The 144179-nt window shown below is 45.3% G+C and overlaps 2 protein-coding genes across 2 annotated transcripts; one reads left to right on the forward strand and one right to left on the reverse strand.

Annotated features, from left to right (window-relative positions):
* Positions 1-449: 449 nt before the first annotated feature.
* Positions 450-47659, reverse strand: FERMT1 (FERM domain containing kindlin 1). Its single transcript, XM_044291885.1, has 15 exons — positions 47309-47659; positions 34759-34929; positions 32180-32413; positions 27658-27798; positions 24712-24922; positions 23795-23897; positions 20951-21058; positions 18834-18965; positions 16707-16756; positions 15365-15489; positions 12598-12704; positions 8435-8662; positions 6635-6759; positions 6335-6476; positions 450-1080 (listed from the first exon to the last, which is right to left on the reverse strand). The coding sequence occupies exons 2-15, from the start codon at positions 34907-34909 to the stop codon at positions 907-909; spliced, it is 2031 nt and encodes a 676-aa protein (XP_044147820.1). The 5' UTR covers positions 34910-34929; positions 47309-47659; the 3' UTR covers positions 450-906.
* Positions 47660-111489: 63830 nt separating this feature from the next.
* On the forward strand, positions 111490-112800 carry LOC122935492 (protein ZBED8-like). Its single transcript, XM_044291256.1, has one exon. The coding sequence runs from the start codon at positions 111490-111492 to the stop codon at positions 112798-112800; it is 1311 nt and encodes a 436-aa protein (XP_044147191.1).
* The last annotated feature ends 31379 nt before the right edge of the window (positions 112801-144179 follow it).

Below are 144179 nucleotides of genomic sequence, written 5' to 3' on the forward strand. Positions count from 1 at the left end.
CATTTCAATGGGTCCGCAAAAGATGCGCGGGCGGGATATTGGCCAGTACACTGGATGACGTAAGAGGCTTACAGGGCGGGCGAAGCAACAGGCGCGGGAGGGGTTATGTGAGAAGAAAGAAGAGCGGCCTGGGCACTTACAGCACGAATGCCGCCCCTGGGCACTTACAGCCCGAACGCCGCCCCTGGGCACTTGCGAGCCCTCATTTACATATGAATAAAACTCAGTTTTTGCCCCTGGTGAACATCCAAACAAAAAGACAAAGGTACCATTTGACTGATCTATAGTTATGCTACAGTGCTCTGTAAGTGGTCTATAAGGGCAAATTGTGGTGACAGACTCCTTGGTGCCTTACAGATTTCCTCTACTGGTGAAGTTTGGGTTTGTATTCAAGGATTTTTAATGTATTTTTTTACTTTTTTGCATCACAGGTAAAGTATTACACCAGATTTAGAAAATAAGTGTTTATTGAAAAGTAACATCAGGGCAAATGTCAAGAAACACAAGGAGGAATTTGATGGCCATTGCAGTTCCTATGTACAACAGACTAATACCAATGTAGTGTTATTTTTTAAGGTCATAGTTGGACCAGCAGAAGCCATATTACCGGTATACCATGAGCCTGTGATGTGTCTCGTAACTCCATGAAAAGCATCATAATAGTCTTTTACACAGCAAGTTTGAAATGCGTAAAATTATTGTTCTTTCTAGCGTCACATTACAAGGCTGGGTTTCCAGTCTTTGTAGCCAAGGCCAGGAGTGTCCTCCATTTATGATCTGTTCCTGGTTTTAGCTTAAAAAAAAACCTGCATAAAATAACCAGACTGTGGAAACCCAGCAAACAATCATACAATCGCACTCGTACACACTCGCACAGACACAGACGCTCGTAAAGAGGTTTAGTAATCATTCTTGGCCTCCAGTCAGTTTGTGGAAAAGGTCTTCATCCAAAGTTTCATTCTGGTCTTTTGAACGAGTAGAAAGAAAGATGTAGCCTCCAATGTATTCATGGATTACTTTGCCGCTTGCGCTCTGACATGTAAATGCCACAGCAATGTTGGGGTCAAACTCCATAGCAACCTAAAAGACATACAAAGTCACGTATTATAACTAATAGGCCATTTTGGGTTGGGTCATTCTAATACATGGAAAATACATTGTAGGTTTTTCATAATTTTTGTGAGAAGGTCTCCTCTAAAGCAACTAGGCCACTACGTCTAATAATATGTTGAGCCTTCCGGTTCTGTACAGGTAACTTTTCAGTAGTTATTATTATCACCACCGCAGGCAGAATGCCAATGACAAGTAACACCTCTATATAGATAACACAGAATCCACCATTCACAATAGGTGATATCAGCTTATCTTCTGCACAGGTCACAGAGCATGCCTAGAAAACTCTCACATATCAATGGGGTCAGCTCCTGTCCATTGTGTCTATGGCCCATGTAGCTGCTCTCAAAGTCTTAACATATTTTAGTCCTAGTGGCCATTTTGAAAACTGCAGGATTTTATTTTTTATTTTATTTTTTATATAGACAGTGACATTATTAAGTAGTGACAAAATAAAATAAAAAATCTTGAAAAATGTGTTTAACATAAAAACATGATTTCAACAAATGGTTATTTTCTGATGACATATTCCTTTTAAGAGTTGCACTGATTTATTTCTAAATACATTTTCATAGGAAACATTTTTTTTATCCCCTCAGTGTTTTTTGTGCATCCACCACAGGGCTCCAGACTAAAAAAAATATCAAAGAGTCATTGGCTCCTAACCTGAAAAATGTAGGAGCTAAATGAAATTTTTAGTTGCCAAATTTAAAATACATATAATATAGCTGGGATGCTCAGGAACATGGGGGTTTCTAAGCTACAGCCCACACAGTTAAAGGGGTTGTACACTCATTTCCATGACCTGTCAGACTAGCCAGATTCGCATTGGTAATCCGTGTGCTCTCTGCATCTGTATATCTGTTCCACGGCCCCCCAAAAATATAGAACATGTCCTATTCTTGTCCGCACTACCGACAAGGGTAGGACTGTTCTATGATGGGCCGGACGTTCAGTAAAACGCAGAACGCACATGGCCGCTATCCATGTTTTGTGGATCACCAATTTGCGGACCGCAAAAAATCCAACAGATGTGTGCATGAGCCCTTACAAAAGGTGACATTTGCAAAATAAATTGACATGATGTAGATTTTCCTGTGGAAAGCGTCTGCAGAGAGTGGATGAGATTTATTAAAGGTTAAGTAAACTTTCCTAAAATCCGTAAAATGTATTTTTGCAATGTCCTGCAGGAAGACTGTTGCGCTTATTACAGGAACAGGTGCTAGTGTCGGATCAGGCCTGGCGGAAGCACATCGCTGCCCCTGCCCGCTCCATAAAGCCCGGGTCTCCTGTACTGACAGGTTATGCAGAGATTTAAGAATAAGCGCTTTTTGGCATCTGTTTTTTTATTTTATTATTTTTTACACACTGGCCCAGATTTACTAATCCTGTAGATGGTGTGAATTTAGACCGCCGGCCCAGACCTGCACCAGATCTATCACGGGGGTCAGGCTGGAGGATAAATCTAGTGCAGGCACATGTCCGTAAGTGTATTGTGGATCCGCAAAACACGGATACTGGCTGTGTGCGTTCCGCATTTTGCGGAGCGCATATGGCCAGCCCTATGATAGAAATGCCTATTCTTGTCTGCGACTGTACCTTTCAGGGTCGCCGAATGGAGCAACAGATGCGGACAGTACACAGCGCATCTTTTGCAGCCCCATTGAAATGAACGGGTCCGCCCGTTGTGCAGAATTGCAGGAACAGATGCAGACCCAGAACTACGGACGTGTGAACGGACCATTACTCTGACTCCGTACCAGCTATTGATTGGCTTATTTTGAGTCAGAATTTTATGCCAGGACTGTGGCACAATGTTGGCACTAAGTGGTGCATCTAAGGCTCCATCCATTTCCGCGCTTCCCCTAGGTGTAGAAGACCTAGATGCGCCACTTTTTAGACAGATCTTTGGCGCAGACAAAATTAGAAAATCTGGGCCAGTGTGTCCTCCTCCTATACGGAAAAAAAAAATCCACTAAAAACCCACATGTGAAAGCATTCTCAGGCCCTGTTCACAGATTCTGCACCAAGCAGCAGCAGTTCATCTGCCTCCCACGGTTTTCAATGGGAGATGGCATGTAACATGGCCACGGTTTATAGTGACTAAAACACAAGAGGGTCTGCAGATTGAAACTGAAAAACTGCACAATGTGAACCAGCCCTAAAGGAGATTTTTTTACTTGCTGGCACTGACCTAGATTCCGCCTCTCTCTGAAATGACCTATAAAAGAGAATGAAGTGAAGATTTGTGTGTCTCCCCAGCACCCGTGGCAAATATACCCAGAACCCGTGGTACTACAAGTACCACAGAGCCCGGCGCGAGCCTAGCTAATCACATGTGAAATCTGACTGACTGTACAACCCCCACTAGTCGCAGGGCGGCAGAAAATGTGCCACTAAACTATGACCAGCCTATCATCGCTGTCCATCAAAATGCCAGCCATCCTAAGCCACGCCCACCCATTGGCGACAGCCTATCGCAATGCAGGAGTGCCAGATTAGCCAATCAGTGAGCAGAATCCAAAGTCTTTCGCCTGCATGTGACTGGACACCTGATTGGAGGATGAGGTTTGTTGCTATTCCGGGCTGGCAATGGAGATTGGATGTGTGAAGCGCAATGTTTACTCGACCTGGAGTAGCAAGATGGCCACGACTGAAAAAGCATGTGGTGGTCAGAGGCTTTGCTCTCGAAGTGTTGAAAACGAAAACATACTTAAAAAAACAAGATGCGGGAACCCAAGCCACGCCCACCCTCTGTGGCGGGTAGTGTGAGGGGCGGGTCTTCACCCAGCAGACGTCTGCAGCGTGTGTCTGCTGGATGAAAGCCTTTTTTTCTTAAAGAGGCAGAGCAGAGGAGGGTCTTAGGCACATATGGCGACAAGACTACTAAGTCTTGTCACCATTTTGCAATTCTAAGTTGCATTGGCGACCATTTTGGTCGCCATCTGGAGCCCTGTACCACTAGGGGACAAATGGGCTTCACTGTGCAAATACATAGAACTCAGTTTGCTATAAACTCCTAATCTTCATCTAGGGCAGACCTGCAAAGACAAGCATACTTACCTGCTTCCTGGTGCTGGCTCCCTGCTCCTTCCCTCCTCATCCTTGGCTGGTCTGCTGCGCTCCCAGGATGTAAAGTTCCATTTTAAGGCCACTGCAGCCAATCGCTGGCCACAGCGGTGACCTACTACCCTTGCATCACATGACCATTTGACATGACACAAGGAGAGCAGGCAGGGGCGTAGCTAAAAGCTCATGGGCCCTGGTGGAAGAGTTCAGCTTGGGCCCCCTTCCCTCGGTGCTTGTTGGCAAGGGGCAGGGGAGCACGTAGCCTTCCTGCTGCCTGAGGGAAACATTGAAAGGGCACCTCCTCACGCCAAATTCTTAACCTAACCCCTTCCCTCCAGCCAGAGGTGTAAATTGACCAGCATGCACTTTCTATAATGCCAGTGTCTTATGCGGCACAAGTGTCTTTGGGCCCCTCAGGCTCCTGGGCCTGGTAGCGACTGCTACCTCTGCACCCCCTATAGCTACGCCCCTGAGAGCAGGCGATTGTCTGCGGAACTTTACATCCTGAGGCCGCGGAGAGTGAGAACGGAGGCCAGCACCATGAATTAGGTATGCTTCACTTTTCAGGACTTCCCAAATAAAAAACCGATCAAGATAAAACAAAAAACAAAAAGTTGCACTACCCCTTTAATGTTTGTAGGGGTAGACAATGGAAAAAATGCTTTTACACCCCATGACATTAAACACACCAGTATATTATAAATAGTGATGAGCGGCAGAGGCTATATTCGAATTCGCAATATTTCACAAATATTTTGTAGAATATTCGTCATATATTCGCGAATTTTGCGAATTTGAGATTATTTTATTGAATTGCGAACAATTGGCAATGTAAAAATCGCGGAATGCGAATTCGTAACACGAAATACAGGCGTGGGTCACTTTGGCAAAATTTTTCAAGCTGGTAGAAGTTTCCTGAGACTGAAGAAAATGGTTGGCACGGCAGAACATTAGAATAGCTTTATATACAGATAGAGTCAAGTTCTCCAATATATTCGCGATTGCGCTAATCGGCAGTGATTATAATATTTTTTCACACTACGTGCAACTTCATATTTTAGCAGGTCTGACTACAGATTACTTATTGTTGTGAACTTGACATTGCTTCCTTCTCAATGTCGAATATTCGATATAACTAATATATAGCACTATATTCTAAATATTCGCAAATTCTCGAAGTGGCGATATTTGCGATAAAAATTTGCTATTCGAATATTTGTGCTCAACACTAATTATAAAGTGGAAAACTGGTACATGAAATAACATCATGTCCATTTACTGGTGATTTATTACAGAGACATAATATATATAGCTCTAATGAGCGGAACTACTGAGCTGGCACATCCTTGCAGAGATGGCAACCGCACAGATCATGGAACAGGGAGACGGTTGTCAGAGATGGTTTTGGCTTTGCTGCCTTCCCCATTGCTGTATACACAGCGTTCAGTCAGCGATGTGTATACAGATCAGGAAACAGCTATGCTACTTCCTGCTGTGGTCCTGGCGATAACACCAGTTACATGAGAAATCAGCAAAAAAATACATTTAAAAAATGGAATCCTAAAATACCCCACAAAATCTATGATCTTATTGGAGATGGGGGGCACAAAGTATAAAATAAAATAGAAATAAAGATAAAACTAAATTAAAAAAGGGAAAAATAAAATATGTACTCCCCCACTAGCCCCCAATGCAGCTCCTAGCTTCACCCCAGTGAACATAAACTGAATATATTAAAACAAATGTAAGAAAAAAAAAACACAATTGAAGGCTATATTTTAGTTGCACTTTGTGCTATTACTAAAGGAAAAAATTTGAAAGACATGCAATTTTTTATTTTTTTTTACATTTTCCCAGGGTTAAAAAAAATTAAATAAAAATATATGGCATAAAAATAAAGCCCCACGAATCACCATTAAAAAAAACTAAAAAATATTTTAAAAAATGCAAAAGCTATGGCTGTAGAAGTTGCATGTACTAAAACAAAAACAGTGTGTTCTTGAAGAGATTGGCTTGGTTTTGAACCGGTTGAAATGACATTTTTGTTCTAACAATCAGCAGAAACTGTAGTCAAGGCAACTAAAATGGAAGAAAAAGTTGCTCTCATTCTATAAAACAATAGGTGATTCTGGAAGAAAAGATATTTTTGTACCTGTTGTATTTCCCAGTTGACATTCCATTGTTTCATATTTGAAAATCTCCAAGTTGCAACAGGGTCTCCAGTGGCGATGTCTATCCTGATCAGTCTATTGTAAGAAACTCCAAGCAATTCCTCTTTCTTGGCATCTTTAAATCTGGAAAAAATAAAAATAAAAAATACAGTTTATTGTTACAATGATATGAGTAAGAGTTGGGGGGAAAAAAACAAACAAACAAAAAAGCGGAAAACCTCTTTAATGATTGTGTCACTATTGCTCTAACTTGGAAGATGTCTGAAGCAACATATATTTACCTGACAATATAGTAGGCTATGCCAAACTCAGGAAGTGACTGCCATGCTTGAATAAACCTCATTTTGGCTTCCACAAGTGGCATTTGTGATATATTCTGCTGTGCTTCCAAAATGCGGGAAGCTAACTGTGAAAAAATAATAATAATAATAAAAATAAAAAAAGGGTTAATTTTATCTTGATGTGGTATCAGAATGGAAAGTAACAAGCAAACGCTACACAGCGACTTCAGACCTACAGTATAACTGTCACGGATGGTGTAACAGAAAACAAGAAGTTACAAATAAGGATCCGACTGGCTTGATCCAAAACTAAAGAACAAAAGGGTGACCCCTATTTAAGCCCTGAAACTCTCCCTGTCTTCTCAGCCCATGCAAAGATCTCTATGATAGAAAATTGCATGCCCTCGTGCCTCGACTGTATGACACCTGAACACCCTATAATAGTGAGGGGACACGACCACCGGCTCCCTACACTTAATACGGAGGGAGTCAGGGTCACCTAGGATCAAGCAAACAGGAAAACACAAATCAATGCATAGACTTATCTGTAGACGGATCAGTTGTAGCATCCAGCATGTACACACTCCAGGAAGTTGTATAAACCGCAAAGTGATGCAGTATGGGAAGGGATTTAAAGGGTTGCAATCAGTGCAAATACATGACAGCTGAGAGAGGCTAACGAGATGACAAAACGAAAGCAAAACAAAAGAACCTCAAGCAGGAGGTTCTGAAGAACGTCTGTCAGAGCTTCTTAGATGTCTGGTGGTGACAATAACACAAGCCTATAGTTCCTGTGTCAGCAGATGATCTTTCTTTGTCAAATTAAAGCCTTAAAGTGCCCCTCCGATTATAAACAACGTTCCATAAATAAATAAAAAAACAAGCAAATATACTAAACTTTGTAATATATCTTATTTAAAAAAAAATGTCTCTCCACTTATCAGGCTTCTAATCTACTCCTGCCTTCTGAACAGATAACTTACTGTCAATCCACAGCTAAAATCTGTACACAGGAGTCCATATATTGAGGGATCAGGCTACAGTTGCTGCCCATAGAAGTCTGTGGAGAAGGAGACGAGCTGCTATGGTCTTTCTCACCTATCTCTCTGCACAGCAGCCTTAGAATCAGCAGCAGCATAAGGCCTCATGCACACGACCGTGCCGTTTTTTGCGGTCCGCAAACCGCGGATCCGCAAAAAACGGAAGCTATCTGTGTGCTTTCCGCAATTTGCGGAACGGGCGGCCCATTGTAGAAATGCCTATTCTTGTCCGCAAAATGGGCAAGAATAGGACATGTTATATTTTTTTTTGCGGGGCCATGGAACGGAGCAACGGATGCGGACAGCACACAGAGTGCTGTCCGCATCTTTTGCGGCCCAATTGAAGTGAATGGGTCTGCACCCGAGCCGCAAAAACTGCGGCTCGGATGCGGACCCGAACAACGGTCGTGTGCATGAGGCCTAAAGGGCATTACTTGCACTCTGCAACTGCTTCTTTCTTCCCGTCTAAAGATTTCAGCTACAGTGTGTGTGTGTGTGTGGGGGGGGGGGGGGGGGGAGGGGGGGGGAGCTTGGTAAGCGAAGAAAGAGGCATTTTCTCTAAAAAGATATATTACAAAGTCTCACATCTGCACATGTACTATTGATTTATGTGAAGGTGTTGATAACTGGAAGTACACTTAAACTGCTGCTGATGTATTTAGCTCACAGAACATTGCCTTCACTGAACTCTTCAACAATCCCAGGTACTACATCAATCTACCGCACATATACTTGTCACCAATGGCTGATCATCAGGTACCTGCTTTGTTTTGTACTTCTTTGCATACTTAGGCGACACAAAGCAGTCTGGCTTGATGTCCACGTTTTCGATGTTGGTATTTATTTGACTTGTGTTCGTAGTGTTTGTGTTCTTTAGCCTCAGAAACTGGAGGATGTTTTGTACTTCTGATCGATATGAGCTGTCGGCCATCGTCTTTCCTTTTGATGCCAGTATACAAGCAGCCATCCATTTGGAATATTGGGATTCCTAGTAATCCAAAAGTAGGAAAAAGTAGATTAAACTATTGCCGAATGTTCATGCGTTCATTACTCATGAGGAATTCAGAGTCTGACAAACCATCAGTCAACATAAATGAATAAATAACAAAACTAAATAACAGCACTCCACCATAAGAAACTATGGGCTGCAGATTCTTATTTGGGGCATGTACTACAATGCCTTTTATTGCTTATCAGTTGCATTTTTATTTTTGAATAATTCTGCTTTTCACTATCCCTACTAGTTAGGGCTCATGCACACGACCGTATGCCCTCCGAGACATACGGTCAGTGAGCGGGCCATATGTCCCGGAGCAGCATACATCATGATCACGGGAGCACACAGCATCATAGGTTACTATGATACTGTGCACATCGGGCCGCCTGCGGGACTATTGTCCTGCACTCATATGATCATATGAGTGCAGGACAATAGTCCCGCCGGTGGCCCGATGCGCACAGCATCATTGTAACCTATGATGCTGTGCGCTCCCGTGAGCACGATGTATGCCGCTCCGGGACATATGGCCCGCTCACTGACTGTATGTCTCGGAGGGCATACGGTCGTGTGCATGAGCCCTTAGAAGAATCTCTTGAAATTAGCATGATCCCAACCAGGGACGTAGACAGATCTCATATGGCCCCACAGCAGTACCTAGGGTAGGCCCCCTGCCCCACCCAGTTTCCCGGTATTCATGCATCTATCACTCCCAGGCAATGCAGAATGCAAAGCACAATACCCAGATTCCAGATGAAATTACGTTTTTTTATTTTTTATTAAGCCAACAAAAATGTTAATAAAAATATTGTAATAAGAATGTCACCCTCGGCCTCATCCACTTTTTCTGACTGCTATGTCAGTAAAGTAGAACACATGCTTCATAAATATAGCACTCATTCTGAACACTATATTTCTCAATGTGTTCACACCAACCAACTGGCATAAATACATTGATAAATCTCCTGCTTCCCATCTATTACAAAGCTGGCTACCTGCGGCCACCACTAGGGGGAGCTCAGTGCATAAGAATGTATGCATGGAAGCTGCAGTAATCTGTTTGCACTGAGCTCCCCCTAGGGGTGTTTTCACCCTGTAGCAGTCGTGTGGTCTGCCTCCATTCAAGGTAAGCCACTGATGACAACACGCCCTGTCTGCTGGGATACCCAGAAATCAGGTATGATCTCTCAGGAAACCTGACAGTAAAGTGATAAGTTTCCTTGCGGCGCCAGCTCAGAGGGCATTAAAGGGGTTTCCAGATGGAAAAAAAAGTGGATACCACTTATTAATATACTGCCTGATCTCCAGATATCAGTCCTGGTCTGTGGTCCCGGCAGCTCCACTTCCGGCTTCAGTTTGTTGTGTCCATACATGACCAGTGCTGTGTGGGAAGGGGCGGAGTTTCTGGTAATTTCAATAGTTAAGCCCGCCCCTCTCATTGACTATCCATCAGCAATGACAGACAGGGCTGCCATCAGAAATTTTGGGGCCCCTTACACAGCTCAAGGCCTGGGCCCCCCCTCCTACCCTTCAGAATTCGTCCTGACTCCCCCTCCCCTCCACCCCCAAGGACCTACCCCCAATTTCATTATTTTTTTACAACTACAAAGACAGTAAAAAGTGATAATCAGCGATTTCAGTAAGGAATTAATTTTTGACCAAATAATATGACGCCTGCTACCACGACAAGGTAGACTCTTTTAAGCAGGACCCCACACTAACACTAACTACACTACCTATTCTAATCTGCCCTAGCAATCTTCCCCTGGCACATTTAAGAAAATACACCTTAAAAGCACAAGGTTTACTGTTACAGTGTTATGGGGGGATCGGTGGATGACTTACTGTTATGGGGGGAATCTGTGGATGACCTACTGTTATGGGGGGAATCTGTGGAGGACTTACTGTTATGGGGGGAATCTGTGGAGGACTTACTGTTATGAGGGAATCTGTGGATGACACACTGTTATGGGGGGAATCTGTGGTTGACACACTGTTATGGGGGAATCTGTGGATGACACACTGTTATGGGGGAATCTGTGGATGACACTGTTATGAGGGATCTGTGGATGACACACTGTTATGGGGGGAATCTGTGGATAACGAACACTGTTATGGGGATCTGTGGATGACACTGTTATAGGGGATCTGTGGATGACACACTGTTATGGGGGATCTGTGGATGACACACTGTTATGGGGTACTGTGGATGACACACTGTTATGGGGGATCTGTGGATGACACACTGTTATGTGGATCTGTGGATGACACACTGTTATGAGGAATCTGTGGATGACGAACACTGTTATGGGGATCTGTGGATGACGAACACTGTTATGGGGGATCTGTGGATGACGAACACTGTTATGGGGGATCTGTGGATGACACACTGTTATGGGGGATCTGTGGATGACGAACACTGTTATGGGAGATCTGTGGATGACACACTGTTATGGGGGATCTGTGGATGACACACTGTTATGGGGATCTGTGGATGATGAACACTGTTATGGGGGATCTGTGGATGACCAACACTGTTATGGGGGAACTGTGGATGACACACTGTTATTGGGGATCTGTGGATGACACACTGTTATGGGAGATCTGTGGATGACACACTGTTATGGGAGATCTGTGGATGACACACTGTTATGGGGGATCTGTGGATGGCACACTGTTATGGGGGATCTGTGGATGGCACACTGTTATGGGGGATCTGTGGATGACGAACACTGTTATGGGGGATCTGTGATTGACACACTGTTATGGGGGATCTGTGGATGACACTTATGGGGGATCTGTGGATGACACTCAACCACTCTCAAACCCAACTGGTCAAACTTGTTAAATGGATCCCAAACACAATATGCACAATAAGACACCCCACCCCCTCCAACACTTAATTAACCCCTTCATGGCCTAAACATTTTTTTTCAAAGCAGAACACAAAGCTAAATAGAGCTGGGTGGGCTGGCAAGGGAGGGGTTAATAACAATAAATGATGGAGGATCCTGGCCCTGTGGGATAATCCAGAAAACAGCTTTGCATTTTACCCCCGAGCAAAGACCACACAACATAGCGCTGCCTAGCCAAGTAGACAACATAAGGATCAATATGAAACTAAATAATTTGGAGCCTTTGAAATCGCTCAGCTCAGTATACGGCATAGGCTACTTTCACACTGCCGTTTCTGGGTCCGCCTGTGAGATCTGTTTCAGGGATCTCACAAGCGGCCCCAAACAGATCAGTTTTGCCCCAATGCATTCAGAATGGATAAGGATCCGTTCAGGATGCATCCGTTTGGCTCCGTTCCGCCTCCATTCCACTCTGGAGGCGGACACCAAAACGCTGCTTGCAGTCGGATTTTAAAAATATTTTAACCTGTGACTCATTCGATTCTCAGACTCCCTGTACTTGTGTCAGTGACTCAGAGCTGCTAGTGCTTGCATTGCCTCAGCTCTGATTGGTTGGTGGGCGGGGAAGGGAGGGGCTGGCAGCAGCAGCTTCCACTCTAGGATCAGATTACACTCCTCCCTCCCCTCCCTGCTGCCAGCGGCTCTGCTATTGTGTGCTGGGTCAGACTGAGCGGCTTCACACGGATCGGCTCAGTCAGGTGAATCGACTCCTCCGGTTCAGTGAACTGAATCGATTCAAATGAATGATTCGTTCATGAACCGGACATCACTAGCAAGGAATAATCAATTGCCCCCCTCTAGCGATGCAATAAAGTTCAACTCAAGTCACTGACAAATGGGAGGGGGGAAAAAAAATATATAAAAAAAATAATTTTGATGGCGGCCCTGATGACAGAGAAGTCTAATATACGGAAGGACTTGTGAAAAAAAAATCCCCCTTTCGATGGTTAATCTAGGAGTAAACATGACAATAACGCAGTAATATGACCTGTATGTGATTTTTATACTCACGTTATCACATCTTAGAAGGATTTCATTCATTCCTTCTGCGACTGGTATTAATAGCTTTATCCCAAATCTTCTCTGTGATACATTGACATCTGGTACAACTTCACAACCTGCGCGCACAGAGAATTATCAAAAACTTCAGTCCACAGGATTGCAGGATCTGTTTTATAAACATTATGGGGGGGGGGGGGATTTCTGAAAACTGGTGTAAAGTAGAACTGGCTTCAGATTCCGCCTTTCATCTTCCAAAGGAGCTCTGAAAACTGAAAGGTGCAATCTGATTGGGCAACTAAGCCAGTTCTACTTTACACAGTTTACACAAAATAAACATAATTGGTATCACTGCAACCGAAAATTTCCAAACTGTTAAAATATTTTTTCCCCAAACTATTAAAATAAAAAAATATTTAGCATGTGCGGCAAGGTAATGGGGGGAAAAATGGCCAATTTGGTCACCAGTGAATAAAAAGATGTATATACCCCCAAAAACTACAGCTCCCCCCCCTAAAAAGCATGCCCTCAAACAGCTCTGTAGATAAATTAAAAATTTATGGGTAATAGAATATGGCGATGAAACAAATTTATTTTCAAAAGTTTTTATTTTTTAGTAAAACATTGTAGCTGTCCTACTATATTTAGTGCACAGTGAATGCTGTAAAAACAAAACCCACAAAAATCATGGCAGAACAGTTTTTTTTTCTATTTCAGCCCAAATACTTGCGCCCCTGCAATCCCAAGAACAAGGGGTTCCTCAGTCCCCTTATGAATGCAGCGGTAGTGCACAAGTACAACCATTCACTATGGGGCTGAGGTAGACTGTGCTCTATCAGTCCCAGGAGTGGATGGAGCAGTGGACCACAATACATACTACCTCTCCATTCAGAGAGGAGGCCCCTCGTTCTTGGGATAGTGACCTCTCCCGTGGATTGCTGATGGGAAAGCACCCTAACACTGCTTGCTGGGAGAGTGCTGTGATATTTTTGCTCAACAAGTGGTTATCCAACTAACTGATTAGTACAAACATCTCCCGGTCAGAAGGTTACAGGACTGTAATCATCACTGAGTCCCAGGAAGATGGATGAAGGAATGTCCTGTCCTTGTGGGAGTCGTGTAAAGCCGGGATGTGCTGTTTGTATTAGGGACTCCTCTTCTGTATTCTTGTAGACACAGCACATCAGGCTTTGTGTTTCTTCGTAAAGCACCTTACAAGACAAGTGACACTGATATACAGTATCTACCCCAATGAGATATGATTAGGGATGAGCGAATCGACTTCGGATGAAACATCTGAAGTCGATTCACCTAAAACTTCGTTCCAATACCGAGGTGGTACCTTGGAACCGAACTCGAGTTCGGGAAATGTTTTTTTACAGTACAAATTAATTTATGAAGTTATCGCGCGAATTCTCACGAGACTTCGCGAAGCAATAACTTCGACTCATCGGAGCCAATACATTCTAATACTGTATGGAGCTCCTGCTCCGTACAGTATTGGAACAAAGTTTTATGCGAATCGACTTCGGATGTTTCATCCAAAGTCGATTCGCTCATCCCTAGATATGATCATCCAATGTCGGAGCGTATTTTGTGTCCATGTCCAATCCGCATGCATACACAAAAAGAAAAAAAAGGAAAGCGCACGGATGTTATCTTTGGGCTGTCCGCATCTGTATGTTTCTCCCGCTAATGATAGAACGCATAGTATTCTTGTCCGGATTGCAGAAAAGAATAGGCATTTCTAGCAGAGGGGGAGAGAAAAATGCGCATTGCACACAGAAGGTATCCATATTTTGTGGATCTGTGGTATGTGGAGCTCAGTACAGACACGGTGATGTGCTTGAGGCCTTACACGGGTAACTTATCTGGAACAGGCGTTTCTATCCAGCAACCTCAGACAGAGTAGAGCCAGGAGGATGGGAGTGATAGTTGCGGCACTGATAGGAGTGATGTTGGTTCATGGTGGCTGTCCTCACTCCAATGCTCTCGGGGGCTGTGCAGTGAAAGAGGGCATACCCTTTCTTCCCTCGGGGCACACCTTGGGCCTTTTGGAGTGCTCTTGATGGTGGATGGTTGGCAGGGCAGGTGCAGGGCCAGCAGAAGGTCAGGGACCAGGCGGCCCATTAGTTACAGTAAATAAAGTACTTCTTTACTGGATAGATAATGGAAGCAAGTAGTATGTACATCTGCAAAAGGCTTAGTTGTGAGGTATGGTACAGAGTAGGCTTCCCCCACTTGCACTTGTATAGGCTTTAGCCAGCCTTTCTGAATGTGTGGTGGGCGCCGAAGCAATATACTCTTTCCACAAGCAGAAGTCTTATTGCCATAATGTTTTGAATTCAGCATGGCCTTGTAATGTGGTTCTCAACCATCTATGGTTTCGCTCAGGAGTAGTCTTTTCAGTCTCAGGAATGAAGATTTCCTGGACCAGGCTTCTCGTCAGGCCTACTTTTCAGGAGCTCACACATGCACGTGTTGCCTCGAGCTTTGACGACTCAACACTCACTAACCAGGGGGTGGTGGGAACAGCCTTTGACCCTGGAAACTGGGCTAAGACTGCCAGTGTTAACTACTGGTTGCCCATACATAACCATTAGGGATACACATTGCATAAGGAAATAAGTCCTTCAACAACAAATCATAACATTTCATTCTGTAGGATAAGGTAACTCTAGTATTAAATTAACCCTTATTCTCAGTAGATGCCATGATTGTCGGCCTGTATATAGAGATTGTAGATGCTCATTTTTGGTTGTACAGTATATTTTCTTACCTCTCAGGTTTAGTTTTTCTGCAGGTTCTCCATGAGCTGCCTCTTTATTCTTAAAATAAGATATTGACGTATCTTTAAAAACAAACCAATATTGCTTGTAAGCTTTAAGTGTTAGCTTTTTAGGTCTGAAAGACAAACAGAAGCGCGTTATCAACTACTTGTGGGAACACTGATAGTCCCTCTTATCAGACTATTACATTGCTGGACCTCACCTATATTGATTGAACTTTAAAATCTGTGTGGTAGATCTTTTAACCCCTTCATAAAATCCCCTATTTTATGATCAAAAATCATTATAGTCCTATTTATTGAGCCGGTGAACCAGTGGCTTAACTAGAACTCACTGGGCCCCACAGCAAATTTTTTTATGGACTCCCGCTTCCCCTAGCAACTTCTTCATAACCCCTTCATCCCATGCAACCCCCACTCCTGCGGCTAGTTAAGATCGCTCTCTCGGACCAGGCCCAGTAGCCACTCCGTCCGTTTCCTACACCTATATACTGTATGTCATGTATATAATGTCATTGTATAATACTGTTGAGGGGGCCCTGACAAAATCTTTCAGTCCTCCCGGGTGGGCCCCTTCTGAGTTTGGTCCTTATAGCAGCCGCTTCCCCTGATTCCACTATAGCTATGCCCCTGCAGTGAACTCTTCTATAAATGCATTGGTGGCAGATTTTGCTGACGATTTCACCCTATCTGCAGTGCAGGCAGTGTGCTGATGAGTTTTCATAAAATCTACGCCATTTTGCTAATACTGTAAAACTCTGCACATCTGCTGCATGCAGCGTGCCCGTCTAGAGCCCGCATAACCTTACAGAAACTTCCATAAACCAACAGCCACTGCAACTAGAATCTACACAGACACCAGAGTCTTTCACTGACAGCACAGCTTTTCTGCCTTTCTGCTAGTCAGGAATACTGCATATCGTAACGACCTGTGAGTGTTACAACTTCAAAGATGAGAACTAAGCATGACTTCACCAATTAGATAAGTGAGAAAATGATGCCGCCCCCAAACACAAAATTCTGTCCCCTGCTTGATGCCCCCTCCAGCTGTCCTACATTTAGACAGTCTGTATGTAAAGTAATTCTATCTGCCATCTGCTGGTAGAAAGTGAACATTACATGCCAGGCTGCACAACATCAGTGCAGAAGGGACTTAGTAAGAAAACACAAATGTTTACTTAAGTTAATGATTAAACTGGAGGTGAAGCTATGAAGTATGCAGAGAATTGCCAGATGCACTGAAGTGACTGGTGTAATGAGTGTTCTTAAAAGAGGGTTGCAAGAATATATGTGAAAATAAAAGAGCAGACAAGAGGATGATGTGAAAACATACCTGAAAAGTTTAAGATTATCTGAAAGTTTTGGAATGTCTGTGATATCCTCCTGCGAAAGCACAATTAAATGACGTTATACATTTTGCAAAGAAGATAATAATTCTTATCTATGGACTATTGTAGCATATTTAGATAATTTGCAAAGAAATGTCTGATGATTTTCTAGGACCCACTGTTGGAGAATGAATGGAGACATATCGGGCCTCATAACAAAAATTAGTATGGGTCCCCCTTCCCCACCCAGTTTCCCAGTATGTATGTGTCAAACACTACCAGGAAATGAGGAATGCAAAGCATAGAAATTCTAAGATTTCTGACAAATGTATGACTTTTTTTAAGTTTAAGAAATATTTAATTGTACAAAAAAAATAAAAAATGCAATAAAAAAGTCGCCTTCTACCTCACTCAGTTTATCATCTGACTTCTATGTCAGAAAAAGTGGAGCAGGTGCTTCATAAATATGCCGCGTATTTCCAACAGTATATTTCTCAATTTATTTACACCAGACAATTGGGATAAATAGTCTGATAAATCTTCTGCTTCCCTTTATATAGTATATTTTTAAACTGGCCCGCCCACAGCCACCACTAGGGGGAGCTCCGTTCATAAGAATTATTCCGTTACCATTTTAATCAAGGAAGCTGTAAATACTTTCTTTGCTTTGCACTCCCCCTAGTTCAGTGCTGTGCTCCCTCCCGGGGCCCCATAGCAGTCTTGCCATCTCCCTCCATAGTAAGTACACCACTACTCCATTCAGATCCTTGAGAATTTTTAAGTAGCTGAACAAATTGCCCTTGTGGGACGTTTATGACCCATGCTGTGGATTTACCTTAATTGTCTATAGTAGGAATACCCCTTTACATTATATGTAACTGTTATAATATCAATAAGGGCTCATTCAGACGCCTGTATGTTGCTTTCCACATCTGATCCGCAATTTTTTCGGATTAGATGCGGACCCATTCACTTCTATGGTGCCCCAAACGATGCGGACAGCTTTTCTTCCGTTCCATGGCCCAGCAAAACAAATAAACCAAAATCGGGACAGGTCCCTATTGAAGTCAATGTCCGCAAAAATGTATAATGCAATCCATTTTTTTTTCAGCCATGGTGAATTGACTGCAAAAAAAACTGATCTGCATTTTCACGGACTGCAAAAATCATATGGCCGTCTGGATGAGCCCTTAATGTTTGTAGAGTCTGACTTTGGACATACACTGTATAAAATATTAGGAAATTGTATTATGTCCAATATCTGCCTGTACTTATATCTGTTAAATTACAACTGTTTCAAGGAGGAATGATCTTCAGAACATCAGCAGTGGGGTAAGTAAAAGATTTTTCAAAACTGGAGCAAAGAAATATTGGAGCAGTTGCCCATAGTAATTAATCAGATTTCAGATACTGATTGCCATGGACACCTTTTCCCTTGCCCCAGTTTTGATTAATATTCCCATCATCCTCCTGTTTATCGAATTCTATCGTTCTTGACACCTGTGATTGGCTACGGCGATGTCAAACCAAATGTTGACATGGCTGGAGCCCAGCAGAGCATTGCAGGCCAGGAGAAGGAGAAGGGAGCAGCCAGTGTCGGGAAGCAGGTAAGTCATCTTCCCTAGGCAGGTGCGGCAGAATGGGGTTTTTATCAACCCCCCATTCACCCAGGGTCCATTCACACGTTTGTAAGTGTTTTGCGGATCTGAAAAACACTGACACCGGCCATGTGCACATGACCGTCACTATAATAAATAAATGCCTATTCTTGTCCGCTAATGCGGACAAGAATAGGACATTTTCAATTTTTGGGCGGAGCTGCGGACCAGAAGTTCGGGGCCACGGAACAGAAGTGCGGATGCGGACAGCACACTGTGTGATGTCTGCAACTTTTCCAGCCCCATTGAAAATGAATGGGTCTGCACCCGTTCCGCATAATTGCGGAACGGATCCAAACCATTCATACGGACGTCTGAATGGAGCCTTATTTTGTATCCACTCCTGGTTTTGGCTCCAAAAACTGCATCAAAAAATGTGAACGTGTGGCCAAACGCTAAGTGGAAATGGTGTGTTCATCTAATAGCAATAAAGACCCTTCAGCCTTAGTGTCATAGATGGCAATCAACACCTACCAAAATTTTGTTGGATCTTCCTCCTTCCAGGGCTACTTCTAAATTAGAAAGTGCAGCTTCAACTTCATCTGTTTCTCCATCTGTTGTCAGCTCATTTGACTCCACTGATAACGATAATTTGCTTATGTGATACTATATAATATAAAGAAGACGTTGTACATTAGGATTGATGTGCTCACGGACATTATAAATAATCACTGACCGAGAGAACCATTCTAACAACCATGAAGTTTATTGAGTAGTTACTAAACATAGGCCCCATGATCTCTGTCACTGGCAATTAGTGAGAGGAAGCTACTTGAGATGCATGATGTGCTCACCAAGGATGAACAAACAATTGCCCATTATATAAAGCCCCCTGCAAATGCAAAAACGTATTAACGCCTCTTACAACGAGCGTGTTTGGTCCGGGAAAGGCAGGAACTGATAGCATAATGAATCGTTAGGATGGAGCAGTTTGGGTCTGGTGAAACGTGGCGGCAGAGGGCACAAACCTACAATATTTTAACTGTTGAGAGTTTTCCTATATAGTCTAGTTAGTGCAGCTAACTCTGTCCACAGGGATCCTATCACCTAAACCGAATTGAACCGAGCAGTAGGGTGCTGCAACAAGTTCACATTTTTTTATTCAGTTTTTGAAACCAAAATCATTAGTGGATAAAAAAAAAGGACAAGTAATACCTGTCCTTAATACTACTTTGGTGATCTTCTCCTGATTTTGGCCTCAAAAACTGTATCTAAAAACCTGAACATGTGGCAGCAGCACCCGTACTCTGTAGTGTTGTTAGGCCTGTTTCATACTGCTGTTATGAGTTCCGGAAGGATGTTCCTTCAGAGAACAGCATGCCATAGCTATCTGGACCTGACATTGTCGGATGTTACCAGAATGGAGGTCAACCTCGTTGACTATGATGAGGTCCAGCAGAGTTCTGGCTACTAAGCGTCTAATAGGCCAGGATTCGGCTGAACAAAACCCACTATTCTGGCATATTTTCCAGGTAACGGCATATTTGCCGGATCTCAGTTGAACCTCATTATAGTCAATGGGTCTTGCAGCCATTCTGGTAACATCCGCAACTGCCGGATCCAGAGTTCTCTGCCGGAACTCATAATGGCAGTGTGAAACAGTCCTATTAGACTGAGCAATTTTTAGGCCAAATATTGGCATCAAGTGTTCATAGGAACGCTTGTTCTCGATAAACAGACCTCACATTCGTGCCGCCAATCAGCCAAAAAATGATCAAGTGGGCTTTTGTCGCCTGATTTGCATCTTTCATCAGAATAATCAGTAGAACTGAATGAGGGAGGGACGACTGGAGGGCCCTTAAGGGCCCTATACACAGGCTGAGAAATGAACAGATCAACTCTAACAAGCGTTTATAGTAACACTTATTAACAATGATCTGGCAGTGTAAATGCCTTGCCGAGTAAACCTGATCTGCTTCCAGGAAACAATGAGTCTGTATGGGGAAGAGCGATGGAGGAGCTGGTGGAAGTCGCTATACGTAAATGCACCGGTCTCCTCCGCTAGCAATCAGCAGATTGTCGGAAAGGAACACTTTCTTTCCGACAATCTGTTTTTATATCGTCCCGTGTAGGTGTTGACGCATAAGCACTGTACCCCGTAGTGTTGTCTCTCTCATCTTGGAGACAGTACGGTTCTGCATTTGCTGGGGGCTATAGATAATTTGTCTCTGGTCAGCATATCATGCATCTCTAGAAGCTTCGTTTCACTAATTGCCTGAGATGAACATTTATGGGGCTATTAGCCTATTTTATAGTAAACATTCAATAAGCTTTTTGGTTTCTCAAGTAGTAATATTTTCTATGATTTCTACCAACCACTTTTTCCCAGTAAGACTACATGACATAGCAATATATAAAAGTGTGGCTCCTGTCAGCTATAGTGAATAGGAGTTACCAGACAGAAAAGCATCAATAGACTAATGTAGCCTGCGGGGAGAGAAGAAGTACAGCCCTTCCCTGAGACCAGGGAGTGTCGGGAGCTTGTATAGAGTAGCTATCCTGCTTTATGTAGGCCTTCTGGGTCTGAACCTTGGCAGACAGATGGCTGTGTGGGTGCACAATCCACTACACACCCAAGAGGTGAAACTTACCTGTAGTGCTGCAAACATTAACATTTCTTCCTCAGTGCAATCAATTTCTCCTAAGAGGATAGCCCATCGTGCTTGTTCAAACAGCTGATTTATACGGACAGCATCATACTAAATGACGGGAAAGACTATATCAGATTCACACAAAGTTCAACTTCAACAGAGAAGACATGTTTTTAAGAAAATACGTAGTTTAAAATACATTTTGGTCAATGTTTTCAATTTTGTAAATTCCATATATATGGTGGTCCCTCAAGTTTCGGTGGTCTTAGGTTATAGTATTTCCCTGCAAAAGGAAGCTTACTCATCTGCTTCCTGGCGCTGGCTCCCCATTCCTTCTTCTCTGTAATGCTGCTCTGGGCTCCAGCAATGTCATCCGGTTTGACATCGCGGCAACCGAATCACGGGCAAGGTCGCAAGGGGAGCTTGACACCGCTGCGGCCTGTGATTGGCTGCGGCAACGTCAAACTGGATGTTGACATCGCTGGAGCCCAGAGGAGCATCACAGGCCGGGAGAAGACGCAGGTAAAAAGTAAGATTCCCTTTGCAGGTCCCACAGAAATAGAATGGGATGGGGGGGGGGGGGGGGTTGCTAGAAACCCTCCCATTCTTGCACAACCCATTTAATTATTGCTATTTATACTACTGTGCAAAAAAAAACTGGTGTATATGCCTTGCACTTGGTGTAGCTGAAAATGGGCTACTGTGAGCCAAAGATTTTGCACAAAGTAAGCCAAAGCAATAGGTAGTGTAACTTTACAAAAAAGTGTCTACAGATGCATCAACTTTATCATTCGGCATGAGACACTGATGTGTTTGGTGCATTTTCAGACTGCATAGGTCTAAGATTATGTGAAATTGTAGACAGCATTAGTAAATGTCTCCCTGTGTGTACTGTACAGGATCCTGAAGAAGCTCATGTCCTCTGCATACAAAGTGATTCTCTACTGGTCATCCTGGAACAGTCAGAATTATATAGAAGCAGGAAAGGCAGTTTTATTCTATCCATGAGTTCAAGTATGTGTGTGCTGAGTGACTAGAGCTTTTTAGTGATCTCCTTTATAAAAGTCAGGACAAGTAAAAGAGGATGTCAAGATGCACACGAGGAAATGAATCTATACCACATTTAAAATTTGGAATTTTAAAATGTTCTTGAACACTAGGACTATATGTACCAACAAGGCAAACTAGGCACTCTCCTAAGGCCACAGAGAGTAAGGGGCTGCATGGAAATGCAAGTGTTAATGTTACCTACTTATTTTTTCACTGAAGAGATATTTTAGGTAGATGATTAGGAAATGTGGGTTTCGTACATACTGTATATAAACCACTGCATATTTAGATTACTGCAGGAACTAAAATCTTGTTTAACTACTTCAGGACCGGGCTATTTCCCAATTTTTTGTTTTTGTTTTTTTTAATCCCAGCCTTCCCAGAGCCATAAATTGTTTTCATTCACATAGCCATATGTTGTAGTTTGTAATGGCACCATTTTCTGTTGCATACAATGTAGCAGGAAGCTGGAAAAAAATTCTAATGGGGTGAAATAAAAAAACAACTTCACCACAGTTTTATGGGTTCTGTTTTTACAGTGTTTCCCATGTGGTAAAACTGACCTGTTACCTTCATTCTCCAGGTCAGTACAATTACAGTGATACCACATTTATATAGTTTGTCTATATAGTTTTAATACTGAAAAAATAACTTTGGAAAAAACAATTTTTTCTTTGCATTGCCATACTGAGCCCCTATAACTTTTTTATTTTTATGTCTACGGAGCAGTGTGGGGGCTCATTATTTGCGGGACGATCTGTAGTTTCTATTGATTGATTGATATTGGATTGTGTATGACCTTATGATCACTTTTTGTTCTATTTTCGGGGGGGAGATGAAGTGACAAAAAATGACGAATCAGAGATTTTTATGTTTTTTTCATTATGCCATTCGCCGTATGGGATAAATATTTTTTATATTTTAATATTATGGGCGTTTTCACATGTAGTGATGCTTATGATGTTTAATTGCTTATTATTATACTAATTTTGGGGAAAGGGGGATGATTTGAATTTTTATATATTTCAAATTTTTTTTATATTTTAAAAAATCTTATTTTCTTTTTTCTTTCTTTTACACTTTTTAAAAGTTCCACTAGGGAACTTGAGCATGGAATTGTTAGATTGCTTCTCTCAATGAGTATTTCACCAAGTTCTTATGAAGGGTCTCCATAGGAACATAGCTATGGCAGCCTTGGTTCCTCCAGCGGGACCGAGGCTGCCGCAGGGAATGAACGGCTCCCCCGATCACCACTAGGGGGAGTCTTTCCAGCCCCAGAAGCGCTACGCTTCTGGGTTTTCGACTTTCAGATGCCATGACTCTTTTTCAGGCTTGGGCTGCCATGATTATGATACTGGTTCTTGGCAACAACTCAGGAATGATGTGTGTTGCTATCTTAAGCTGCCTTCAGTGGGGGCATCATAAAGTTGGTGACAAGTTCCCTTTAAAATCTTGTTAACTAGAAAGTTGGCTTTGCTAATAGTAATGTTTTTTTTAGTAAGCATGAGGTTATATATTATGAAAAAGTTTCCAGGGTACTCTTACTGTACATATAGCCATGGTGGACACCAGAGACTTGTTCAGTATAGTGTATAGAGTATATAGGGTATACACAGACTTGTAAATACTATCGTGTACTTTATACAGTCTAATGAACAATTGAATATGTCATTAGGCAGCATACAATGCCAGTGGTAAATGATAGTACTCTACAAAAATGTAATCAAGAGTTAGGTAGATCTTGAATATATGGTAGTTACATATTTTTTTTGCAGATTATAACCATTTTCCTACCTTTGGATTCAGATCGAAAAAGCAGTAATACTTAAATCTCAGCAAAAGTAGGTCATCTTCTTGGATGCCTTGCTCCATAAGCGACCTGGATGAATCCAACCACCTGTAAAAGAAAACATTGTTAGATCAGATAATTTTCTTATTTTGTTGTCTATGGCCAAGTCGATGCAGCAAACAATTGGTTGCCCCTTCCGAGACTTTTCTATATTTGAAAAATTATCAATATAACCAGTGATGGCTGATTATGATGACATGGTGTCAGATGAAATGTCATTCTTGTGAGATGACAACAGGAAGCAGTTGGGGACCTTGTTGCAAGAAATCGGCACTAAAAAATTGGTACGTTTGAATATTTTTTTACTATTGGTAGTACTATTTCCATAACAGATTTTAGGGGGTTGAAAATCCCTTTAATTTACAGCAATGATAAAAACTAGATAATAAAATAACATGAGAGTATTTATGTCATTCCTCACTCTTACTTTATTTAGGACTACTGGATAAATTTTGAGCCCATCAAAGAATATAAGGACCATATTGTGCCGGTATAGTAGACCTTTGGTCTCTCCGTAATGGTTTCATTCCCGCCTTCTTCACGCTTGTTATCTCTTTATTTCTTATCTTCATGATTCTTTCATCTTAATCTCTCTTTTCCGCTTTCTCTTTCTAGATGTGTTTACATTCGATTAGGCCTTTTAAAAAAAATTTTTTTTTTGTCCCTTTGCTTTTGAAACTGAAAATAGTTTTCGCACAATTAGCCTTTTGTTCTACCAATTTCTTGGGTACATTGCAAAGGCTGCTAACCCCAAATGGCCCTTTACAGGTTGTTTGTTCTGCTTTGTGTAGGAGCAAGTGTTGAAGGTTATCTTTCCCTTTCATTGTAAGTGCAGTGGAGGCATCAATGACTGGTGACTTACCCAGAGTTAAGTCTTGCTTTGTCAATCAGTGTCCGGGGCTGATACATTTGAGTGAGGACTTCTGGAGAGATTGGCTGGCTAAGAGCTAAGATATTGCAATTTTGATCTGCCAGTGGACTATCAGTGAACCACGTGATTGTTGAAGAGGCCGGTGTGCCATTGACAGGATCGTACATGGGTGTCATAGTCTTGCTGTACAGGCCAGGGCTACCTGCAGTCAACAGAAAAGATATGAAATCAATTACAAGTATATACCTTGAAATGCAGACTATAAACCAAAGACATGTACTAGAAAAATACTCTTTAGAAGACAATTATTAAGACCATTTTTTTACACACAGATCTTAATCTATCAGTCAATGTTGTCAGAGGCACCAGTTATTAGGAGGTGCATACCTCTTAATAATTAGGGTAAATCTGTGCAGATCTGTGCACCAGAACTGAAATCACCAGCAAGGAAGCAGGAGTAGATTCAAGATATAATCTATACCAGTTTTCTGGGTAGGTTATAATAAAATTGCTAGGCCAACTATACACTGCCCCGCACTCCACCCCGATCCACCCAGTTTTTGGAAAAGTGGCTGGTGGAGAGCAAAATCAAATCAGAATTTTTCATAAGGGGGATGTGCGTCTTCTTAATGCAAGGGGTTAATGTCTCTGTGTATCTTTACACTTAGAAAATGCTTCTGATTTTTTTACTAATTAGTAGCTTTATTAACTGGAAAACCCAAGACTTGCAGTTTTTCATGTTTTTTAAAGTGAAAACCAGTTGTGGATCCTAAAAGAAAGAGAAGTATAAAGGGAAGACAGTTTTTTTTGTATCAACCCCTAATTTTGACTAAAACGCGTTGTAAGAGCAAGGCTTTTAACGCACAAGGACGCGACACGGGCTCTCTTAAAGGCTCATGAGGCCTCTACTGTACCTCTTTAAGCCTCTGATTTTACGGGTTTTTTCTGTTCGAATTCATATGGGTAAATCATGGCATGCCCCATTAGATGCCATAGCTACAGAGCAGGAGCGTAGCTATAGTGGAAGCAGGGGAAGCGGCTGCTATGGGGGTCAAAGTCAGAAGGGGCCCATCTGGGAGGAGGACTAAAAAATGTTACTGTCAGGGCCCCTTCAACAGTTTATACAATGACATTATACACAGTGACAGTATATACAGCAACATGATATACAGTGTATACGTGTAGGAAACAGGTGGAGCAGCTGCTGGGCCTGGTCTGAGAGAGCGATCTTGACTACTCGCAGGGGTGACGGTCGCATTGGGGGAGGGCGTTGAGGGGGTCAGGGGGTTATTTGGGGCATTCAAAAATTTGCTGTGGAACCCCGTCAGTTCTAGTTTTGCCACTGCTACAGAGGTATACAGGGAGCCATCCATACAACCTCCATGCCCTACCATACGGGATCTTCAATGTGTATAGGCCCTAAGGCCCTATCTGTTGGTTTTGGGTTAGATACAGTGATATCATGTGCCAGTAGTGCTGTGTGTACATTACATACTTTTTTTGCTATCCTGTCATAAAGTTGGGTTGCATGGTTTAAAATGTCACAATTTAAAGAACCAATCCACCCTCACCTATAATTATGCTAGTTACAAATTGATATGAAGTTATTAGTAGTGATAAGCAAACTTGTGCTATAAGTTTGGCGTACAAGGTTCGGGTTATCTAAGAATTTAGTTATGCATTACGCTACCACGGACCATAAGTTATGGTCCATGGTAACGGAATCCATAACGTAATTCATAGATAACCTGACCCCGAACCTTGTACGCCGATCATGAAACACAACTTCGCTCCCCCCTAGTTATTAGGTCTTGTTTCTGGTGAATCTACATTCTTTATATGTTTTTGTCTCTGGATTGGTTATCATGATTTCTCTGCTTTCGTGGTTTAGTTGGTACTATGCTGTGCTGCCTATTTATACCTACATGATTTGCTAGGCAGAGAATGTACTTCTCCCCGTAAAAAGGAGACCTCCACATTACACTGAAATCTAATCATAGTACCGGGTCATGATTACACCAGGGCACCTTCCACAGACCATGTGCCTTTTATCATATTGATGCCTTTTTATATGGCAGAAAGGCCTCATGAACCCTTTAGGCTCCAGGACTAGGGTGCAAATGCTACCTCCACCCCCCGGGATGCACTCTCTAGGCAATGTTGGTGTGTATATAACCTATATATAATAATTAGAGACAAGTGAAGTTATCAAAAATTAGATTCGGCTGCTTTGCTGATGTTGACAAAGAAATTTGATTTGTTATGAATTACTTTGTCACAAATCGTATTCCATTGTATGTAGCGGGCGCAATGATGGGGACTGATGATCACGCCACCCCCCCTCCGTCATTGAACCCCTCAGATGTCGCGTTCAACACTGTTTGCAGCATCTGACAGTCACATTGAGGCCTTTCAGGGATTAATCAGGGGTTTAAAAGCCCAAAAATACATACTTCATCCATTTGCTTGCGGAGAGGTCGTCGCAGCCATCTTGATGGAAGAAAATGCGCCAAATCCCACACGCTGACGTGATGATGTCACCACGCCCGGCCAGTGTGATGACATGGTGACGTGACATGTCAGCGCACGCGAGATATCTGGCAACCCCTGCCGATCAGCTGCATAAAAGGAAGGCGCGTGCAGTGTGCATGGGCCGCCTCCCTTCTCTCTTCCTGCTTGCTGCTGCTATGTCTATGGCAAAGCAGCAGCTAGTAGAAAGAGAGACGGGAGATAGCACATGCACACTGTGTGCGCCTTCCCTTCATACAGCTGACCGGCAGGGGTGCCGGGTTTCAGACCCCCGCCGATCTGATATTGATGACCCCCCTTTAATACAATACAGAAGAAGGAATATATATTCTGTTACAGGACATCGAGAGAACCACATTAATTTACAGGGACAATTTATTCTGGTCATGAACAGTCGATTGTCTTTACCTAATGATCCGGAATTACTTTTAGGGCTGTCCAAGTTTATAACTTCTTCCAGAACTGTTTCCTTGACTTCTTTTTTCTTTTTCTTCCTCACAAAATCTTCCCGAGGTTTTAACAAAGAAAGTTCTTCAGGTCTTCTAATATCTAAAAACCATAAAATAAGTTTATGAGAGCACTTGTACAGCTGGTCATAGACACAACGATCTGGCTACCATCAGACAGACATTACAATATTGATAGCTGTGTTTTTGAAGCACGGACACGCCATCCTGAAGGCAACCGCTTACCATGATCTCTCGGTGGGCTTATAAATAAGGTTGCTTGATGTCCGCCTCTAAGAATCAGAGTTCTTGTGTATTATATGGAAGACCATTTAGTGACCTCCCATGGCAGACCTCCCATGTGTCCCCCTTTTGGAAGGACAGTCCCTATTTTTGACCCAAGTCCCTCTGTCCCTTTTTGCTCCGTAAATGTCCCTCTTTTTGATCTGAGGGATAGATTTGCATTTTTCCATTTACAATATTGACCCAGAAAGTGTTTATCTGGTTCCTCTCTGTATATTAGACCCCACCTTGTTTATTATTTCATTATTTGATGCAATTTAGATTTTCGAAATGTCTTTATTCGGATAATTTTTGCTCTTTTATGCCCTAAGAAAACTATTAAAGTGCAGGAAAAATTGACTCTCACACAATGAAACATAAGCATTCCTCTTTGACAGTCCAAAAAGTTGGGAGGTATGCCATGGTGATAACAATTGCTGAAGGTTTCCATTTAAAAAGGGTTGTTGTGATAGATATGTAGACATTAGTCTGACTTGATGGTACTGCTACTGGTACACTGAGCAAGATGTAGTGAGAGAATGCAATTATAATGACAGTTTACTCCCAGAATTGCTTAAAGGGGTTGTCTTACTTCACCAAATAGCTTTTATCATGTAGACAAAGTCCATATTGCCTCCTTTGCTGGCTAGATTAATTTTTCTATCATATTATAAACTGCCCGTTTGCAGGGTTACGACCACCAGTCCAGCAGTGGTGGTCGTGCTTGCACACTATAGGAAATAGCTCAGCCCTCTCTGGTGGCTGGGACCGCGGGAGTGCACATTATCCAGCACTTTTTCCTATGGTGCACAAGCACAGCCACCACTGCTGGATTACAGGGTGGTCGTAACCCCTGGAAACGACCATTATATAATGTGATGGAAAGAATTGAACAAGCCAGCAAAGGAGACAATTTGGACAATCACAATACATTAGTAAGTGTCTTGTATTAACTTTCTCTGCACGATAAATGCCATTTGCTGAAATGAGACAACCCCTTTAATTCACAAATGTAACTGTAGTCTAGGTTCATAGCTGTGGTGAAGGTGTCGTCCCAAAAAATAATTACAGCCGTATTTTATCCAACCCTTATTATAGCCTATGGGATCCAGTAGGTGCTGTCCGTGTCTGGCATATGCCAGATCCAACCATTCTGCTTTTCTCTCACTATGCTGCAACAGGAAACTGGAACTTTGCTGCCAGGGGCGGATTGGCCGATGGTGGACCGACGTCTTGGTGTGTGTGTGTGTTGGGGCCCAACAGCCGGGGGCATAACAAGCTGATTCGCTCCTATGCAACTGGCCGTAGGTGCCCTTATTGAATTCAACTGTATTGCCGTCCTCAGGATTGCAGTATTTTGTGCTTCACTGTGGTATTTGGTTCTGCTGGGGCGGCATATTGTTCTGCACTATAGTATTGCTGCCTCTGCCTACATATGTTGTCCCTGCCTATTTGTGTTGCCGCTCCTTGTGTCAATTTGGACCAACCTACAAAATGGGGCCACTTTTAGGTTTTATTCTAGGACCACTTTAAGTTCCCATTCCACCCCTGTTTACTGCAGATGTGAACCTAGCTGGCAGGGGCAGACTGGGAACTTAAAGTGGCCCTGGAAAAAATACCAAAAATGGCTGTGTTTTGTAATCTGATCCAAATTGATGGAAGGCTGGGCCAGAAGTAGCATTCTGTGCCACTTTATACCACCCCAACAGAGCCAAATACCACAGTCCATCACAAAATACCGCCACCAGCACAACATACATCTCCAAAAACTTTGACTGGTCGGCCGTGAGGAGGACCTAGGTGGCCCCCAGGGCATCGGCCCACCGGGAAATTTCCATGTAAGGTCTATGGCCAATCTGCCCCTGCTAGCTGGCCATACACTCATGCAACTTACAGCTGTTCTTCACAGTCCACCCATACACATGCATACTCAGCTCAGCATGCATGTGTTTTCAAAGGGAAGAGAGAAGTAACTTGCTGCCAGAGCCCTCCAGTGGTGAGTTTTCATTCCTTGAGATCAAAAGCATTGGGAATGTTTAAATCCAACTGCCCAATCCCTCTCTCCCTTGACATCTGCCTTTAGGGAGTGAGCCTGAAGTACTGTAATAATTCATAGTTTTATCTCAACCCAAGTTTCTTCACTTTTTCTGTGCACTTGGAGATGCTCTCCCTTTGCAGTTTTTGAAACCCTTTATTTTATCTGCAGATTTTGCAGCACAGTCGCCTCTCTAATCTCTTTACAATCGGTAAGCTAGAAGTTGAATCTTTATCTTCTGCAGAATATACGCCCGTCTCATTTGCTGCATTGTGTGGAGCAGAACAAGCAAAGACGTGCTCTGTAACGCTGGAGTTATATCTACTTTACTCAATGACATTCCTGATCCCCCAGGGTATCTGTATTATCTGCCAGACACTGCTATGCTATGGGTACATACATACACTCTAAGCTCGGGCTGGCAAAGCAATAGACATTATTATAGAAAACAATGAGCCATTTTATGACTTTGTCGGCATGTTACAGTTGTTGCTCACGCAATCGCAGCTCTGGAGAATGTGCTCCCATAGGAAAGAAGATCAGATAGGAACATGCAGGAATGCATGTATAGATAGCAAAAGATAAAGGTCACCGTCCTGGCTGGTTCATGCCACCTCAACCAATAATTGTGGGAAAAAGAGGACTTTCCCATATGAAGAGCAACCTTCAGCAATGTTCTTGTTGCTGTGACCACTGATTGCTTATACAGCACTGGGGTAAAATGTCAGCATTTGTGACACTGCTCCAGCATGAGCATATATTTTCCAAAAAGGGAGGTGGTGAACCTATAACATACTGTATATGATATGGGATACTGAGTAATCTTTGTTCATTTATACATGCATTCCAAAAGGAGAGGGCTGTGATGAGGGATCAGGTGTGCAACATATTCTCCATATCGAGGGCAGCATGGTGGCTCAGTGGTTAGTACTGGTGCCTTGCAGGGTTGGAATCCCAACAATGACAACATCTGCATGAAGTTTGTATGTTCTCCCCGTGTTTGCGTGGGTTTCCTCCGGGTTCTCCGGTTTCCTTCCACACTCCAAAGACATACTGATAGGGACATTAGATTGTGAGCCCCATTGGGGACAGTTGGATGCTAATGTCTGTAAAGCGCTGCGGAATATAGTAGTGTTATATAAGTGCATAAAATAATAATAATATTGTATGTCATCAGGTCCAACATTCTGTGCTGATTAATTTCCGTGGGCCGTTTTAACCAGTGGTGTATATAACTGTTGTCTGCCCTACCTAATTTATCTGAGGCCTGCTGAGACCGGAATAGATACCACACAGAGCAAGGATATACATGTAGAGCCCATGTTTCCTGAATCAATCTAAGGTCCATTGGCACAGAAAAAGGTATATAGATTAGGTACCCATCCAAAAGAGATCACCTTGATGTGGTGGAGGGGCACATATGATTTTAATCAAAATTATTTGCTAATGACCTCATGTTCATTTATACTGTAAATGTAGCATTTGTTCATATATTTCATATTTGAAGCGTGCTATTGCATTGTGTTTGTCTTTACTGTGTATTTTTAGCCACTTTGAGGTGGATGTCCTGACTAATGCTGTGTTTTGTATTTTATTAGTTACCTAATATATTTTTATAGTTATATCAAAAAACACAGCCTGAAAACCCATAGACATAAACTGTAACATTCTGGCTGCCTACAGCTGCCACTAGAGGGAGCTTACTGCATACCGTATACACTGAAGCTCCCTGTAGTGGTGACTGCAGGCAGCCAGAATGTTACAGTTCAAACCTATGTCTTTAGGATTTGGTGCTCTGTTTTCATGACGCAATGACTATGAAGATATATTAAGAATATTAAATAGTGCAGACTTTTGAACCTATTAATTTTTTTTCAAAAATGTTGTTTCTTAACTATAAGGATACATTTTTGTAATGAATTGGATAATGCAATAGCATCTGTGCTCCAGACAGTATGATTGGACATGCACAATAGAGAAGAATTGGCTAGAATGCAGTAGACTTGGTCATCCATGGGATCGTTCATACAAATCTGACATCTAAATTACATCATGGGAGTTCTCAGAATATAAGGTGTAGCCTCAGCTTTAGTACCTCCATCCACATTAAATAGGTGCATCCATTATGTATTATTAATGTAGTTAGGATTTGATTATTTATACTTACTCAGAGTTCTGCAGATTTCTGTAACTGCCTTGAAGACCAGAGAAGAGAAGCATACTTTAAGTCTGACAGTTTTCATATTTGCTAGTCGGAGGCGCAAAAGCTTGTGTTGAGGGGTAAAGAAGAGCTTTGCATCTGCTTGTACTCCATATTTGTCCAGCGTCCAGTGAGTCTTTAGAAGCCAGCAGTTTTTTTGTTCCCACCATAGTCCATAGTCTGACCAGTCCCTGGCCACACCTAGACACAAGAAAAGAAAGTCAACATGAGAAAAGCTGTTAAACAGAAATAGCAGATGCCAAATTATTCTAGCTATTTTATTGACAATGTTTCTTTCTATAATTGGTTACAACAATAATTCCCAAATCCAGCCTCAAGGAGCCCCAACAGGACATGTCACGAGTATTTCTGGGTCTACTGGGTTTATGGTTGGTGTGAGCTAGACTAGGAAACAGTGTTTAAGGATTATCTATGCTTACCCTTAAAAGGGGTTTTCCAGCACTTTGGTTGCAAATGTCAGATCGGTGGGGTCCGACACCCAACACACCTCACCAATCAGCTGTTTTAGGGAACCGCCGGCTCCAGGAGCTGTACAGTAGATGGAACTAGAAACACAAAGTTCTGTCCATTGTGTAGTGGCCATACATGAATGCTGCAGCTCTGCTCCTAAGTGAATGGGTGCCGAGCTGCAGTACACTGGTGCCCTAAACCACACAATGGACGGGGTTTTCCGTCCACTTTATAGTTTCCCAAAACAGCTGAATGGTGGAGGTGCTGGCCAAGTGTAGGACACCCACAGGTCTCATTTTAATTACCTCTGCTGAGGATAGGTTATCAATATGTAAGTACTAGAATACCCTTTTAAATACCAAGTCTGTTTTAATAAAGAATTGAGTTTGATATGATGGGGTTCTTCGGTCTTATACGTGAATAGAAAAACACAGTAGCCTAAAGTAAGTGAATGGAAATGTTTGTTCACTGGTGGCCTAGTAAAAACTATGAAATTATTACTAGATATGTTGACATTGACCTGTAGTAGACTTTTAATATTCCTCCTAAAATCTCTGTATTTTGTTACAATTTTAAATACCTTCTTCTTGACCCAAGGCATCTGCTTGTCCAAAATCTTAGGACCTATTAATATTAGCATTATAGTTTCCATGACAGATCCTTACAGATCCCATTGAATTGCTGCAGGAAAGAACATTGCTGCAGACTACACTATTCTGGCCTATAGAAACCTAAGGGAACTGGCCCTAACGTTTGTGTGAGAACTTTATTGTTCTTAAGCCCCTTGTACTACATGAAATCTCTTTATATATCCCAATTCACAATCTAAATTCCAAGTTAACCTCTTAGTACTCAAACAGACATGGGAAGAACATATAAACTCCATACTGAGGTAGCCAATGGTTAGAAGGCAACAGTGCTGACCACTAAGCTCCCATTTTCTGCCCAGGATATATGTACATATGTTCCATTATTCCTTTTCTGTAGTTCTCAGGAGAAGACAGTTAAGTTAGACAGTCAGTCAGGTAAAGTACTTCATTTTAATAACTATGACTCTATGGACTTTTGAATGTTCATACAGTATATACAGTACTTCCATCTACTTGTACCACGATCTTCACACTTTTTGTTCTACAGTACCTGTAGCATACAGCTGTGGAGACTACTAAAGGCTCAAAATGAACTTTAAAAATTCAAACACGAGCAAACAGCTGGATAAAGTATACATAACATATAATACCTGATATCTACATGGTTTACAAGTCATTTCCTTTCATGCCTAAGGCACTGAGAGATTAAGTAAGGTCTAAAATACAAAATGGCATTGAGAGAGGTTTTCATTGTGTGGAAGGAGTTAGCTTGAGGGCAATAATTCCTCTCAGTAAAACAATACCTGAAATACCTAAAATACATAAACTCTGAGAAAAACCTTCCTGCTCATTGTCAATCTAAAATCCAGCTTATTCACAATATATTCACCTAATATCAAGTCAGGAGATAGAACCACAGCTACAATGTGCATTAATATAAAAAAAGGGGCAGAGGTTCAATGCACTGCCCTAGTCCTGTAATTACCTTGGATAGGGCAAAGTGGCTTGTTAAAATGGTTTCCTGGGATTTTCATATTGATGGCCTATCCTCAGGGTAGGTCATCAATATGAGATCGGCTAACTCCCGGCACCCCCGCCAATCAGCTGTTTGAGGAAGCCACAGCTCTCATTGGACCTCTGATGAGCATCGCCACCTCTTTGCAGCTTACCACACATAACGCCATCTATTTGATAGCGGCTGTGCTTGGTTTGGCAGTTCAGCCCCAAAATTGCCATACTTGTCCATGGCAACTAATCAGATTCCACCTTTCAGTTTTCAAAGGAGCGCAGAAAAATGAAAGATGGAATCTGATTGGTTGCTATGGACAACTAAGCCAATTTTCCTTTCCACCAGTTTTGATAAATCTCCTTCAGTGTAGGAGACAAATCCTAAAAGGCCAACATGACTCTTTTTAGAAATGATGGACAGTAACCGGCCCTGACATCATTCACTAGTAAGTAATGTGGTATAACTACAGTACTTACCAATTTGTTCTACCAGTTTAAACATTACTCCACCGATATGAAGATCTCCGGACACTCTTATTTTGACATCCAGATTCTCGGATTCATTCTGCTGATCCACGGTCACACAAAGCTCCCATGATGCCGGTCCAGTCGCGGCTGTATGCGTCATTGTGGAAAGCTCACCGGCCTCTAAAAAATTTATTAAAAATGTGTTATAAACTGTACACATTAATCAGGAAAAATCTTAGGCCACATGCAAACATGGTGGATCTGTCGCAGTCCGACAGTGGCAAAGCAATGTTATCAACCGGAATTTTAATTTTTTGGTTAAAATCTTAGGTGATTGGAAAAGAAGACAAAGTGTACCTAAAGATCTCTACAAAATCTTAGCAGTTACTCAACATCCTTCTAAGGCTACATGCACACAACCATGCTGTGTTTTGCGGTCCGCAAATTGTGTATAGAAATGAAAAACGGACAAGAATAGGACATGTTCTATTTTTTGGGCGGGGTCATGGAAAAGAGCAACAAATACAGTCAGCACACGGAGTGCTGTTCGCATCTTTCGCAGCTCTATTGAAGTGAATGGGTTTACATCTGAGCGGCAAAAGATGCAGCTCGGATGCAGACTAGTGTCTGAACACCACCTGAACGGCTGAACACCAGTTCAGTTCGAGCATCGTGAAGCTTGGCACATGGCAGTGTCCAACCGAATACTTCGTGTGCTCGAGTCAGTGTATTTAAATCCAATTAGGCCTCTATTTCTGAAAAGTTTCTGCTGGGATTTGAACTCACACCCTTCTACATTAGAGCCAAGCACTTTAACCACTACACTATACAGGCTAAGGGTACTTTCACACTTGCGTTTTTCTTTTCCGGCATAGAGTTCCGTCACAGGGGCTCTATACCGGAAAAGAACTGATCATGCATATCCCTATGCATTCTGAATAGAGAGCAATCCGTTCAGTTTGCATCAGGATGTCTTCAGTTTAGTCGTTTTGACTGATCATGCAAAAGATAAAACCGTAGCATGCTACGGTTTTATATCCGGCGAAAAATACTGAAGACATGCCTGAATGCCGGATCCGGCATTTTTTCCCATAGGAATGTATTAGTGCCGGATCCGGCATTCAAAATACCGGAATGCCGGATCCGTCCTTCCGGCCTGCGCATGCGCAGACCGGTAAAAATGTGAAAAAATATACAAGACGTATCCGTCTGTCCGCATGACAAGCGGAGAGACGGATCCGTCCTTGCAATGCATTTGTGAGACGGATCCGTCTCACAAATGCTTTCAGTCAGCGGCAGATCGGCAGATCGGCGGATCCGGCGGGCAGTTCCGACGATGGAACTGCCCACCGGATCACACTGCCGCAAGTGTGAAAGTAGCCTAACATGTAGCTGTATAGTGTAGTGGTTAAGGTTCTTGCCTCTAATGTAGAAGATTGTGAATTCAATTCCTGGCAGAAACTTTTCAGAAATAGAGGCTAAATTTAATTTTTATATATATATATGTTTTTACCTTAATATATTTACATATATTAATATATATATTTAGAATATATAATACAGTATATTATAATATATGTAAATATATTATGGCTAAAAACATTAGTAGTAGTTTCCCACATATTATGCATTCATATATATCAGAAGTATGATTATATATATATATATATATATATATATATATATTTCTTTTGTAATCACACATTTATTTTGGGCCATACATTTTTTACAGGTGGTATGGCCGTTACATTGATGACCTGATCCTGATTTGGACGGGCGATGTGGCAGCCATACCATCCTTTTGTGGTTACATCAATTCCTGTGTGGAGACCATCTCCTTTAGGCCCCATGCACACGGCCGTTGTTCACAGCCGTGTGCGGGCCGTGGAACCGCGGCCTGGATCCCTCCTGAGAGCAGGAGCGCACGGCGTCACTGGTTGCTATGACGCCGTGCGCTCCCTGCTGCCGGCACAGCAACGGCCGTGTGCATGGGGCCTTAGTGTCCACCATGACACATTGGAGGTGGCTTTTTTGGATTTGCGCCTGAGGGGGGACCCCGCCACCAGTCAGGTATCTACCTGCACATATAGGAAACCTATGGCAGGTAATACCACATTACATGCCACATCATGTCATCCAAAACATGTAACTGCCAACATACCCAGGGGGGAAATAATCCGTGCAAGAAGAAATTGCACGGATAAAAATAGCTTTATGGAGGAGGCTGGATATATTTCCCATAGACTGGGCAAAAGAGGCTACAGTGCAAAACACATAAAAAATGCCATAGTTCAGGTCTCCACCATTGAAAGGGGATCCCTCCTGTATTCTAAACAGCAAGATTCATTGCAAAGGGAGGTTCCACCTCTTGATGTAGACACCAACAGTAAAGACAAAAACAGAAATAAAAACTGTAATATCAAGGACAAGGACAAAAGGAATAATTTGTTTGTGACCCAATATAGTACAGAGTACCAACAGATTTGTCATATTATAAAAAAACATTTTCCTGTCCTGTCTTATGATGGTCAATGGACTGACATAGTTGCAGATGGGGTTAAATGTGCAGCTAGAAGGGCGCCCACAATTGCAAACTATGTCAGTCCTAGTCTATATCAAGAGGAGAAAAAGTTGCAACCTGTGTGGCTTAGGACCAAGGGGAGTTACAAGTGCGGACACCACAGATGCATTTGCTGCACACACATGATTAAATCCAAGACCTTTTCCTCAACAGTAAATAATAGAGTTTTTCCAATGAAAGCGTATCTCAACTGCAATACAACCCACGCTGTTTATTTGATCACTTGCACAAAATGTAAATTGCAATACGTGGGTTGCACTATTAATGCTATAAAATCCAGGATACGCAAACACATCTCTGATGTGCCCCATCATGGCAGTCGCAATGTGTCTGCAGCTAGTCTGCATTTTGCTGTCTGCCATGATGGGGACACATCAGAGATGGTAGTACAAGGCATAGAAAAAGTTTTTTTGCCCAAGCGTGGAGGAGATTATAGAAGGAAACTATTGAATAGAGAATCCTTCTGGATTTTTTCGCTGAACACACGTCAACCTGAGGGGCTCAACAAACGCTTAGATCTGATCATGCAGCAATAATTCACATACCAGGGATCTGATATGTGAACTCCTCTTTTCTCTGGAAGTATCATAGTACTTAATTCTCTGATGATATGATTTCCATTACATTCCATCATATTCTGGCAAAATATTGTTACATATTCAGTTTATATCCCATGTATCCTCTATATATGTATATCCTTGTATGACATAGTTTTTGCATAGCTATCAGCCATATATATTTTCTCTATGCATACATATGGTTATATATTTTTGTTTTTTCTTTTATTTGATTTTCATATGAAGAGTTAACTGAAGGTGTGGTACCTCTTTCTGGGGGCGGTTACAGGCCTGTGGGAACAATTAGTGAACACAGGTGCACCCTCCCCTATAAAAGGTCTCACTTTTAATGTTTTTCTGTGTCATGAAGAAGGGCTGGAATTGTCTCTGGTAGCCCGAAAAAGCTTAGACAAGACTGCTATTTTGTAATCCGTGGATGAGTTTTTAACCGCAAGCTGAATAAACGCATATTCCTTTATCTAAGTGGAGCTGGATTTTCTCAACTTCTTTTTTCCATTGCCGCCCGCACCTGACACGGGCTGTCCGTGCTCACAATCAAAGGAAGGGCAGGTGAGAGCTGCTACACTCCTCTTTTCCTTATACATTTTTTACAATTACAAAAAAAAATAATATATCAATTTAATTTAGCCTCTATTTCTGAAACATTTCGGCCAGGACTTGAACTCACAACCTTCTACATTAGAGCCAAGAACTTTAACCACTACACTATACAGCTACATGTTAACCTGCACTGAAATATGAAATGATACTTCTGCTGTATAGGAATATTTACTACATAACAAACTACTATGAGATTTTTCTGACATAGTTTATCATTCAACTTTCAGAAATAGAGACTAAATTAGAATTAAATACACTGGGTGTCCACAAGCACTGACTCCATGTATGGACCTATATATGGAGTCAGAGCAGGGACTCCTAAGCCACGGACTCACACTGGGGGATTACCTCACTGTACAGCGATCTTCTGCATAGACCTCAGTGGGACCTGGCACCCTCCCCTCTTCAGAGCAGGGGGTGTCTGGTTTAATGCTCGGTTTCTCCCATTGACTTCCATTGTGCTCTGGTGCTCTGTAGAGCAACCGAGCATCGCAAAGTGTTCTACTCGAGCACCTGAAACCCAAGCACTTTGGTGCTGGATCAACACTAATGCAGAGCCAAACAACGGTCCTGTGCATGAGGCCTAAGGCTTCTTTCACACTGGCGTTAGGCTTGTCCGGCAGGCTGTTCTGGCAGGGGGACAGCCTGTTGGATCTGTACTAACGTAATTTCGGAGATGCGGCCGCAGCACGGCAAACATGCAGGGCCGGGCTTCCGGCAGTAAACCTATGTAAGCGTTAGTACGGATCCGTCAGGCTGTTTCCCTGCCAGAAAAGCCTAATGCTAGTGTGAAAGGAGCCTAAGAATTAGGGTGCATTCACACGTGGTGGACATGTAGATTGTAAGCCCTCACGGGCAGGGCCCTCTCTCCTTCTGTACCAGTGTACCAGTGCAGGAGCACACCCTCCACTAGCAACTTCCATCTGGACCTTCATTGCAAACTGCTAGCAATTTAGTCATAACTTCTATCAGGAATAATAAAGGAATGGTGCAACATAGAGTCAGAAGAATAGATGCTCCAGAATTTTTACATGGACAATGCAAGTAGTTACTAACACAGAGTAGAGTTGAGCGAATCTGAACTGCAAAGTTTGGGTTCGTACCGAACTTTGCGAGTTCGGGTACCTGGACCCGAACCCGGACTTTTTCACTGAAGTTCGGGTTTGGTGTTTGGGTGATTTTGGTGAGCGCGGTGACGTCACCGCAGGTCCTTTTGCAGGTCCTGAAGAAAAGAAGATTCCAGCTGTGCGATTAATTGGATGAGGTGAGTTTTTTTTTTTTAACCCCTCAATAGACATTATATTTAGCATTCTGTCTTAAGAATGCTATTATTTAATAATATAAATAATAAATTGAAGTTTGGGTCCCCAGTGACTTAAATGGGGTCCAGGTTGGGGGTAAAGTTTGGGTCCCGAACCCGAACTTTGACCTGAAGTTTGGCCGAACCCGGCGAACCACAACTTCCACGGGTTCGCTCAACCGTAACACAGACATGTCAGGGGACTTTACAGGTTCTCTTTAACTTATAACTCCTGCTTTGTGTTTGCACTTTTCTAAAGTCTAATAACTTTTTATTTTTTACACGCAAGATACGTCCCTGAAGTGTGACCACACTGCCTGCATGCCTGCTATTCTGAATACAAGATTGCAAAAAAAATATTGTTACAGCTATTGACATCGTGCAATCTGGAATTTACAGCTAAATTATGCACAGAAGGCATTCATCAAGTTTATCTGCATTCCTGTAATTTCACTCTCCCGAGGGCAGACACTGTGTGCATAGACGTTTTGGGAAGCATGTCCGGTCGTGTTAGCAGGTAAACATGGAGTCCTGCTGCTGGTTCTGAGAAACCACTGGATGGAAGACAGCTACGGTATGTGCCGGCTGATACAAAGCAGCGGACTGCTGAAATAATGGAAGCTCATTTAATAAAATGGCGATTGCTATGCTGCGTTGAGTGAAGAACATCAGCTACAGTATATCAGCCTTTCATAAAAAATATAAACAGAATCCTATACAACAAATTAATTTAAATAACATTATAATGTGTAACCGTATAATAGGCCTGTTTACACAATCTTAAATATTCTATTCTACAGTATTTTCATATGACTTTATTGTTTCATTGGCTAGAAGGGCAAAAGTACAGTATGTGAACTTCCAGCCACTCTTGAGAACCAGTGCTGTTACCCATAGTACTAAGGGAATTCGTTACTGGTAATATTTCACCCTGGATGAATAGTATCTATCTATCATCAATCTAATATCCATCTGCCTATCCATCTGCCTATGTACCGTATCTATGTACTTAAAGGGATTGTCTCACTTCAGCAAATAGCATTTATTATGTAAAGGAAGTTAATACAAGGCACTTACTAATATATTGTGATTGTCCATATTGCTTCCTTTGCTGCCTGGATTCATTTGTCCATCACATTATACTCTGCTTGTTTCCATGGTTATGACCACTCTGCAATCCATCAGTGGTGGTCGTGCTTGCACACAATAGGAAAAAGCAGTAGGATATGTGTGCTCCCATGGTTCCGGCCACCAGAGAGGCCAGCACTTTTTCCTATATTGTGCAAGCACGACCACCACTATTGGATTGCAGGGTGGTCTGTAACCATGGAAAGGAGCAGAGTATAATGTGATGGAAAAATGAATCCAGCCAACAAAGGAAGCAACATGGACAATCACAATACATTAGTAAGTGCCTTGTATTAACTTCCTTTAAATAATAAAAGCTATTTGCTGAAGTGACAACCCCTTGAAGCAAACTATATTTGCAGCAGCAGCACCTCTCCTGAGCCTAAACCTACAAGATTCAGGGCAATGTAGAATCCGGGTATATTATACTCTAATTAGAAGCCCTGGGTAGCTGCACTCCATTATGAATATCTTTACGTGATGGACATTACTGATATTTGGACATTGCTATTCTTGGCACTAGATATAACCACACATTGCTATATCAGTATTGGGCCTAATAAAATAACCTTTGTAATCCAACACGACCCAATCTAGATAACAATCTGGATTATTGATGGTCGTTACTGAACATGTTTAACATGTTGGGAAATGTGGTGACCTCCGATAACCCTCCATGACCTGTCCAAATATTCGGCAGGTGGTAGTATTTCATCAATCACTAGAATTTGGAAATGTAGCTTTAAAAATGAAGATAAAGGAAGACATAAAGTAAAAAGTGATTGTAAAGATATGTTCACACGATGGACTTGTTACATGCACGTTGCTAGGTTTTTACAACTGCTGCAGCAAAAAGTGATCCGTGGAAATAAGTGGCTGGTAGCTCCATTAGGGGTCATGCACACAAACGTATTTTTTTTCAATGGGTCCGCAAAAAAAAACGGAAATATCTCAGTTTGCATTCCTTTTCCATATGTCTGCATGGCCGTTCCACAAAAAAATAGAACATGTCCTATTCTTGTCCATTTTGCGGGCAGGGATAGGCATGGTTATAATGGATCCGCAAAAAAACGGATGCAATAAAGATGTCGTCTGTATTTTTTGTGGATCTGTGTTTTGCGGACCGCATAATACGGTTGTGTGCATGAGCCCTAACTAACAGCATTTCCCTACAGAAGATTGCAAACACATTCCAAACATAACTGGGTGCTTTTTGTGTGTCTTTATTCCGCGTCCAGGAAAAGCACTTTTAGGCCTCATGCACACGACCATTCCGTTTTTGCGGAAGCCGCCCGTGTGCCTTCCACAATTTGCGGAAGGGGCGGCCCATTGTAGAAATGCCTATTCCTGTCCGCAAAATGGACAAGAATAGGACATGCTATATTATTTTTGCGGACCACGGAACGGAGCAACGGATACGGACAGCACACAGAGTGCTGTCCGCATCTTTTGCAGGCCCCTTTGAAGTGAATGGGTCCGCACCCGAGCCGCAAAAAATGCGGCTCGGATGCGGACCACAGCAACGGTCGTGTGCATGAGGCCTTATTCTGCTGAAAAACAGCTCCCAAGTGCCCAAAGCAAAGCCCGTCCAACCGGAGACTTGGGAGCCGTTTTTCTGCAGAATAAAAGTTATTTTCCTGGACGCGGAATAAAGACACAAAGTGCACCCAGGGATGTTTGGAATGTGTTTGCAATCTTCTGTGGGGCAATGCTGTTAGTCATATTGGTGAAAATACCTGACAGACTCCCTCTAAATCTGTCTCGTGAACATACACTGGGGCACACTGTATGTAGCTGCTTATAGTAACTCACAAGGCTAAAGCAGATAACCACTTTCCTATCTTCTCAGGTGTAGGACTTGCCCTCACACTGAGATGAGATATAAGCTGGTAAATTGAAGCTGGGAAGCCACACTGACAAAAGGGATATAGTTGTATATTGGAAAATGGATATGTTTTGCTTTATTGGGTTGGAGTAGTTTGGGGGGGAAAAGCATAAAACATTCTAAGATGTGCTGTGATGTTATCTAGATATTTGGTTAGGAGTTTTTAGCTGATAAAGTTTTGCCTTTGCATTCAGTTTGATTCAGTCCACTCCACCTAAACTGGCTTGGTCAGAATTTCTGTAAGGGCATACTTTGTATTAGAGATGTTCTTGTATAGTACATTGGTGATGTAACATCCACACTTATAAGCTATAACCTTAAAACTACTGATGGGTGAAGTAGATAGCACTGATTGTCTTTTAATAATGGCTCCTGTTGAGGGGTGAGATATATTCGAAAGCACGTGAACAGTCAGTTCTTGAAGTTGATATGTTGAAAGCAGGAGAAATAGAGAAACATAAGGCTATGTGGGCCAAATCATAGCGACTTGACAACTGGTTCAGAGCATCTCCAAAACTAGAGATCTTGTTGGATGTTCTAAGTATGCAGTGGTTGGTATCCTCCAAAAGTGGCCCAAGGAAGAACATCTTTGAACAGGGCATGGACGGTCACGGCTCACTGATGCTTGTGGGGAATGAAGGCTAGTCTGCCTGGTCTGTTCCTTCAGAAGATCTGTTGTAGCACAAATTGCTGAAAAAGTTGTTACTAACTATGATAGAAAGGTGTCAGAACAGGACATTGGATCTTTTTGTGTTTGAGCATTGGATCTTGCAGTGTTTGAGCATGAATAGGAATTGCCCTGGTTGGTCTTCTACACTCAAATTCCTGGCCTACTGGAAGAGTCTTGATCAGCTGTTTTGTAGTCCACTGCACCACTGAACAGATTTGACTTAGGACTACTCCTAAATGGCCACCCTGAACATCACACTTTAACCACTGTACAAGGATCTGTACCCCATTGGAGGGGAACAACCAGGCCGCTACCTATTGGGGTAGTCTCTGTTTAGTGACTGTTGACATACGAGAATCAAGAGATACTGGAGGGCGAAAAAATATGGGTGGACAGCACTCCTTGGTAATAATGTATCGGGTGCTCGTCTCCAGGAGGGGTGGTAAAAAGCCCCTAGTAGAACAACTTGTAGATATCCAGAAAAATAAAAAACGGAGACAGCACGTCCAAAAAGGTGCAAAAAGTGGAATTTATTCTGGATGCAACGTTTCGGCTGCGTGTTAGCCTTTTTCAAGCAAAACAATGCTTGCTTGAAAAAGGCTAACACGCAGCCGAAACGTTGCATCCGGAATAAATTCCACTTTTTGCACCTTTTTGGACGTGCTGTCTCCGTTTTTTATTTTTCTGGATATCTACGAGATACTGGAGGGATCAGGAAAACCATAGTCAGGAAACAAGCCAAGGTCAGGACAGACGTAAACAGTCTAAAGATCAGGGCGGGCAGCACAGGTTCAGAAAGAAGAACAGGCAGAGTTCGGTACATGGCAGACAACCAAGACAATAGCACACCTTTGCCAGAAACGAGCTAAATAGAACCTATTTCTTAGGCACCCTTCCAATACTCTAAGGAGGCCTGCCAAGTACTGTACTAGATAAGAATAAGCTGTGCACACAGGAGCAGTGAGGCAACGGGTAGGGACCACTGATATAACAAAAGTTAAAATGTGTTGTCTCATTTGATATATTTGTGGCATATCGCATTTCACTTCTGGGACCTGCACCTATCTCTAGAATGGGACCCGTGAAGTGAGAGGAGAGCACCATCCATTCATTTGTATGAGACTGCCGAAAATAGCCACGCACTGGATCTCCTATCTATGTCAGTCCATTCTTTTCTATGAGGCTTCAGAAAACAGTGAGCAAACTCTCTTGGCTATTTTCAGAACTCCCATAGAACAGAGCACGCCATGTTTGCGCCCGTTCTGGACATAGGTGTGGGTCCCAGAGGTGGGACCAGCACCTATCTGACATTGGTGGCATATCCTAGCGATATGCCATCAATGTCTTAGATGAGGCATATCCTTTAAGACTTGATTTAATAAATACATGACAGATGTGCCCACTAAATTTAGTTGACAGCTATGCCATTTGTCTAGAGCATCCCTGCAATTCCCCAGTTGCAAGAACTGAATCCCTTTATTAGCTACACTTGCCCTAATGGGGGAATTTAATTGAAAGTATGCAGCACCTTTAACACACTTATATAACAATGTGTAGTGATCATGCCTTGTGTAAATGCTACTCATAGAACGATCTATATAGCCTAGTGTAGAGAGAAATCATCTGAATGGAAAGTCTTTGATTTATGCTGATGCTATATCATTCCTAGTCATCAGATCAAAGGAAGGTGAAGAGTAAAGTAGAGTGTGCATACAAGGCCCTCACTTGGAATTAAATTACGGCTGGATAATACAAAATGTAATGCTCATTTAATCGCAAGCCCTCGAGGGCAGGGTCCTCTCTCCTTCTGTACCAGTCTGTTACTCCATTTATGTTTACTGTACTTTTTGTCTTTTATTATGCACCTATAAACCCTTTTCACCTGCTCAGTGCCCTGAAATTAATGTCTAATCAACACAAGTAATAATTATCATGTTTGCAATCTGACATTTCCTAACCATGTTATTAGAAGTAAACTGCAGAAGATACAGATATACCTCGCCCAATGAACTGGAGCCTCAGGCCTTCACAATGCCAGTGGCTACTTGGAAAGGGAAATCATAGAATGACAAGTAAAATTGTAGGCAAAACTACTGTATATATATATGAGACCTATTAACATGCAGTATATATATAAAAGCAGGGTTAGGCCTCATGCACACGACTGTGGGGTCGCTGTGCTGTGTTTCGGACCTCAAACCGCAGTTGACTTCAATGGGTCCGCTATCCACAAGACACGTTCTCTCTTTTGCGGCACAGAGGCTCGGACGCGGAAGCCCACGGAAGGTCTTCTGTGTGTTTCCGTGGGCTTCCGGGTCCGCGCTGCAAAAGTTAGGAAGTGTCCTATCTTTCACCACTTCTTGCGGGTCACGGACCTATTGACTATGATGCAGGGTGCACACCGGGTGTTTTGCTTTCCTGCACTTTGAGGACCGCAACATGGGCACCACACAGGGCTGCCAACCAAAGGTTTTCTTTTTTATGGACAACTTATCCCAAAATCAAGGACAGCCAACATTTTTTACGAATGAATTAGAAAGCCATAATGAATGCTAAAAATTATAAGTAATACAGGTCTATAGCTCAATGTACTGGTAAAAACTCATTGCCAGCGTTTACTGTAAGCTGTAAAATGATGATAATTATCACCAAAATAATCTAGTCAAGAACCATCAGCCTCAAAAAAATCACGGACATAAGAATTTTTTTTCACGGACACAGGAAAAAAGTCACCTATTTTTATGGACTGTCCAGAACTTTCTGGATGGTTGACAACCCTGGCACCACAGCCCCACGGTCGGGTACATGTAGGTCTTACTCAGATTAGTAGAACCAGAAATTATACATAAAAATGGCAAAACGTACGTGGAGCAGTAAAGAGCATGCACAGCTGCTGCTCCATACAGACTCCTAATCAACAACCATTGTGGAGCTCAATCCATTGATTGCTAGAATGGAGGCCCTCCCCATTATCCTTCTCCACCAGTCATACTGGTGGAGATGAGGAGGGCCTCCATTCTAGCAATCAATAGATTGAGCTCCACAAAACTAAAACTGATCATCTACCTGTAGATAGGGGATAATATTATCTACTGGAATACCCTATTAGAATAACCATGGTGAAGTCAATCTAAATGGTAACCGTCCCTGTTATGTTATATTAGAAAGAACTTAATGAAGAGTAAAACAAAGTACTAAAAAGAAGTCAATACTAAAGAAATAACACTAAAATAAGCACACCCATACCCATATCACTAGTTATGTCTAAAACAGCGGTAACCTTACAATTACAATATTAAGGGACCATTAATAATCAGTGCAACCAGTAATGATATATGAGGTGAAGAACCTCTCACCTTAAGGCCTCCTGCACATGAACATTGTGTATCCGTTCCGTCCATTGGGGACCGCAATTTGCTGTCCCCAATGCACGGGCAACTTTGCGCGGTGGCCGGGACTGGATTGAGACCCATTCAACTTGAATAGGTCCGTGATCTGTCCGCACCGCAAAAAAAAATAGAACAAGTTGCGGTGCGGAGGCATGGACAGAAACACCAAGGAAGCACTCTTCCTACCTAAGGGTACGGCCACACGGTCAGGTTTCTGGATAGAAGCCAAAATCAGGAGCTGATCATAAAAGAGAAAGTATAAAGGACAGATACAACTTCTTCTCTTTTTTGAATTCACTCCTGGGTTTGGCTTCCAAAACTGCCTGAAGAAACCGGACAGTGTGGCTGTACCCTAATACTAGTTCCAAACAGATAGAAGCATTGATTCTAGAATTAAATGGTCACAAGTACGTAAAAAGGGGTCTCACCTAGGTTTCCTGCGCTCTGTACTGTGTCCACCTGGATTCCAAAGAGAACAGGAACAAACAGTTGAGGTAAGGAGCAATTAATCTCCACCCAACTGTGATGAGGACAGCAAAGGGGGCAGGTTAGGAGCTGAGAAGGTGCCCTCCGCTTGTTGTTCAGTGTCCCGCCCTAGGTTTCTGGCACACGCAGGCCTTGCTGTGTCTGCAGGTAACAGCATGTCAGAAGTGACTCACAGCTTCACCAATGCAGCAAGCCATGAATTCCGTAAACTGCTCTCTGTGTGGATCCCCCTTGGATTGAACACTCCTGGAGAAGAGTTTGGAACATTTCACAAATTCTTTCCCAGCACAGTACCACCTGCCAAGTCGGCTGAGAGGTGCAAACAATGCTGTGTGTGATTTCCAAAGAGCACAAAGCTGTATCCTGCAGGCACAGGATTCGTGATTGGACTTTAGTACCTTGAGGGCTACGTTCTTTTGTGTATTGTGTTTAACTCTTTCCTGTAGGACGTCACCACAGCACGGTACATTTCACTGCCTGATTGGATCACTTTCATCAAGCACACTGTTAGATATTAATATTATTACATTGTTTTAGTTACCATTCAGTGCACATATTAAAAAAAGCCGTGTGCACATCAGGATTCTTGTCTCTGTTTAACATATATGCAGCGATAAACTCCCGATGTATAGGCTAAAGGGAGGCTTTGACGGATGCATTCATCACCCATATGAAAAAAAACTTTTAATGAAAATCAAACACTTATGACATGACAAACTCCACTATATTGTTTAAAGGGTAGAACCTCCAATGGCTGGGTGAGCTGATAATGGGTGGGGGAATAGTATCCCTAAGCTGATACCCTGAGCTACACCTCAGCCCAGGGACGCCCCCTAATGGTGGGGACTCCCTGTCCTCGAGCCTAAACTACCGCCTCCTGCCGTTCCCTCGAATTGTGACAGGTGGTGGATGCTGGCTAAGTGGTGGGCTACCAAATAAACAGACAAACAAACATATAGAAAAGGTGCCCTATGTATACAGCCCTGTTGATGTGAAACCACATCAAGAGGTACAAGGTGCACCGAGTAATCTAAAAACGCCCATTAATATGATGGTTACGATAGTAATCAGAAAAAAGGGTTGACTCTATTGCTGGACTAGATTGATTATGAATTTTTGACCCATTATTATCTTTCATCGCACCATTGCTGAACTTGAATCATTCATCACCCATAGACTAAAATGGAATCCGTTCAAGGAGAACATCATAAAAAGCTCATGCCATGTACGGTAGTTTGCATTTCCTGACAATTGTTAAACTTTTTTTTACCTTCCTTTATGTCTGGTGGTCCTCCAAAAATAAAGGAAGACACACGGAAACAAAAACGAAAACACGGAACCCCATTTTGCGGAATGGAACACAACAACGGTCGTGTGCATAAGGCCTTAAAGGCAGAGATTTAAAAAAATAGAAAAAATGGACTTTTTCCAATTTTTTGTAAGTTTTGGTTTATTTAAACTAATAAAGGTGTAAAATATTGACTCAAATTTGTCATTGTCACGAAGTACAAAGTGTCACAAAATAATAATAATCTCAGAATGGCTCGGATAAGTAAAAGCTTTTCTAAGTTATTACCACATGAAGTGACATATGTCAGATTTGCAAAAACCGGCCTGGTCCATAAAGGGAACCTGTCACCAGGATTTTGGGTATAGAGCTGAGGACATGGGTTGCTAGATGGCCGCTAACACATCAGCAATACCCAGTCCCCATAGCTCTGTGTGCTTTTAGTGTGTAAAAAAAAATGATTAAAGGGTCGAACATTGACTTATAGGATAGCTGCCTTACATCTGGTGGCATCAGAGGCAGAGCTTGTTAAGAGCTCATTTGCTTCCCTTTCTTCCCTGCACAGTCTGACACTGGCAGAACTGATTGGATAGTGACAGACTGTGCAGAGACACCCCCAACTGGTAACACCCATCTGGACCTTGACAACAAACTGCTAGTAATTCATTCATAACTTCTCAGGACTGGACTGTTGCACGGAATTTTAGCAGAGCTAAGGTTTCTATTATCCCACTGTATATGGAAAAAGTATTTCACCATGAACTCCCTTGGATTTAGTAAATTATTTAAAGTCATTGGTCCAATTACAAATTCCTTCACAGTTTTATTTCTCCCACACTGATGTTCCCCAGATGTACAAGTAAATCAAGGGTAAGGATACTGTCTATAGTGCACCTGTGGAATGTGCACTGCTGTGTATACTGCTGCTGTTCTGGATCATTATTTCATAAAACTGTTATCAGCTGCAGATTAAATAGAATCTGTGGAATCACCAATTTATAATATGGAGAAGATATTCAACTCCCTCAGTGCTTTAATAACAGCAAACCATAAAATACTATACAAACCGGATTCCAAAAAAGTTGGGACACTATACAAATCGTGAATAAAAACTGAATGCAATGATGTGGAGGTGCCAACTTCTAATATTTTATTCAGAATAGAACATAAATCACGGAACAAAAGTTTAAACTGAGAAAAGTACAATTTTAAGGGAAAAATATGTTGAGTCAGAATTTCATGGTGTCAACAAATCCCCAAAAAGTTGGGACAAGGCATTTTCACCACTGTGTGGCATCTCCCCTTCTTCTTACAACACTCAACAGACGTCTGGAGACCGAGGAGACCAGTTTCTCAAGTTTAGAAATAGGAATGCTCTCTCATTCTTGTCTAATACAGGCCTCTAACTGTTCAATCGTCTTGGGCCTTCTTTGTTGCACCTTCCTCTTTATGATGCGCCAAATGTTCTCTATAGGTGAAAGATCTGGACTGCAGACTGGCCATTTCCGTACCAGGATCCTTCTCCTACGCAGCCATGATGTTGTGATTGATGCAGAATGTGGTCTGGCATTATGTTGTTGAAAAATGCAGGGTCTTCCCTGAAAGAGATGAAGTCTGGATGGGAGCATATGTTGTTCTAGAACCTGAATATATTTTTCTGCATTGATGGTGCCTTTCCAGACATGCAAGCTGCCCATGCCACACGCACTCATGCAACCCCATACCATCAGAGATGCAGGTTTCTGAACTGAGCGTTGATAATAACTTGGGTTGTCCTTGTCCTCTTTGGTCTGGATGACATGGCGTCCCAGATTTCCAAAAAGAACTTTGAATCGTGACTCGTCTGACCACAGAACAGTCTTCCATTTTGCCACACTCCATTTTAAATGATCCCTGGCCCAGTGAAAACGCCTGAGCTTGTGGATCTTGCTTAGAAATGGCTTCTTCTTTGCACTGTAGAGTTTCAGCTGGCAATGGCGGATGGCACGGTGGAATGTGTTTACTGACAATGGTTTCTGGAAGTATTCCAAAAAATACGTATGACATCCGTGTGCATTCTGTATTTTGCAGAACGGAACAGGTTAAAGGAGTTTTCCGGGATTAAAAGACTAATGACTAGTGTTGGGCGAGCATGCTTGGCCGAACACAAATTTTACTTGAGTCTCCTCCCCGCACGTTTGTTGGTTGCTACGCAGCCTATTAACGTGCAGGTAAGTACTGCCACTCACTGTAATGCCATAGCCATGTTTGTTACTGGCATTACAGTGATTGGCTGGCCGGAACGCGTCATTGTGTGCTATATAGCACCCGATGACAAGTGTTCGGCTCAGTCTTAGTCAGGGAGAGCTGTGCTGAAGAAGGGACAGACAGTGTAGGGAGTGAAATAGTAATATTTTTATTGAAAAAACTTGTTAGAGACCCAAAAGTCCTTTTAAAGGGCTTCTGTCACCCCACAAAAGTAATATATATTTTATTGGCTAGTTACATTCCTTATAGCGCGATATAGGAGAATATAATGTCATGCGGCCGTTTCTTGAGAAAACGAAGTTTTATAATATGCAAATCCGGTCTCTACCAGCAAGTAGGGCGTCTACTTGCTGGTAGCCGCAGCAGAAAACCGCCCCCTCGTCGTGTTGATTGACAGGGCCAGCCGTGATCTCCTCCTCCGGCCGGCCCTGTCAGTATTTCAAAAATCGCGAGCCTCTGTTCATTCGGCGCAGACGCTCTGAGATGAGGAGGCTCGTCTCCTCAGAACTCCCTCAGTGCGCCTGCGCCGATGACGTCTTCTCTTTCGGTGACGTCATCGGCGCAGGCGCACTGAGGGAGTTCTGAGGAGACGAGCCTCCTCATCTCAGAGCGCCTGCGACGAATGAACAGAGGCGCGCGATTTTTGAAATACTGACAGGGCCGGCCGGAGGAGGAGATCACGGCTGGCCCTGTCAATCAACACGACGAGGGGGCGGTTTTCTGCTGCGGCTACCAGCAAGTAGACGCCCTACTTGCTGGTAGAGACCGGATTTGCATATTATAAAACTTCGTTTTCTCAAGAAACGGCTGCATGAAAGTAAGTGACAACATTATATTCTCCTATATCGCGCTATAAGGAATGTAACTAGCCCAAAAAAAAAATATGACTTTTGTGGGGTGACAGAAGCCCTTTAAGGACTATTGTTGTATCTGGCAGCAATATATTTATTAGCGCAACCTGCTCTAAATTGCGTGGAATTGTTAGAGACCCAAAAGTCCTTTTAAGGACTACAGTTGTATCTGGCAGCAATATATATTTTTAGCGCAACCTGCGCTAAATAGCTTTCAATTGTTTGGCCGCTGCAGACAGCAACATTATCTGCGCTATATCTCCTGTCTAACGTGTGCGCAGCCTACAAATATCTGTGACATCTAGTGTACTTTTTCCGTAGACGGTGTCCGCTGCGGACAGTTACATTACCTGCGCTACATCTCCTGTATAACGTTTGCGTATCCGAAATATCAGTGACATTCAGTCAAATTTTTTTGCTGCTGGTGGCAGCGACATTACCTGCGCTACATCTCCAGTATAACGTTAGCGCATCCCAAATATCAGTGACATTCAGAGTAATTTTTTTCGCCGCTGGTGACAGCAACATTATCTGCGCTATATCTCCTGTGTAACGTGTGTGCAGCCTAAAAATATCTGTGACATCCATTGTGCTATTTCTGTAGGCGGTGTCCGCTGCAGACAGTTACATTACCTGCGCTACATCTCCAGTATAATGTTAGCGCGTCCGAAATATCAGTGACATTAATTCAGTGTCATTTTTATTAGCCACTGGTGACTGCGAAATTACCTGCGCTACATCTCCTGTATAACGTTTGCATGTCCTAAATATCAGTGACATTAATTCAGTGTAATTTTTTATTAGCCGCTGGTGACAGCGACATTACTTGCGCTATGAGCGTAATAGGAGATAAATGAAAACAGCGGCACTCACCCGTGTGCTTCAAAAACCTTCGGTAGCTTTATTCATTCCAGGATTACATCAGGCAGGGGGCGGATGTACACAGGCACGCATTGATCAGCGGCGGCCGTTTCGCGCTAACTGCGCTTCTTCTGGCTGTGCGTCAATGCGTGCCTCTTACACCACTCCTTTTAAAAGCCGGCGCAGCCCGTCATCACAAAGACTGACGAATCAGGCAGCACCTGCATAAACAAGGTGATATACAAACCGCACATAGAAAAACAAAGATCCATGCAGTAATTACAATGAGTATGCAAATCAAGCGGCAAATATTAGTGTAATATTACACTACAAAGCACTACAAGAATGGGCTGAGATCATTTCTATCGTTGAGCCCGAGTTCTCCCAGGGCCTGGGTGCGTATTATCCACCTAGCCTCTCTCTGCAGGAGGAGACGGTGTCTGTCTCCCCCCTGCAGAGGAGTGGACACAATTTCGAGGCCAGAGAATGAGATGCAATCGGTGTCACCATTATGTGCGGTTCTCATGTGCTCTATGAATCTCGGACAACCTTTCCCTGTCTTAATAGAATTAAAATGTTCCCGCACACGTTCAAAAAGGCATCTGATAGTTTTTCCAATGTAGAAACGTCCACATGTGCACAATAATAGATATACTAAAAAAGTACTCCGGCAGTTAATAAAGGTATTGACTGTGTGTTTAATGCCAGCAAATTCAATACTCTTTTTCTGCGAATTATTAGTGCACAGTGAACAGTTTCCACATCTGTAGTTGCCCTTTGGAAGGTTGCGTTTGAGCCAATTTTTACTACTATCCGTTTGAAATCTGCTCCTGACAAGTTTGTCCTTAATGGTGTGACTCCTTCTAAAGGAAATGAGGGGTCTCTGTCCTGTCAATTCTTTTAGAGTTGCGTCCCTCCTCAAAACATCCCAGTTCTTAAAAATGACTGATCGAATACGGTCAGCCATGGGGCTGTATTTGAAGGAGAACGCAAATCTGGTGCCACCAATATGGTCGCTACCACTATCCAATTTCTGGTTATTTTTGTTTTTACTAAGGAGACTATTTTGTGAGAAATTTCTCTCCACTCTCTCCATATCCCTACTTAGTACTTCTTCGGGGTAACCCCTCATTACTAAGCGCTGTTTTAACTCATCTGCTTGTCTGTGGTAACCGCTGTCTCTGCTGTTAATGCGTCTTAGTCTGATAAATTGTCCGTATGGTACGGCTTTTTTGACGCTCCGTGGATGGAAGCTGTCGTGGTGGAGCAAGTGCAGCATACGGGTAGGCTACCCGACACTGCTAGATTTGAATGTGTAGTTCCCTTTAAGCCAGTCAGGCCGGTTACTGGCAATCCTTATCACAGCCAGCAGAGGGAGCCCCCAGTTCAGTATAAATAGGCTAGGGCCTAGTTCAGGAAGTGTAGAAGTTTCCAGACTCAGTGCAGAGAGGGTTTCCTCCTGAGTCCATATGCATAGAAGACAGAAGGGCATAGCTAAACAGCCTGAAGACACAGAATACCACAGAGGCCGATCAGATAAAGCAAGAGGTACTCAAGATAACAGAGGAGGTACTAGATAAGGACAGCTTCAAGGGTACGCCAGATAAAGGGCCTTAGACCTTGGAGAGAAAGTGACATGTAGCAGGACCAGTCAGGAATAGTGTGAAAAGCCGCCTGTACTGCATCCCCTGTAATCAACACTCTGTATAATGCCTTGCTAAGACCGGCCATACTGTACTCCCAAGAACCAGCTGTATTCACTGATATTCAGTAAAAGTTCCAGTTTTTGTTGGCTATCCTATGCTTGCTTCATTCTTTTACAATACCATACACGGCGTGTCACCGTTTAATTGACACTGGCGTCACGAACTGTTAAATACCTGCCTGTTCCAGTATTTGCCCCAATTGAAGACGACAGTGGATCCCAGGTTAGTGGTCAATCTGCACTACAAAGCCCAGCATACACTACTGACCCCCTGGGACACTGCATCGCTCTTTTTGGCGTCACGAACAGGATCCGCATACTTCTACAGTGCAGAGAAGTGTGAACTGTGTGCTTTAACTATTTCACCACCGTATGGCAAAGACTGTAACCCTTTATTTCCAAGCCGGTGGATTAAAATTGTGCCTAGGAGGAATCAGAGGCGCTGTACTGTGTTGCGCTACCCCCAGAGGGAAAATCGTATTTGTGGACTGTGATTTATTGGACTTTGCAACACCCTGCTTGCTGTCAGGGAATCGTGATCAAGATGGCCACCGGCCGCCTGGAGTAAAGTTTCCCGCGCTGCTGAGGACCTCCGTGGGCGGATCCCTTCAAAGACACAGAGAATCCCGCCCCTCTTCATCATCGCACCGCCGCGGCCCTGCTTTTCCTGCGTCAGCAACGTCACCGCGTACACAGGACGTCCGGAGTCTCACGAGATTTGGCCTGCGCGAACCCGGCGATTCCGGTAAGAACTTGTATCCGGAGGGAAGGGGATTGTTCCGGCCCCTTTAGTCACCAGCGGCCACCTCGTAATAAGTTAACATGTCAGATCCGGGAGTTGCCGAGCGGCCGGACCCGGGAGAGCTTGCGGCTCCTAATCATCCTATAGCCCCCAGCATGATGCCCTTTACCATGCCTTACTATTTTGGGGCCCCATGGTTTCCCCGCTATAACGGAGAGGCCCATACCCTAAGAGACTTTAAAGAAAAGTTGCTGGCCTTATTCAAACTGTACCCCATAAATGCCGAGCAGCAAATGGAAATCTTGCTAGCGCAACTTGAGGGGGCTGCCCGCAGAGAGGTATTATCCTGGCCTGCTGCTGAAAGGAGTACTCTAGAGCAGATATTCACCCGCCTCAGGGCCACTTTTGAAACGAGGACTGCCTCAGAGATAAAGATGCACTTCTTTGGCAAGAAACAGAAGTCCGGTGAGTCCCTCCGTGACTATGCCCTATCACTTCAGGAGGCTTTGGGGGCTGTAATCCAGATAGATCCCAAGGAAGCTGATAACCAGGATCAGACCCTGAGGGAACAATTTATTACTGGAGTGGCTAGTGAGCAAATAAGGACCCAATTAAAGATGCTGTCCGCCCAACACCCCAACAGTACCTTTCTGGACTTTAAAGAACTGGCTATAAAAATTCTGGGGTCAGCAGTATCTACAGAGTTGAGCACCCCACCTGAGTTATCAGCCTGCAGGTCAAAACCGTTTATCATTAACCGAGCTGAGGCCGGTCAAGCTGTTCAAGCTACAGCTACCGATACTATTGCCATGCTGACAGAGCAAGTAAATCACCTCACTAAAAGCCTAGAGAGAGTGTGCAGAAAAATGGAGGAATGGGAAAAACCTATGATGTCAGAAGAGGAGTTCCTGTCACCCTCTAAGCCGTTCCCACCTCCATACCAAGAGACTCACCCCAGGGATCCTGGGAGGCGCAATAGGGGTCGCCAGCGGCCCGTGTGTACATACTGCAAAAAGATGGGACACACAGAATCCACTTGCTGGCAGTTAAACGGGCAACCCCTGAGGCTGAGGACCACCCCTCGGGAGGTAGAACACTAGGTCCAAAAGATCCAAATTGGATGCCACGGTATGTAGGATCCCATCCTAAAATCAATGTGGAGATTAACGGGGTCCCCTTTGAAGCCCTATTAGATACTGGGTCTCAGGTCACTACTATTCAGCTGCCCGCCTTTGAAAGATTCTGGGACACCAATCAATTGACCCAGCCGCCTGAATCCTGGGTAGAGATTATCGCCAGCAATGGCAAACCGGTAAAGATCCATGGATACTGGGAACCCACCCTGCAGGTGGGAGAAGTCACCTTGCCTCAACAGGGGGTGATAGTAGTACAGGCCGGCGACAGAGGAGGACATCCTGTCATTCTAGGCACCAATGTCTTCAAAAACTGTTATGCTGAAATACTTGCCGTATTACATCAGACTCTGCCCACCGCTTCCTCTGCGTCCAAGAGGGTGATTCAAAAGACTATCACTGTGTTAAGTGCCCAGCAGAGGTTTGCTAACGGGAAAGGAGAAATTTGTACTGCCAAGATTCGTGATAATAGGCCTGTGACTTTGCCTCCTAATTCCCAAACTCTCTTATGGTGTCGTGCTGTCCTGGGAGTCCAAGGCCAAGATTATCCAGCCCTGGTGGAGCCAATCCAGATGGAGAACTACCCTTATGTGAGAGCTGCCAAGTGCCTGGTGAACGTCTCCCAAGGTAAAGTACCTGTCCGTCTGATTAACCTGAGTGATCATCCTGTGGCGCTTACTAAGCATTACCCTGTTGCCCAGCTTTCTCAGGTGTTCTTCCAAGACATCATCCGTCTTCCAGTGACAGAAAAGCCGCCAGCTGCAGTCAGCGGATGTCCGCCGGTGCCCCAGTCACAAGTACCCTGGTGGGAAGAGCTACATGTCGGGGACGAGACTACCCCCCAACATCAACAAGAAGGGATACTACGGCTTGTCAAAGAGCACCACCAGGCCTTCAGTAAACATGCTGCTGATTATGGAGAGGTTAGTGCCATACAACACACCATACCTACTGGCTCTCATCCTCCTATCAAGGAGAGATACCGACCCTTACCGCCTACTTCATATCAGACTGTAAAAGAAATGATCCAAGAGATGAAAGACTCTAATGTAATCCGGGACAGTCGTAGCCCGTGGGCGGCACCCCTGGTCCTTGTAAAGAAGAAGGATGGTGGTATCCGTTTCTGCGTGGACTATAGAAAAATTAACCAAATAACCCACAAAGACGCATACCCACTGCCCCGCATTGAAGAGTCACTAACTGCTCTGGGCTCCGCTGCCTATTTCTCCACATTGGACTTGACCAGTGGCTACTGGCAAGTACCCATGGCCCCGGCAGATAGGGAAAAGACTGCTTTCACCACTCCCATGGGCCTGTTCGAATTCAATTGTATGCCGTTCGGGTTATGTAATGCCCCAGGAACTTTCCAGAGACTAATGGAGCGGTGTTTGGGTCACAAAAACTTCGAAACAGTGCTGCTGTATCTAGATGACGTCATTGTGTACTCAAAAACATATGAAGACCACCTGAAACACTTAGCAGAGGTCTTTGAAATCCTTTTCAAATATGGCCTGAAGGTAAAGCCATCTAAATGCCACTTGCTCAAACCTGCGGTAAAATACCTGGGGCATGTGGTAAGCGGAGAGGGCGTACAACCTGACCCTGATAAGTTAGCGGCTGTCCGTAACTGGCCGGTACCCACTACCGTCAAAGAGGTGAGGGGTTTCCTTGGTTTTGCCGGCTACTATAGACGTTTCATCCCCCATTTTGCTCAAATAGCCGATCCTCTCCAGGAACTCTTGAGGGGGCAGCCCAAGAAAAGTCCTAGAACTCCAGTGCTCATTGAGTGGAATGAAGAGAGAGAGATAGCGTTCCAGTTGTTAAAAAAGAAACTGACCGAGCCTCCCGTGTTAGGTTATCCCGACTACAGCAAGCCCTTCCATCTGTATACTGATGCTAGCAAGCGAGGCCTGGGGGCTGTGTTAGCCCAGATTCAAGAGGGAAAAGAAAGAGTGATAGCTTATGCAAGCCGCTCCCTGAAAGGAGCTGAGAAAAATGACCAGAATTATAGTTCCTTCAAACTAGAATTCCTGGCATTAGTGTGGGCAGTGACGGAAAAATTCAAAGATTATCTAGCCGCTACCCCATTCATTGCATTCACTGATAATAACCCTCTGGCACATCTAAATACAGCTAAATTGGGGGCTCTGGAGCAAAGATGGGCCTCTCGTCTCGCCAACTATGATTTCTCTGTAAAATATCGCGCTGGACGTACTAACGACAATGCTGATGCTTTATCCAGACTTCCCACAGAGACAGCTCCTGATGATGTGCGAGATGCTTGGGAAGATGTAGAAATGCCGGCCTTCTACCATAAATTTGCTCAACAGGATCAGGCTCGGGCTACCAGTAACAGAGCTGCAGTTCCTTCACCCTCCAGTAGGCCGGAACTCAAAGAAGAAAGGTGGGTGAAACTACAGTCTGAAAGTAGAGTGATGGGTGAATTGTTGGACTTCATTACCAGTGGCAGAACCCCTGAGAGGATTCGGCGTAAGAGTACAGATCCTGAGCTCATCAAACTGTGGAGACAGCGCCATCAACTCTTCATACAAAAGGGCCTGTTGCTACGGAGAAGCCTAGACCCAGTGTCCAACGAAAGAGTGCATCAAATTCTCATACCCCGACGAGATGCAGGTATGGTGTTGGAGATGTACCACAATCAATCCGGTCACTTCGGGGTCCAAAAGACTGAGGCAAATATCCGCCAGCGGTTTTACTGGGTGGGCATGAGAGAAGACATGGAGAAGTGGTGTCGGGAGTGCGTAGCCTGTGCCTTGAAACGAGGTGAACACCATGATCAGAGGGCACCACTGAGACCCATTGTAAGTACTCGTCCTCTTGAACTTGTCGCCATCGACCATGTGAAACTGGAGCCTAGTCGCTCAGGGTATGTGTACGCTATGACTATTATTGACCATTTCACTAAGTTTGTTGTAGCGGTGCCTGTGAGAGACCAGACGGCCAAGACTACAGCCGAACTGTTCTGGAAACACTTCCTCCTGCCCTACGGTTGTCCAGAAAAGATCCTCACCGATCAAGGTCCTGCTTTTGAGTCCCATCTGTTCCATGAACTGTGCCGCCTGCACAACTGTAAGAAGATCCGGACGACGGCCTACCATCCGCAAGGTAATGGATTATGTGAAAAAATGAATCAGACCTTGATAGAGATGCTGAGGACCGTGCCTCCTGAAACCAGGGGAGATTGGCCTAATCTGTTGCCACAGCTCATGTTCACATACAATCATACCATACACTGTTCCACCGGGTATACCCCCTTTTATTTGATGTTTGGGCGCCAAGGATTATTGCCTGCTGACCACTCCTTGGATGTACTCGTACCTGATTGCATCAACCCATTCCCTAATACCGACTGGGTTGCTGAACACCAAAGGCGATTGAATACAGCCCAAGCTATTGTTCAGGAACGTATGGACTATGCTAGAGACCGGCAGCAGAGAGACTATGACCAAGCAGCCCATGCAGAACCCCTGAAGATAGGGGCTGTGGTATGGTTAAAAAATAACCGCCGTACCAGTAAACTGGACAGTAAATGGGAGCAAAGTCCTTATGTTGTCACTGCAATCCCAAATGTTGGAACTCACACTTATGAGATCACCCGGGAGGGCAGGGGATCCCAAATTGTACACCGAAACCGGTTAAAGCTCTGCCTGACACCAGAACCCAGTGCCGAGAGTTCTATATCTGAACCCCCTGTGTCAGAGTCATCAACACAGCCCGAGGATCCTATGCAGGCTGTCCGTAATCTAAGGTATGACGCTGATCCCATGCATTGGCTTCTGACACCATGGTTGAACTTGTTGGTGCCCGCTCCGGCACCTACAGTACCTTTACTTCCAGAAGAGCCGGTTCAAGATGCCCCGGATCCAGTTCCCCCTCTAGTGGATCCTGTTGTTCCTGTTGTTCCCGTTGTTCCTGACCAAGGTCTCACGGATGGAGATCCTCCTGTTGCTCCTCTCTCTTCTACCCCGGTGCTAAGAGGAGAGGAAACCCCTGTGTTGAGAAGGTCCACCCGGATGACCAGGGGACGTCCGCCAGTCCATTTAAGAGACTTTGACTATGCTGGTGGTGTCTCCTCCCGAACAGTTACTATCGGAAATAGCCTGCTTGATGTTTGTGCGCAAGAATGGACTCCTCCACGTGAGCCCTTGCCTGTTCTACACCCACGGGGAAACCCTGTGTAGTTCCTTATTATACTTCAGTCAAGAAAAATAGACTAACCTGGTTCACCTTAAGTCCGCTGTGCCAGGTCAGCGGCCGCGCCCAAGAAGAAAGAAGACGCCCCTTTTCCTTGCGTCATTTATTGCAAATGTTATATTTTTGTGTGAAATTGTTGTTTATTATATTTATAATGTAATGTTTAAATTATGCATCAGCTTATGTTGGTTCAGGCATGTGTGTGAGTACGAGGCCTTACTCACGTCAAAGTCTGGGGGTGTGCAGCATACGGGTAGGCTACCCGACACTGCTAGATTTGAATGTGTAGTTCCCTTTAAGCCAGTCAGGCCGGTTACTGGCAATCCTTATCACAGCCAGCAGAGGGAGCCCCCAGTTCAGTATAAATAGGCTAGGGCCTAGTTCAGGAAGTGTAGAAGTTTCCAGACTCAGTGCAGAGAGGGTTTCCTCCTGAGTCCATATGCATAGAAGACAGAAGGGCATAGCTAAACAGCCTGAAGACACAGAATACCACAGAGGCCGATCAGATAAAGCAAGAGGTACTCAAGATAACAGAGGAGGTACTAGATAAGGACAGCTTCAAGGGTACGCCAGATAAAGGGCCTTAGACCTTGGAGAGAAAGTGACATGTAGCAGGACCAGTCAGGAATAGTGTGAAAAGCCGCCTGTACTGCATCCCCTGTAATCAACACTCTGTATAATGCCTTGCTAAGACCGGCCATACTGTACTCCCAAGAACCAGCTGTATTCACTGATATTCAGTAAAAGTTCCAGTTTTTGTTGGCTATCCTATGCTTGCTTCATTCTTTTACAATACCATACACGGCGTGTCACCGTTTAATTGACACTGGCGTCACGAACTGTTAAATACCTGCCTGTTCCAGTATTTGCCCCAATTGAAGACGACAGTGGATCCCAGGTTAGTGGTCAATCTGCACTACAAAGCCCAGCATACACTACTGACCCCCTGGGACACTGCACAAGGAGTTGGTCGCCGTGGGTTTGCGAAACCCCTCCGTGACCAACTCATCGCCTTCCACCACGACAGCCACGTCCAGAAATTCCAACCTGTTCCCCCCAAAATTAAGGGTGAAAGTCATACCCATGTCGTTATTGTTTAAATAGTCAACGAACTCACTGCACTCTTTTTCTGTACCTTCCCAGACCATAAACACATCATCTATGAAACGTAGGTATGTTTTCATTTTTAAAAGAAAAGGGTTGTTCATAGAGTACACATATCTGTCCTCTAGTCTGGCAAGGTACATATTTGCAAAAGTGCAGGATACGGGGGTCCCCATAGCCGTACCCAGCTTTTGCCTATACCAATCACTACCAAATTGGAATACATTGTTGGTTAAGATAAACTTCAATGACTCTCCAACAAAATCACAATACACGGGATTTTTACCTAGGTTCAACACGATGTCAAGGACCGCCTCCACACCGGCATCATGGGGGATGCGGGTGTAGAGGCTTTCCACATCGAGTGATACCAATTGGTATCCTTTCTGCCAATGGATTTCTTTCAGGGCCAATAAAAAATCATTGGTGTCCCTGAGATAAGCAGGTGCACTGCTGAGTATTGGTCTCAAGAGCCAGTCCACATACTTGGATAAAGGTTCAGTCACTGAGCCAATCCCCGCGACGATGGGACGCCCCGGGGGGTGGCTCAGTGACTTATGGACCTTTGGGAGAAAGTACCAAGATGGTTTGACTGGGGATGGTGGAACAAGCTTGTCCAGCATATTTCTGGGTAGAAAACCCACCTCCACGTATTTCCTAACGAGTGATGACAGCAACCGCTGGGTATCGGGTAGGGGGTCCCCCCGTATCCTCTCATAAATACTGGTGTCGCCCAGTTGTCTCATGGCCTCACTGACATAAAATTCTTTAGACATGAGGACGACATTTCCCCCTTTGTCCGCCGGTTTCACTATTATATCCTCCTGGGAACGTAGTGGTGTAAGAGGCACGCATTGACGCACAGCCAGAAGAAGCGCAGTTAGCGCGAAACGGCCGCCGCTGATCAATGCGTGCCTGTGTACATCCGCCCCCTGCCTGATGTAATCCTGGAATGAATAAAGCTACCGAAGGTTTTTGAAGCACACGGGTGAGTGCCGCTGTTTTCATTTATCTCCTATTACGCTCACACTGAACTTTACCTGTGCAGCTGAGCACCACCGATCGTGTGCCGTCCTCTCCAGCCGTCAGGAGCATATGATCTTTTTGTATGCAGCCGGGATAGTGGTGCCGCCCCCCACCTCACTCGTTACATTACTTGCGCTATACCTCCTGTATAATGTTTGTGCATCCTAAATATTAGTGACATTCATTCAGTGTAACTTTTTATTAGCCGCTGGTGACAGCGACATTACTTGCGCTATACCTTCTGTATAACGTTTCTGCAACTTAAATATCAGTGACATTAATTCAGTGTAATTTTTTATTAGCTGCTGGTGACAGCGACATTACTTGCGCTATACCTCCTGTATAATGTTTGCGCATCCTAAAATTATCTGTGACATTCAATGTACTATTTTCATAGACGCTGCGGACTGCGACATTATCTGTGCTACATCTTCTGTTTAACGTGTGCGCATCCTAAAAATATCTGTGACATTCTGTTTACTTTATTTGCGCATACACTTACAAAACCTGCGCTACTGTACATGTGACATACTTACAAGTATATATACCATTTATTATGCGCAGTGTGAGCAGTAAGGGACAGGGAAGTGGCTGTGCTGCTGATGGTACACGGAGAGGCCGTGGCCCTGGGCGCGGTAAAATTGTGCCTGCTGCCAGAGCACAAGAAACACACTCATCCACGATACCTAGCTTAATGTCCTAGTTTGCAAGGCGGCGCAGGACACCACTCTCAAAGTCAGACCAGTGCGACCACATGGTTGGTTGGATTGCAGCAGATAATGCTTCCAGTCGGTTAAGCACCACCCTGTCTTCCCCAAAGTCCAGTCTCAGTAGCCAACAGTCTGGTCAACAGAATCCTCACCCTGATCCTCCTTCCTCCCACCATAGAGAGTCTTGGCAAACAAGTGATCCCACACTCGGATATTCCAAGAGGCTTTCTTCAGCGCCATTCCTTGATTTAGCCCTCTCGCCAAGGCTGCTTGAAGAGGGAGATCTTGTGCCCTGATTCCCAAACTCTTTAGCATTCACAGTCACAAGAAGATGACAGTGGGGAACGGCAATTAGTGTTTCATGAGGTGGATGATGATGATGAGACACAGTTGCCAATAAGTCAACCGCAATTAGTGTCTCAAGAGGTTGATGATTATGGAGACACAGTTGTCAATAACTGAGGTTGTTGTTAGGTCAACAAGTTAGGAGGATAACCAGAGTGAGGAAGTGGAAGAGGAGGTGGTGGACGATGAAGTCACTGACCCAACCTGGGAAGGTGGCAAGCCGAGCGAGGATAGCAGTACAGAGGGGGAGTGATCCGCAGCACCGCAACAGGCTAGAAGAGGCAGTGGGGTGGCAAAAGGGAGAAGGCAGGCCTGTTTGGTGAGGCCACAATTGTTCCCCGGAGTACCTCCTTGCGGTAATCTTCCTGGCAGGTGTTCCGCAGTCTGGCACCTTTTTAAAGGAAAGTGCGGACGATAAAAGAATTGTCATTTGCAACCTGTGCCGTACCTCAATGAGCAGGGGCGTGAACACTAGCAACCTCACCACCAGCAGCATGATCCGCCACATGGCATCAAAGCACCTGAATAGGCGGGCCGAATACCTGGGTCCACAATTAGTGTCTGCGGGTCACACCACTGCCTCCTCTTCCTCTGTGTTACGCGCTGGCCAATCCCCTGTCCAAGACGCAGGCCCAGATGCCTCCCACCATGCACCTGGACCTTTGCAAGCACCATCAGCTAGCACATCCACTTCTGTGTTCCAGCGCAGCGTACAGATGTCTATACCCCAGGCCTTTGAACGAAAGCGCAAATACCCTGGCATCCACCCACAGGCCATAGCACTAAATGTGCACCTTTCCAAATTGCTGGCCCTGGAAATGTTGCCATTTAGGCTTGTGGACATTGAGGCTTTCCGCAGCCTGATGGCGGTGGCCCTTCCGCGTTACTCTGTCCCCAGCCGCCAAAATTTTTCATGGTGTGCAGTCCCAGCCTTACACCAGCATGGGTCCGTAACATCACCCATGCCCTTACCAACACAGTTATTGGGAAGGTCCACTTAACGACTGACACATGGACAAGTGCTTTTGGCCAGGAACGCTAAATTTCCCTGACGGCACACTGGGTGAACGTTGTGGACGCTGGGAGCGAGTCATACCCTGGGATAGCACAGGTGCTACCGACACCAAGGATTGCAGGCCCTACTTTCATCAGGGTTTCCGCCACCACCTACGTTAGTGGCTGCAACCCCCCCTTCTTCTCCTCTGCCTCCTCCTCCACTTCCACCTCTGAATTATCATCTTGCAGCACCAGTAGTGGGGAAGCGGCAACAGGCCGTGCTCAAACTGATCTGCTTAGGTGACAAACAGCACACCACCGCAGAGCTGTGGCAGAGGATAAGGGACCAGACTGAGCTGTCTCACCACTCAACCTAGAACAGGCATGGTTTTGTCTCATAATGGCCTTGGAGCTCAGCAAGCTCACACACATACCATGCCTAGCCCACGTGTTCAGCGGTTTCTCAAAACCTACCCCAATATGCCTGAGCTACTGGTGAAGGTGCGCCGCGTGTGTGCCCATTTCCGCAAGTCATTGACAGCTTCCGTTGGTCTGGCAACGCTGCAGCAGCGCTTGCAATTGCCAGCTCACCGATTGTTGTGTGACGTGGCTGGAACTCCACGTTCTACATGTCGGCCAGGCTTTGTGAGCAGCAGAGGGCAGTAGTGGAACACCAGCTGCAACCTGGTCGTCGCCTTTCCAGTCAGTTTCCGCTCTTCACAAGCGACGAGTGGGCATTGATGTCTGACCTCTGTGAGGTTTTACGCAACTTTGAGGAATCAACACAGATGGTGAGCGACGATAACGCTATTATCAGCGTAACCATCCCACTTCTGTGTCTCCTCAAACGCTCGCTGCTCACAATTACGGCTCCAGTACTGCACTATGTCCTGGCAGTGCACAGGAGTATACTATGACCTGGCAGACTAGTGTATGAAGTCAGTGCAGCAGGAGGAGGAGCAGAGAGGTGAGTATATATTTATTTCTGGTCTGAGGTTTTTACTGTGGAGTGAGGTGTGGGTTAAAGGGGGTGACAGGAGTCTTAATAAACTTGAGGTTGGTATGAATTTGGGGGTTGTTCTGGGGTATGAATGGATTTGGGGCTGACTTGGGGTCTAATCTGGGGTCTGTATGAATTTGGGGCTGATCTGGAATCTGGATTAATTTTGAGATCTGGTCTGGAGATCAGTATTAATTTTGGGGTTTGTCTGGAGGCCTGTATTAATTTTGGTGTCTCATATATGGGCTCTGTGTTAAGAGATTACTGCTAGTGTGAAGCTAGCCTTATTTGTAGAAAGGTCTTTTCATAACAATTCAGACATGAGCAATATGTTGCAGACAGGTTTAACTTAGTCATAGTTCTAAAAGAAATGTGTACGACAGCTCAAATTACTAACCTGAACTGGTGTGGAAACTGATATCAACATCCTGTGTTGTGCTACATGAGGTGGAATGATGATGTGAAAGTTTTCTGTATTATTCTGCTTTATAGTCACACCCATTACAACTATGTCTAACGAGTAAAAATCCGGAAAAAGAGAGTGTTGTAACCACTGAGGATGTGTGAGTAACTCATTCATCACAGTTGGTCATCAAACAGTATGAATAATGATACAGAACAGCCACATGACCATTAGCTGATTACGGCAACTCAATAAAAACATAAAAGTGACTACAACGTTATACAGAATACTATTATGTACAGAGGATAGTAAAGCAAACACACTGAATGTGGTTTGTAGTTGTGAAGATCATGAAAGGATTAAAGAATCCTCTGCAGCTCTGGTGGGTCTGGCCAACCCTGTACAAAGCAATAAATACACAGTGTTTCTCCGAAAATAAGACAGGGTCTTATATTATAATTTTTTCTCCAAAAAAAGGGTTAGGGCTTATTATCGGGGTAGGGCTTATTTTGGCTCCATGGGCTTATTATCGGGGTAGGGCCACTCTGACAGTATATATATTTATATATTTTTTTTTAACTATACAACACACCTAAGATATAGAGGAGGAAAATAAGAAAAGAAAATATATTTTTATCAGACCTTAAATCGGACGCCCACAGACCCCTAAGCTTCATCAAACCTCAGATAAGACTGCCATCAGACCTCTGTATCAGTCCCCCATTTCTTCCCAGATCACACCCCCATCAGAACCCCGTCAGACCTCTGTATCAGACCCCTATTTCTCCTTAGATCACCCCCAAGCTCCATCAGACCTCAGATCAGATCCCCATTAGACCTCTGTATCTGACTCCCATTCCTCCTCAGACCACAGATCAGAACTCCAAGCTCCATCAGATAAATAAAATAAATAAATTAACTTACCTCTCTAGCTCTGGACTGCGAGCTCTTCCTGCACTTACTGCTTTCTGGTCTTCTTTTGACCTGCGCTGCACTGACGTTACCTAATTTGCACAGGTCATAGTGCTCGCCTACGTACACTACGTCTAGATGATGTATGCAGTCAGGACATAGCACAGTGCCCACCCGGTAGAAGACCAGGCAGTAGTGAGTATAGCCAGTGCAGCGCTTTACTTACTGCTCTCCCCCGCGCCTCCTGCATACTAATGACCGCTTCCCTCATGGAAGTGGTTAACATTTGCACTATAAGACACAGTGCCATTCATACCCCCCTCCCCCGCTTTTGAGTGAAAAAAGTATGTCTTATAGTCCTAAAAATACAATATATATATATATATATATATATATATATATCCATAGAAAAGGTCAGGTAGCACTCCCTTGACATGCAGCTATAGCTGTAAGGTGCCCGCGGTGGTCCCTCGATTCAGGACGGAAGACAGCAAAGAAAATCCGCAGCACTCCTTGAAGTATAAAAAATCTGTAATTTATTCACACATGTCGAAATTTGACAACGTTTCGGTTCTCTCACAGAACCTTTCTCAAGTCAGGTGAACATAAAGTGCATATGTGCAAGTATAAATACATCATCACATTGTTACCAATTAATTCATCAACCAATACAAAACCAGTACACTCCCATATTTAGGACCTGTTACAATTCATTCATTAACTCCATGTGTACAGATAAAGACGGATCGCGGTGTTTCCTCATAATTTCCATATCGATCGTGATTATTCATCATCATACTAGGTGAATAAAAGTGCATATGATAAAGTGCAAAGTGCAGTGTAAATCCTAAATACTATAGTACCTTGCTGTGGATTCATGTACTGGAATAGAAGGAGATGGCGTCTTAACTTCTATGGAGGCACGCCACTGCTCCGCGTCTCTTCCTCCTCAGTGCGCATGTGTCATTCCTTCCCCACTTACGACGCAGTACATAACCACTATGCTTCACCCGTAGGCGGAGACCCAGCGTCGTGACGTCCGATCCACTCCGTCAGCATCTAACACGCGCATGCGCGTGCCAGTATGCTGCAGCAGTAATCCGAGCCACGTCACAGGTCTATTCCGCCATTTTACATTAGGGCACTCATTTGGGCAATCCCTTACGCCTCTTTCTCCTTCTGTTCCCTCTTACAACTTACCAACCAGCTAAGGTAAACGCCTGAACCATACTTTCAGAGAGTACAATTGTACAAAACACATCACATTATGACGTGGATCAATCCATGTAACATCCATTGGGTCCACCCCATACAGCATGCTAGATACAACAGAGATAGGAACAACAGAGGGGTATTAACTAACCATCCCTCCTGTCACCCTAAATTTGACATTTAACCCTTTGGGTTTCAGAGTATCCAACCGGAAGATCCACCTAAGCTCAGTTTTCTTTAAAATGGTTAATCGATCACCTCCTCTATCTAATGGTCTTACATGGTCCAAGATCATAAATCTCAGATCATTCTCCTTATGATTTTTCGACACAGGCAAATCACGTCTTTTATTCCTGATGGATTGTCTGTGGTTATCTAACCTAGTTTTTATGTCGCATGTGGTTTCGCCCACATAGAGAATTTTGCAAGGACACCATAAAACATATATCACCCATGATGAATCACATGTGAGGTAATGTTTTATGTTAAAAGTTTCTCCCGTGTCTGGATGTGTGAACACCGATCCTTTGTGCATCAGTTTACAGTTCACACATCCCAGACATGGGAAAGATCCCATTCGTCTTGTCTTCAGAAACATCTGTCTTAGGCTACTTTCACACTAGCGTTCATAGGTCCGTTCGTGAGCTCCGTTTGAAGGAGCTCACGAGCGGACCCGAACGCCTCCGTCCAGCCCTGATGCAGTCTGAATGGAGCGGATCCGCTCAGACTGCATCAGTCTGGCGGCGTTCAGCCTCCACTCCGCTCGCCTCCGCACGGACAGGCGGAGGCGTGCGGATCCGTTCAGACTTACAATGTAAGTCAATGGGAACGGATCCGCTTGAAGATGTCACCATATGGCTCAATCTTCAAGCGGATCCGTCCCCCATTGACTTTACATTGAAAGTCTGAACGGATCCGCTCAGGCTACTTGCGCACTTGCGCACTTGCGAAATTTTTCTAAGTTATTAATGCAGACGGATCCGTACTGAACGGAGCCTCCGTCTGCATTAATATCATCGGATCCGTTCAGAACGGATCCGATCAAGCGCAAGTGTGAAAGTAGCCTAAAGTGCACCACCTTATCCCTAATGTTACCTGCTCTTTTATATGCCATCATAGGCGGATTTTTAAGGGCAGCTATACTGGGATGACCACTGCTAAGCAGCCCCCAATGGCACCTCACTATCTTTTCAATATTTGGGCTCAACTCATTATATGTTGACACAAAAGGTAATCTATCACTAGTCTGTCTTTGTTTTGAAGTTAACAATTCCTCTCTAGGGATTTCTCTTCTCTATCAGCATGTTTTTTCACCAACCTTCTAGGGTAACCCCTATTTATAAAGGATTGTTCCATGTTACTTAATGCTGAATTCATATTCTCATCCTTATCCACTATTCTCCGTATTCTAAGCATTTGGCTGAACGGCAAGGAGTTTACCATTCTCCTTGGATGTCCACTTGTAAAGTGCAGTAATGCGTTCTTATCAGTGGGTTTAATATTCAAATCCATATGTATTTGTTCATCCTCAATGTATACCTGAGTATCTAAATACTGTACCCGGTCAACCGATGCCGTTAACGTAAATTGGATCTACTGGTCAAGGGGGTTCAAAAATATGTGAAAGTCCATCAGTCGCTCCATGGTACCGGTCCAAATGAGGAAAATGTCATCTATGTGATTTAGCACCCATAGCATATTCCCTCAAAATTTTGTCAAGAAAGACATTAATATTTGAGAAAATCGAATTCCTGCCTCCGGGACAGCCAATAATTTCTGGCAGGAATTCGATTTTCTCAAATATTAATGTCTTTCTTGACAAAATTTTGAGGGAATATGCTATGGGTGCTAAATCATACATTAGGGACACTGGAGATTTCATCAGTAAGATTAGAGGGATGCGGATCGCGAAAGGGGCGATGACATTGTGTCATTATACACCTCGATTAACCACGAAAAGGGCCTGGCTGCTGTAGCGGAGATGTTGCAACAGTCGGATCACTCCGCGTCAGTTCGCCAGTTTGTGTTGACACTGTTGAAGTTGTCTTTGAGGAACAATTATTTTGTGTTCCAGGGACAGTTCTATTTGCAAGTAATGGGCGTGGCAATGGGGTCCAATGCCGCGCCCACTTACGCAAATATATTTGTACGGTCATTTGAGGAACGTCTTGTCTATGTATCTCCCCACTTCAACCAGGTTTTGACGTGGTGGAGATACATAGATGACATTTTCCTCATTTGGACCGGTACCATGGAGCGACTGATGGACTTTCACGTATTTTTGAACTCCCTTGACCGGGAGATCCAATTTACGGCATCGGTTGACCGGGTACAGTATTTAGATACTCAGGTATACATTGAGGATGAACAAATACATATGGATTTGAATATTAAACCCACTGATAAGAACACATTACTGCACTTTACAAGTGGACATCCAAGGAGAATGGTGAACTCCTTGCCGTTCAGCCAAATGCTTAGAATACGGAGAATAGTGGATAAGGATGAGAATATGAATTCAGCATTAAGTAATATGGAACAATCCTTCATAAATAGGGGTTACCCTAGAAGGTTGGTGAAAAAACATGCTGATAGAGAAGAGAAATCCCTAGAGAGGAATTGTTAACTTCAAAACAAAGACAGACTAGTGATAGATTACCTTTTGTGTCATCATATAATGAGTTGAGCCCAAATATTGAAAGGATAGTGAGGTGCCATTGGGGGCTGCTTAGCAGTGGTCATCCCAGTATAGCTGCCTTTAAAAATCTGCCTATGATGGCATATAAAAGAGCAGGTAACATTAGGGATAAGGTGGTGCACTCTAGACTGCCTGAAAAGGGTCAGTTAAGACAGATGTTTCTGAAGACAAGACGTATGGGATCTTTCCCATGTCTGGGATGTTAAGGATCGGTGTTCACACATCCAGACACGGGAGAAACTTTTAACATAAAACATTACCTCACATGTGATTCATCATGGGTGATATATGTTTTATGGTGTCCTTGCAAAATGCTCTATGTGGGCGAAACCACATGCGACATAAAAACTAGGTTAAATAACCACAGACAATCCATCAGGAATAAAAGACGTGATTTGCCTGTGTCGAAAAATCATAAGGAGAATGATCTGAGATTTATGATCTTGGATCAAGTAAAACCACTAGACAGAGGAGGTGATCGATTAACCATTTTAAAGAAAACTGAGCTTAGGTGGATCTTCCGGTTGGATACTCTGAAACCCGAAGGGTTAAATGTCGAATTTAGGGTGACAGGAGGGATGGTTAGTTAATACCCCTCTGTTGTTCCTATCTCTGTTTTATCTAGCATGCTCTATGGGGTGGACCCAATGGATGTTACATGGATTGATCCACGTCATAATGTGATGTGTTTTGTACAATTGTACTCTCTGAAAGTATGGTTCAGGCGTTTATCTTAGGCCTCTTTCACACTTGCGTTGTCCGGATCCGGCGTGTACTCCACTTGCCGGAATTACACGCCGGATCCGGAAAAACGCAAGTGTACTGAAAGCATTTGAAGACGGATCCGTCTTCAAAATGCCTTCAGTGTTACTATGGCAGCCATGACGCTATTATACTTACTGTATACTTACAGTCTGTGCGGCTCCCGGGGCGCTCCAGAATGACGTCAGAGTGCCCCATGCGCATGGATGACGTGCCATGTGATCACGTGATCCATGCGCTTGGGGCGCCCTGACGTCACTCTGGAGCGCCCCGGGAGCCGCACAGACGGTAAGTATGCTGCTCCCCCGCTCCCCACTACACTTTACCATGGCTGCCAGGACTTTAGCGTCCCGGCAGCCATGGTAACCATTCAGAAAAAGCTAAACGTCGGATCCGGCAATGCGCCGAAACGACGTTTAGCTTAAGGCCGGATCCAGATCAATGCCTTTCAATGGGCATTCATTCCGGATCCGGCCTTGCGGCAAGTGTTCAGGATTTTTGGCTGGAGCAAAAAGCGCAGCATGCTGCGGTATTTTCTCCGGCCAAAAAACGTTCCGTTCCGGAACTGAAGACATCCTGATGCATCCTGAACGGATTTCACTCCATTCAGAATGCATTAGGATAAGACTGATCAGGATTCTTCCGGCATAGAGCCCCGACGACGGAACTCTATGCCGGAAGACAATAACGCAGGTGTGAAAGAGCCCTTAGCTGGTTGGTAAGTTGTAAGAGGGAACAGAAGGAGAAAGAGGCGTAAGGGATTGCCCAAATGAGTGCCCTAATGTAAAATGGCGGAATAGACCTGTGACGTGGCTCGGATTACTGCTGCAGCATACTGGCACGCGCATGCGCGTGTTAGACGTTGACGGAGTGGATCGGACGTCACGACGCTGGGTCTCCACCTACGGGTGACGCATAGTGGTTATGTACTGCGTCGTAAGTGGGGAAGGAATGACACATGCGCACTGAGGAGGAATAGACGCGGAGCAGTGGCGTGCCTCCATAGAAGTTAAGACGCCATCTCCTTCTATTCCAGTACATGAATCCACAGCAAGGTACTATAGTATTTAGGATTTACACTGCACTTTGCACTTTATCATATGCACTTTTATTCACCTAGTATGATGATGAATAATCACGATCGATATGGAAATTATGAGGAAACACCGCAATCCGTCTTTATCTGTACACATGGAGTTAATGAATGAATTGTAACAGGTCCTAAATATGGGAGTGTACTGGTTTTGCATTGGTTGATGAATTAATTGGTAACAATGTGATGATGTATTTATACTTGCACATATGCACTTTATGTTCACCTGACCTGAGAAAGGTTCTGTGAGAGAACCGAAACGTTGTCAAATTTCGACATGTGTGAATAAATTACATATTTTTTATACTTCAAGGAGTGCTGCGGATTTTCTTTTTTATTTATTTATATATATATATATATATATATATATACACAGTTGCAAGAAAAAGTATGTGAACCCTTTGAAATTATATGGATTTCTGCACAAATTGGTCATAAAATGTGATCTGATCTTCATCTAAGTCACAACAATAGACAATCACAGTCTGCTTAAACTAATAACACACAAATAATTACATGTTACCATGTTTTTATTAAACACACCATGTAAACATTCACAGTGCAGGTGGAAAAAGTATGTGAACCCCTAGACTAATGACATCTCCAAGAGCTAATTGGAGTGAGGTGTCAGCCAACTGGAGTCCAATCAATGAGATGAGATTGGAGGTGTTGGTTACAGCTGCCCTGCCCTATAAAAACACACACACCAGTTCTGGGTTTGCTTTTCACAAGAAGCATTGCATGATGTGAATGATGCCTCACACAAAAGAGCTCTCAGAAGACCTACGATTAAGAATTGTTGACTTGCATAAAGCTGGAAAGGGTTATAAAAGTATCTCCAAATGCCTTGCTGTTCATCAGTCCACGGTAAGACAAATTGTCTATAAATGGAGAAAGTTCAGCACTGCTGCTACTCTCCCTAGGAGTGGCCATCCTGTAAAGATGACTGCAAGAGCACAGCGCAGACTGCTCAATGAGGTGAAGAAGAATCCTAGAGTGTCAGCTAAAGACTTAAAAAAGTCTCTGGCATATGCTAACATCCCTGTTAGCGAATCTATGATGCGTAAAACACTAAACAAGAATGGATTTCATGGGAGGATACCTCAGAGGAAGCCACTGCTGTCCAAAAAAAAAAAAACATTGCTACATGTTTACAGTTTGCACCTGTAAAAGAACCTGGATGTTCCACAGCAGTACTGGCAAAATATTCTGTGGACAGATGAAACCAAAGTTGAGTTGTTTGGAAGATACACACAACACTATGTGTGGAGAAAAAGAGGCACAGCACACCAACATCAAAACCTCATCCCAACTGTGAAGTATGGTGGTGGGGGCATCATGGTGTGGGGCTGCTTTGTTGCGTCAGGGCCTGGACGGATTGCTATCATCGAAGGAAAAATGAATTCCCAAGTTTATCAAGACCTTTTGCAGGAGAACTTAAGGCCATCTGTCCACCAGCTGAAGCGTAACAGAAGATGGGTGTTGCAACAGGACAACGACCCAAAGCATAGAAGTAAATCAAGAACAGAATGGCTTAAACAGAAGAAAATACGCCTTCTGGAGTGGCCCAGAGTCCTGACCTCAACCCGATTGAGATGCTGTGGCATGACCTCAAGAAAGCTATTCACAGCAGACATCCCAAGAATATTGCTGAACTGAAACAGTTCTGTAAAGAGGAATGGTCAAGAATTACTCCTGACCGTTGTGCATGTCTGATCTGCAACTACAGGAAAAGTTTAGTTGAAGTTATTGCTGCCAAAGGAGGTTCAACCAGTTACTAAATCCAAGGGTTCACATACTTTTTCCACCTGCACTGTGAATGTTTACATGGTGTGTTCAATAAAAACATGGTAACATTTAATTGTTTGTGTGTTATTAGTTCAAGCAGACTGTGATTGTCTATTGTTGTGACTTAGATAAAGATCAGATTACATTTTATGACCAATTTGTGCAGAAATCCAAATCATTCCAAAGGGTTCACATACTTTTTCTTGCAACTGTATACATATAGTATATTTACATTAATCACAGGCGCATATGCTCAAATACTGATGCAGCCATATTGGATAAGAGCAAGACCACATAGAAAATTTAGAAGATATACTATATTGTACAGTTATTAAGAGCAAATACTAAGTCTCATATAGGTAATAGTGCTGCATCTTCTGATCCCTATAGAACCATAGATGCTGATCCCAGACTGAGGTCAGAAGCAATCCGGTCTGGATGGATGCCTCACCATTCACGTGTGAACAGGCAGGCAAACGACTTAGGGGAAAGAAGGGTCAATAAGAACACATCGGACTGGCACAAATACAAGAGCCACAGTGATAGTATATTCTCAAGCCCGGTCAAAGACAAAATCAGATCCTCAAAGTTATTGAACCATGGAAATAGAATAAATAAAAATAATAAATGCATTTTATAAGACAAATAAATAAATAAATTAATTAATAAAACAGTTCATGGTGTGTGGTCAGATGTATTCAAATGCCGTTCTAAAAATACGAATAAAATTTATGAAGATGATACAAAAACAATAATTACGGCTTGCCCCTATGAATAAATTGGTCATGGGAAACGTCAGCAGTCTTTAGCAAATGACCCCCCTCCCCCCGGTGTGTCTAAAGCACAAAGAAAATCTTGCAAGGCTTGTGCACCAGTATATATCTGTAAAGAATAAATCAAGGCAACTGGACGTACTGTGCACCAGTGTTTGTAGTGTAAATTTTAGTGTGTTTAGCTTAGTAAGGGTCCATTCAGACATCCGCAATTCTGTTCTGCATTTTGCGGAACGGAATTACAGACCCATTCATTTCTATGGGGCCGCACGATATGCTGCCCGGATCCGGTATTTCACTTCCGGATCCGCAATTCCGTTCCTGAAAAAAATAGAACATGTCCTATTCTTGTCCGATTACACATTTTCTATTAAGTCCTGGCGATATGCGGTCTGCAAAATGCGGATGTTTGATTGGACCCTAAATCTTCCTTATTGTGTCTTCATTACAATAAAAGCTCCAGTTTTCGGCAGCTTTTACCCTTGAAGTGGAAACATTTTATTATATATACCGTTATGTACTGTATATGGATAACCATTTTTAAACCTGGTGGACGAAACGTGACAAATGTTTTTTTTTCTTATTCGCCATATATTGAAATATGAAAATAAAACAGGAAAGGTAAATTCATGAGCTATAATGCATCAACTCTGCTGTTCAATTCTGCATAATCTCTCTGCTATACTAGTTTACTGTCCACTGCTACATAAACAGCACTGCTACATAAACTCTGCTACGCCAGTCTCCAGTCTACTGCTACAACTCTCCGTTTCACCGGTCTTCAGTCATTGCTGCCATTTCAACTCTGCCACTCTATTCCTCTGTTCAGCTCCATTGCATTAGGTCCACGTTTCCACAACACTGACTCTCCATCTCTGCTACATCAGCCATCCTAGTCTGCTTACGTTCATCAACACCATCTGTAAGGCTCAAGATCTACTCTTCCAAACAAGCAGCTTAGAGCAGTGTTTCCCAACCAGTGTGCCTCCAGCTGTTGCAAAACTACAACTCCCAGCATGCCTGGACAGCCTTTGGTTGGGAAACACTGGCTTAGAGGGTCCACTTCACTAGAAGAAAACATCACTTACTCTCCCTTGCAAACCCAACTTGCCTGGGTGTCGATACTCGGGCTGGAGTCTATTGTAAGAAACCTATATATAGCCCAAACAAAATTCAAGGCTCACCCCTAAACACAATATATATACCGACCAAAAGGAGTGAGACAGGTATAATGCAAATAAATTTAGTGATACCAGAGTAGTCCAAAAGTCACATAATTTATTTGAAAATCACAGAAGGGACACATGATCAGCACTGGTCACAAAAAGACAGTAGACACAGGTTACAATACACATTAAAAACCAAGAGGACTGATGGTGAACTGTCGATATATATATATATATAAATATAAAGTGCATGTGCATAAATATTACCAATTGGTCATCAATTATAGGATATATAATATCCACAAACTATGGCTGATAAACTACCAAAAAGATACCTACATACATTATACATCAGAATTTGTCACAAAGTGAGTGTGATAATACACACCACAATTGTCAAAGCTGAAACAGTAGGATAATTGGATAATTGGAGTAGGATAATAGTTTGTGGATATTATATATCCTATAATTGATGACCAATTGGTAATATTTATGCACATGCACTTTATATTTATATATATATCGACAGTTCACCATCGGTCCTCTTGGTTTTTAATGTGTATTGTAACCTGTGTCTACTGTCTTTTTGTGACCAGTGCTGATCATGTGTCCCTTCTGTGATTTTCAAATAAATTATGTGACTTTTGGACTACTCTGGTATCACTAAATTTATTTGCATTATACCTGTCTCACTCCTTTTGGTCAGTATATATATGGAGTCTATTGTAGCTGGACAGAAATAAAGATGAATGTTGCCACTTAATGGGGGTCTGACTGCTGGGGCCCCCAACAATTACAAGAATGGGAGCCCGTGCTCCTTGTTTGAATGGAGCGGCAGACACGCATGTGTGTCAACTGCTCCACTGAACTCTATGGGACTACCTGTGATAGCCAAGTACAAGCTGGGAAGCTTGGGCCCCTGTTTTTGTCATCATTGGGGGCCCCAGCGGTCGGACCATTGCTGATCAGACACTTATTCCCTATCCTGTAGACAGACAATAAGTTGTGTTAATGAGACAACCCCTTTAAATGGACACAGGTCTCATACGAGAGGTCGTAGTGTTGTGACAGATGGGCGTGTGCAGTTTGATCAAAATTGTGCTTGAAGAACCATCTTAATTAAAATACAGTATTTACATTTATTCATATATTCGGAGTCTGCATATATGATAGCGCCCGCCGTGTGCCGCAGCATCTTTGGGCTTGTTTGCTAGTGCCCATATGAAAGACACTTGAATGGTTGTGGTGCCTAGGGCCACCAGTAAAATATTATTTTGGAGGCCCACCGTACGGATACATTCAAATATTACCAGCTCACACAGCAGCAAGATGCTACCAGATGACTGAATATGTCCCTGCAGCAACTTTAAAAAGGCAGGTCCTGGGGAGAAGAGGACACTGGCAGCTTTCCTCTATACCTAGAAGTCATTTCAGCTCTGATCGTGTCTATAATAATAAACTGGGAAGTTTCCTTAATAATCTATCAAGTTTTTTTACATGACTATAGGCTGGTGGAGGTGCTGTACTGTGTTATGTGCCGTTTGTGCAGGGGGTGGGAGACTAGGGGCCCACCTTGCTCAGGGGCCCACCGGGGGATTCACCTGTACCCCTGTGGGCCAGTCCGAGCCTGGTTGTATGCGCTCAGGGTTCAGCAAGGGACCTCATACATGCCCTCTAACAGATTTATGATAAGGTCTGGCAGATATTACTCTAATTCAAACATTGTACAATATATTTTTCTTACACTTGTATTTGTTTCATTTCACTTGGTGTTCTAGTTCAGGTGGTTTATTTCAAGGGGGGAAAAACAATATGAATAAGGTTAAAAAGGTCTAAAAATCTCTGTACTGCAGGCGCCATCTAGTGGTTAATCTATGCAAATTTTCAAAGACAACAGCAAAGAGTTTTTGGCCTTATTATAGACAGTAAGGCCTGTTTTTCAGTCTGCAAATCGTGGATCTGGAAAATATGGATGCTGTCCGTGTGCGGCTGCATCTTATTGTGTGCCCATTGACGTCAATAGGTTTATGGTCTTCATTTTGCGGGCAAGTAGAGGCAGGCCTTTTTTTCTGGCGGAGCGCCCCGGAACGGCGTTCCGCCACCTATTTTCTGCCGACTCGCCCCGCCCCCCTTTAGTTACTGGGCCCAGCCGGCCTGCTGCTTAGGCTGCTTACTTACAGTTTACATGATTGCTCAGTCCCTGCAGCCTCCGGAACCTCCGGCTCTCCACTGGCTCAGGCCCGCCCACCACTGACAGCGGCGGAGAGAGTGAGAGAGGAGACGCCGATTCTGTGGCCCCAAACCCCGCCCCCAGGCAGACTCCATTGCTGTCTGCGGCCCCAGACCCGGGATCCCCCGCCTCCGGCTCCACTGACAGGCCCGCCCAGCAGGCAGGGCGGCTGCTGGAGGCGCGGGCGGCAGTTTAGTGTCGTTGGTGTCGGCACGAGCAGGAGTCAGGAGGCAGAGCGGCACCAAGCAGGAAAAGGAAAAAGGTAATTTTTCATTTATTTCATTTTTAAATTAAAAAAGATTGAATTGGCCAATTAGGGGAACAGGAACAGGGAAGTAAGGGGCCAGGCTGCGCTGCCCATGTGTGGACTAAGGCAGCGGCGGCCGCGGGCACTGGCAGCCTGGCTGTCATGACCGTCACTGGCAATTTTACTTGCATCCCTGTTCTCTAAAGGGGCGGTTTTAGGGGGCGGTCCTAGGGGTGGGTAGGGGCGTGGCCAGGGGAGGGGGGGTGAGTTCCACCACCTTTTCTCTGAGAAAAAAAGCCCTGAGTATCGGACATGTTCTATCTTTTGGGGAATGGACATATGGATGCGAAAAGCACATGAATCTCCATTGTGTGCGGTTTTTCTGAAGTTTTTTTTTAGTGGTAAAAATACCAGTGTCAAATTTATGTCTGTTAGGACCTTAAAGGGGGTTATCTGAGATGTTAACCCCTTAAAGAGGACCTTTCACCGGTCCTGACATCATATAATGGCTGTATAAGGCATACAGAAGGTATGTTTCCTATACGCCGTTCCATTCGCCCGCTGTATCCCCCGTTCTGGTTTCCCGCCTGTTATGTAAATTCATACCATTGGTACAGGGAGGAGGAGAAGGTCCTGTTTCTCAGGGGGTGTCTCCTTCCTGGCTGTGCCGCGATCAAATCACAGCGGAAAGCGTCACAGCCAGGGAGAAAAAAAAAGCTCACCTTCTCCCTGACTGTGACGCTCGCTGCTGCGATTTAGCAGCTCACCTCCAGGAAGAAGGAGATGACCCTGAGAAAAGATGGCGTCTCCTCCTCTCTGTGGCGATGGTATAAATTTACATACCAGGCGAGAAACCAGAACGGGGGGCACAGCGGGCGAACAGAACAGCACATAGGAAACATAGTAAGCCCATAACATGCCTTCAGTATGCCCTACACAGCCAGCTAGTTATATGATAATGTCAGGACCGGTGAAAGGTCCTCTTTAATGACCGGGCAACTTTACATTTTTTCATTTTTGTTCTTTACTGTCAGCCTTCCCAAAGCCATAACTTTTTTTATTTTTCCATTCACATAGCCGTATGAGGGCTTGTTTTTGCTAGACAAGTTGTACTTTGTGATGGCACCTTTTACAGTTGCATGCAATGTAGTGTAAAAAATGGATGGCATTAAAAAATAAACACAATTCTGCATGGTTTTATGGGTTTTGTTTTTAAAGCATTTCCTATGTGGTAAAACTGACCTGTTACTTTCATTCTACGAGTTTATGTGATTACAATGATACCACATTTGTATAGTTTATCTTGCGTTTTAGTACTGAAAAAAAAAAAATAACTTTGGGAAAAACTTTTTTTCCCACCATATTCTTACCCCCATAGCTTTTTTATTTACACTATTATAGTATACTGAGCTGTATGAGGGCTCTTTTTTTTTTTTTTGCAGGACGATTTGTAGTTTTTATTGATACCATTTTAGGTTGTGTATGACTTTTTAATCTCATTTTCTGTGGGAGGCACAGTGGCCAAAAAACAGCAAATCGGCCATTTTGCCTTTTTTCCGTTTGACCTATGGTATAAATATTTTTATATTTTAATAGTATGTGTATTTTCGTATTTTTTTTTTTACTTTTTTTTTACACTTTTTAATAGTTCCCCTAAGGAACTTTAACAAGCAATTATTAGATTGCTTTTCTCATGGACCCTGATGCATTAGCATTGGAATTTATGAGAAATACACTAGTATTAAGGCTGGTTACAGCCTGCATTTGTGGGAGGGGCTGCTGACTATATGTTCCCCACGCGTCCTCACCTTGAGGACGGTTGCTTCATGCAGCTTCCTCGATCCGTCCCGTCACTTCCGGTTCGCAGCGCGTCCGGGGCTCCTCCGAGCGGCGGTCACGTGCTCCTTGCACTCTGGACCCGAGCGCTCCGCCTCCCCCACGCGTCGGCGGGACGGGTAGGGTCCGGCCTGCGGGCTACCCCCTCCTCTGGGTCTCACCCATCCTCTGGCTTGGACGCTGTCCCAGGCCGGCGTGCGTTCCGGCGGGGGGCGCGCGCCGGAGCTTCTCGGCCGGGCCTGGGCTTCCGGTCACGTGATCGGCGTGCGTTCCAGCTTGGAGTGCACGCCGGAATCCGGCCGGGCCCGGGCCCTCGGTCACCTGCTCGGAGTGCGTTCCGGCGTGGAGCGCGCGCCGGATCCCTCACTCAGGCCAGACGATTCCAGGGCAGCGGCCCAGGGCAGGTAAGCTCTGTCCCCACCGGGTCCCTCCTCACCGCCAATCGATCCAGAGTGGATGATGTGTTACTTATAATGTATGTAGCACATCCTTCACTGTCTTCTTCTTTCTAAGCTGCTTGGAACTGTCAGGTCAGACAGTGCTTTCTAAAGCAGATTTAGGCCTCATGCACACAATAGTCTGTATCTTGGTAGGTAATATTAATGCTCAATGTAGAGGGTGTTTTCAAAAGTTTGCTTGCTTCTTGTGGTCGGATAGGCGTGCGTTCCAGCGTGGAACGCACGCCGACACCTGCTCAAGCATGCATACCCTCTTCAGGCAACACTTACACAGCGATGGGGACTCAGATACACAGAACTATCGAGTTGACATTGCTTCAAATAAACAATCATAGTGCAGTATAATCATGCTTCAACACTCCTACAGTCCTATATATCATTTACGTGATATACCCAGGATAACACGCGATACACATGATAGATACGCTGTATCCACTGCTTTTATGAATTCCACCCTTGTTCCGTGCTCATGCATCTCACCATATGTCTTCCGCCCCCAACATCAGACAATGCTCTGCACTGTTTTTCATAGGTTGTCATTTTCACAATGTTTGTTTCCACAATGTCCTCTGAGAGATGTGGATATTTTCTTAAGCAGGTGGCCCCGGTGCATTTGTTTATGGCGCAGCGGCGTTGGGGCTGCCGTCCTGTACACACGTGTCTGGCGGCCGTGTCTGTCGCCCTCCTGGGCGCATGCGTCTGGCACCATTGTAGTGCCGTCCTCGCATGCTCAGGTTTGGCACAGCTGTCCCGTGCGGCCCTCCTGGGCACATGCGTGCGGCACCGCCGTGTTACACCTAGGTGCTGATTATTGCTTGTTGTCTATACTTGGGTCTGTTTCCTTGCTTCTTATCTCGCTCGCACACATCATCCGTAGTCTTCCTGTATCGCCCAGGCTCGTTCCGCCTCTGTCATCCTGGATCGCCCAGGCTCGTTCCTGTCTCTGTCATCCTGGATCGCCCGGGCTCGTTCTGCCTCTGTCTTCCTGGATCACCCAGGCTCGTCCTGCCTCTGTCTTCCTGGATCACCCAGGCTCGTTCTGCCCCTGTCATCCTGGATCACCCAGGCCCACACTGCCTCTGTCATCCATCCTTGCTCCCCGCCCGGTCCTCCGGTCCCGCATCCTCTTTCTCTTCCCTGCTCTCCTAAAGCGATGTTTAAGAATAATGATAATATCAAAGCCAATTGGTACAAGTTCTTCTTTAGTACACCGGACCTGGGGGTATCTACAACTGTAATCAGGTATAATTGCATGTATTGTTTCTATTTTTCATTTATTTTGAAGTACATTCCAGCCGAGAAGCCTTGTTTGGCAGGCACGGGGCTGGCCGGCCTGTTTCTCCATTTCGATAAAAAAAAAAAAAAAAAAGAGAAAAGAAGCTTCAGGAACGCAGCGGAGAGACCAGACGCCGGTGTGATCATTAAGGTGCTGCCTCGCGGACGCTGCTGCGGGGTCTGGAACTGCGATTCTGGTTCCCATCGTCTAGGCTACCGCTGGCCCAGGTTTAGTAAGTTCGAACCTCCAGTGGACCCCTATTCCCACAAATGCCCTTTAATCGCTGCACAATCGCTCTCTGCCTCCTCGACTGGAACCAGAAACTGCACCTTCCACTGCTGCTACCAGATGTAACACAGGTTATCCCCTCCGGGGTAGCTAACTCCATAAATGTCGTTTTAGTCGTGGGGTTTCTGTTACTGTGCCATTTTTCCGGTTTCCTAATGTACCATTTTGGGCAATCTTTTCTATAACAAACAGGGCTGCGGTGCTGTCGTTTATTCAGCCCTCCCGATCAGAAGTAGCGGCTCATCAGCTTCCCGAATTCTTCAGGTATCAGGTACACGCCTTTTGTCTGTCTTCCCTGTCGTCCTGGATCACCCAGGCTCTCTCTGCTCCTGTCGTCCTGGATCGCCCAGGCTCGCTCTGCTCCTATCGTCCTGGATCGCCCAGGCTCGCTCTGCTCCTATCGTCCTGGATCGCCCAGGCTCGCTCTGCTCCTATCGTCCTGGATCGCCCAGACTCGCTCTGCTCCTGTCGTCCTGGATCGCCCCGGCTCGCTCTGCTCCTGTCGTCCTGGATCGCCCAGGCTCGCTCTGCTCCTGTCGTCCTGGATCGCCCAGGCTCGCTCTGCTCCTGTCGTCCTGGATCGCCCAGGCTCGCTCTGCTCCTGTCGTCCTGGATCGCCCAGGCTCGCTCTGCTCCTGTCGTCCTGGATCGCCAGGCTCGCTCTGCTCCTGTCGTCCTGGATCGCCCAGGCTCGCTCTGCTCCTGTCGTCCTGGATCGCCCCAGGCTCGCTCTGCTCCTGTCGTCCTGGATCGCCCAGGCTCGCTCTGCTCCTGTCGTCCTGGATCGCCCAGGCTCGCTCTGCTCCTGTCGTCCTGGATCGCCCAGGCTCCTCTGCTCCTGTCGTCCTGGATCGCCCAGGCTCGCTCTGCTCCTGTCGTCCTGGATCGCCCAGGCTCGCTCTGCTCCTGTCGTCCTGGATCGCCCAGGCTCGCTCTGCTCCTGTCGTCCTGGATCGCCCAGGCTCGCTCTGCTCCTGTCATCCTGGATCGCCCAGGCTCGCTCTGCTCCTGTCATCCTGGATCGCCCAGGCTCGCTCTGCTTCTGTCATCCTGGATCGCCCAGGCTCGCTCTGCTTCTGTCATCCTGGATCGCCCAGGCTCGCTCTGCTTCTGTCATCCTGGATCGCCCAGGCTCGCTCTGCTCCCGTCTCCCTGGATCGCCCAGGCTCGCTCTGCTCCTGCCTCCCTGGATCTCCCAGGCTCGCTCTGCTCCTGTCTCCCTGGGTCGCCCAGGCTCGCTCTGCTCCAGTCTCCCTGGGTCGCCCAGGCTCGCTCTGCTCCAGTCTCCCTGGGTCGCCCAGGCTCGCTCTGCTCCAGTCTCCCTGGGTCGCCCAGGCTCGCTCTGCTCCAGTCTCCATGGATCGCCCAGGCTCGCTCTGCTCCCCCAGGCTCGCCCTACCTCGGTCATGCTGGATCGCCCAGGCTCGCTCTGTCTCTGTCATTCTGGATCACCCAGGCCCGCTCTACCTCAGTCTTCCTGGGTCACCCAGGCCCACGTTGCCTCTCTCATCCTGGGTCGCCCAGGCCCATGTTGCCTCTCACATCCTGGATCGCCCAGCTTGCTCTTCCGCCGTCACCTGGACCGTCACGTCACTAACTACCCACTGCCTTCCCGGTTCGCTCAGGTCATTTAACAGCCCAGCTCCGGCCTGAATCACTCGTGCCCTTGTTACCTCCCGTGGCGGTCGGTTCAATTAACTATTTCCCTCCTACAGCGTGGGTAGTCTTCTTGCCCACTTATCCAGGCCTACCCCGCACTGGATCCAGGCACAGTTCAGCCAGATAGTTCTTGGAGGGTGATAGGCATCCCTCCCGACTCCACGCCAATGTACACCTCAGCCCCTACCACAAGTATTAAGGCTGGTTACAGCCTGCATTTGTGGGAGGGGCTGCTGACTATATGTTCCCCACGCGTCCTCACCTTGAGGACGGTTGCTTCATGCCCCACCCTCCCGACCCTTCTTTCTTTCATTCCACTCTCTTGGGTGGCCCACTTATCCAGGCCTACCCCGCACTGGCTCCAGGCACAGTTCAGCCAGATAGTTCTTGGAGGGTGATAGGCATCCCTCCCGACTCCACGCCAATGTACACCTCAGCCCCTACCACAAATGGGGTAATTTATCAAACTGGTGTAAAGTAGAAATGGCTTAGTTGCCCATAGCAACCAATCAGATTCCACCTTTCATTTTCCAAAGAAGCTGTCCAAAATGAAAAGTGGAATCTGATTGGTTGCTATGGGCAACTAAGCCAGTTCTACTTTACACCAGTTTGATAAATGACCCCATATGTTCCTATGGAGCCCTGCCACAGGCAAGCTCTCCATAGGAACTAATGTGCGGCAGCCTCCTGTCATTCAGGAGGACAGAGGCTACTGCACACTGCATCTGACTTCCCCGACCCTCACTAGGGGGAGCCACTGTATATCCCAGAGCACACGCTGATGGTTTTTGACCACTCAGATGCCGTGGTCACATTTGACCACGGCATGTAAGGGGTTAAGTGTGTGCGATCGACGTTATCGTTGATCAAATACATAAGTCCTGGGTGCCTGTTGTTTAAAACAGCAGGCACCTGGTGGCTATGGCACCCGCTGCGTTTGTGAGCGGGCGCCATTTCTAGCCGCCTTTGCTACATCCGAGTTCAGCTCTTCTATATCTGAGTCTACAGTTCGGTTAGTCCAGCAGTGCTAACAGCTCTTACCAGTAGTGATCAAGCTCTCTGCTCTGCCAGTGCTGTCTATCTGTGCTACCACAAGATCAGTTCTACCGGATAAGCGGCTTAAGCCATCTCTCTGGCTCTGCCATTGCCGGACGCCACCTGATACCCACTGGCCCCAAGGGGGACCGGAGGAGATCCAGCCGCAACCCAGCAAACATCTCGAGAACTGACCGGACAAAAACCACTGTGTGCACACAGTAATACCGGTAATTTAATAATAATAATAATAATAATAATCTTTATTTATTTAGCTCCAACATATTCCGCAGCGCCTTACATTTCAGGGGTTCATGTACAAACAGTCATAAATAACATAGCATCAGACAAGTCAATAATTAGAACAAGAGGAATGAGGGCCCTGCTCGCAAGAGCTTACAATCTATGAGCAGATAAGGGTGACGCAAAAGGTAAAAACGCTTGTTTTGTACAATGGTCCGTCTTGGGAAAATAGGGGAGTAGTAGTGCTTCTGGGTGCATGGATGCGGTGGAGAGTTTGGTGGAGGATCAGGTTCAGAAATGATGATAAATGGGCTATATGGAAAGGAGTTAGGTCAGGGGATGTGATAGGCCACCCTAAAATTATATATTTTCTGGGAGCGCCTAAAACTGTGTATGTTGTGATCGAACCTAATTTCTTGGGGTAGGGCATTCCAGAGAAATGGTGCAGCTCTGGGGAAGTCTTAAAGGGGCTCTCTGTGCTTCTCATATTGGTGAACTATCCTCAGCTGTATGAAGGGAAGGCGCGCGCAATGTACATGTGCTGTCTTCCTTCATTCTCTTCCGTCTCGCTGCTGCTTTGCTATAGACATGGCAGCAGCAAGCAGGAAGAGAGGATAGGTCATCAATATTAAAAGTCAGGAGAACCCCTTTAAGGCCAGGAGTGAGAGGTTCAGATTATGGTGGATGTCAGTTGTAAATCGTTTGCAAAGCGTACAGCAGGGGTAGGGTGGTAGACAGAGATGAGGGAAGAGATGTAGGGGGTGCAGCACTGTGGAGAGCTTTGTGGCTGAGAATGAGCAGTTTAAATCTACAGGGAGTGCAGAATTATTAGGCAAGTTGTATTTTTGAGGATTAATTTTATTATTGAACAACAACCATGTTCTCAATGAACCCAAAAAACTCATTAATATCAAAGCTGAATATTTTTGGAAGTAGTTTTTAGTTTGTTTTTAGTTTTAGCTATTTTAGGGGGATATCTGTGTGTGCAGGTGACTATTACTGTGCATAATTATTAGGCAACTTAACAAAAAACTAATATATACCCATTTTAATTATTTATTTTTACCAGTGAAACCAATATAACATCTCAACATTCACAAATATACATTTCTGACATTCAAAAACAAAACAAAAACAAATCAGTGACCAATATAGCCACCTTTCTTTGCAAGGACACTCAAAAGCCTGCCATCCATGGATTCTGTCAGTGTTTTGATCTGTTCACCATCAACATTGCGTGCAGCAGCAACCACAGCCTCCCAGACACTGTTCAGAGAGGTGTACTGTTTTCCCTCCTTGTAAATCTCACATTTGATGATGGACCACAGGTTCTCAATGGGGTTCAGATCAGGTGAACAAGGAGGCCATGTCATTAGATTTTCTTCTTTTATACCCTTTCTTGCCAGCCACACTGTGGAGTACTTGGACGCGTGTGATGGAGCATTGTCCTGCATGAAAATCATGTTTTTCTTGAAGGATGCAGACTTCTTCCTGTACCACTGCTTGAAGAAGGTGTCTTCCAGAAACTGGCAGTAGGACTGGGAGTTGAGCTTGACTCCATCCTCAACCCGAAAAGGCCCCACAAGCTCATCTTTGATGATACCAGCCCAAACCAGTACTCCACCTCCACCTTGCTGGCGTCTGAGTCGGACTGGAGCTCTCTGCCCTTTACCAATCCAGCCACGGGCCCATCCATCTGGCCCATCAAGACTCACTCTCATTTCATCAGTCCATAAAACCTTAGAAAAATCAGTCTTGAGATATTTCTTAGGCCCAGTCTTGACGTTTCAGCTTGTGTGTCTTGTTCAGTGGTGGTCGTCTTTCAGCCTTTCTTACCTTGGCCATGTCTCTGAGTATTGCACACCTTGTGCTTTTGGGCACTCCAGTGATGTTGCAGCTCTGAAATATGGCCAAACTGGTGGCAAGTGGCATCTTGGCAGTTGCACGCTTGACTTTTCTCAGTTCATGGGCAGTTATTTTGCGCCTTGGTTTTTCCACACGCTTCTTGCGACCCTGTTGACTATTTTGAATGAAACGCTTGATTGTTCGATGATCACGCTTCAGAAGCTTTGCAATTTTAAGAGTGCTGCATCCCTCTGCAAGATATCTCACTATTTTTGACTTTTCTGAGCCTGTCAAGTCCTTCTTTTGACCCATTTTGCCAAAGGAAAGGAAGTTGCCTAATAATTATGCACACCTGATATAGGGTGTTGATGTCATTAGACCACACCCCTTCTCATTACAGAGATGCACATCACCTAATATGCTTAATTGGTAGTAGGCTTTCGAGCCTATACAGCTTGGAGTAAGACAACATGCATAAAGAGGATGATGTGGTCAAAATACTCATTTGCCTAATAATTCTGCACTCCCTGTATACTGTATCGGCAACCAGTTCAATGACTGGCACAGGTTGGAGGCATCAGAGTGGCGGTTAGACAGATAGGTGACCCTGGGAGTAGGGGGCGCTACTTCACTCAGGGTGCTTCTGAGGGTGTTATTATAGTGATTTACAGTCAGATCAGGACAGGAGAGGGACGAGATTGGGGACAATGATGAGTGTAGAGTGTCTGTAGGTGTATGAGGGTTAATGGCCTGCAGATTACTGAAAGTGTAATAAGTAGGAGTCAACGAGGATGGGTGAGGATTTGTGAGAATAAGGCCTCATGCACACAGCCCTGTGCTGTCCGCATCCGTTGCTCCGTTCCGTGGTCCGCAAAAAACACATGATTCTTCCCTGCTTCTTGCTTGTGGGCCAATGAGTCTTTGGCCCACAAGCAACTTAAGCAGGGAGGAATCATGACTTCAGATGGAAAAAATGACGAATATTCGAAAAACGAATATATAGCACTATATTCTATAGTGCTATATATTCGTTTTTGACCCACGCCTGTATTGATCGCATAATATTCGCATATTAAGCGATCATTACCTTGCTGATTTTCAAGTTAAAAAAAAGAATGTAGAATATAACGAATATTCGAATTTGCTGCTCATCACTAATGGTCAGTTTACAGATCCATAGTACTTTGCACACAGTGTACATCCATGTTTCTTCTGTTTGGCATGCAGGCCCCCTCCCCTCACAGTAGTTGTGCCCCCTTAGTGCCCCACACAATAGTTATGTCACTATAGTGCCTCCACACAGTAGTTATGCCACTATAGTGCCTCCACACAGTAGTTATGCCCCCATAGTGCCCCCACAATACAATGCCCTCTTAGTCCCCTTACACAGTAATTATGCCATCATAGTGCCCTCACACAGTAGTTATGCCTCTCTTTGCCCACACAGTAGTTAGGGCTCTTTCACACCTGCGTTATAGTCTTCCGGCATAGAGTTCCGTCGTCGGGGCTCTATGCCGGAAGAATACTGATCAGGATTTTCCTAATGCATTCTGAATGGACAGTCCGTCCTTCAGGATGCATCAGGATGTCTTCCGTTCCGGAACGGAACGTTTTTTGGCCGCAGCAAATAGCGCAGCATGCTGCGCTTTTTGCTCCGGCCAAAAATCCGGAACACTTGCCGCAAGGCCGGATCCGGAATGAATGCCCATTGAAAGGCATTGATCCGGATCCGGCCTTAAGCTAAACGTCGTTTCGGCGCATTGCCGGATGCGACGTTTAGCTTTTTCTCAATGGTTACCATGGCTGCCGGGACGCTAAAGTCCTGGCAGCCATGGTAAACTGTAGTGGGGAGCGGGGAGCAGCATACTTACCATCCGTGCGGCTCCCGGGGCGCTCCAGAGTGACGTCAGGGCGCCCCAGGCGCATGGATGACGTGATCGCATGGATCACATGATCCATGCGCATGGGGCGCTCTGACGTCACTCTGGAGCGCCCCGGGAGCCGCGCGGACTGTAAGTATGCTGCTCCCCCGCTCCCCACTACTACTATGGCAACCAGGACTTTAATAGCGTCCTGGGTGCCATAGTAACACTGAAAGCATTTTGAAGACGGATCCGTCTTTAAATGCTTTCAGTTCACTTGCGTTTTTCCGGATCCGGCGTGTAATTCCGGCAAGTGGAGTACACGCCGGATCCGGACAACGCAAGTGTGAAAGAGGCCTTACACCCCTTTAGTGCCCCTACAGAGTTGTTGCCTCCTTAGTGTCCTCAAACAGTCATTATGCCCCTTTGTGCCCCCCACACACAGAGGAATGTCCCCTCAAAATGGCAAAGCCTGTACTTTTAATAAAATAAAATAACACTCACCTGGCCCTCCTACTCTCCTCAGCAGCAAGCACCATGAAGTGTCGTCATCACGCTTGCTGAACTAATCACAAGATGAGATGATCATTTCCTGGCCTGTGCGCTCTACTATTCAGACCTCTAGGAGCGATGCGGTCACCGTACGTGTTATGTTACCAACCTGTTATCCAGACAGAGACAGCTTCACAGTGATTACCTTGTAGATTCTGAGGGATTCAAAGTCAGAAGAATAAGTTGCATCCACAATGTCATAGTTCTCCGCTCAGACATGATTAATTCCAGTTCACCAATTTTATTGGTCAGGCTTCTGGTATTAGTATACCTGTACATATAGTTTAGAGGTTTATGTTTGTTTATTTTTAAGGCTGTGTTCATATCAGGTTTGTGTCCCACGTTTAACGCAAACACATGACGTATATGTTAAATGGATGCCTCTGACAGATGCTATCACCATAGAGTTCCATTGTAAAAAAAGGTATCCGATAAACATACATTTATTTTATTTGACTCCGCAAGATGGAAAAGTATAGTATACTACACTTTTGCATCCTTTTTCCAACATATAGGTTAACTATAGGACAGAAATGTAATGTGAACACAGCCTTAAACTTACCCTCACTAACTATTCTCACCCTTCCCTTACCTCCACATTCATTTCCTTTTAACCACCTCCCGACCGCTGTACGCAGATATGCGTCCGGGAGGTGGTTGCTTTACTCCTCCTGGACGCATATACGCGTCATCTCGCGAGATGCGAGATTTCCTGTGAACGCGCGCACAGGCGCGCGCGCTCACAGGAACGGAAGGTAAGCGAGTGGATCTCCAGCCTCCCAGCGGCGATCGCTCGCTGGCAGGCTGGAGATCCGAATTTTTTAACCCCTAACAGGTATATTAGACGCTGTTTTCATAACAGCGTCTAATATACCTCCTACCTGGTCCTCTGGTGGTCCCTTTTGTTAGGATCGACCACCAGAGGACTCAGGTAGGTCAGTACAGTCGCACCAAACACCACACTACACTACACCCCCCCCCCGTTACTTATTAACCCCTTATAAACCCCTGATCACCCCATATAAACTCCCTGATCACCCCCCTGTCATTGATCACCGCCCTGTCATTGATCACCCCCCTGTCAGGCTCCGTTCAGACGTCCGTATGATTTATACGGATCCACGGATACATGGATCGGATCCGCAAAAAGCATACGGACGTCTGAATGGAGCCTTGCAGGGGGGTGATCAATGACAGGCGGGTGATCACCCATATACACTCCCTGATCACCCCCTGTCTTTGATCACCGCCCTGTCACTGATCACCCCCCCTGTAAGGCTCCATTCAGACGTCCGCATGATTTTTACGGATCCATGGATACATGGATCGGATCCGCAAATCACATGCGGACGTCTGAATGGAGCCTTACAGGGGGTGATCAATGACAGGCGGGTGATCACCCATATACACTCCCTGATCACCCCCTGTCATTGATCACCGCCCTGTCATTGATCACCCCCCTGTCAGGCTCCGTTCAGACGTCCGTATGATTTTTATGGATCCACGGATACATGGATCGGATCCGCAAAAAGCATACGGACGTCTGAATGGAGCCTTGCAGGGGGGTGATCAATGACAGGCGGGTGATCACCCATATACACTCCCTGATCACCCCCTGTCATTGATCACCGCCCTGTCACTGATCACCCCCCCTGTAAGGCTCCATTCAGACGTCCGTATGATTTTTACGGATCCACGGATACATGGATCGGATCCGCAAAAAGCATACGGACGTCTGAATGGAGCCTTACAGGGGGGTGATCAATGACAGGCGGGTGATCACCCATATACACTCCCTGATCACCCCCTGTCATTGATCACCGCCCTGTCATTGATCAGCCCCCGGTCAGGCTCCGTTCAGACGTCCGTATGATTTTTACGGATCCACGGATACATGGATCGGATCCGCAAAAAGCATACGGACGTCTGAATGGAGCCTTACAGGGGGGTGATCAATGACAGGCGGGTGATCACCCATATACACTCCCTGATCACCCCCCTGTCATTGATAACCCCCCTGTAAGGCTCCATTCAGACGTCCGCATGTGTTTTGCGGATCCGATCCAAATTATACGGACGTCTGAATGGAGCCTTACAGGGGGGGTGATCAATGACAGGGGGGTGATCAGGGAGTCTATATGGGTGATCACCCCCTGTCATTGATCACCCCCCTGTCATTGATCACCCCCCCCCCCCTGGTAAGGCTCCATTCAGACGTCCGCATGCGTTCTGTGGATCCGATACATGTATCCATGGATCCGTAAAAAATCATGCGGATGTCTGAATGGAGCCTTACAGGGGGGGTGATAAATGACAGGGGGGTGATCAGGGAGTCTATATGGGTGATCACCCCCCTGTCATTGATCACCCCCCCCCCCCCCCCCTGGTAAGGCTCCATTCAGACATTTTTTTTGGCACAAGTTAGCGGAAATTTTTAGTTTGTTTTTGTTTTTTCTTACAAAGTCTCATATTCCACTAACTTGTGTCAAAAAATAAAATCTCCCATGAACTCACCATACCCCTCACGGAATCCAAATGCGTAAACATTTTTAGACATTTATATTCCAGACTTCTTCTCACGCTTTAGGGCCCCTAAAAAGCCAGGGCAGTATAAATACCCCACATTTGACCCCATTTTGGAAAGAAGACACCCCAAGGTATTCCGTGAGGGGCATATTGAGTCCATGAAAGATTGAAATTTTTGTCCTAAGTTAGCGGAAAGTGAGACTTTGTGAGAAAAAAACAAAAAAAAATCAATATCCGCTAACTTATGCAAAAAAATAAAAAATTCTAGGAACTCGCCATGCCCCTCATTGAATACCTTGGGGTGTCTTCTTTCCAAAGTGGGGTCATGTGTGGGGTATTTATACTGCCCTGGCTTTTTAGGGGCCCGAAAGTGTGAGAAGAAGTCTGGGATCCAAATGTCTAAAAATGCCCTCCTAAAAGGAATTTGGGCCCCTTTGCGCATCTAGGCTGCAAAAAAGTGTCACACATGTGGTATCGCCGTACTCAGGAGAAGTTGGGGAATGTGTTTTGCGGTGTCATTTTACATATACCCATGCTGGATGAGAGAAATATCTTGGTCAAATGCCAACTTTGTATAAAAAAATGGGAAAAGTTGTCTTTTGCCAAGATATTTCTCTCACCCAGCATAGGTGTATGTAAAATCACACCCCAAAACACATTCCCCAACTTCTCCTGAGTACGGCGATACCAGATGTATGACACTTTTTGGCAGCCTAGGTGGGCAAAGGGGCACATATTCCAAAGTGCACCTTTTGGATTTCACCGGTCATTTTTTACACATTTTGATTGCAAAGTTCTTCTCACACATTTGGGCCCCTAAATTGCCAGGGCAGTATAACTACCCCACAAGTGACCCCATTTTGGAAAGAAGACACCCCAAGGTATTCTGTGAGGGGCATGGTGAGTTCCTAGAATTTTTTATTTTTTGTCGCAAGTTAGTGGAATATGAGACTTTGTAAGAAAAAATAAAAAAAATAAAATCATCATCATTTTCCGCTAACTTGTGACAAAAAATAGAAAGTTCTATGAACTCACTATGCCCATCAGCGAATACCTTAGGGTGTCTACTTTCCGAAATGTGGTCATTTGTGGGGGTTTTCTACTGTTTGGGCATTGTAGAACCTCAGGAATCATGACAGGTGCTCAGAAAGTGGGAGCTGTTTCAAAAAGCGGAAATTCACATTTTTGTACCATAGTTTGTAAATGCTATAACTTTTACCCAAACCATTTTTTTTTTGCCCAAACATTTTTTTTTTATCAAAGACATGTAGAACAATAAATTTGGCAAAAAATGTATATATGGATGTCGTTTTTTTTGCAAAATTTTACAGCTGAAAGTGAAAAATGTCATTTTTTTGCAAAAAAATCGTTACATTTTGATTAATAACAAAAAAAGTAAAAATGCCAGCAGCAATGAAATACCACCAAATGAAAGCTCCATTAGTGAGAAGAAAAGGAGGTAAAATTCATTTGGGTGGTAAGTTGCATGACCGAGCGATAAACGGTGAAAGTAGTGTAGTGCCGAAGTGTAAAAAGTGCTCTGGTCATGAAGGGGGTTTCACCTAGCGGGGCTGAAGTGGTTAATAAGTTCCAGGTTGTTATCTTCCTCTTCTATAATGTAATTGCCCTACCTCTCAGTCCTTCAACTTTCCTCCAACCTTCTACCCATCCTCTTCCCAAGCACAGCTGTACCTTGCCCATTCAAATGCAGCTTATCCTTACTGGAGAGCCTCTACCAAATAGAGAATTCAGCCGAGTTTTCCAGGAACCCAAACGCATCTTTCCTACACCGGATCTTGAGCCACTTGTTTATCTCCCTGATGTTCTGCTGCCTTTCCCTGCTAATCTCCTGCTGTGCATGGTACAGGTAAGGTAATATTTCAGAAAATACTACATTTGAGGTCCTTGCACTGAGCTTACAGCCTAAGGCAATGAATCAATTAACTTCCACCTACATTTAACATTTTAATTGGTACCAAAGTGCACCATGGGTCCTCACCAGCCCTTCAGAGTAATCTACCAACCTGATCCATTATGTCAAACACAATGTGCAGTGCCCCACAGCAGAGGGTACTTTCATTTTTGTTTTGCTGTTTAATGGTAGTCAGCTCTGGCACAGCCTCTACAGGAAGCTTGGTGTCAATTTTATATATGCCCCTTTGCTGACTCCAGAGCATTCTAGCCTGGAGTTTGCTAGGAGAAGAGTGAGGAAGCAACTCTACAGTCGTGGCCAAAAGTTTTGAGAATGACACAAATATTAGTTTTCACAAAGTTAGCTGCTAAACTGCTTTTAGATCTTTGTTTCAGTTGTTTCTGTGATGTAGTGAAATATTACACGCACTTCATATGTTTCAAAGGCTTTTATCGACAATTACATGACATTTCTGCAAAGAGTCAGTATTTGCAGTGTTGGCCCTTCTTTTTCAGGACCTCTGCAATTCGACTGGGCATGCTCTCAATCAACTTCTTGAGGATTGACCACAAGTTCTCAATGGGATTAAGATCTGGGGAGTTTCCAGGCCATGGACCCAAAATGTCAACGTTTTGGTTCCCGAGCCACTTAGTTATCACTTTTGCCTTATTGCACGGTGCTCCATCGTGCTGGAAAATGCATTGTTCTTCACCAAACCGTTGTTGGATTGTTGGAAGAAGTTGCTGTTGGAGGGTGTTTTGGTACCATTCTTTATTCATGGCTGTGTTTTGGGGTAAAAATTGTGAGTGAGCCCACTCCCTTAGATGAGAAGCAACCCCACACATGACTGGTCTCAGGATGCTTTACTGTTGGCATGACACAGGACTGATGGTAGCGCTCACCTTTTCTTCTCCGGACAAGCCTTTTTCCTGATGCCCCAAACAATCGGAAAGAGGCTTCATCGGAGAATATGACTTTGCCCCAGTCCTCAGCAGTCCATTCACCATATTTTCTGCAGAAGATCAATCTGTCCCTCATGTTTTTTTTGGAGAGAAGTGGCTTATTTGCTGCCCTTCTTGACACCAGGCCATCTTCCAAAAGTCTTCGCCTCACTGTGCGTGCAGATGCGCTCACACCTGCCTGCTGCTATTCCTGAGCAAGCTCTGCACTGGTGGCACTCCGATCCCGCAGCTGAATCCTCTTTAGGAGACGATCCTGGCGCTTGCTGGACTTTCTTGGATGCCCTGAAGCCTTCTTAACAAGAATTGAACCTCTTTCCTTAAAGTTCTTGATTAACCTTTAAATTGTTGATTGAGGTGCAATCTTAGTAGCCACAATATCCTTGCCTGTGAAGCCATTTTTATGCAGCGCAATGATGGCTGCACGCGTTTCTTTGCAGGTCACCATGGTTAACAATGGAAGAACAATGATTTCAAGCATCACCCTCCTTTTAACAGGTCAAGTCTGCCATTTTAACCCAATCAGCCTGACATAATGATCTCCAGCCTTGTGCTCATCAACATTCTCACCTGAGTTAACAAGACGATTACTGAAATGATCTCAGCAGGTCCTTTAATGACAGCAATGAAATGCAGTGGAAAGTTTTTTTGGGGATTAAGTTAATTTTCATGGCAAAGAAGGACTATGCAATTCATCTGATCACTCTTCATAACATTCTGGAGTATATGCAAATTGCTATTATAAAAACTAAAGCAGCAACTTTTCCAATTTCCAATATTTATGTAATTCTCTAAACTTTTGGCCACGACTGTATGTACTCCATTCCTCACAAGACTGGAGTAAAAGCTACAGAGACTCACTGATCTCTGGATGATCATACAAAGGAAGAAAGAGAGAAATGGACAAGAAGAGTCATTGCATTGGAGTCAGTAAGGTATCCTGCTACCTAAGGTATTTAGACTTTACTGCAGTGAGAGGAATAATGTTAAGACACCCATGACACATCGAGACTAGAGAATATAGAGGAAAGAGTACGATCATTTCCACCATTGCTCAAATCCATACAAAATTACCTGGGAAGAATAGCACTGTACATTGTGGGAACTGTGTTTTGCTCTTGTTGGATGTATTACAACTCCTATTTTGCACTGCAGTAAAGAGAGATGTTTATTCTGCTACATCTGGCATGGTTACTTGCTTTAGCACCCTACGCTGGCCATTGCACTCTTCGTGTCCTGCCTTGCACCCATACGAACACTCAACATGTTATTATTACTTAATTTCTGGATTAATTATGATCATTCGCTGAGATCCCCAAAACTGCTATGAGGCCATATCTGCCTCCATTTCACCCACACATTGTTTGAATAGATTGATGGTCATGTTTGCATGCAGTTGCTCCATACAACCCACTGTATATGGGAATTACAGGACCAGCCAAATGTTTTACAGAAACTAGACCCAATTCTGCCAAGTGAGTTTACACTTCTGATGGTGGAAAATTCTTCTACTACATCTTCATATGTCACTAGTTGTAAGTGTGAGTGAGGTTCTTAGCGCACATTTTAATCAAATTGTGCGAGCCCATCTGCCACGTCACGGCGACCTCATTCAGATGGGTCCCTACACTAAGACTTTATTCATAAGAAATACTGTACCCCTCCTATAGACGAGATCCCAGAGATCACGTTCTTAGAGACTGCACTGGAACAGTGAGTATATAAGAAGGTTATCTCCTGCTCTATAAAGTGTTAGTGTAGAGACCCATCTTAATAAAGCCACAAAGTGGTTGATGGACTCAAAAATGTCATTTAAAATTGTGCCATAATATTACTATGGACACAACATTACTGTGCCTTAGTTTATACACAGGCCCCATGGGAGCAGAGACACAGTGCTGCTGGGGGACACACCAAATGGCTTTGGAGGCTGCTGGATGTGCAACCCTGTTCTAGAAAAAATACTTTTGCATTAAGTTCACATGGGGCTTAACTTATTATTATTATTACTACTACTGCTATATTATATGTTTTTTAATGATAAAATACTTTTGCTAACGATAAAGGGATTTTCCCAGTACAGTGAGTTATGGCCTCCATACCAGTTTTTTTTCCCATATCACTGCTGTTTCATCTAGGAACAGTGCAGAGAACTCAAACATAGCCTCATTTAAATGAACAAAGAAGGACGTATACATTGCTAGGTCAGGAGAGGTGCTATGCAAGGATAAAGCTGTACTTTACTAGTCCAAGCAGTACTTCCCCCAGTGATCAGCAAGTTATGGCACATCCTAGTAATATACCATGATTTTAATGTATAACTATTTATTCCTACAGTATTCTAAACACAAAATATATGTGTAAATAAACCCACTACTGTAATACATGGAAGTTTACTGATCATTGAAAGCACTGTTATAGTAACTTAGTGTCATTTATAAAGATAAAATACACCATAGACATTCATGCTTTAAAAATGTACGGTATATCACACACCATATGTTTTGTGTGCAGGATGCCTCTTCATAGAAAAATGCAACCAATAGTGTTTTTCTGTATGGTAAAAAATGGTATACAGACATATTTTGGCTTGACTAAGGTTAATGGGGCAATGGATACAAGTATTAAGGCTGAGGTCAGCCTGTATTTGTGGGCAGGGCGTCGGCACCCTATATATACCTGCCTCCCCCGTTCTCTAGTGGTGTGACTCACTTACTTCAGTAGGAGGAGCCACATCTAGCTGCCGTCACAAGCAAGCCACCTTTTGTCTCCACGCAAGCCTCGCATCGCAGAGTGCTACCATTCCGGACAGATTTCTTCAGGCCCCAAGTAAGTACCGGGAGCTCGGAGCCCTCAGCTTCTTCCCCGTCCCCTGCCAGGGATCTCTTCCCGTGAGAAGTCTGCACGCCTCGCGTGCGGGCCACGGTGGAACGCACGTACGTCCGCCAGCGCTCCAGGCACTTCCAGCAGAGCACTGAGCGATTCCCCCCACACACGTCCGCCGCCCACTCCTTCAGGGACGGAGCAAGCGACGGGGGACAGCATTCCGCAGCAGGGCACAGGTCCAGGGTTCCTCCCCCCCACCACCCACCCACCTCTGAAGCACTCAGGGGCGCGGCGCACCGCCCGCACAGCCGCCAGATCCTCTCCCCAAACATAGGAGCACGTGCTATACAGCAGAGGCGGCACGGTTAGGCAGCAGGGGCACATCAGGCACCGGTGGCGAGCCGGCAACGGGCAGCCCGACTCCCAACCGGTATCAGGAGGCACATCTCACACAACGGATGCATACCCACACACCCATCACCCTGCCAAGTCGCGGGTCAGTCCAGGCCATTTGAAACACACAGGCCGGGGCTGCCGCATAACATGGAGGCGGGGCCCCACGGCAGCAGTAGGCACCGGGGGCCCTGATTGCGCTTCACAAGCGTCACCGCTTCATCGCATGTCCCAGCCAGGTGGAGGGGACAGCAATGAACGAACAGTCGAACAGGCCCATAGCTTATCCGGGCCGTCCATATGCAGCCCCGCGGATACCGGCCACGTCGTTAGGTCTCCCACCTGGATCGTCCAGGCCAAGTTTGAAATATCAGCTGTTTTGTTACCTGGATCGTCCAGGCCATGTGCAATGTCGCATGGCTCCCGGATCGTCCGGGCCAAGTGTAATATTGCATGTTACCTGGATCGCCCAGGCTGAATCCAATGTTGCACGTCACCTGGATCGTCCAGGCCGAGTTTTAAATGTTGCATGTCACCTGGATCGTCCAGGCCAAATCCAATGCTGCATGTCACCTGGATCGTCCAGGCCGAGTGTAATGCTGCATGTCACCTGGATCGTCCAGGCCGAGTTCAAATGCTGCATGCCACCTGGATCGTCCAGGCCGAGTTTTAAATGTTGCATGTCACCTGGATCGTCCAGGCCAAATCCAATGTTGCATGTCACCTGGATTGTCCAGGCTGAGTGTAATGCTGCATGTCACCTGGATCGTCCAGGCCATGTGCAAAGTCGCATGGCTCCCGGATCGTCCGGGCCAAGTGTAATATTGCATGTTACCTGGATCGCCCAGGCCGAATCCAATGTTGCACGTCACCTGGATCGTCCAGGCCGAGTTTTAAATGTTGCATGTCACCTGGATCGTCCAGGCCGAGTTCAAATGTTGCATGCCACCTGGATCGTCCAGGCCGAGTTTTAAATGTTGCATGTCACCTGGATCGTCCAGGCCGAGTTTAAATGTTGCATGTCACCTGGATCGTCCAGGCCGAGTTCGACGTTGCACGTCACCTGGACCCCGCCGGGCCAGCTGCTGCAGACCTCAACTATGTCAGTTGTTTGTTATCGGGGCCCCGATTGCGCTTCACAAGCGTCACCGCTTCATCGCATGTCCCAGCCAGGTGGAGGGGACAGCAATGAACAAACAGTCGAACAGGCCCATAGCTTATCCGGGCCGTCCATATGCAGCCCCGCGGATACCGGCCACGTCGATAGGTCTCCCACCTGGATCGTCCAGGCCAAGTTTGAAATATCAGCTGTTTTGTTACCTGGATCGTCCAGGCCATGTGCAATGTTGCATGGCTCCCGGATCGTCCAGGCCAAGTGTAATATTGCATGTTACCTGGATCGCCCAGGCTGAATCCAATGTTGCACGTCACCTGGATCGTCCAGGCCGAGTTTTAAATGTTGCATGTCACCTGGATCGTCCAGGCCGAGTGTAATGCTGCATGTCACCTGGATCGTCCAGGCCGAGTTCAAATGTTGCATGTCACCTGGATCGTCCAGGCCGAGTTCAAATGTTGCATGTCACCTGGATCGTCCAGGCCGAGTTCAAATGCTGCATGCCACCTGGATCGTCCAGGCCGAGTTTTAAATGTTGCATGTCACCTGGATCGTCCAGGCCGATTTTAAATGTTGCATGTCACCTGGATCGTCCAGGCCATGTGCAAAGTCGCATGGCTCCCGGATCGTCCGGGCCAAGTGTAATATTGCATGTTACCTGGATCGCCCAGGCCGAATCCAATGTTGCACGTCACCTGGATCGTCCAGGCCGAGTTTTAAATGTTGCATGTCACCTGGATCGTCCAGGCCAAATCCAATGTTGCATGTCACCTGGATCGTCCAGGCCGAGTGTAATGCTGCATGTCACCTGGATCGTCCAGGCCGAGTTCAAATGTCGCATGCCACCTGGATCGTCCAGGCCGAGTTTTAAATGTTGCATGTCACCTGGATCGTCCAGGCCAAATCCAATGTTGCATGTCACCTGGATTGTCCAGGCTGAGTGTAATGCTGCATGTCACCTGGATCGTCCAGGCCATGTGCAAAGTCGCATGGCTCCCGGATCGTCCGGGCCAAGTGTAATATTGCATGTTACCTGGATCGCCCAGGCCGAATCCAATGTTGCACGTCACCTGGATCGTCCAGGCCGAGTTTTAAATGTTGCATGTCACCTGGATCGTCCAGGCCGAGTTCAAATGTTGCATGCCACCTGGATCGTCCAGGCCGAGTTTTAAATGTTGCATGTCACCTGGATCGTCCAGGCCGAGTTTAAATGTTGCATGTCACATGGATCGTCCAGGCCAAGTTCGACGTTGCACGTCACCTGGACCCCGCCGGGCCAGCTGCTGCAGACCTCAACTATGTCAGTTGTTTGTTATCGGGGCCCCGATTGCGCTTCACAAGCGTCACCGCTTCATCGCATGTCCCAGCCAGGTGGAGGGGACAGCAATGAACAAACAGTCGAACAGGCCCATAGCTTATCCGGGCCGTCCATATGCAGCCCCGCGGATACCGGCCACGTCGATAGGTCTCCCACCTGGATCGTCCAGGCCAAGTTTGAAATATCAGCTGTTTTGTTACCTGGATCGTCCAGGCCATGTGCAATGTTGCATGGCTCCCGGATCGTCCAGGCCAAGTGTAATATTGCATGTTACCTGGATCGCCCAGGCTGAATCCAATGTTGCACGTCACCTGGATCGTCCAGGCCGAGTTTTAAATGTTGCATGTCACCTGGATCGTCCAGGCCGAGTGTAATGCTGCATGTCACCTGGATCGTCCAGGCCGAGTTCAAATGTTGCATGTCACCTGGATCGTCCAGGCCGAGTTCAAATGTTGCATGTCACCTGGATCGTCCAGGCCGAGTTCAAATGCTGCATGCCACCTGGATCGTCCAGGCCGAGTTTTAAATGTTGCATGTCACCTGGATCGTCCAGGCCGATTTTAAATGTTGCATGTCACCTGGATCGTCCAGGCCATGTGCAAAGTCGCATGGCTCCCGGATCGTCCGGGCCAAGTGTAATATTGCATGTTACCTGGATCGCCCAGGCCGAATCCAATGTTGCACGTCACCTGGATCGTCCAGGCCGAGTTTTAAATGTTGCATGTCACCTGGATCGTCCAGGCCAAATCCAATGTTGCATGTCACCTGGATCGTCCAGGCCGAGTGTAATGCTGCATGTCACCTGGATCGTCCAGGCCGAGTTCAAATGTCGCATGCCACCTGGATCGTCCAGGCCGAGTTTTAAATGTTGCATGTCACCTGGATCGTCTAGGCCGATTTTAAATGTTGCATGTCACCTGGATCGTCCAGGCCGAGTTCGACGTTGCACGTCACCTGGACCCCGCCGGGCCAGCTGCTGCAGACCTCAACTATGTCAGTTGTTTGTTACCTGGATCGTCCAGGCCGAGTTTTGAATGTTGTATGTCACCTAATTCTCCCAGGTCTAGCCTCCACAGATACCTGTGATGTTATTGTTCGTTACCTGGATCGTCCAGGCCACGTTAAATGTTGTACGTCACCTGGATCGTCCAGGTTCAGTACCGTTGACTCCGCCATGTCATTTATTTTGTCTCCCGGGTTCCCCAAGACAAACCAACCGCTTGGCCGACAACTAGACCGCCAGGTCCAGCCGCCGCGGCTACCACACTATGTCAGGCGGAGCCCTCCACACTCCCGCACGCTATCCTGACCCGCCTTTAATTAAGAGCCCCCCGGACGGCAAAGGGTCTCACGGTCCGCATCTTGCCTCCACGGCTACGTTATTCAGTCTACTTAATGTTCCCCCTCAGATTCCTAGAAGTGTCTACCGACGACCATCGTCTCCAATTCAGGCAAAGCTCCGCAAGGTAAGAAATGCGCAATAAGGGTAAAAGCATCGGTAGGTCCTATCCATGCATACCCCAGTCTGTATATACTTTGCTAGTTCTTATTGTTGGTTTTTCTGATAGTGGCAAGCCAGGAGCGGTCCATTCCACAACCTAGGAGCAGGTCTTGGTCCGGTTAAAAGACTGGTCCACGATGTCACAGGTGTCCGACATAGAGGACAATGGTTCCATGCTAGGCTCTTCGATTTCGGGCCTGGCCAACAACGGGTCCCTCCGGAGCTGGACCATCCCAAGACTGATCATGGAGCTGAACAAAAGAGGGATTCGGTATCCAGCTTCTGCCAGGAAAGCCAAATTTTATAGGCTACCGACAACAGAGGCCGGGCCCTCAGAGGAACAAAACTCCCTTCCGTCCATTCAACTCTCATTGGCCCAACTCCAGTCCTCCATCAATGGCTTAGTCAGCTCCATCTCAGACATCCAGTCCAGGGTGGGAACCTGGAATCTCAGCCGTCAGTGTCCGGTCATACCCAGGCACCAGCACCATCCCTGCTTCTCCCACAGCTTCTTCCAGGTACACTCATGCCCCCCCCCGATTGCCCCATCTCATTTCTTACCAGATAGCCTCAAAAAGAATATCTTGGCAGGGAGGGATATAAACCTAGCATCGATCCTGATAGCGTCCCAAGATGCCCCAGAAAGTCGAGTGATTAATTGCGGGGACGTGTCAATAGTCCTGAAAGCAAAGGACGCACGCATGAATAGAAAGTTGACCATCCCCGAATTCGTGCTGGCCTTCAGCATATACAGGGATGTGGTATGTTCAGCCCAGCCAGACAGGAGGGAGGAACTGGACAAATACCTATATCGGGTCACTGACCTGGGCCAGAAATATGGTGGATCGGCTTTTTACGATTTCCACCGGTCCTTTTCCGCCAAAGCAGCAGCAGCGCTCGCCCAATTCCAGTTTGTCACTAATTGGGCGGAGATGGACATGGAACTTTTCTGCCGGCACTTCGCGGGTCTCCGGGCTCCCACATGCGCAAGCTGCCAATCCATATTCCACCCCACCGAATGGTGCCTAAACTCCAACCCTGCTACTCCGCAAGGGGCGTGGCCCGGCCCCTCCGGAACCCAGGGGAACTCCAGCACAATCGACAAACTAGGGAGACCCATAGTGTACCTCGGCAAGAGCCAACTTTGCAACAACTTTAATCTGGGAAGTTGTGCCTTCAACGCATGTAGGGCCCTCCACATTTGTTCACTATGTTTCAGAGCCCACCCTCGCTCCACGTGCCCTAGGAAGACGTCCAAACAGCTATGACTAACCGACATCAATGTCGAATTGCTGTCGGGGCTCCTCGAAAACCACCATGACCGAGCCTTCGTAGAGTTCCTGATATCTGGCTTCCATGAAGGGTTTCATACAGGGATAATCGCCCTTCCACAAACCAACTGGGAGGGTCGTAACCTACTATCCGCTAGTCAGGACCCGGAAACGGTCGAATCTCTGCTCCAAGGGGAGGTCACTAAGGGTTTTTTGTTGGGCCCCTTCTCTGATGTTCCACCCCAAGCCTGAATTCCCTGATACCTTCAGACGAGTATTTGATGCGTTGATCCTCCATCGACCAGGCAGTACAACTCATTTTGCTCTCAGGCAAGGGCTCTACGGCATCAGATGGTCCAACAAATTTTACTTTGCAAACCGTCTCACTTTCGGATGCAAAAGCAGTCCCTGGATTTTTGACCAGCTGGCGAAAGTGCTCCACTGGATCTTGGTCCACCACGGTGACTTGCCAATGGTTATCCACTATTTAGATGACTTCTTGATAGTCGAAAAACAACATCCTCACCTGTCCGGCCTAGTCACGCTAACGGAAACCTTCAGACAGTTACAGGTTCCGATAGCTTCAAATAAGACAGAAGGGCCAGCCACCCAGGTCACCTTCCTAGGCATCATTCTGGACACTGTCCAGATGGAAGCCAGGCTCCCAGCAGAAAAACTGACCAAGATCGGAACAGCCATAACCAAAGCCAGACTCGCAAATTCCGTCACCAAAACGGAGCTCCAGTCTCTTCTGGGGATGCTTAACTTTGCGACCAGGGTCATGCCTCAAGGCAAATCATTCATGTCGAGGTTGCTTCAGCTTCTCCCCGAAGCTCAAGATCAAGGCAGCACCATTCCCCTAGATAGTCATGCCAGAGCAGACCTGTCAATGTGGGAATCTTTTTTAGCGGACTGGAATGGCGTTGCTTTATTCATCCCCACTCGAACCACGCTCTCACCCTTTGTTTTTTCGGACGCAGCAGGGTCAGCCGGGTTTGCAGCCATTTTTGGCAACCACTGGTTGGCAGGTGGGTGGCCCCTAGAACTGAGCTCAGACACAGAAGCCTTAAAGTCATCTCCTCTCCTGGAGTTATATCCAATAGTCGCTGCGGCTCGAGTCTGGGGCGAACAGTGGGCCAAGTCCTCCGTCTTGTTTGTCACGGATAGTCAAGCGTTGGTCGACATCCTGGACAAACAAAGAGCCAAGTCACCCAGGATCATGTCTTTGCTGCGCAGGCTAGTATGGCTATCCCTTTCCCTCAACTTCTGTTTTTCAGGTGAACACATTCAGGGCCTAAAAAATGTAGCAGCAGACGCACTGTCCAGATTTAATTTTACGGTTTTCTTTCAGGAGATGCCCGACGCGGATCCCACGGGAGCCTCAGTCCCAGCATACCACACCCTAGTCATGGGTTAGAAGCTTTGGTTTCAATGGCGAAACACCTCATGGGCCAGTCTCTAGCCCCAAATACGTCCAGGAACTACAGAGCGGGGTTGAAAGCGTTCGATCAATTTAAGCTTCGCTATCCTCAGGACGGCCGGGATGGAATATCCTACCTTCTGGCGTTCAAAGCCTTCTGTCACTCCCAACAAAAACTTTCACACAGTACCATCAAATTATACCTAGCAGGTCTCCAACATCACTTCATCCTCAGTAACCCAGGTCACTTTTCCATTTTTTCAAACCAGGCCATCAAGGCGGCTCTCAGGGGAATCCAAAAAAGTGCCAAACAGGCTCCCACCGGCAGGCAGCCAGTATCCAGCAAGTTGTTCAGGGACTTGTCTTCCGCCCTGGACGGCAACCCTTTTGGGCCCCTCACCAGCACGGTAATTCAAGCGGTCATGTTCCTAAGTTTCTATGGCTTCCTCCGGCCAGGAGAGTTCACTGGCAGCTCGCTGGGCCATGGCTGTCTCCGCAAAGAACAGCTGTCTTGGCACAATAATCATTTCATACTTAGCATCCCGCTGACCAAGACAAGCCAGATGGGGCCACCCGCGAAAATAAAATATTTCCCCGCCCAGAACAACTGGTGCCCAGTCCAGATCCTCAACAAGTTATTGTCCCTGTTACGAACGGCACCACCTGACAGTTCTCTCCTGCCTTTCAAAAACCAGCCACTCTCTTCAACCCAATTTATATCCCATATCCGCTCCCTGGCGACCGGTCTCGGGTACGACCCCAAAGTCATTTTGAGCCATTCATTCCGCATCGGGGCAGCATCTGCAGCGCCAAGGCACAGGGTCCCCGCTCATGTCATCCGGTCCATGGGGCGCTGGAGATCGTCTTGCTTCAGCAGGTACATCCCCGATCCACACAGGGAAATCTCTCAGGCCTTTCAGTTATTAGAATTATAGATTATGCATGTTGGAAGGAATTCGAATAAACTGATTTAGTCAACACAGTGTCCTTGACTTTTTGCCATCTCCAGGCCTACCCATGCCCGTGGCTCCAGGCACAACCCAGCCATATAGTTCAGGTTCGGCATTCCTTACCCACGACCAAGACGCGTTCAGCCCTGCCCATAACTGATGTATGCACCATTTGCTTTCCGGGTCCCCACATACTATGCAGAAAAAGTGTGGATAATGCCTTACCTGTTTTTAATGTCTTGGTGACAATGCTCCCTACATCGATTTTAGTACTATGGTGCTTGCTTTGTGCCCAGGGATGCATAGGCATACATTGGGGGGATTTGGGGGTCCCTCTTGCTTGCTCTACATTATTAGCTCCTCTTTCCCATCCTCCTCATCTAGAATTTTGGTTCAGGGCCCTGTAACAGGAGCTGCTGAGTATAGGCTGTCCTCCATCATGATAGTACTTCTTGCTTCCTAAGCTGCTTCTCCTACCTAGCAAGTGAATCACCCCTTAATTACGGCTCTTCTACATAACTTGTCTGAGGGTGGCAACTGATGTCTAGTAGTTCCAGAGGGCCTCCCTATTTCAGATTACCAAGCATTTTGATCAGAACACCCATAGAGTACCACCACCTACCACTGGCACTCGAGGTCAAACTTCTTCTAGTCACATATTCTGGATCCACTAGGCACTTTCTTCAGGTTTCTTCTCCTGGGGTACCATTCAGTGCAACTATGGCACTGCCAGGATAAATAGTTGACCCTCTTTTAGCCCCCTCAGGGTTTTCTGGAGTACAGATAGCTCCAGTCCTCAAATTAGCAATGTCTTTCATCTTCTGCATATGACTCCTGTAGCTCTGTTAGGGCTGTCTGCCAAAGTTTTAACAGACAGAAGCCTCAGTGTCCTCTGGTCTCTTCCAGTTATCGAGGCAGTAGTAAACATGAAACACTTTAATTGCCCTGTGCCCCTGCCCAGCCTCCAATGCCTTAAAAAACAAAACAAACAAAAAAACCTTGATCCCTTTCTTGCCTCATCCATTTCAGATCGTCTCTGAGTTCCACCTCACAGGAGATGCAGGAAACAGGCACCTTTGATGGGTATAGGGGTCCATGAATGCCAGCCACCAATTTGTAAAAGCTTACTGTAGACAGCTGAGGGGCCAAGCTTCTTCTAGTGCACCTCCTCCAAAGCATGAACTATAATGTAGGTCCCTAGAGCATGAGATACTCAGTATAGGCTAGACTGCCTGCAACCAAGGTAGCACAGGTTTACAGTGATTTAGTCTCCTGTGCTTTGCTTCCTGAGTTACTTCACCTCCCTAGCAGGTAAAACCCCATTAACTAGTGTTCTTCTGATGAGCTGTTTGATGGATTAGTCAGTTTCTAGAGGGTTTTCCTGTTTCAAGCTGCCTATGTTCCAGGTCATTCCATCCAGGGTAAACCACTGTCTGCCACTGGGACGCCTGGTCAGCTTTCTCTGCTTGGAGATCCAATAGACACAGTTTGTCCTTTCTTCAGGCTCCTTCTCTTTGGGGCTCAATGTGGTCCAACCATAGAACTGCCAGGAAATGCAGTTTATGGTCCCTCATCTACCCCAAGTATTCTAAGAGATTAGGCGGGACCCAGTCCTCAAATTCCCAATCTCTTTTAACTTGACATCTCCTGTAGGTCTGGTAGTCTTATCATCTTCTGGTTTCTTTCAGTTGTCCAGATGGTAAACGTGGAACAGTGGTATTTCCCCCTTCTCCTGCCAGACCTTTTGCCTCCTGCCAGGGTCTTTTTTCAAACTAGATCCCTCTACTAACTTATCCAGATCAGCTCCTCCCTCAGTTCCATCTCGTGGGAGATGCAGTAGACAGGCAGCATTAAGAGTTCCACAGAGTTCATCTCAATGAGATCGGCCTACACATATTTCTGTCAGGAATTTGGAATGGTAAGAAGAAAAAGCTCTCTCTTTTGGGTAGGGATTGGAGTGTGGAATATTTTTATAGTGCCAGTGATTTTATAGTGTGCATACACTGCAATCTATTTTTATATTACAAAGTTACACTGTTAGGGTTAACTTATTATTACCATCACTGCTACACTGCTATACATATACACATACACCTTCACTAATGTTAAATTAATTTTCTTAGTCCAGTGAGTTATGACCTATTGCTGAGTGCTATAGACCCTCTGGCATTTTATTTTGTTTTTTGCTATTTTCACCCAGACACTACAGAGAATTGCAACATGACCCCATTTAAGTGAATATCTAAACAGCATGACTTCACAGTGCAGGGTCAGCAGTGGTTATGTGCAAAGAAAAATCCTACAGCTGTAATTTCCTAGTGCTGCAACGTCCTAATTCTAGTGATTATTCGGGGTCCAAGCAGTCCTACCCCCACTGATGGCATATCCTAGTAATATACCAGAACTTGTAGAAGTAGGACAACCCCTCTAATTTATCCCTAGTTACTCCTACAGTTATCCTGTCATTAAATATATTTTACATTAACAGACTCCAGTAAAGAGTGGCCGTTCTGCAAATTAAAAAACATGTCCTATTCTTGTACGTTTTGCAGACAAGAACAGGCATTTCTACAATAGTACAATAGAGACCAACGAAAATGCGCGATGCACACGGCCGGTATCTGTATTTTGCGGATCCGCGGTTTTGCTAACTGCAAAATATATAAAGTCGTGTGCATGAGGCCTAGTATAGAGTTTATAGTTGAGTGGCTTACTTTGCTTAAGCCTTCCATTGGAGGTATTGTACTATATATGTCAGAAACATTTTCCTGACATGCAGCTTGGATGGAAGACTTTGATGTAAGCCATTGAATAGGTATACAATGACACATATCATCCATAGGCATCCATGTAAAAAAAAAAAAATATGTACATTGCACTGCATGGTATACGTCTTTTTGTCGGATACCTCTGAATAGAACTGTGCTTTTTTTTATACTGTGAAAAAAGGGATGCCAACACCATTAATCAGCTTAAGGCTACATGCACGCGAACGCTGTCTGTTTCTGTGTCCGTTCCGTTCCTTCTGCGGATAGGATGCAGACCCATTCATTTCAATGGGTCCGCAAAAAATGCGGACAGCCCACCGTGCACTGTCCGCATCAGTATGTCCGTTCCGTAGCCCCGCAAAAAAAGGAAAATATAACATGTCCTATTCTTGTTCGTTTTAGTCATTGTTACAATGTATCTGCAAAAAAACAGATGGCATACGGCAGGACCGCAAAACACATACGGTCGTGTGCATGTAGCCTAAGGGTCCATTCAGACGACCGTATTTCTGGGTCCGTACCAGACAAGAATAGTCATTTCTATATAGGACTGGCCATGTGCACTGCGCAAAATGAGGAATGTCCACAGACGATATTCGTGTTTTGTGGATCCGCCTCTCTTGGACTTACCTAAGCCTACAATGATCAAAAATGTGCGCAAAGAGCTCCTATGTTTCCATTTAGAGTAGGTATAATACCACTTTAATTTAGAATGATCCCCATTTCTCAGCTCTATTGTTTGTATGTGCAATGTTGTGCAGCCATTTTTATTTTATCAGCCATGTTTGCTTGATGGATTTGCACCTGTGACTATGAATATGAATGTGCTAGTCTAAATTTTCCTGTAGTATATATTGAGGGTAGCGCCTCATTTAAACTAAGCAACGCCCATCTGCCTGGGGCTTCTGGTCAGAGTATAAATGTAGCTGGTTCCTACACCGCCCTGAAAATTGTAGGCTTAGGTAAGTCCAAGAGAGGCGGTAAATTACTGTTAGGTACCCATCTGCGAAAGCCACCTTGACATCTGGTAGATGGGCCTGACACAAGTTTGATAAAAAAATGTGCGCAAAGAGCTTCTATTTTTCCATTTAGAGTAGGTATAATACCACTTTAATTTAAAATAATCCCCATTTCTCAGCTCTATTGTTTATATGTGAAATGTTGTGCAGCCATTTTTTTTTATCAATCATGGTGCAATTGGAGTCCAGTGATTCAGTCTTCTGTTCCTTCCTTCCTCACTTTAGCTACCTAGCAAGTAAAACCGCTCTGACTTGGACTCTTCTGGTGACCTTCCTGATGCAAGCAGTCAGTTTCTAGATGTCTTAGAGCAGTGGTTCTTAACCTGGGTTCGATGAGTCAGTCTCGCGGGTTCGGCCGCCGGCCCTGGGGGGCCGCTTTGATAGGTGGCTGCCACAAGACAGAAAAATATTTATTTCCTGTTACTCAGACTCCTTTTGCGCCCACTGCGGCTCATGATCAGAAGAGCCGAGCGAGCGCAATGATTTTGCTTCCGCCAGCCGCCGGATGTGAGCGGCATATGACGACTAGTGATGAGCGGCAGGGGCAATATTCGAATTCGCGATACTTCGCGAATATTTGGGTGAATATTCGCCATATATTCGCGAATTCGCGAATTCATGATCTTCAGGCATTATTTTCTTGATTGCGAAAATTCGCATACAAATTTTCGCGATTAAAATTCGCAATTACGAATATTCGTGATCAACACTAATGACGACATGACGTCATATCCGGCAGCTGCGCGGCGGCGGATCTAGTGACTGCACAGCATGGTGGCGGCGGCGGCATCCTGTCCCTCCTGCACACAGACACCGGCATCACTGAGCTAAGCTGACCTGTTGTACTGCAGGTAAGAGTAAAGGGGCTTAGAGGACCTATTGTGTATTGTATATAAGGGGTCAGCATTGTATTGGAGGGGGGTTAGCAGTGTATTAGGGGAAGGGGGTTAGCAGTGTATTAGGCAAAGGAGGGATCATCAGTGTATTAGGGGAAGGGGGATCATCAGTGTATTATATAGTGGAGAGGGGGTGGGCAGTAATATATTAGGCGCAGTGACTTATGGGGCTGACATAGATTTTTTTTCCAGGGCTGCTTTGTATCCCCAGTCCGGCCCTGGAGGTCAAGACACACACCCGACTCGCCCCGCTTGTCCATCATTGGCTGCAGGTGATCACGCAACATCGCTTGGCCTATCCCTTCATACTAACTATGTCGAGCAAAAAAAGAAAGTGGTCGGACGAATATGTACAATATGGATTCACATGTATAACGGAACGTGATTGGAGTCAGCGTCCTAACTGTATGATTTGCAATGCCAAGTTGAGCAATTCTAGTCTAGCACCGGCAAAACTAAGAGAACACTTCCTTAAGCTGCATGGAGATGGAAAATACAAGAACACAACGCTCGCTGAATTCAAGGTGAGGAGAGGCAGATTTGATTAAAAGGCTAATCTGCCTGTTCTCGGCTTTGTACCCATCAACAAACCGATCCTCATAGCATCGTACGAAGTTGCTTACCTGATCGCAAAGCAGGGCAAACCCCACACCATTGGTGAAACACTCATAAAACCAGCTGTGTTGAAGATGGCGAATATCATGCTGGGAAAAGCGGCTGAAGTTAAGTTATCCCAAATTCCTCTTTCAAATGACACCATCAGCGACAGAATAGAGGACATGAGCAAAGACATCTTGGCTCAAATAGTTGCAGATCTGATTTCAAGCCCGGCAAAATTCAGCCTTCAACTCGACGAGACCACAGACGTCTCCAATCTAAGCCAGCTTGCAGTATTCGTGCGCTATGTGAAAGACGACGTGATAAAGGAAGAGTTTTTATTTTGTAAGCCTCTTACAACAACAACTAAGGCAGCCGATGTGAAGAAACTTGTGGATGACTTCTTCAAAGACAACAATCTTTCGTGGCATATGGTTTCTGCAGTTTGTTCGGATGGAGCTCCAGCCATGCTGGGAAGAAAGTCTGGTTTTGGTGCGCTAGTGAAAGCCGATGCACCACACATCATTGTTACGCATTGTATTCTTCATAGGCATGCATTGGCAACAAAAACCTTGCCTCCAAAACTGGCAGAAGTATTAAAAATTGTAGTAGAATGTGTGAACTATCTGCGAAATAGTGCTCTGAGGCACCGCATCTTCAGGGAGCTGTGTAAAGAAATGGGATCTGAATTTGAGGTACTTCTGTACCATTCCAACGTTCGGTGGTTATCCCGGGGACAGGTGTTGAATCGTGTTTTTGCCGTGCGTGTGGAATTAGCCCTGTTTTTGCAAGAGCACCAACATTGTCATGCAGATTGCTTCAAAGATTCTGCGTTCATTCTCATTTTAGCGTACATGACTGATATCTTTGCAGCTCTAAATCATCTCAATCAACAGATGCAGGGCGGTGGAGTCAACATCATCGAAGCGGAAGAAAACCTGAAGGCTTTTCAAAAAAAGCTACCGTTATGGAAACGACGAATAGAGAACGATAACTTCGCAAACTTTCCCCTGCTAGACGACTGTGTAAGTAAGATCGAAGATGTATCTGGAATCGGAGACATTTCTGTACCCACGGAACTGAAGCAAGCATTTGCCACACACTTAGATGAGCTTGCATACTTCCCTACAAGAGAGTCATATCCAGCAAGGGTGAGACAGCCGTTCACATTTAGTGTTGAGACAACAGATGTTAATGATGAATACCTCGATGAAATCATTGAACTTCAGCAGAGCCAGGTTCAACAGCAACTCTTCAGAACAACAACGCTCTCAACGTTTTGGTGTCAACAAATGGTAACGTACCCTGTTATTGCTAAGAAAGCTCTGGAGTTTTTCATACCGTTTGTTACAACATATCTTTGCGAGCAATCCTTTTCAAGGATGCTGGACATGCGAAAATGACATGAGAGTGGCACTTGCCAAGGTAAAGCTGCGCATTTCTGACCTGGTCTCTGAAAGACAACAGCAGAAGTCACACTGATTTGCAGTAAATATTCATTATTATGTTTTTATTTTTGTGTGAAAATCATGTTTTAATGGTTTTGTTCTTTGTTCTTTATGGTTTTGTTCTTTAATGGTTTTATTCACTTTGTGCACCTATGTATAAATATATACCTATGTTTTGAATTTGAAAAAATCATATTTAATTTTTCCAATTAAGAAGGGTTCGGTGAATGCGCATATGAAACTGGTGGGGTTCAGTACCTCCAACAAGGTTAAGAACCACTGTCTTAGAGGGTCTCTTACATCACCTGCGTTCCTCTCCAGACCACCCAAGGTGCATCACTGTCGTTCACTGGATCCTTGTCAACCTTGTCTCAGATCTTGTGGCATTTTCTTCAGGCTTGTTCTTCTGGGGATCCATGAGGTGCACTCAGAACACTGGAGAAGTACTTGACTCTCCCTTAGCCACCTCAGGGTTTCCTGGGGTTTCTGATGGCCATTTAGGAAGCTAGGCAAAATAGATTTGATCCCTTTGCTGCCTCGTCAAAATCAATTTCTCTCTTAGTTCCACAGGAGACAGACATTGTCAAGAGGGCTTGGGGGTTATGAATACCAGGTATGGATGTGAACATTAACAATGGTGGTACCCTTCACAGCGCAGAACAGAGCTTGGAAAAAAGAACATAAAGGCATCTGCCGATCTCTCCAAGGAACGCGCTAAGGCTACTATCACACTGGCGTTTTGTGCGGATCCGTCTTGTATCTGCACAGACGGATCCGCATGAATAATGCAAACGCTTCTATCCATTAATAACGGATCCGTTTGCATTATTTATTTTAAAAAAAAGTCTAAGTCCATTTTCAATTGCACCATATTGTGTCAGTGAAAAATGGATCCGTCCCCATTGACTTACATTGTAAGTCAGGACGGATCCGTTTGCCTCTGCATCGCCAGGCGGACACCAAAACGCTGCAAGCAGCGTTTTGGTGTCTGCCCCCAGGGCGGAATAGAGTCAGAACGGAGGCAAACTGATGCATTCTGAGCGGATCCTTATCCATTCAGAATGCATTGGGGCTGAACTGATCCGTGAGAGCCTTAAAACGGATCTCACAAGCGGACCCAGAAACGCCAGTGTGAAAGTAGCCTGACCCGAGGATTTACACTGTGACCCGCTCTTTTTTCAAACCCCAAGCCGCCGCTCCCGCCCGCGTGGGACGCCTCGTCACGGGCAGGTAGAGCAGGGCTGACAAGCATCACATCATCAGAGCGAGTAACGTAACAGCAACAGGTTGCAGCTGCACGAAGCACCTGTCTCTGTTTTTTTCTATACAAGCTGTTTAACGATATAATGCTTGCAATATGTACCTTTATATTGCCCATTTCTTAGCGGCATAGCAGTGTACAGGATAACGCATATAACCTGCATTGCCACAAAACTGATACAGAGCTACCAACTCAGGGGAAGTTTATATATATATATATATCTTGTAACTTTTTACTCCCAGCAAATCCGGATTAGTAATTATTTTCAGCTGCAATAGCTCCCCCTACTGGACAACAACGATAACTCCAAGACTTTAGCAGCATCTATTATGTGAATTTTTACTTTTTTATTTTTACTTTGCTTTATATCAAGTGGACCCACCATACCCTTGTTCTTTTTTCCCATTTTTATTTTCTCATTTTCTAAAACTGACTTTCCTCACAACAACGTTTTTATATTTATAATATTAATAAAATAATTTTTTACAGCAACATTTGGATTGTGATCATTATATGCTACCCCAGATATTTTGGGTGCTACCCACACTTATAGTCTAATTCACAATACAGTACATACATATCAGGGGAAATACACATGTGGAGATATAGACATATCACTTTACATACACTGTAGATACGTAGATGACACCACTTTAAAATATTTCTATACATAAATATACGGTATATATAGACATTCAACACCTATATAAGACACAGATATGGAGACATTACATACATATAAATACAGTTACATACACAGACATGTCATATTTCATTAACCTGGTACCTCTGATGCCTCAATGTTCTTTGTCGCTGTGTAAATACAAGGATAAAACCATTAATATATGTAAAGTACAATAAGGAGCAACAAAGGTTATGATATTAAGGGTTGTAACTGTAATTCATAGAACCCCATAGCAAAATAAGATTGGGCCCCTGCCATCTAGTGTTCGAAAATTAAACAAGCAGCAAAAATAGCAAAAATTCTAGGTAAGTATAACAGCACCATATATCAGAACACCCACAGTATATAGCAAAAAGCCACCATATTGTTCTGCCCCACAAAAAAGTACAATGTTCTTGCACCTGATTGGGCCCCTCAGCCCCATAGCAAGCACTATGGCTATAGTTACACCCATGGGTAAAATAATGGTGGACATGAGCCCCAGAAACAAACTTTTACACATATTGAAATAAAAAAAAGAAATGTAATAAGACCTAATAAAATGAGCAGTTACATTAGGGTCAGATATTTACAGTTTCGGTCAGATCAGTTATTTGTACCAAACAGAATGTTTTATGGAAATATTAGCGAACGGGTCCAATAACAATATACATTGATGTTTTTGTATTAGATCCGCAGTGTATTAACCTGAAGGTCTCCTATTCCAGTGAAGTTCCTCATGTTCTGCAGAATTCAGAATGGAGACGTGTGGAGGGGTTTATAATCTACATAAAACTTCACTCTGGGAAATACATTGATATTCGTGATAATGAACACATCTACGGTTTATACAGAAAACTCCTCTCCACATGGAGGGAAATGTTCTGTTCAGTATGGAGCCGTCTTGTATTTTCTGACCCTTCATGGAGACATGTGAGAAGATGACATCAGTGAGGGTCTGGGCACTGGGGGCCCCACCGGCTCATAGCTCAGAGATAGCTTCTTACTATTGTCCGCCTCTCTATTGACTTGACAGTGGAGCTCGTCATGAAGTTAGAGCAGTTGATCGGGTGATGGAGGTAGAGAAGCCGAGCCCAAATGTGGTCAATGTTATTAGCTGTAAGACTGTGTTCACATGACACTAGTGGCATCAGTGTGACCTACATGACGGGAGATCTTCCTGACATACTCCTCTGGTGCAAAGAGCTTTTAATGTTCATATAGTAGGTATAGCAGTAATGCAATTTACATTTATTTCTGTTTTCAGTGTTTGCATGTGTCTTTGCGCATGACAGTGTGCTGCTACTTGTAGTCCTTGTTTGCTTTTACATTGCAGCCATGGCAGTGTGCATCTGAACCCCTTTCTCATGTTTTGGAGGTGCTGGTCTAACTTTGTTTTTTGCATTATACACGTCTGGTCTCTAATGTATGCAGCGCTATGCCTTAAAGATGCATATACCACCTATAGGCCACCATTGTAAAAAACTATGGGGGAGATTTATCAAACTGGCGTAAAGTAGAACTGGCTTAGTTGCCCATAGCAACCAATCAGATTCCACCTTTCATTTTCCAAATGAGCTGTCCAAAATAAAAGGTGGAATATGATTGGCTGCTGTGGGCAACTAAGCCAGTGCTACTTTATACCAATTTGATCAAATGATGGTCCAGTCAGTGTCTGAATGCAGGTGACACCCTACTATACAGCAGGAAAAGAGCCATACTGTCTATACTGACTATACATGGAAGCCACTCGGGCCATGGGTGTCTATACACAATTTGGTGGATGCACTAGGAGCATTTCCGGAGCATATACTGAATAATGGCGGCCTATGCCTTCATCTTCTGATGGACTGAAATAAAAGGCAGAGCCGATACCATTTATTTAATGGTAAAAAAATAAAATAAGAACACCAGGTTTCCACTTCTGTAACTCTGTAGAAAAGCCTGACAGCTGATGACATCATCGGCCGTCATACAAACCCCAGTGAAATCAGTGTGCACATTAATGAACAGTTATATTTGCTATATAATGTAGAGAGAAGCTCCCGTGACCAGTCCAAAGAATAAGGCTACGTCTACACGACCACATTTATCTTGCGACATTTTTTTGCACTAATGTCGCGCGACAATGTTTTATAATGGCAGTCTATGGTGTTGCACTGCAACATGCTGCGACTGCGACGCAACAGTCGCAGAAAATCCATTCGAGATGGATTTTTCTGAGACTGTTGCATCGCAGTCGCAGCATGTTGAATGTTGCAGTGCGACACAATAGACTGCCATTATAAAAATTGTTGCGCGACATTAGTGCAACAAAATGTTGCGCTACAAATGTTGCAGTGGAGTCGCGCGACAAATGTCGTGCGACTCCACTGTACCTAGCCTTATACTGGACATTTATTACCAGCCCCCCATCCTCTATTATCAGTTATGTCCTGTCTGATGAGCAGCCATTTCTTCATCTCTTCCTCCTTATGATCAGCTCCTGGCCTCTTACCTCAGAGATCGCACAGTTACAAGAAGAAAGCTCCGAAGATGCCAAAGAAGTCACCATAAAGTGATCTCCGCACTGAGCAGAGCCGAGCGCATAGACGTCCATCTCCCCTCATCACTGACCAGTAACTGACTGCAGCCAACTGACGGCTTGTTGTTTTCAAATTCACATCCAGCAATCCGATTGGTTGCATCAGTTACCATGGTGACATATACAGCTGAAGATTTAAAGAGACATGACACCTATACATGAGACTAGAGCCATTCTTTTATTAATCTTCTTATCATTTACAGTCCTCTCTGGAGGCAGCCATGCTGTACTATCAGTGCGCTTTTCAATTAGAAATGCAGAAATGACATATTTTTGTTCTGCTCTTATTATCAGGTTTAGGATCTTAATATTATATGAGTGAAATGATGATAGATGTTCAAAAATCCAGTGATGCAGGAACGCTCCCATCCACCAATTGTCACATGGTCGAAGTTATTATCAAGAAGATGGGGGCGGCATTGTCCTCTGTATATGTTGTCCTCTGGATGTTGACTGCTGCTCATACAGTTATCCCCAGATTCAAAAAGTCTAACTCTTCATTTATATCAATATCTGGGGGGTGTCAAGAGATCAATTATATCATGAACATGGAAATCAATCACCAGAGACTTATCCTTATATATGTATATGACTGTGGATATTGGCAAGACTGTTGTAGTCGAGCTGATGGTTGACAGTGAATGGACCACTACACAACCGGATGTGAATATATGATGATTGCTGTTTTTTTTTTGTTTCAAGACAACGCGTTTCAGAATACAAAGGACCCCTTTATCAAGTCTAATATATATATATATATATATATATATATATATAGCGACACAGTAAGAGGTTTGGTCTGGGAAAACAGGTATTTTCCTCCCAGCATGTGCTGTTGGGCTGATTTACAGCCAGGTGAGGTCAAATACCGGACCGGATTTGAAATGCCGGTCTGGGTTTTGGCAGCACCTGGCTGTCCTTAAATAGGCAGCTGGGCTCAGAAGCCATGTCTCTGTTTTGGGATCTGGGAGCCTTGTCTCTGTATGAAGGCTTGCTACCTGTTTGGCGTGAAAACAGGTTGGTGCTGCTATCAGCAAGGACTCTTTGAGGCAGAAATGTTGCATGGTGTGAATTACCACCAACACCGCAAGGTGACTTTTTGTTTGAATATGACTGCTTGTTTTGTCACTTGCCTAAAGTGTGAATAAAACTGAACTGTTAAACCAGCTGTATTGCAACCAGTGCCCCACGACAAAATGGTCATCGTGATGCCCCTCATGGAGGCTAATCTGCAGCAGCGAGAGACAAACCTGCAGCAACGCGAGGCTAATAAGCAGCAGCAGGAGACTAACCAGTTGCTGCTACAACAAGTGATGGCTTTGCAGACAGCAGGACCAACTCCCAGCGTCCATGATGCCCGGAAAGCAGTCCATTCCGCGATTCCTAAGATGACCCCCGCAGACGACATCAAAATCAGCCTGGCGATGTACGAGAAAGTGAGCTGAGATCGCCGCTCCATTCCTGGCATCCAATTCCCAGCGGGTGTATTTCAACTTGCCAGACAATCAAGCCGACTACCAAAAAGTAAAGGATGAGATTTTGGCAAGACTGGGGGTGAATGTGTTGGTCTGGGCCCAGCGGGTACATCAGTGGGGGGTTTAAGCCGGCTGAGCCTGCGAGGATCCAGTATTATGACTTACTCCACCTCTTGCAAAAGTGGCTACAGCCTGATGTGCTGAGTCCCTTGGCTTTGATGGATAGACTATTAGCCGATGTGTTCTGGAGGGTTTTGCCATACCCTATCCAGCACTGGATCGGTCAGGTGTCTCCTGGCAATGCCCTTGAGATGGTGGACCTGGTGGAACGCTATGAAGCTAGCAGGAATCTAAAGGAGGGTTCTGTCGAGAGGGGGGGTCAGCAAACCCCAGAAATCTCCACCCCATGCCTGAGATTTGAGAAGATAAAACCCGGTGGACCTGGCTCCAATATGCTGGCGGTGTCAGGAGCCTGGCCATGTAAGTGTTGACTGTCCCCATCAGGTTGAGCCCATGGACACTAACTATGGCTACCGTCAGTTGCTATATGCCAGGAGGCTGTGTGCAACTGGTACTCCAGAGTCTCTAGATCACTTTTGCCAAGTGAAAGTGGGAGTCACTCCTGCGGAGGCTCTGCTGGACTCAGGGAGTCTAATGACCCTAGTAAGGGCTACCCTGGTGCGTCCACTGAGTATACTAGCCGCAAAGTCGGGGTGATGTGCATCCACAGAAACTTAAAAAACTACCGTGCGGCGCTGGTGTCTCTCACCACGGTGGCTGGTAGATGTACCCAAGAGGTGGCTGTCGCCAAATCTACATTATGAACTCATAATAGGGAGAGATTTCCCGGAACTGTGGCCTGCTATGAGAGTGACTGATACCCATGAGACAGGGGTAACCCTAGCAGAGAGGTCCGGCTCAGGGGGGAGTCCAGAACACTGGGCACCTAAGAGCGAAGGGCCAGCGTTATTAGGGAATAATTAGTGGCGAATTGCATTAAAAAACAGCTATTTCCTGGCTGCAGAGAACCTGTATAGTGGTGTAGAACACTGTGCCTTGCAACAACACGCATAGTGAGTCTGCTGTGGTAGTGAAACAATACCGTGAGTCAGTATGACATGCAGATGACAGGCGTTGCTCTTAGAATTACTGCACACTTCACTCCTTTGGGCAGTTACGGGGCCAAAATTGACCAAATAACTTAAGTGTGAACTCAGCCTTACAGGTCGATGTTAGCGTCAGGTATAAAAAAAACTTGCAGAGGCCCAAGATCCTACTATAGCGTAAAAGAGCGCACTTCTTTTACACCGTCATCAGCTGATTCCACGTAGATGTCTACAGAACCTGTTGTATTAAACACTTATACAAGTAGAGCCCCCCTGACAGAGTGGAGAGGGTGTCAGCAGTAAGTTTGTGTTGACGTCACAGATTATTTTTCCCTTCCTCTGGTCTGTCAGAGATATAACCCCCGAAAAAACGGATCCTGTCTGTTGAGCATCCGCCTTCACTCTGTCAGCATTTGGTCAGTAATCCATCAATATTGCTAAAGCAAAAAAACAGGATTGGATCCAAAACAGAGATGACAATTGAATGGAATATTTGCATGTCTTCTGTGTTTTGTACCCACTCCTGCTTTTGGCTACCAAATCATAAGCAAATTTTGATGGGAACATACAGGCCTTACAGCTGCTACACAGACAGGATCCATTGTGTGTCTCATTTTTCCTTCCTTCTGACAGATCAGAAGAAGGGTCAAACAAATGATGATGTCAACCAGGCCAAAAAGGCAAAACAGTGGCCCAGTCATGAAGCGAGGCGGCTGGGAACAGCATGAAGTCCACAGAGTGGCCCAATGACATAGTGTGGAGGTGGCAGCAGCATCAGGAGACCACAGAGTGGCACAATGACAGAGTGTGGAGGTGGCAGCAGCAGCATCAGGAGGCAACAGAGTGGCAAGGTGACAAAGTGTTGAGGTAGCAGCAGCATCAGGAGACCAGAGAGTGGTAAGGTGACATAGTGTGGAGGTGGCAGCAGCATAAGGAGACCACAGAGTGACAATGTGACATAGCGGGGAGGTGGCATCATCATCAGGAGACCACAGAGTGGCAAGGCGACATTGTGTGGAGGTGGCAGCAGCATCAGGAGACCAGAAAGTGGCAAGGTGACATAGTGTGGAGGTGGCAGCAGCATCAGGAAACCACAGAGTGACTCAGTGACAGAGTAGGGAGGTGGGTGGCACTAACAGTACCCGCTGATGAAATTGGGTGCAAGAAGGAGCACTTGACATTAGATGTGTGGCATAAGGCAGGTGGCAGCATCAGAATAGTAGCTGAGGCAGGTAGCCAGAAGAAACCAGTCTATTTTGTCAAGGTTTGGGTGAGGCAGCATGGATGATCTAATCTGATGCATCAGGCATTGGTGGGTGGAAATCCTGGCTGATCCATGCCTGATCCCGCCGCACTAAGCACCTGCTCTGATGCCACACTACTGGCCGGGCAGGACAGCTTTTCCACGGCAAACTCTACTACGCAAGCAAATGAGCATGCATCGGGCCATTTGCGCAAGTGACTCAGAGGAACTCCCTGCCTCCATCTCCACTGCATTCTGCCATGGTGTGTCTGGGTCATCTGCCTCGTCTTCCTCATCTCCCTCTTGTGTCTTGCAGCTGCTCCTCCTCTCCTGTCACCTGTGTAGAAAAGACATTTTGCTACACATTGCTTGTGCTCCAATGTCCTCCTCCTCCAGTTCAGCACCCACAGGGCCCATGTCGCTGTGAGATGTAGGCACCACGTCTCCAGTCCCCTGACCAGCCAGATTTACCAGCATCTTTTCCAGGATATGAATCAGTGGAATTACGTTGTTCATCCGGTAGTCCTGGCCACTGACAAATAAAGTGGCTTTCTCAAAGGGCACGAGCAAACGGCAGGTGTCACGCGTGAGCTGCCACTGGCTAACTTCAAAGTTACACAGGGGAGTACCTCTGTCCGCCTGTATCATTAAGAAATCGTTTATGACCTTTCTCTGTTCGTACAGTCGGTCCAACATATGGAGGGTGGATTTCCAACGGGTGGAAAAGTCGCATATCAGCCTATGTTGGGGGACACTGTTCTGCCGCTGTAGCTCAAGAAGGGTGTGCTTGGCGGTGTACGAGTGGCTGAAGTGCATGCAAAGTTTCCTGCCAATTTTAGGATGTCTGATGGGTGGAAGACTTCAGGAAACACTAGACAACCAGATTGAACATGTGCGCTATGCAGGGCGCATGGCTCAGCCCTCCTTGAAGCAGCGCGGACACCATGTTCTTCCCATTGTCGGTCACCATGGTTCCGATTTTGAGTTGTCGAGGAGAAAGCCAGAATTTGATTTCTTGATGAAGGATGCGCAGCAGTTCCTTTCCTGTGTGACTCGGTTCGCCCAGGCAAACTAGGTGCAGAACAGCATGACACCGCTGTGCCCTGCACATGTGGTATGCTGGTGGGGCACTGTAAATTGTCCCTGCAGTGGAGGCTGAGGACAAGGTGGAGGATAAAGAGGCAGAGGTGGACATTGTTGCAGGACCAATGGCGTGAGAACATGGAGGCGGAAGCAGCGTCACCTGGCCAAGTTGCTGGTTTGGCTAGGCAGGAACCACATTTATCCAGTGGGCCATAAAGGACATATATTGTCCTTGACCGTAATTACAGCTCCACACGTCAGCGTTGCTGTGCATTTTGGCAGACACCGACAGGCTCAAGGACGGCCTAATGTCACTGACGTTTCCGTGCAAGGTACCAGGAGATCGGAGAAACTGGCAACTCGTGGGTTAAATTGACAAGTTCACTGTGGATCTTATTGTGTCTGTGTTTTGGTGAATGCCACACCCCTTGCTTCAGGTGTTGCTTCTTGGTAAACTACCTTTTCCAGAGGTAGCAGTTTCTCCCTCTTGGAGGTGCAGTTATAGAATGTCTTCCTGCCGTCTAACTAGCTGGTCGGTTGTACTCTGTGGTGCTTCTGGAGTTGCCAGTTGTCTACTTTCATATAAGTCTTGTTTGTTCTTATTGGTTTGTGTTTGTTATATTCCCTGTTGTTTGTATCTGGGCCTGAGACAGGGACTTCCATTCGTCCATCTGGGGAGGAATGGGTTGTCTCTAGTCCTAACTGCATTCCAGGGCATTATAGGGATATAAGGGCCTAGGTATCCAGCATATGAATATTCCTACCTTCAAGGTATTTTCATATTAATAGGTAGTTAGGGCCCAGATTAGGGTTGTTTAGGAGGTGATCTATTTCCAGTTACTGTTCCCCTTCCCTCCTTTGTTTAGTGTGGAGTTATTCCCCCACACTGATCGTGACATTATAATCCGACGAATAACCGTCATTTTGTTGTCTGTATCAGTTCAGCCATGAATGTTATTGCTGCACTGACCGGACAGCTACAGGGGCTGTCTCTGGAGGTGGATGACCTACGCATGACCGTCTCACAGATGCAGAGACCACTGTTGGCTGATCCTAGTAGTGATTACCTGTCCTGAAACTAAAGTTAATCTCCTGGATAGATTAGGATAATTTTATTAGGTTCAGGGAGGCATGCAAATGGTACTTTAATTTGCGTCCACACTCATCTAGGGACAAGAGGCAGAGAGTGGGTGTGATTATTTTATTGCTTAAAGGTGACTCCCAGTCTTGGGCTTTTTCTCTGCCGACCGTCTCTCTGACCAGTAAATGCATTTTTCGGAGCTTTAGGTCTCATATATGATGATCCGGACCAAACCTCCCTGGCCGAGACTAAATTACACGGCCTGCGTCAGGGAGAGCGTTTGGCGGAGATCTATTGTTCCGAATTTAGGAGTTGGGCTATGGATACTGAGTGGAACGATACAGCTCTCCGTAGCCAGTTTTGTCAGGGATTTTCTGAGAGGCTGAAGGATGCTTTTGCCTTTCATGAGAATCCTGAGTCTTTGGAAGCCGCTATGTCTTTGGCTGTACATTTTGATAGACGCCTGAGAGAGAGATTGTCACGGCCTGTGGTGGGGGCGCCGTGACATGGTGGCCACACATGCTGTTGCCTGCGGCAACGTGGTGTTGTGGTTGCATGCGGGGGCAGTGTCACGGCTTATGTTGTTTGTGCCGTGACACTTATGCAGTTGCCTGTAGCAATGTGTTGTTTATGCATGAGTGAGCGATTTCCCTTTTAGTTGTTTTCCTTCCCTGTTTGGTGTGCGTGGGGTTAATTCACTGGCTGGTTTGGAGAAAAGTGGTGAGTTGGGTGTGGTCTCAGGTCTCTTTATATCCTTTGGCTTAGAGACTGAGATGAATTGGTTTGTCTGCCTTGCATGTGAGATGCTTGCTCTGTGCATGGATGATATCTGAGGGCCATCCAAGTTTGACATCGATGTTCTCAGCAATGTCATACTGTGTGTTTCCTCCTTGTCTTCCTTCCCCTCCTGGTGTGTATGGTGTGGGTTTGAGTTGGAGGTTTGTTATACGTCCGGGTGTTTGTTTCATGTAGGTGTGTACTGGGGTGACATTTGACGTTTTCCCCTTTTGTGTGTGTGTCCTCCGGAAGGGGGTTGGTCCCCGGAGGGGGAACTACTCTACAAGACAGTGTGCTTTCCTGCCTGGAGCTTCCTTGCATCCGGTGTTCGCATGGAGTTCCGGGTAGATGTTGGTGCCGTCTTTCTATCTCTGCTGCGGCAGGCAAGTGTTGGTTGTTTCTAGTGTTCTGTTGTTACACTGTGTACTTACCTGCCGTGCAGTTGCTGCATTCTGTCTTTCTCCCTATCAGCTACTGAGCCTCTGGAGACTCCTGTCATCTGTGGTGTATGGATGAACAGGAGGTCTCTTCCCTGTCACTATGTTGAGGGTGATGCAGGGATTCCTAGACTTCTAGGTTCGTGGGTATGAGCCCTCTTACCATTGAAGGCGGCTCATATAGCCAGGAGACTAGGGCTATTTGAGGGAAGCTTTCTGAGGTGACCAGCTCCCTTTTCCCTGCCTATGGCCTAGTAATTGGCGACATTGTATGGTGGGGAGTTTCCCCCACTCCCTACCGTGACAGAGATCTAAGGGCCCACTCTCTCAGGATGTTCTATTACATAACGTACCATATTCATTTGACTCTTTGGGTGAAGAGACTCCTGAGCTTATACCTGAGGATGGCCCCATGCAATTGGGGGAACAACTCTTTCTGCTGTCAAAGGGGACATTTTGTCAATATATATCCAAGCATTCATCGGTAAAAAGAATAACAAAAAGGGGCATCGAAATCCCATCTGACTATTGGAGGTGTGAGTGGGGAGTCAGAGAATGTGCATTTGTCCTTTGCTGGTAGTACACGATTTCTCCTGACTGCCGAGGTGGCGCTGAGTCAAAAACTGTGGCAATTGGGGACAGCGGGGCTGGGGTGAACATGATTGATGCTCAGTTTGTCCGCATGCACGGGTTGTCACGAAGTACATTAAAAAAAGACATTCCTGTATTTGCTATTGATTCTGCCCCTCTTACTCAGAGGTGTTTGTCGCAGGTTTTGTATATCAGATTAAGAGTGGGTGACTTTCATCAAGAAGTTATCTCGTGTTTTGTCTTGGAAGGTCTCCCTGCACCTATGGTTCTGGGTTTACTGTGGCTTGCCAAGCATAATCCTACTATCGATTGGCAAGCTAGGCAGATTATGGATTGGGAGGACTATTGCATTAACAATTGTCTCAATACATCCTTTTCTGTGGTTACTACTAAGGCTGTACCCTATTTTATATTTGAGTTTGCCGATGTGTTTTCTGAGAGTGGATGTCAGGATTTACCTTCCCATCGGGAATGTGATTGCCCTGCCAATCTTATTCCCGGGGCTAAAATGCCTAAATCTAGTTTGTATAATCTTTCTGAACATGAAAGGCAGTATGTGAGTAATATGGATCATTATTTACTGGCAGCCATGATTTTCATCTGATTCACCTTTGTCAGTGTACATGCAAAATAAGTTCTCATTTCAACCCTCGGCTTGTCAGATAGCAGAGGTAGTGAACTCCACAGGGGTCCTGGCTTCAAGCAAGCCACTTGTTTACAAATTCACACGTCCTCCAGTCAGCCAGGAACTGAGATACTGTGACAGGAAGAATCTCTCAGCATGAGGTCTAAGACATTCCCCAGTTCAATCAAATCGAGCAGACAGCACGGAACTGGCAATTTATAAGGAATTATGAATCGCCCGGCCATCACATGCACAAAGTGGATACATATTTGTGTCCCTGTGGCCACGATGAACAGGCCCGTGGTCTTGGGGTACTTTCACACTTGCGGCAGAGAGATCCGGCAAGTAGTTCCGTTGTCGGAACTGCCTGCCGGATCAGGCAAAATGTATGCTAACTGATGGCATTAGTAAGACTGATCAGGATCCTGATCAGTCTTAAAAATGCCTGATCAGTCGAAAAAATGCATTGAAATGCCGGATCCGCCTTTCCGGTGTCATCCGGCAAAACGGATCCGGCATTTATTTTTTTCACCTTTTTTTCAGTCTGCGCATGCGCAGAACGGAAGGACGGATTCGGTATTATTATTGCCGATTCCTATGGGGAAAAAATGCCGGATCCAGCATTCAGGCAAGTCTTCAGTTTTTTTCGCCGGAGATAAAACCGTAGCATGCTGCGGTTTTCTCTTTTGCCTGATCAGTCAAAAGATGGAGGTTGAGGTGCCCTTGATGGCGGTGTTTAGGGTGCTTGTGGCGGATGGGTCCCTTGGTGGTATTTGTCGTGACGCCAGTACCGTTTATGGTGGTACAACCAGTTGTAGTGGTGGTATTAAAGAATGAGGTAGACAGTGGTAGGATACAACTCACAACTTTTAGGCTACATGCATACGTTCAGGATTCATGTGCGGAGAATCCGCACTGAAACCGCAGGTGTTCACAGGCAAATCCGTGCGGTCAATCCGCATTAATTGGTGCGGATTTGCATGCGGATTTGCGTGCGGATTCGGTGCGGATTTTCCGCATGCGGATTTCACTAAGTGAATTAAGAAAATCCGGTCAGGAAAAAAAAATTAATTGACATGTCACGGATTTTAAAATCCGCACCGCAGGTCAAAATCCGTGCGGAAAAAATCTGCATCGTGTGCATTGAAAATTTCAAATTCTCATAGAATACAATGTACATGACCTACGGTGCGGATTTTCCGCACGCAAATCCACGCGGAAAATCCACACGCAATCCTGATCGTGTGCAGGGGGCCTTACTGTAGCTAGTTTTAGTTGCAGCATAAACATCCAGACAGAATACAGTCTCTGGGTATATAGAGGAATTCTGTGGATCCACTGTTAATAGGTTTTGGCTAGGTCCTGACTAGGTCCTGGCTGTGGTTCAATATAATTCTTACTGGCTTTGCTTCAGGTCCCTTTTAAATCCAGTGAAGTTTTTGGTGGGGCTGCCGGTGGCTAAAGAATCCTTCACCTAGACTCCCCAACGGTCTTTGATGCCTGGGTAGTGGCTATTATCCTTTGGTTTAAGTCCTTTTTTTACTTTGTCCCTTCTTGGACTAGACTTCACTCCTGAGCAGACTTGTGCTTGATCTGCACTAACTGGCAAAAACTGAACACAGATTAGACCTGAGCTGGGCTAGATATCCCAGGGTGGTGCTATCCCCATTCTAGTGGTGGGATGTATAAAGCACACTTGATAACGTTTGTCACTGTGTGTAGCAGAGGGAACACAGCAAAACCACAAACAAATGCTGCTGTACTATATAGAACATATATTATTGGTATATAACACCCCGCTTTATCAGTTTTTTGGGGGGGCGACTGGTATATCACACCAGTTATAATTATTTTTTCTAATTGCGTTTGTCACTCTGTGTAGCTGCAGTATTGCTGCAGAACCGCTTACCACTGCTGCACAATACAAATCCACTATAATATGCTTTCTATGTTAGAAAGTATATTGTAAGTGTATTAAACCCATCTTTACTGCACACCTATCAATAGTACACCTATACCAGTCCTTAAAGGACTTTTGTGGACCTATTTGATAGAGTTTTTGTCCCTAACAGTCTGTCCCTGCTCCACATAGCAACCTCTCCCTACGCTGGCAAAAGACTGAATGTAAAATGGCGGCCAGATCGGGTCTTTTCCTAGGTCTCTGGACTTATCTCGCAGATGGATTCTCAGGGGATGATTTCTTCCTGGAACTCTTGAGTTGGTCTGTATTTTCTGCTTTCCTCATCCAGCTGGGCTGAAGGTGCTAAAACTGGGTATATGGCCAAGTCTCAGCCGAGACTAGGTCCTTGCTCTCTTCCCTATGCAGGGGGTCTCCTGGACACTAACACACAGCCTTCCCCCAGCAGAGTGAGGACCTTCAGGATAGGTTCCAGCAGAGGGTTTATGGAGCACAATGTATTGAACGAGCCTACCAGAGAGCACGATCCTCCAAGAGATATGATCTCCTCCATAAGAAAGAAAGACTGCAAGATACTGATGAAATATGTCTCATTACCGGATTCAATCATAATTGAACTTTGGTAAACTATTGGGTATATATAGGGACCTTTTTGGGCGCTGTGTCAGAGCAATTGATCGCTGTTGATAACAATAATATTTTTATATATATTTTTTTATTCTATTATTTTTATTTACATCACTCTTTGTATTGTTTTTCACTATGTCAAATATAAAAATGTTTTTATTTTTAGTTATGTGCACCTTATTATCATCTGTTCTGCACAAGTGGAATTATCATACCTTATATGTAGTTTAGGTATATATTATACATAGTGATTAGGTATAGGTGTGTGTGTATATATATATATATATATATATATATATATATACCTATACCTAATCACTATGTATAATTGTATAGAAGTATGGGTGTAAGAAGCGTTATAAATTATAGGGTTAACCTGATCGATTCCTATATTGGCCTATGGGGGGGGGGGGGGGGGGATTTGGATGCCCTGCTGCAGCTGATAGGCTATTATCTACTATTCTCTATCTCCTTACTGGCCGCCTAACATAAGTGTATATTTGAATTGAGGGCAAAATTGCCCCTACTTAAGATGGCGAGAATGCGACTCCCAGCTACTGGGGAATGGACCAGTCTGGTCTTCCTCTTCCTGCATATGTGGGTGTGATGCTGGGAGGGATTTCTTTGTTCATGTGTCCTCTCATGTGACTCCCCGAGAGTCGCTGTGGAGTCACATGACATATACACATGATCGGGAGTAGGGTTGAGCGAACCCAAACTTTAGGATTTTTGGACCCCGGACCCGAACCCGAACATTTTAGTAAAAGTTTGGGTTCGGCACTTTCTTGGTGCTTTTTGAAAGGCTGCAGAGCAGATAATCAACAAGCGTTTAACTGTGTGACCTTAGAAGTGTAGTGTCCCACTAGGTAAATGTGGGCACTACACAAGAGTCAATTGGGCCACGTTGTTCCCACCTCCTGCGTGACAGGGTCATTGTATTTTATATAATGTTTGTATGTGTATTTTTCCTGTTATATGTGTATCAGGCCTGTTAGGGTGTAGTTCCTCCTCCTAGACAGTAGAGGGAGCTAGGGAACCCCTAGTATATATAGCCAGGTCCTGTTCAGGAAAAAGGTAGTGTAGAGTCAGAAGTGAGTGTGGACTTTAGCTAGGCAGCAGCTGAAGTGGAGCTTCTGACATGCAGCTAGATAGCCCAGGCTCCTAGCTAGCCACCAGGAGAAGAGTTTACCTCCTGAGAAACCAAGTTCCCTTAAAGGTGCAGTGCAGAGACAAGTTTATTCCAGCTAAACAGAGAGCTGAAGGGCAGAAGGATATTTCTACACCAAGGAGACATATACCACGGGCCTTGGAGTAAGCCAGACAGGATCTGAGGAAAAGTGCAGCCTGATCTGTAAGTGTTATTCCCTCTGAGTATCTTGAAAAGACTTTGCCTGCTGTTTTATATGAAGCCTGCCTGTATTCAACCTTTTTACATGTGGAACTGACTAAAGACTGTAAATAGTTGAACTGTTTCAGTAAAAGGAAGTTTTAGTTCACTGCAACTTGTGTTTCTCAATTATTCCTGCAATAAATCGATGTGCCACCGTTACCGGCACTGGCGTCACAAACTTAAAGGGATCTTGCCACTGGCACATTAAACCTGCAACACCGAGGGCACCTCACCTACCACCTGGCCTGGTCCCTATACACAGAGAGTGCCCCAGAGGATCCATGTGCCAGCCTCTCCATCACTGCTGTACGCCTGTCCAGGGTATATAAAAACTGTGAGTACCAAGAAAAACCTTGGTCTGCTAACTGCCCCTGTGACCTCACCATCGCTCACCGTGCAGGGCTGCGTACTGCAGAAGCCATCACAGCCATGCCTACTAATGACATGGCTGTGATTGGCCAGTGCAGCATGTGACCCAGCCTCTATTTAAGCTGGAGTCATGTAGCGCTGCACGTCACTCTGCTGTTACTAGTGTAGGGAGAGGATGCAGCTGGTGATTTCAGGGAGAGCCCAGTGACCGAAAAAAAAAAAACTTTTATCCATCTGTTAGGTGGGCGGCGGCGGCCATTTTATGCAAGCTCAGTGCACCAGCACTGCATCTGAGCTTTTGTGACATTGAAATCCAATCTTGGAAAACTGCACTAATAATCTGGTTGTAAAAAAAATCACCCTTTTTTGGCAATAGACAACATCTGGTGCATTTGCAGGATCAGTCAGTGTGCAATTTAACCACCTCCGGACCGCCTAACGCAGATGTGCGGTCCGGAGGTGGCAGCGCTGCGCACAGTCACGCATATACGCGTCATCTCGCGAGACGCGAGATGACGCGAGTATGCGCCCGCGCGTGCGCAGTTCGCGCCGGCATCTCGTCGAGAAGTATTTCGTCAGCAACCTGCCAGCCAATGATCGTGGCTGGCAGGTTGCTGATTTTTAAAAAAGCCAATCAAAGTGCCAGATATCAGATCATATTAGTAAATATGATCTGATATATGGCTGCCTGCTCCTCTGCTGGTTCTTTTCGTCGGTTGGATCCAGCAGAGGAGCAGGCTTCACAGTGAGTACACCAAACACTACACTATAGCCCCTGATCACCCCCCTGAACCCCAATTAACCCTTTGATCACCCCTTTGATCACCCCTGTCAATCACAAGTGAAAAGAAAAAAGTGATCAGTGCAAACTGTCACTTTTTTTTTTCACTGTTATTGACCGTTAGGTTTTAGGTATAGTTTAGGTCCCTTGGTTAGGTAGTTAGCGATCAGTTAGCGCCCAGCCCACCGCACCGCAGTCCGTTATTCGCTGATTAGCGTATCGCTAATCAGCATTTGTACTTTTATAGTATCTGGAAGTGATCAAAACTGATCACGGTCAGATCTATAATAGTACTAGTGTCACTTTAGTTCGCCCTCCACCCAAAACGCAGTGTTTGCCCGATCAGGCCTGATCGGTCGCCCACACCCGCCCCACCGCAGTGACAAAAAAATTATTTTTTTTGATCACTGCACATTCACTTTACACGCACTGCGGCGATAAAAAAATCAGTTTTGATATTTTTTATCAACCGCAGCGGCCTCCGGTACTTCGCTAGCCTCCCCTTTGTAAAACAGGCTTGCTTTTTTTTTCTTGGGTAGTCTCAGGGAATACCCCTAAATTTAGTTGCACACATGTCTAACGGGGGTATTCTTCTGAAGAGGCCTACAGGCTTCTGACCCAGTCGGATGAGGAGTGGGAACCCTCATCTGATGAATCCAGCGGGTCAGAATACGAACCTGTAGAAAGCAGTGGCTCTCTGACCCAAAGTTCGGACGAGGAGGCAGAGGTCCCTGATACCACCAGGCGTACCCGGCCCTGTGTCGCTAGACCGCAGGTTGCGCAGGATCCGCTTCAAGAGCAGCAGAGTGGGGCTGGTGCTGTCGGATTACGTGGTGAGGCATACACCAGCAGCCCAGCCCTCCCTGGACCTAGTACCAGCACTGCCGTACAACCTGGTGAAGTAGCGAGCACTAGAAGGGCAGTTGAAGCTGGTACGGTGGCACGTGCAGTAGTGACCCCGTCGCAGCCACCGCAAAGACGTGCCCGTAGAGCCCCTAGAATCCCAGAGGTGCTGGCAAACCCTGATTGGCAGTCCCCAACTTCAGCCGCACCTGTAGTTTTCCCTTTCACTGCCCAGTCTGGAGTTTGGGTTGAGACGGCTCAGATCGGTTCGGCCCTGGGATTTTTTGAGCTGTTCTTGACTGCGGAGCTTTTAGACATAGTTGTGGCCGAAACAAACAGGTATGCCACACAATTTATCACCGCTAACCCGGGAAGCTTTTATGCCCAGCCTTTCTGGTGGAAACCAGTCCAAGTTTCCGAACTTAAAACTTTTCTGGGCCTCCTCCTCAACATGGGCCTGACAAAAAAGCATGAATTGCGGTCATATTGGTCCACGAACCCGATTCATCACATGCCCATGTTCTCTGCTGCCATGTCCAGGGCACGTTTTGAGGCCATCCTGCGGTTCCTGCACTTTAGTGACAACACCGCCTCCCGTCCCAGGGGCCACCCTGCTTTTGACCGGCTCCACAAAATTCGGCCCCTCATAGACCATTTCAACCAGAAATTTGCAGATATTTATACCCCAGAGCAAAACATCTGCATAGACGAGTCCCTGATACATTTTACCGGGCGCCTTGGCTTCAAACAATACATCCCAAGCAAGCGCGCCCGGTATGGGGTCAAATTGTATAAGCTCTGTGAAAGGGCCACAGGCTATACCCACAAATTTTGTGTCTATGAGGGAAAAGATCAGACCCTGGAGCCGGTCGGTTGCCCTGACTACCTGGGGAGCAGTGGGAAGACAGTTTGGGACTTGGTGTCACCCTTATTCGGCAAGGGGTACCATTTTTACACAAGTGTGGCCCTCTTTAGGCATTTGTTTCTAGAACGGATTGGCGCCTGTGGTACCGCGCGAACTAGTCGCGCGGGCTTCCCCCAACGGCTCGTTACCACCTGTCTTGCAAGGGGGCAGAGGGCCGCACTGTGTAACGAAGAACTGCTCGCGGTGAAATGGAGAGACAAGCGTGACGTTTACATGCTCTCCTCCATTCACGCAGACACGACAATACAAATTGAGCGAGCAACCCGTGTCATTGAAAAGCCCCTCTCAGTCCACGACTATAACCTCCACATGGGAGGGGTGGACTTCAATGACCAGATGTTGTCTCCGTATTTAGTTTCCCGACGCACCAGACGCTGGTATAAGAAGGTGTCTGTATATTTAATTCAATTGGCTCTGTACAATAGTTTTGTTCTCTACAGTAAGGCTGGGAGAACTGGATCCTTCCTCAAATTTCAGGAAGAGATCATCGAGAACCTCCTGTATCCAGGAGGTTCCGTGGCCCCAACCACCAGTGTAGTTAGCCGTCTACACGAGCGACATTTCCCCAATGTCGTTCCTGGTACCTCAAACCGACCGCCACCCCGAAAAAGATGTCGTGTCTGTAGCAGGAGTGGAATAAGGCGTGACATCCGCTATTTCTGTCCTGACTGTCCGGACCACCCTGCCCTATGCTTTGGAGAGTGTTTCCGGAAGTACCACTTACAGGTACACTATTAGCATAGGGATCATCTCACCAGGACAGGCACACAGGGCTATTAGGGCCCATTCACTCACTGCTGCTGCAAACGTCTCCTTTCACATGGGACAAAGTGCATAACGCACTTCGCCACATCTTTGGGCGATTTGCGCTTTGCACATTGACCCATGGGGAAGGAGAGGTTTGTTCTATAAAGGTAAAAAACAAAACAAAAAAAACAAAACACACCAGTAAGCAAACACGTTAATGTTCAGTTAAAAAAGTTAAAGTTTATATGTTCTGTTGCAAAGTTAATAAAATTATTGCGTTGCGGCCTGGTTTTTTCTTTTTTTTTTTTTTTTCTTTTTTTACCTTCCAGGTGGACCAACCGATTGACTAGCTGCAGCACCGATGTGCATTCTGACAGAAGCATTGCGCTGCTGTCAGATTACACGCAAGTCGGTGTATGCGGCGCTGCAAGACGGGATTTTCTCCTCTGCAGTGACAGATACGTTTGCCAAGGCATACGAGCTGAGGAGGAGGCGGCGTTCCTATGCTTTGGCAAACACTTTGTATATATATATAAAAAATAAATCCCGGCAATGATTTATTCATCCACATCGATTGATGTGAATGGAGAAATCTGGTTTGCCAGGGCATACGAGCTAAGTGGGTATGGATGTAGGGCAGAGCTCCTATGTCCTGGCAGACGCCTTTCCCCTCCATTTTTTTTTTTTGGCAGAGATTTTTTCATCCACATTGATCGATGCGAATGAAGAAATCTGTGCTGTTCATTTTTTTCTTTCAGCCCAGAGGCTGAACGGAAAAAAAAATCTCATTACCTGTATGCTCAATATAAGGCCTCATGCACACGACAGTTTTTTTCTCACGGCCCGCAAAAACGGGGTCCGTGGGTCCGTGATCCGTGACCGTTTTTTCGTCCGTGGGTCTTCCTTGATTTTTGGAGGATCCACGGACATGAAAAAAAAGTCGTTTTGGCTGTCCGCCTGGCCGTGCGGAGCCAAACGGATCCGTCCTGAATTATAATGCAAGTCAATGGGGACGGATCCGTTTGATGTTGACACAATATGGTGCCATTTCAAACGGATCCGTCCCCATTGACTTTCAATGTAAAGTCTGGAGTTCTTTTATACCATCGGATTGGAGTTTTCTCCAATCCGATGGTATATTTTAACTTGAAGCGTCCCCATCACCATGGGAACGCCTCTATGTTAGAATATACTGTCGGATATGAGCTACTTCGTGAACCTCAGATCCGACAGTATATTCTAACACTGAGGCGTTCCCATGGTGATGGGGACGCTTCAGGTTAGAATACACTACAAACTTTGTACAAGACTGCGCCCTGCTGCCTGGCAGCACCCGATCTCTTACTGGGGGATATGATAGCACAATTAACCCCTTTAGGTGCGGCACCTAAAGGGGTTAATTGTACTATCATATTCCCCTGTAAGAGATCAGGGCTGCCAGGCAGCAGGGGGCAGCCCCCCCCCCTCCCCAGTTTGAATATCGTTGGTGGCACAGTGTGCCAACCACCATCGGCCCCCCTCCCTCCCTCTATTGTATTAAATCGTTGGTGGCACAGTGTGCCAACCACCATCGGCCCCCCTCCCTCCCTCTATTGTATTAAATCGTTGGTGGCACAGTGTGCCAACCACCATCGCCCCCCCCCCCTCCCTCTATAGCAGTAACATTGGTGGCAGTGTGCGGTCTCAACAGTAGAAGATTCATACTTACCTGGTTGCTGCTGTGATGTCTGTGTCCGGCCGGGAGCTCCTCCTACTGGTAAGTGAAAGGTCTGTGCGGCGCATTGCTAAAGAACTGTCACTTACCAGTAGGAGGAGCTCCCGGCCGGACACAGACATCGCAGCTCCCAGGTAAGTATGAATCTTCTACTGTTGAGACCGCACACTGCCACCAATGTTACTGCTATAGAGGGAGGGGGGGGGGGGCGATGGTGGTTGGCACACTGTGCCACCAACGATTTAATACAATAGAGGGAGGGAGGGGGGCCGATGGTGGTTGGCACACTGTGCCACCAACGATTTAATACAATAGAGGGAGGGAGGGGGGGGGGCGATGGTGGGGGCACACTGTGCCACCAACGATATTCAAACTGGGGAGGGGGGGGGGGCGTCTGCCCCCTGCTGCCTGGCAGCCCTGATCTCTTACAGGGGAATATGATAGTACAATTAACCCCTTTAGGTGCCGCACCTGAAGGGGTTAATTGTGCTATCATATCCCCCTGTAAGAGATCGGGTGCTGCCAGGCAGCAGGGGGCAGTCTTGTACAAAGTTTGCAGTGTATTCTAACTAGAAGCGTCCCCATCACCATGGGAACGCTTCTGTGTTAGAATATACTGTCGGAAATGAGTTTTCACGAAGTGAAAACTTAGATCAGAAAAAGCTTTTATGCAGACGGATCTTCGGATCCGTCTGTATGAAAGCAACCTACGGCCACGGATCACGGACACGGATGCCAATCTTGTGTGCATCCGTGTTCTTTCACGGACCCATTGACTTGAATGGGTCCGTGAACCGTTGTCCGTCAAAAAAATAGGACAGGTCATATTTTTTTGACGGACAGGATACACGGATCACGGCCTCGGCTGCAAAACGGGGCATTTTCCGATTTTTCCACGGACCCATTGAAAGTGAATGGGTCCGCGAAAAAAAACGGAAAACGGCACAACGGCCACGGATGCACACAACGGTCGTGTGCATGAGGCCTAAGGAGAATAGCAGAAACTCCTAATACTGGCCATACATGTAATGATTGCGGAGACCCTCAAATGCCAGGGCAGTACAAACACCCCACAACTGACCCCATTTTGGAAAGAAGACACCCCAAGGTATTTGCTGAGGGGCATATTGAGTCCATGAAAGATTTAAATTTTTGTCCTAAGTTAGCGGAAAGTGAGACTTTGTGAGAAAAAAAATAAATAATCAATTTCCGCTAACTTATGCAAAAAAATAAAAAAATTCTATGAACTTGCCAGGCCCCTCATTGGATACCTTGGGGTGTCTTCTTTCCAAAGTGGGGTCACATGTGGGGTATTTATACTGCCCTGGCTTTTTAGGGGCCCTAAAGCATGAGAAGAAGTCTGGGATCCAAATGTCTAAAAATGCCCTCCTAAAAGGAATTTGGGCCCCTTTGCGCATCTAGGCTGCAAAAAAGTGTCACACATCTGGTATCGCCGTACTCAGGAGAAGTTGGGCAATGTGTTTTGGGGTGTCATTTTACATATACCCATGCTGGGTGAGATAAACATCTTGATCAAATGCCAACTTTGTATAAAAAAAAATGGGAAAAGTTATCTTTTGCCAAGATATTTCTCTCACCCAGCATGGGTATATGTAAAATGACACCCCAAAACACATTCCCCAACTTCTCCTGAGTACGGCGATACCAGATGTGTGACACTTTTTTGCAGACAAGGTGGGCAAAGGGGCACATATTCCAAAGTGCACCTTTCGGATTTCGCAGGCCATTTTTTACACATTTTGATTGCAAAGTACTTCTCACACATTTGGGCCCCTAAATTGCCAGGGCAGTATAACTACCCCACAAGTGACCCCATTTTGGAAAGAAGACACCCCAAGGTATTCCGTGAGGGGCATGGCGAGTTCCTAGAATTTTTTATTTTTTGTCGCAAGTTAGTGGAATATGAGACTTTGTAAGGAAAAAAGAGAAAAAAAAATCATCATTTTCCGCTAACTTGTGACAAAAAAAAAAAATTCTAGGAACTCGCAGTGCCCCTCACGGAATACCTTGGGGTGTCTTCTATCCAAAATGGGGTCACTTGTGGCGTAGTTATACTGCCCTGGCAATTTAGGGGCCCAAATGTGTGAGAAGTACCTTGCAATCAAAATGTGTAAAAAATGGCCTGCAAAATCCGAAAGGTGCACTTTGGAATATGTGCCCCTTTGCCCACCTTGGCAGCAAAAAAGTGCGACACATCTGGTATCGCCGTACTCAGGAGAAGTTGGGGAATGTGTTTTGGGGTGTCATTTTACATATACCCATGCTGGATGAGAGAAATATCTTGGCAAAAGACAACTTTTCCCATTTTTTTATACAAAGTTGGCATTTGACCAAGATATTTTTCTCACCCAGCATGGGTATATGTAAAATGACACCCCAAAACACATTCCCCAACTTCTCCTGAGTACGGCGATACCAGATGTGTCACACTTTTTTGCTGCCAAGGTGGGCAAAGGGGCACATATTCCAAAGTGCACCTTTTGGATTTCACCGGTCATTTTTTACACATTTTGATTGCAAAGTTCTTCTCACACATTTGGGCCCCTAAATTGCCAGGGCAGTATAACTACCCCACAAGTGACCCCATTTTGGAAAGAAGACACCCCAAGGTATTCTGTGAGGGGCATGGTGAGTTCCTAGAATTTTTTATTTTTTGTCGCAAGTTAGTGGAATATGAGACTTTGTAAGAAAAAATAAAAAAAATAAAATCATCATCATTTTCCGCTAACTTGTGACAAAAAATAAAAAGTTCTATGAACTCACTATGCCCATCAGTGAATACCTTAGGGTGTCTACTTTCTGAAATGGGGTCATTTGTGGGGGTTTTCTACTGTTTGGGCATTGTAGAACCTCAGGAATCATGACAGGTGCTCAGAAAGTCAGAGCTGTTTCAAAAAGCGGAAATTCACATTTTTGTACCATAGTTTGTAAATGCTATAACTTTTACCCAAACCATTTTTTTTTTTTTGCCCAAACATTTTTTTTTTATCAAAGACATGTAGAACAATAAATTTGGCGAAAAATTTATATATGGATGTCGTTTTTTTTGCAAATTTTTACAGCTGAAAGTGAAAAATGTCATTTTTTTGCAAAAAAATAGTTACATTTTGATTAATAACAAAAAAAGTAAAAACGCCAGCAGCAATGAAATACCACCAAATGAAAGCTCTATTAGTGAGAAGAAAAGGAGGTAAAATTCATTTGTATGGTAAGTTGCATGACCGAGCGATAAACGGTGAAAGTAGTGTAGTGCCGAAGTGTAAAAAGTGCTCTGGTCATGAAGGGGGTTTCACCTAGCGGGGCTGAAGTGGTTAAGCTAGAAATACAGCCATAATTTCCTGGGTTTTTTAAAACACCTTTTTTGTGCAAAATACACTATTTTGCATCCCTAGCTGCATCCCTAGCTGCATCAAATGTTATATACAGCTTTCATATTCTGTTAGTAAAAAAAACACACTTTTTTGGCAATATACAACATCTGGATTAGTCAGTGTGCAATTTAAGCTAGAAATACAGCCATAATTTTCTGGGTTTTTAAAAACACACTTCTTGGCCAAAATACACAATTTTTCCGCCCTTGCCGCATCAAGACGTTTGAAATTCCAGGGTTATATACTGCTGTCATATTCAGTTATTAAACAAACACCCGTTTGGGCAAAAAAAATTATATTTGGCAGCCTTTGCTGCAGATGTCATTGTGAGATACACCCTTTTATATACAGGGGTTATATTCAGTTATTTGAAATACAGCCATTTTGTGCACAAATCTTTAATTGAGGCCTAGTCTGGATCAGGGCGTGTGAGATACATACTGTCGTTCTATTCTACTATTAAACACCCATTTAGGGCAAGATCCTACATTCGAGAAATATGAGGAGAGCATCAAATAAGGGACGTGGCCCAGGTTGTGGTGTTGCTGGTGGAGCCCCTGTTGCAGGGAGAAGACGTGGTCGATCTGTGCCAGCTACACGCACAAGTGAAACCCCTTCCTCAGGTGCGAGTAGGCGACAGAACCTGCAGCGGTATTTGGTTGGGCCTAATGCGGCTCTACAAATGATGAGGCCTGAACACGTACAGGCGATGGTAGCATGTCCTTCCACTACCGAGGATTGCAGGGCGCTTCAGTTTGCCTCCTGTTGCTTCCTCCTTCTACTCCGCTTCCTCATCCTATACCGGCTCCTCATCCGGTCAGCTTAACACCTTCACCACCAACTTCAGCGCAGGCAGTTTTAAAACTTATCTGTTTGGGGGACAAACCCCACAACGCGCAGGAGCTGTGGATGGGCCTTGAACAACAGACCAATGAGTGGTTGGTGCCAGTGAGCCTCAAGCCCGGCCTGGTCGTGTGCAATAACGGGCAAAATCTCGTAGCAGCTTTGGGACTAGCCGTCTGACGCACATGCCTTGCCTGGCGCATGTGCTGAATTTGGTGGTGCAGAGATTCCTTAAAAACTACCCCGATATGTCAGAGCTGCTGCATAAATTGCGAGCTGTCTGCGCGCGCTTTCGGCGTTCTCACCCTGCTGCTGCTCGCCTGTCAGCACTGCAGCATAACTTCGGCCTTCCCGCTCACTGCCTCATATGCGACGTGCCCACAAGGTGGAACTCCACCTTGCACATGCTGGCCAGACTGTGCAAGCAGCAGCAGGCGATAGTGGAGTTTCAGCTGCAGCATGCACGGGTGAGTTGCTCTGCGGAACAGCACCACTTCACCACCACCAATGACTGGGCCTCCATGCGAGACCCGTGTTCCTTGTTGCGCTGTTTCGAGAACTCCACCAACATGGCCAGTGCCGATAACGCAGTTCTCAGCGTAACTATCCCACTTCTATGCCTCCTTGAAAAAACGTTGCTGACGATGATGGAAGAGGATGTGGCACAGGAGGAGGAGGAGGAGGGATCATTTCGTAGGGTTTCCGGCCAAGCATTCACAAGTGGCTCCGAGGGTGGGTTCCTGCACCCACAAACGCCAGGTACACAATTGTCCAGCCAGGGCACAGTTCTTGAGGATGACTAGGTGGTGGAGGAGGAGGAGGTACCATATTTACAGCAGGGTGGCACCCAGACCAGCTCATGGCCATCACTGGTGCTTGGCTGGGGGGATACAGAGGACACAGATGATATACCTCCCACAGAGGACAGCTTTTCATTGCCTCTGGGCAGCCTGGCACACAAGAGCGATTGCAGTACGCCGCCCTGCAGGGTGAGGCGAATAGTGAGGTCACAGGGGTAGTTACTAACCGAGGGTGGTTGTAGTACTCAGTCTTTTGTATACCCTGGGCAGACGTACAGCAGTGATGGAGAGGCTGGCATAGGGGACCTCTAGGGCATGTATAGGGACCAGGCCTGATGGTAGATGAGGTGCCCTGGATGTTGCAGGTGTTTAATATGCCGGTGGCAAGATCTCTTAAAATTTGTGTCGCCAGTGCCGGTAACAGTGGCACACCGATTTATGGTAGGAATAATTGAGGAACACGATGTTGTGGTAAACCAAAACTTCCTTTTACTAGAAACAGTTAACTATTTACAGTCTTTTGGTTAAAGTTCCATACGTCAGTAGCAATCACAAGCAGGCTTCACATCAATGGCAGGTACAATGTTCTTGCAAGATACTCAGAGGGTTAAAACACTTACAGACCAGGCTGCACTTTTCCTCAGAATCCTGGCTATCTTTTCCCAAGGCCCATATGCCCTAATGCTGGCTTTATCCTTGGTTGGGAAAACTTCCTCAGGTATATATATCCTTGCTTTAAGTAAAAATCCTTCTGCCCTTCAGCTCTCAGGTTGGCTGGAAACACTTTGGCTTTGCTCTGGTTATGGGAACTTGGCCTTTTCTCTGAGGCACACCCTTCTCCTGGTGGCAAGCTAGAAGCCTGGGCTATCTAGCTGCATGTAAGAAGCTGCTCCTTAGCTAGAGTCCACACTGACTTCTGACTACACAACTCTCTTCCCTGAACATGACCTGACTATTTATACTAGGGGTTCCCTAGCTCCCTCTACTGTCTAGGAGGAGGAACTACACCCTAACAGGCCTGATACCCAGAATACAGGGAAAATACACATAAAAACATAGCCATATACATTAAAATGGACTGTAAAATACAATGCCACTGTCCCTCAGAAGTTTGAGAACAACGTGGCCCAATTGACCCTTGTGTAGTGCCCACATCTACCTAGTGGGACACTACACGATTACATGCTGCAGTGTCTCCACAACGACCGCCGAGTTGCCCACATTCTAACTTGTGCTGATTACTGGGTGGCCACGCTGCTGGATCTCCGCTACAAGGACAACGTATCGTCCTTAATTCCCTCACTGGAGCATGATTATAAGATGCGCGAGTACAAGCGCACGCTGGTAGACGCTCTGCTGGTGGCATTCCCACCTGACAGCCGGGGCACAGTGGAAGCACAAGGCGAAGGCAGAGGAAGAGGTCCCTTTTAATGGAGTTTCTGAAGGCGCCCCTAAGGCACACAAGCAAGTTTTCCGTGCGGGTGCAATGCGTGACGTGAACGCATAGTACCCGCACTGAATCCTGACCCATTCATTTCAATGGGTCTGTGTACATGAGCGTTTTTTTTCATGTATCAGTTCTGTGTTGCGTGAAAAATGCAGCACGTTCTATATTCTGCGTTTTTCATGCAGCCCTGGTCCCATAGAAGTGAATGAGTCTTTAGTGAAAAACTAAACTGAAGGTGCGGGTGCAATGCGTTTTTCACTGATGGTTGCTAGGAGATGTTTGTAAACCTTCAGGTTTTTATCACGCACAATAAAAACACATTGCACCCGCGTGAAAAAAACTGAACACAATCGCAGACACAACTGACTGAACTTGCTTGCAAAATGGTGCGAGTTTCACTGAACGCATCCGGACCTAATCCGTAACGCTGGTGTGAAAGAGGCCTAAGGCTGCTTCCACACGGCCATGTGTGTTCTGAGACATACAGTTTGTATGATGGACACATATCCCAGACTGAATGAAGCTTAAAGGGGTTGTCTCACTTCAGCAAATAGCATTTATCATGTAGAGGAAGTTAATACAAGGCACTTACTAATGTATTGTGATTGTCCATTATGCCTCCTTTGATGGCTAGATTAATTTTTCTATCACATTATACACTGCTCGTTTCCATGGTTATGACCACCCTGCTATCCATTAGTGGTGGCTGTGCGGTATGCCAGACCAAACAGGGGAATTATGTGTGAGGTCACGGTGTGAGCAATAGGTGGGCCGAGGTAAATACAGTTCTGGATACTCACGGTTACGTCGTCCCCGGGCAGGCTCGCATAAGTGAAGATGAGAATGGCACAAGAATTCTCTGGGGCACACTCTGGTGTAAGGGACACTGGCCAGATGGTGGTTCGAGGTGCCCTTGGTGGTCTGTATTAATGTGCCTATGGCAAGGTCCCTTGTAGTGGTGACGCCAGTACCTTTTGTGGTGGTACAACCATTTACTGTAGTGTTAATTGAGGAACTGAAAACTGAGACAAGGATGGTGCAATCCAAATTATAACTTTTTACTGAACGTTGCTCCTAGTAACAATTCCATCCAATTTATAAAACAGTCCTTTGTACATCCCAGTGTAAAATACAGTCTCATACATACAGGGTAGGGAAATGTAAGTCCTCAGAAGAAACAGGCTCTTGTCCTAAATATATATGCAAGAAAGCTACTGCTTCAGACTAGGCTTTGAAGGAATAAAGGTCTTTGGCTGGTAAAAACTCTCGCCTGATCCTAAGGCTACATGCACACGACCGTATGTGTTTTGCGGTCTGCAAATTGCGGATCCGCAAAAAAAATGGATGATGTTACGTATGGCATCTGTTTTTTTTGTTTTTTTTTGCGGATCAGCTTTTTTTGCGGATCCATTGTAATAATGCCTATCCTTGTCCGCAAACTAGAAAAAAATAGGACATGCACTATTTTTTTAGCAGAGCAACGGAACGGACATACTGATGCGGACAGCACACGGTGTGCTGTCCGTGTTTTTTGCGGACCCATTGAAATGAATGGGTCCACATCCTATCCGCAAAAAAAACGGATCGGACACTGAAACAAAATACGGTCGTGTGCATGTAGCCTAACCTGACTTGACACCGTTTGCAGAGTCCTTGAACCTCTATTTTCCAGTGTTTTCTGACAGATGTCATATCTGGAGGTGTGGATGCCGGAAGCTGTGTCCTACACCTGCTTGCAAAGGTGCCTGGGAAGCCCTTAAGTATGGCCGTGTGCTATCCTTTGACTTTAAGACAATATAAAAATCCCCTTGAATACTTGCTTTAGTAGCTGGACACTGGTCACCCCGGAAGAGTGTGCTGTAGAAGTGGACTTCTCACCTCTGGGTGGAATCTTGTAGGCTTTAACCCTGGGCTGTGGGCTGTGGAGCAGACAGGGAGATAGCAGCGGGGCGGGAGGCCTCCCTCCAGCAGGCAGCTACTTCATGGCTGCTCTCTGACTAAACTTGTCCAGACTGGAACTAACTGAACTGGAACTGCCTAACTTGGGCCTGAGCTAAGCTATTTATACACTGTGACACTGCCCCATCTTGTGGAGAAACTAGTGTAGTGCACCGTAACTAGGCCTGTGTAAAGGATCTTACATGTGGAATCGCATAGTGACATGGGAGAATATGACATGAGATGAGTTACAGCATACAGGCATAATATAAGACATTAAAACACAATAAAACAAGTTTTTGGTGCCCACGGCCACGTAGTGGGACACTGCAGCTGTGCTTGCATACTATAGAAAAAAGCACCAACCTATTTGTGCTCCCACGCTCCCGGTCACCAGAGAGGCAGACATTTTTTCCTAAAGTGTACAAGTACAACCACCACTGATAGATTGAGCAGTGGATGAAATGAGCAGTGTATAATTTGATTAAAAAAATGAATCCAGCCAGCAAAGGAAGCAATATGGATAATACCAATACATTAGTAAGTACCTTGTATTAACTTTCTCTACATGATAAATGCCACTTGCTGAAGTGACAAAACCTCTTTACGTGAGTTGAACTCATTGCATCATGGTGACCCTGTATGCTGTGAGCTCCAGCCCGGCCGCAAGTCT

This window comes from Bufo gargarizans, chromosome 4 (genome assembly GCF_014858855.1).
Source record: "Bufo gargarizans isolate SCDJY-AF-19 chromosome 4, ASM1485885v1, whole genome shotgun sequence".
Lineage (NCBI taxonomy): Eukaryota > Metazoa > Chordata > Amphibia > Anura > Bufonidae > Bufo > Bufo gargarizans.

Bases quoted from the DNA above. Each gene is read 5' to 3' on its own strand.
- FERMT1 (XM_044291885.1), bottom strand. From the start codon at position 34,909: ATGACGCATACAGCCGCGACTGGACCGGCATCATGGGAGCTTTGTGTG. The intron at 24,923-27,657 runs GTAAAGACAATC...TGTTGACTGCAG, and splicing joins AAGTAATTCCGGATCATTAG to GTAGCCCTGGCCTGTACAGC. The intron at 18,966-20,950 runs GTAAGTTTCACC...TATATTATATAG, and splicing joins TAATGTTTGCAGCACTACAG to TATCACATAAGCAAATTATC.
- LOC122935492 (XM_044291256.1), top strand. From the start codon at position 111,490: ATGGCGAATATCATGCTGGGAAAAGCGGCTGAAGTTAAGTTATCCCAA.